The sequence below is a fragment of the Panthera leo genome, chromosome E2 (genome assembly GCF_018350215.1).
Source record: "Panthera leo isolate Ple1 chromosome E2, P.leo_Ple1_pat1.1, whole genome shotgun sequence".
Classification (NCBI taxonomy): Eukaryota; Metazoa; Chordata; class Mammalia; order Carnivora; family Felidae; genus Panthera; species Panthera leo.
This window is the reverse complement of record NC_056693.1, coordinates 2,845,020-2,979,261: the sequence shown is the minus strand read 5'-3', so window position 1 is coordinate 2,979,261 and position 134,242 is coordinate 2,845,020. Positions and strand designations below refer to the sequence as shown.

Sequence of the window (134,242 nt, the reverse complement as noted above, 5' to 3'; positions counted from 1 at the left end):
GGGAGGGGGAGGGGGGCGGTGCTGGCAGAGAGAGAGGCAGAGAGAGAACTCTTCCCTCTTTGATTTTTTTTTTGGGGGGGGGGCGTTGGTTGTGAAAAGTTGCAAACATGCAGAAACATCGAAAGAATGCCACCCTGACCAGACTTTACATGTTCACTTTCTTCAGCACTCTCTTTTTTTTGGGGGGGAATGAAGTATTTTAAAGTAAATTACAGCCTAGGGATATCTTTCTGGGTTCAGGGGTATGCTGCTGGTGTTTGCTTTCAAATATCCCAGCGAGAGAAAATCCAAGAATGCATGGAGGGTTGGAGTGGGGGGGGGGGGAATGCCGAGACAGGAAGGGGACTTGGGCGCGTGGCTCAGCGAGAAAAAAGGGATTTCTTTCACTCTTTAGTTCTGGTTATGCTGGACATTTTTCCTCCTAAAGAGCTAAGAGTCGCCAAATACACCGCAAGTGTCATAAGAAATTCTTGCAACACTGGGGTTGACATCTCTATGAAAGCAAGGATCATTTCCAGGTCAAGTGCAATGCTATTATGATTGCTTCTAATAGCATTAGCAATAATTCCTTAAAACCAGCTCAGAGGCAGTCTTATTCCCTTTCCCCCTGTTTGTCCAAACAAGTCCCCTATTCCTGCTGCCGTTGGGTCCGTAATCAGTGTCAACACACAGCTTTGGGGGAACTTGTCATTGCCGTGCCTTTCATCCTGTGGATTTTTTTTTCCCCCACAGCGTATGTTACCTATTCAAAAACCAAAGCTGAAATGAATAAATACAGTGGTGACTATTCAATGCTTATCAGATGCCAAATGCCAGGCTCTGGCCTTTTTTTTTTTTTTTTTTAATTCAAGATTGTGGAGTCCTCCCTACAAGCTCTGGACGGGTACAGTGATGCTTTCCAATGTACTGGTGGGGAAACTGAGGCCAGGAGCAGCGGAGCCATTGGCCAGCAGACAGAGCCTGGGCCAGGACTCCGTGCGGCTCTGAGGACTCCAGGCCGCTCTCCGCTCCCTGCCCAGGTAGCTTGAGTGAGCCAGAGCCCCGGTGTCCCAGCAGAGCTGAGCTTCTCCACTGCCCACTAGGACCGGACTTGGGGCCGGATGTGTGCACGCAGGGGGCCGAGGGGACTCTGCAGCTGTTCCTCCTGGGTCTCCTGGGAGGGGGGTGAGAGGGGACGCTGGTGCAGGGCTCTGGCTCTCCCCAGCCCCCTGACGGGCTCACCGATGATCCGGGGAGCTTTGCACTTCCCCATTTAGCAACGCCACCCCACAGGGTCACCCGGGGTGACCCAGAGGAGGCAGGTGTGGGTGGGGGAGGCTCCAGTCCCGGCCCCGCGAGGCACACGCCCCTCATCAAAGCTGGCCTCTAGGCCTCCCGCCTGCCCTCTCCTGTGTCTCCTGTCTGCCAGTCCCCAAGGGCTCCTCCGGTGACTGTCCTCCCGGCTCAGTCCCTCCTGGCTGAGTGAGTGAGTACTCCTCGACAAGCGTCCAAATGCCCCCGTACCTCAGCGTCCTCCTAATGAAATGGGAGTAATTGCACATTCTACCCAGAGCATTATTGTTAAAGAAACACTTGACATGCTATATTTTAAATATGTCATATATCGTATATAATAATCTATGGAATATACATGACCATGTGTATAATTATATTATGTATTATACATATCATTATCTATTATATAGAGTATATATCTTATATATATAATATATATATTAAGTTTTTATTTATTTATTTTGAGAGAGAGAGAGAGGCAGAGAGAGAGAGAGAGAGAGAGAGGGAGAAAGAATCCCAAGCAGGCTCCACGCTGTCAGTACAGAGCCCGATATCGGGCTTGAACCCATTAACCGTGAGACCATGGCCTAAGCCGAAATCAAGAGTCGGATGCTCAACAGATTGAGTCACTCGGGTGCCCTGTTATTATTATTTTTTTTTATGTTTATTTATTTTTGAGAGACAGAGCACGAGCAGGGGAGGGGCAGAGAGAGAAGGAGACACAGAATCCGAAGCAGGCTCCAGGCTCCGAGCTGTCAGCACAGAGCCTGACTCAGGGCTTGAACTCATGGACCGCAAGATCGTGCCCGGAGCCAAAGTCAGACACTGTAACCGACTGGGCCACCCAGTCGTCCTAGGTGCCCTGTTATTCATTTCAAAATGCATTTGTGGGCGCCTGGGTGGCTCAGCTGGTTAAGCGACCGACTCTTGGTTTCTGCTCAGGTCATGGTCTCGCAGCTCATGAGGTCAGGCTCCTTGCTAACAATGCCGAGCCAGCTTGGGATTCCCTCTCTCCCTCTCTCTGCTCCTCCCTCGCTCCTCCCTCTCGCTCCCTCGCTCTCACAGTAAATAAATAAATAAAACTTAAAAATGCATTTGCTACATACGTATATACGTATAACTGCTGTAGCCTGTCTCCTTGCATGTTGTTAAATGTTGCATGAATAGTATCACGTCTGTGACCTTCTGCAGCTTGCTTTTGTTTGTGAGTTTCATCTGCACCCGGTACTTGGAGCTCAAGCTCTTTCCCTTGCAAAGATGTTGCATATTCTAGTGTATGAACACGCACTCGTTGATGGACCCGTTCTTCCGATGAGGGACACTTTACCTTTCCTCCAATATTGTGCTCTTTCAAGCAGGGTTGCAAAAAATATTTGCAGACACGTTGCCTTGTGCTCAAGGGCCCACTTTCTCTGGTCCTGCCGCATGCTCTCCAAGGCGGTTGTATCTGGCATTGACCTTTTGTTGTTATTTTTTTGAGTTCACAGGCCCCTTTGAGAATCTGAAGAAAGACATAGAGACTTGCACTGCCCAACACAGAAGCCACCAGCCACGTGTGGCTCTTAAGCACTTGAAACGTGGCTGGTCCAAATTGAGAACTCCTGTGAGTGTCAAATTGACCTTGGATTTCAAAGACTTAGCACCAAAAAGAGAATGTAAACGATCTCCCTGATGGTTTTCATATTAATTGCATGATGACCTGATAATGTTTGGGATGTACGGTCGATCGCGCCAATCGTGGATTTCGTGTTTGCAAACTCGCCTACCCCCTAAAAATTTTCTGTAGCCCTCATATCAAGTCCCGGCACTCTGATGGGCGTCTGCGGGGCTGCGAAAGATCTGAGCCACTGACACCCACGTTCCCAGCTGTGGCGGTGCACGGAGACCCTCTGCCTTCTTGCCTCACCTCTCGCCCTGTTAACAAGTGTCCTTTCTGCAGCCTGGTTATTGCCACATTGTCCGCAGTCTGGTGCCTTTCGTGGCTGATTTTGCGGCTTAAACTGGCCCCCACACACAACGCTGTAGTGCTGTCTGGTGCTCCTGAGCTCGAGGAGGCTGTGATGTGCCTTTCAGAGAAATATCTGTGTTAGGTAAGCTTCGTTCGGGGGCATGAGTTCCCTGGGCTGGTGGCTGGGATTTAAATGTTAGCGAATCAACAATATATCGGAAGTGAGGCGTCTTTACACAGAACACACGTAAAACAAGCTTGCGTGTTGATCCGTTAACGAAAATACTATGACTTGGGCTCCCAGGAACCTAATCCCGTATCCCCACCCCGGGGGGCAATGGTTCCATATTCACTAATCCAGCATTCACTTCATAGACCACAACTGGCACGAATACGGAGAATCAACTGTGTCAAGTAACTCCAGTAACAAAGAGACACTAAATTAAATGAAATAAAACATCAAAATTATTTTTGCCTTGTTTCTTCTTTTACTATTGGAAGAACGGAGGCACAATTGGGCAGACAGCATCCAGGATTACTGACCCTGCTGGATCTCCCTAGAAGTCTAGAGACCATGGGTTAAAAATCATTGCTTTCTCCATGTCTACGGGGCTTCAGGGCAAGGTCCCTCACTTATGTGGACCACATATGGACCACCTTCCTCCTGGCCTCCTGTCTCTCCCCCCTGGAGGTCTCACCCACCACCCCAAACACATCTGATACCCAGACACTGTCCCTCTCCTTCTCATTAGCCTCCCATGGCTCCCTATTACCCTTGGGATCGAGTCCAAGCTCCCCAGCCTGGCCTCTGAGCCCTTCTGGAGTTGGAATTTGCATCTTATCTGCCGCCCCGCCCTATCGCACCCGACACCAGAGTTGCACTTACGGTCCCCTGGAGCCGGCTGGATTCTCTCGCCCTGTCCTCAGGAAATGTGTGTGGAATGAGACTGACGGATGGCCGGGGTGCACTTGTAATGGCTTCGTAAATCCCGCGTGATTAACGATAATTATAGCAGCATTTACTGAACTCTGTGTATTACCAGCCCCTGTGCTAATCCTCACAGCAGTCGGGAAAGGTAGGCCCTATTATTAGCTCCGTTTTATAGTTGAGGGAAGGGAGACTCTCACAGAGATTAAATCTCTTGCTCTGTGTCCCGCTCGCTCGGGGTCAACGGCACAGTTGGACTCCACCTGTCACCCCCACCCCCTCCCCCGGCCGCTCTGCGGTGTAGAGATGTTTGCAGGCCAGGAGCTAGGGACCGATGCACGTCAAGGTTGCTGAGTTCTCGTTTCCACTCAAATTCAACACGCGTTTCCCGGGGACTGAGCTGGTGCAAAACCCAGCAGATGGGTTCTGTCCCTGCCGGGGGCGGGGGAGGAGTCTAGAAAGTGGCCTGGACACGGATGTAAGCAATCATGAAACAAGGTGTTATCTGTTCTCATGGAGGTGACGGAGCGGGGCCCAGAGGTGATTCTGAAAAGTCCTGATGGGACGACGGGCTGGGGAGAAGGAGGCCTCTGAGCAGAGGCCCGTCCTATCTGGGATTCCAATTAAGACAGGGGCGCCTGGGTGGCTCAGTCGGTTAAGCGGCCGACTTCGGCTCAGGTCACGATCTCGCGGTCCGTGAGTTCGAGCCCCGCGTCGGGCTCTGGGCTGATGGCTCGGAGCCTGGAGCCTGTTTCGGATTCTGTGTCTCCCTCTCTCTCTGCCCCTCCCCCGTTCATGCTCTGTCTCTCGCTGTCTCAAAAATAAATAAACATTAAAAAAAATTTTTTTTTTAAATAAAAGAAAACAAAACCAATTAAGACAAACAGATGAAGTGGATAACTGGGGAGTGCCTACCCAGTATGATGTATCAGGCGGAATTGCAGGTTCTGGGGATACAGCCGAGAGTGAGAGGAGCAACAATCCTTGTCCTCAAAGGCAAATCCAGAGACTGGAATCGGATGAGTGGTTGCCCAAGGCTTGGAGGGGACGGGGTGAGACAATCCTTCGAGGGGGTCTTTCGGTGGGGGTGGGGGGGTGGGGGGACAGGAGTGTTCTAAAATTGATCATAGTGGGGCGCCTGGGTGGCTCAGTCCGTTGAGAATCTGACCGGCTCAGGTCACGATCTCGCGGTCCGTGAGTTCGAGCCCCGCGTCGGGCTCTGGGCTGACAGCTCAGAGCCTGCAGCCTGCTTCCGATTCTGTGTCTCCCTCTCTCGCTGCCCCTCTCCTGCTCTCTCTCTCAACAGATGAAATGTGTGGTGTGAGAACAATATCTCGATAAGGGAATCGAACAAAGCCCGTGCTCTGGCGGAGCACGTGTCCCAGCGGGTGCCCAGTGAACGTGGCAGAGTGGACACCCAGCTCAGTTGAGCTTCCCCTACTCCTGTACACAGCACACCTGTTTTCAGCAATAGTCACAGAATTAACCATCAGCTTCGTTTTCCTTATTTGTGGGGTTTTTTAATTCCTTTTTTTTTTTTAAATTAATCGACTTTAGTTTTTAGGGCCGTTTTAGGTTCACAGCAAAATGAGAGGAAGATACAGAGACTTCCCGTCGCCTTCCTGCCTCCACTCATGCCCCCCCCCCCCCATTAGCAAATCCCGCACCAGGGGGTACATTTGTCACCGTTGATGGCCTTCGTTGACTGGTCATAATCACGGGAAGTCTACAGTTTAGGGTTTGTTCTTAGGGTTGGACGTCGTAGGGTTTGGACACACGTCCTAATACATACATTACAGTACAACGTGGAGTAATTTCACTGCCCTAAAAGCCCTCTGTGCTCCCCCCGCCCCCCGCCCTCCCCTGATCTTTTCACTGTCTCCAGTTTTGCCTTTTCCAGAACGACCTACAGTTGGACCCGTCCTGTATGTAGGAAGCCTTTTCAGCTTGGCTTCTCCCCCTCGGAACTGTGCATTTAAGGTTCCTCCTTTTTGTGACTTGATCGCTCATTTGTTTTTAGCACCGGATAACATCCCGTTGTTGTCCGGAGGGGCCCTGTTTGCCCCTTCACCTACTGAAGCGACTCTCCCATTCTTGCCAATGGCAACATTGAATACAGCTGCCGCACACATCGTGTCCGGGTTACTGGGTGCGTGTAACTTTTTTTACTAAGGAGCGTGACTGCTGGGTGTGCCTCTCTTAAATACAACACAACTGTTTTTAGGAACCATCGTTTGTCATTTTTTTCCTGCTACATATATTTTTTTCAGTTGAAAACAATCAGACACGGAAAAGAAGGACACGTTGGCAGTTTTAGAGACGTCGGTTCAAGCCGAGCACGTTATGTCAGGGTATGAGCTCAAAGGTGCACCTCAATAAAAAATATTACATCACACGGCCGGCGCTCTGCCTCTCGGTTTGGAACTGGATATGCAGATACCAGATGCAAGGGTGGCAGAGAAGGTCAGATCCCCGGTTATTCAGGTTCTAGTTCTTTGCCTTTATTATTGTTTTGTTTGTTTGTTTGTTTATCTATTTTGAGAGAGAGAGAGAGAGAGAGGATCCCGAGCCGAAACCAAGAGTTGGACACTTAACCAACTGAGCCCTCCCACCCCCGCCAGCACCCCCAGACTGCCATTTTAAATATAGCAGGACCACATAGCTGCACAGATGCGGACTGCCTCTGAAGTGACCTTGGACTATCCGGTCCTCAGGAACTTACTATCAAAATGAACACATGTAGTGGAGTCTGCATGCATCGATGCCGGCTGTAAACTGGAATTCTCTGCATTAACTTCCACGTGCCATACAGCGCTTTAGTAAAGGATAGGGATTAAAAAAATAAAACGTGCAGGGCGCCTGGGTGGCTCAGTCGGTTGAGCTTCTGACTTCCGCTCAGGTCATGATCTCACGGTTTGTGAATTCGAGCCCCACGACGGGCTCTGTGCTGACCGCTCAGAGCCTGGAGCCTGCTTTGAATTCTGTGTCTCCCTCTCTCTCTCTGCCCCTCCCCTGCCCAAGCTCTGTCTCTCTTTATTGCTTAAAAATAAGTAAACAGGGGCGCCTGGGTGGCTCAGTCGGTTAAGCGTCCGACTTCAGCTCAGGTCACGATCTCGCGGTCCGTGAGTTTGAGCCCCAGGTCGGGCTCTGGGCTGACGGCTCACAGCCTGGAGCCTGCTTCCGATTCTGTGTCTCCCTCTCTCTCTGCCCCTCCCCCGTTCATGCTCTGTCTCTCTCTGTCTCAAAAATAATAAAATAAACATTAAAAAAATTTTTTAAATAAATAAACATTAAAAAATAAAACATGCTAATTATATCTATGAATATATACACGTAGTATATATATATTTCTATATGTATTCTGTATCTATATACATATACATATATATTTAATATATATTATATCTAAAACTCCATGGTAACATCAGCAGCAAAGGTTCAGAACTTAGACCGATAAAAGATGTTTTGCACAGAGAGGTCTCTATCCCCGACACTGTTTACCATTGCTGGGGCATGACCTAACTGAAACATGGACCCAATGTTTAGTTTGGTTTTATTCTTGTTTTTTAAAAAATTTTTTTAATGTTTATTTATTTTTGAGAGAGAGAGAGAGACAGAGACAGAGTGTGAGTGGGGGAGGGGCAGAGAGAGAAGGAGACACAGAATCCGAAGCAGGTTCCAGGCTCCGGGCTGTCAGCACAGAGCCCAACATGGGGCTTGAATTCACAAACTGTGAGATCGCGACTTGAGCTGAAGTTGGACGTTTAACCGACTGAGCCACCCAGGCACCCCTGTTTTTTTTTTTTTTTTTTTTTTTAATGTTTATTTTTGTTTGAGAGAGAGAGACAGAGTGCAAGCAGGGGAGGGGCAGAGAGAGAGGGAGGCACAGAATCCGAAGCAGGCTCCAGGCACCGAGCTGTCAGCACAGAGGCCAACATGGGGCTTGAATTCACAAACTGTGAGATCGTGACTTGAGCTGAAGTCGGACGTTTAACCGACTGAGCCACCCAGGCGCCCCAGTTTTATCCGTGGTTTTATATCCGACGCGCCCTGATTGCCTGCATCCAGGGCGGGCGGCTCCCCCTGCTGCCCCGATGGCCCACCACTGAGGGGAGATCCCACTCAGCAGGCAGAAAACAGGAAGTGGTTGAGGATGTGGGGAAACAGGCCCCCCACCCCCACCCCCGGGCTCTGCTGCTGGGCATGTAGCTCACCCTTCCGGCGACTGGGGTGAAAGACCTGAGTGAACGTGGGAGCCCCACGCTTGAGGACTCCTCCTGTGGGTGTATCGTTCCTGACAGATTCTCCCACAGAAGGCGATCGCGTGTGCTGCCTACCTCCCCTCCGTCCACCTGTCTCCTCTCTGTCCAGGTGAGCCCTTCTGACCGGACCAGGTGGGCTTCTGCTCAGGCTCAGCCAACGGGAAGCATCACTGGTGGAAGGTGATTTGGAAGGTAGGGGGCAAGTGACAGTAAGGTCTGCCGCCAGTTTGGCACTGAGTGACCTTGAACAACTCACGTCCCCTTTCTAAGCCTCAGTTTCCCCCTCTGCAAAGTGGCGGTGGGGTGAGTTACAGCCTCAGGTCATTTGTCGAACAGCTGTTCGACAAATGTATCTACTGTGTGTCAGGCACTGTGCTGGGTGCTGGGGACCCAGTGATGAGCCACACGGGCACCTTTACATTCTAGCGAGGGGTGGTGGGTGGCCAATTTGTAAACCAAATGAATTAGTAAATGAGGAGAAAGCAGTGAGGGTGGTGGCCTTATCCTCACCCAAAAGATGTGGAGAGAGTCGCTGAGAAATAGTTCGTCAGATGATGTACCAAAGAACAACAACAAACTTAAGTGCCTGCTTTGCACCAGGCGATACCCTAGGCTCTAGGAAGCCAGTGATACCCAGCCAAGATCTGCACGCTGCTAGACTGCACATGCGGACAGGGCTGGCGCTGGGGATCAAATTGCGCCCCCCACCAAAAAACAAAACAAAACAAAACAAAACACATGGGTTGAGCCCCCAGTACCTCGGAAAGTGACCACATTTGCAAATAGGATCACCAAGGATGCAGTTCGTTAAGGGGAGGTCATAAGGGAGTCGGGCGGTTTCCTCCACAATTTCCCCCCAGAACACGGTGGGAAGACGGTCATGTGAGGCCACCGGCACGTGGAGCTGCAGGTGGGGTACAAAAGTGATGAGTCTACAAGCCACAGATGGCTGGCAAACCACCAGGAGCCAGGCAGAGGCGAGGAAGGATCTCCCTGCGGGTTTCAGAGGGAGCTCAGCCTTGCTCCCTCTTGGGCTTCTAACCGCAACTGTGAGAGAGGATACATTTCTGTTGTTTGAAGCCACCTGGCTTGCGATGCTTTGTTGCACTGGCCCCGGCACACTACTACAGCCAGATGGACGTATTTGAAACAATTAAACAATTAAAGAAACCGACCGACTTTAGACAGTGAGTACCATCAAGGAAACAAAACAGATCACATTTGTTGGCTCTGCTGTGTAGCAAATGACCACAAACGTAGCGGTTTCAAAGAACCAACCCCCTCCCCATCAGCTCCTAGCGCCTGTGAGTTAGAAGCCGAGGCACCAGGGGGCGCCTGAGTGGCTCAGGTCATGATCTTGTGGTTCGTGGGTTCGAGCCCTGCATTGGGCTCTGTGCTGACCGCTCAGAGCCTGGAGCCTGCTTTAAATTCTATGTTTCCCTCTCTCTCTGCACCTCACCTGGTCGCTCTCCGACTCTCTCAAAAGTAAATAAATCTTTTTAAAATTTTTTTAAAAAAGGAAGCTGAGGCACCAATGACTAGGTTCTCTGCTCAGGGAAAACTGTGAGAGTCTCATTTCCTTGCTGCTTGTTGGGCAGAACCCACTCTCAGTTCTCGGAGGCTGCTTGCATTCCCTGGGGTGGCGTCCCCTCCTCCCTCAAAGCTAGGAACGGAGCATCTCCCTCTTGTTGAATTCCCCCTCACGCTCTGAATCTTTTCTCCATCCGTTTTATGGGGTCGGCTGATTAAGCCAGGCCCACCAAAGATCATCTCCCTAGCTTTTTTCTTTTTTAAGTTTATTTATTTTGAAGGAGAGAGAGAGCAAGTGGGGGAGGGAAGGAGAAGGGAGAGAATCCCAAGCAGGCTCTGCACTGACAGTGCAGAGCCCGATGCAGGGCTCAAACCCATGAACCATGAGATCATGACCTGAGCTGAAGTCAGACGCTTAACTGACTGAGCCACCCAGGTGCCCCGTTCATCCCTGTGACTTTTATCTGTTTGTACCTCTTATTCCTTTTATCTGTTTCTCCCGTCCCTCCGCCGCCCTGCCCCCTGGCAGCCAGCGGTTTCTTCTCTGTGTTCATGAGTCTGTTTCTGTTCTGTTTTGTTTTGTTTTTTAGGTCCCACATATGAGTGCCATCACCTGTCTTGCTCTGCCTGACTTATTTCACGGAGCATAACGCCCTCCAGGTGCATGCACGTTGTCTGATTCGGAATCTTAACACCACGTGCAGTGTGCCCTTCACAGCAGCACCTATGTGAGCTTGGGGAGGAGGCGTGTGTGCCCCGGGGTGGGGGTGGGGGGGAGCAGGAATCTTGGGAGCCATCTGGGAATTCTGCCCTACAACGAGGGATCGGTGGAGACGGGAGGAGGTAGGGAGGGCCTCCTAGGGGAAGCATAAAGGGAAAGACAAGGGAGTCATCCCAGGCAAAGAGAAGTGTCCATCCAAGGCCGCGAGATGGGAAGGCTGGCAGGTGCCGCGAGCCTGCAGAGCTGTTCCGGGGAAAAGAGCAGCCAGTGCACTGGAGAATGGGCGTGATAGTAAATAGTAGCTACAATTGTTACCCTGATACTAGAAGTCTGGAGGCGGCCAGTCTGGGAGGACTCGCTTTCTCTCTCTGGCAACCCCCTCCCGGTGACCTTGGGTGGGTCACTTCTCTCTCCCTGGCTCCACGTCTGGTGCCGGCAGCGCCTCTCTTCCCCCCGCCACCCCACCCCCCACCTCCTTGAGACAACAGAGCTGAGGCGGGAGGAGGGCACAAGTTGGGCACGGCCCCAGCGGTGGGAAAGGAGGGCGGCCGGGGCTCGGGAAGCTGGGCGAGTGGCAGCAAATATGTGTGTGGCGCAGGTCTGTGCCAGGCACAGTGCTGGGCGTGGTGAGATAAGGGGCCCAGGAAGAGCCCGGACTTGGCCTCTGGGGCTGAATTCCAAACCGCCCCCCAGGAGGCCGGGAGCAGGCAGTGGAAACCGCCCACCGTGGGCTTGGTGCCCGGAGGAAGGCAGAGCCTCCGCGGTCCTGGATGCCTGTGGGTCAGCAGCTTGGAGCCTGGGAGCCTCAGAGCCCCTCTGCAAGGGAGGGCGTCCCTGCTCCCGACTCATGTGCTGGGTCCCCTCGCTCCTATGGACCACATCTCAAAGTGCCCCTCCTCGGAAGCCCTCCAGGACCACCGAGCCAAAGTCACAGCTTGAGCCAGAAGCCCCTGCTTCTCCAGCAGCACTGCCTTATTCTTTCTCTCTCTCTTTTAAATGTTTATTTATTTTTGAGAGAGAGAGAGAGAAAGAGAGAGAGGGAGACACAGAATCGGAAGCAGGCTCCGGGCTCTGAGCTGTCAGCACGGAACCGGATGCAGGGCCCGAACCCATGAGCCATGAGATCATGACCTGAGCCGAAGTCGGAAGCTCAATCGACTGAGCCCCTCCAGGCGGCCCTGCTTTATTCTCTCTCGATGGCATTGATACAGGTGGATCTCAATGTTGTATGGGACCATAATATACATTTATATGAAATAAGTAACATTGTATGGGAGTGTAAGCATAAACATCCCTGAGTGCATATGGATACAAATAAGTAAATAAATAAATAAATAGGGGAAGGAGACAGAACAGTCTTCAAAACTGTATCTGGATGCTTCTCCCTCCCCTCCCCTCCCCTCCCCTCCTCTCTCCTCCCCTCCATGTGGGCTGTGCTCCATGACTTGTGCAGAGTGAAAGGGGGAGGGGTCGCTTTACAGTGAAGACACCTGGCAATCAGCACACGTCCCTGTCTGCCAGGTGACCAGGGCGGCACCATCCGTGGTCAGTCAAATGGATCCACGTGCTCCCCCTCCCCCCACACCGCCCCCTCTGAGAGGACGTGCTGAGAAAAGCACTTAGCCGGCTGGCTTCGGGTTTCTCCCCAGGACGCCCCAAAGCGGTCAAAGTCCTCAAAACCCAAGGCAAGTTTGGGAAATGATCACAGACCAGTGGAGACTTGAGAAGGCATGACAGAGGCCGGGCGGTACCCCGGGTGGGGTCCTGGAACAGAAAAGGGGCATCAAGGGAAAGTGAGCTAAATGCGAGTAACGCGTCGCGTTTGGTTGACAGCAGTCTAGTGGCTTTGGTTCCTGGGTTTTGAGAGCTGCGCTGTGGTAACGGGAGAGGGTAGCGCGAGGGGGCCCTGACTCGGGGACACATGGGAAGTCCCCGTACTATCACTGCAAATTCTGTGAAACCGAAAACTGTTCTAAAAAGAAAAGGTTATTTATTTTTAATGTTTTTTATTTATTTTTTGAGAAAGAGTGATGGGAGACAGAACATGAGCAGGGGAGGGGCAGACAGAGAGGGAGACACAGAATCCGAAGCAGGCGCCAGGCTCCGAGCTGTCAGCACAGAGCCTGACGTGGGGCTCGAACCCACAAACCGTGAGATCATGACCTGAGCCGAAGTCGGAAGCTTAACCGACTGAGCCACCCAGGTGCCCCAAGGAAAGCTTATTTAAAACGCAAACCAGGTGGGCTTAACAGAACCTTTGCCCCCCTCCTCACTAGTTAATTCTCCAAACAGAAGCCAGAGGGAATCTGTTAAATCAGGAGAGGAGTCTGTGCCATTCAGGGGGTACGTATTCCCCAACATTTATCAAATGGTAACACGGAAAATGCATGCATTTCACCGTATTTAAATTTTTACCAAGGACAAGAAGCCTAAACAAATATTTGATATCTTGTTACAATATGCATGCCGCCGCAGTGTTTAGGCGGTGATATGAACTAATATTTGCAAATTGCTTTGAAATGATTTTTTTTTAAAGGCAGATATACGGGATCTGTCTGTAATTTCCACTCAATTTTTCTGGAAATGTAAAACTGCTCACCAAAGGAAAGTGTATTAAATTTTAAAAAGATGAATGTTGGATAGATTGCTGGACGGACAAATGAAAGGATAGATGGATAGGACATGAAGCAAATAGAGCAAAATGCTCATTGTAGACTCTCTTGGGTTAGTGTATGTATTTACTTTCTAATTCTTTCCACTTTTTTTCATTTTATTTATTTTAGAGACAGTGTGAGCGAGCAGGGGAGAGGGGCAGAGGGAGAGAGAATCCTAAGCAGACTCCATGCTCAGCACAGAATCCAGTACAGGGCTTGATCCCATGACCCTGGGATCATGACCTGAGCCAAAATCAAAAATCAGACTTTCCACCGACTGAGCCGCCCAAGCACCCAATTTTTTCCATTTTCTATGTGTTTTAAGGTTTTCAAATGTTGGAGCACCCGGCTGGCTGTCAGTGAAGCATCTGACTCTTAATAACAGGGTCCTGAGTTTGAGCTCTATATAGGCATAGAGTTTAGTTTAAAAAAAAAATTTTTTTTTAAGGGCGCCTGAGTGGCTCAGTCAGTTAAGCATCCAACTTCAGCTCAGATCATGATCTCACGGTTCACCAGTTCAAGCCTCACATCGGGCTCTAGTGCTGACAGCTCAGAGCCTGGAGCCTCCTTCGGATTCTGTGTTTGTGTGTGTGTCTTTCTCTCTGCCCCTCCCTTCTCATGCTCTCTCTCTCTCTCTCTCCCTCTCAAAAATAAATAAACATTAAAAAAATTAAAAACATTCTTTCCCACTATTAAAAGTCTAAAGTGAAGTCAACTTGTGCCAGCCTCCACATGATCCCCACCCCCCAGGGCTCTCTTCCCATGTCACGTGGAGTAGAAATCAGACTCTTCATGGTTTCTCTACCAGATCTGGACCCCCCGATTCTCCCTGATTTCTTCCCCCTGTCTCCCTCCTTCTCTCTCCCTCCTGATGGCCTCTGTGCTCCCTGAACACATCAGACACCTTCCTGCCTAGAGCCTTTGCACCAGCTGTGCCCCTTCCTGGGACTCATCTCCTTCAGTTCCTGCTCCAATGCCTCCCCCATCCCACACCTTGCTCCACACCATGTGTCCCCTCCTAAGATGTTTTTTTTATTTTAAAAAAGTTTATATATTTATTTTGAGAGAGAGAGGGAGAGAGCCCGAGAGAGGGAGGAAGAGAATCCCAAGCAGGTTCTGCACAGTCAGCACAGAGCCTGATGTGGGGCTTGATCTCATGAGCTGCCAGATCATGACCTGAGCTGAAACCTATAGTTGGATTCTTCACCGACTGAGCCACCCAGGTGCCCACTAAGATGTTTTGTATAGTTTACCTTCTTTGTTTGGCTTTGTGTCTGTCTCCTGCCACTACCATGGAAGCCCCATGTGGGCAGGGATTTGGGTCGGTTTCATTAACCAGGGAGTGATCAGCACCTAGGACAGTGCCCAGCACATAGTGGGGGCTCAGTAAATACCCGCTGAATCCGTGACCTACGTGTATTGGTCAATCTGTGCTTCTTGCCAAAACGTAACCTCGTCTGATGTTTTCCCCACCTAGAGCCCAGTACTTTGCACAGAGCCAAGAGTTTTAAGATGGGGGCACCGGGGTGTCTCAGTCGGTTAAGTATCCGACTTTGCTCAGGTCATGATCCCTCAGTTCAAGGGTTCTATCCCCGCGTCAGGCTCTGCGCTGACAGCATGAGTTTGCTTCAGATTCTCCATATCCCTCCCCACCCCCCTATGCCCCTCCCTACCCTCTCTCTCTTCCCCCAAAATAAATAAATATTAAAAAAAGAGTTTTAGGATGAATGAATGAATGAATGAATGAACGAACGAATGAACAGGGTAAGAATGAATCTTTGTATAAGGGCTAAGAGCACAGGCTTTGTCATTGCAATGCTTGGAGATGTACCCAGATCGGCTCCTTACCAGCCAAGAGACCCCGGGCGTGTCAGTTCACTGAGCTTCCTTCTCCGGATAATGGAGCCCCCATGGGGAACCCTCATATCTCCCTGATGGGATGTAAGTGGTGTGGCCGCTTTGGGAAACAGTTCTGACAGTTTCTTAAAAAGTGTATCATGAGCTTTTCACACAGCCTAACAATTCTGCTCCTGGGAGTGTGCCCAAGAGAACAAAACCCATGTCCGCAGGAAGGGTCGTCCCATGTGTTCCCAGTGGGACTAGTCATAACAGGCGAAGAGCAGACATGACCCAGGTGTCCGTCAGCAGATGAATGGCCGAACACAATGCGATATGCCCTGCAAGGGGACGTTACTCAGCCATAAAGAGAATGAAGTACTGGTAAAATGTGCAGTGTGGACGAACCGTAAAGACAGTATGCTGAGTGAAAGAAGCCAGACATGGGAGGCCACCTATTGTATGACCCATTGGTAGGAACTGCCCAGGAAAGGCGAATCTGTTAAGACAGAAAGTAGATTCATGGTTGCCTGGGGCTGGGAGTGGGGATGGGAAGTGACTGTTACCGGGCACAGGAGATCTTTTGGGGATGCTGGATATGCTCTATCATTTGATTTTGGTGATAGTTGCACAATCCTGTAAACTTCCTAAAAGTCATTGAGTTGTGCACTTAAAATGAGCAAATTCTATGCGGTGGGGGCGGGGGGGGGAAGATATCTCAATAAAGCTGTTTAAGAAAAAAAAAATTGGAGAGCGTCTGGCTTCGGCTCAGGTCATGATCTCTCAGTTCCTGGGTTTGAGCCCTGCGTAGGGCTCTGTGCTGATGGCTCAGAGCCTGGAACCTGCTTCGGATTCTGTGTCTCCCTCTCTCTCTGCCCCTCCCCTGCTCGCCCTCTGTCTCTCTCTCTCTCTCTGTCAAAAATAAACATTTAAAAAATTAAAAAGAAAAAAATTGGAGCCCATAACAGTGTGTACCTATTGATGGTGTTGTAAAGATTAAATGAGACGTAGGGTAAATACCCAAGAAATGTGTTTGTATGATTATGAACACACGTGATTGAGGTCACGTGTGCAAACTGCTCAGCGCAAGGAACGAGTAGCCTACAGGGTTTGATTCATGAACAGCAGTACTATCACCCCCCAAGAATAGTAACCATGCGTGTGTTCTATCATTTTCTGTGCGTGTCCCACATATCAGTTTTCTCGTCTGCAAAGTGGGAGACCTGGGCTTCAGCTTTACGGAACTTTTCTCACCCTAAATTCTGTATTTTCTTCTAGGAATGTTTCTCTCCAATACAGCAGATCCTCAAGGCAGAGTAAGTGGGGATGGGGGGAGAGGAGGGTGGTAGGCAAACCCACGGAGGGGTGGGGGTATGATGCCTTGGGGCCTGGAGACCGGGATGCATGTAAGGAGGGGATCGTGTGCCTGGGCGCTGATCCTAAGGGTTATGTCGGCCTGGTTAAGGGTGTTCAGGGTGTAGAGCTGGTCCAGCCTGGGTTCAAATTCCGTGCCCGCTATTTCCTAGCTATGAGATTTTGGACAAGGGACTCCCCTCTCTGAATGTTGTTTTGCCCCTAGAAAAGGGTAAGGATGTTTCCTAATTCCCAATGGAGTGGTGAGGATTCCCGAGATCGTGTCTATACCAGCCTGAGAAAATAACAAAGCAACGACAGCAATGACTTCCCTCCCTGGTGGCAACCACTGTTTTTCAGCCTTTTCCACAAAGTACCCCGTTGAATACAAAGGACTCAATTCATGGTGGTGATTTCCAAAGTAGGACAAATGACTTCACTTTAATCCTGTTTGCCTCTTCTGTAAAGGGGGCTATATAACCCCCTCCGTCAATGAGCTGTATCAGTGTGGTTGTGCTGAAAAGGTGTCTGGCCCTTGTAGGTGCTCGCTAAATGGTAGCCCCTGTTTGGATGCAGTAATAGGGAGTCGCTGAAGGTTCCTGGGGAGGGAAGTAGCTTTGATGTCATGAACGCACATCCCAGCTCCCCAGCTGCTCACACCTGAGACCTAGTTGCAGGATCTAGTTTGTTGGAGAACTGTCTCATTTGGGAACCCTGATTTATTTGTGCCAATATTTCATTATTGTCCACGTCGTCTGCTGGTCTTCAGTTCCATGAGGCTGATGCCCAGGTGGTCTCACTCATCACTCTGCTCCTAGCATCCAGGCCTGGGTGGTGCAGTGACAATCAAACAGATGACCTTTGTTGAATGCCTACTATGTGCCAGGCACTGTTCCAAGGGCTCAGCCAAGATGTGTTAAATCTTTCACAAGGGGGGAATTCTGCACAGCTCTGAGTCAGTTATCTCCCTTCCTAGACCCTCAACCTCCATCCTTCTGGCTTCCCTCCCTCCTGCCTGCTCCTGCCTGGTGTTTCCGTCACACCAGGGCATGACCTTCCCTCCCAAAGCCATGACCTTCCCTCCCAAAGCCTCCGTTTGTTGCCCTGGAAAACCAGGATGATCTCACCCCTCTTTTCCTGGCCTTACAGGCATAAAGATGCCTAAGTGGACGATGTCATTGTTTGCAAAGGGCAAGAGAGAGCCACTGAAGGTGCTAGAGGAAGGCAGGATGTCAACAGAAGGAAAGGGAAGGGGTTTAAAGAAGATTGGCTTGGACACACCCTTCCCCCTCTACTCAAGACCCAAACAAATGGGTATGTGTGTGTGTGTGGGGGGGGAACATTAGAAAGTTTGCAGAAAATGACACTTCCCCCCCCAACCCCCAATTCCTTGTGGTTTCTCAAACATGCAGCACCAACCCACCTCGCAGCATTTGTCCCTGCTGTTCCCTCCACCCGGTTCTTCATTCAGGTCAAAGGTCATCTCACCAGAGGGTGAGATGCTCACTCATCACAGCGCCACGTGGTTTTCTTAGAAACCCTTACGATATCTGGTGCTCTACAGCAGATGGGTTTATTATCTGGACCAGCTCTGTCCCGAGACAACTTCTTGCAATGATAGAATGTTCTAGATCTGTGCTGTCCAACAGGGCAGACCCAGCCGCCCGCCACTCGGGGCTCCTGAACACTGAGGAACTGAACTTGTATCCGTTCGTAACTATTTTATTTCAAATGTATTTACTTGTTCTAAATCTAAATAGAAACAGCCATGTGCGGCTGGTGGCTAAACTCTATTGGGTGGTGCAGATCTAGAATCCCAGCTCCTCATAGTGGGGGCACTGGTTTTCTCCTCTCCAGCACCCCCAGGGGCCCATCGTTGTGCCTGCCAGATGTTTGCTGAAGGAACGCACGAAGAGCGGGCGCCTGGGTGGCTCAGTCGGTTAGATGTCTGACTCTCGGTTTCCGCTCAGGTCACGATCTCACGGTTTCTGAGTCTGAGTCCCTGTTGGGCTCTGTGCTGGCAGTGTGGAGACTGCTTGGGATTCTCTCTCTCCCTCTTTCTCTCTGCCCTTCCCCCCCCCCCCCAGTGCTGTCTCCGACGCTCTCAAAATAAGTAAATAAAATAAAATAAAAAAGGAATACATGCAGAGATTACACAAGGGAGGGGGGGGGTGCCTGGGGCTCCCCAAAGATGCCTGGACGGATGGTAACCTGGGTTGTCTCACTCCCGTTTCTCCTCCTGAGTCTCTTGCTGGCTGAGCCCCTCCCTCCCAGTCCCTGATGTGAGTGTGTGGATCCTTCCTGCTTGGAACCCAAGCTCAGGGTCTGCGCCCCCCTGCAGCCCCCCCCCCCCCCCCCCCCACAGACAGCCTCACTCTCTCCTGTTTCACGAACTCACATTTATTCACAGACAGACAAAGGGACAGGGATGGACCTTTGCTCACTGGGGACCCCCAGCGTCTGGCAGTTCCAAAGAGGTGACGGTGTCCAGTGTGTATCATGGGGGACAGCCAGGCAGGGGATTCCCCCCCCCCACCCCCAGTCTCCATATCTCTGGCCAATATTCTCCGCCTCCTTTTTTCCGAGTAGTCCTGCCTTCAGAGGCCTGCTGGCGCAAGCAGTTCCTAACCAGGGTCGGGGGGCCTGGGGGTGGGCGATGGGGAGGGAGGGGCGGTCCAGGGCCCCCCCCCCCCCTTAGTGTTGAGGGCTGGAAGGGGACGGGTGGGGAGACAGAGGAGGCGCCTGCTCTTGGACTTCCCTCCTCCGTCTGGCAAACCGGGAGCCAAATGGAGCGGCCGAGAGTGGGTGTGAAGGTCAGGAGGCCAGGCCGCCCGACCCGCGCAGGTGAGCCTTGCTGTCGAGCTCTTCTTCCTCCATCTGGAAGGCCGAGTGGTCCTGGCTGTCGAAACAGGAGGCGCTGAGGAAGACAGGGGGAGCCGGTGGCGGCGACTGGGGTGGGGACCCCGGGGAGGGCGGCTCTTCCTTGATGTGTGCGACGGGCAGCGGGAGCCCTTCCTCGTCCTCCTGCCCGGCTGGCGGCGGCGGCGGGGGCGGCGGGGGCGACGGCGGGGCCTGGGCCTGGAGCGCCTGCAGGGCGGCGGCCCTCTCCAGCTCAGCGCGGTGGCAGCGTTGGTGGCGCAGGAGGCTGTAGGCGCGCGAGAAGCGGCGCGGGCAGCGCGGGCAGGGGTGCGGGGCCGGGCCCCCCGCGTGCACCTGCGCGTGGCGGGCCAGGTCCGCCAGGCGCTTGAACTCCCGCTGGCAGCGCACGCACTGGAACGGGCGCGCCCCTGAGTGGGTCACCCCGTGCTGTCGCAGGTGCGCCCGGCGCCGGAAGCCCTTGCCGCACTCGGGGCACCAGAAGCGGGGCTCCCCGGCGGGGGGCCGGGCCGGGGCGGCGTCGCCTCCGTTCTGCCCGCCTTCTCCCCCCTCCGAGGCGCTCCCGCACTCGGCCCCCTCGCCCCCCTCGGGCCCCTTCCCTGAGTTCCGTCCGCCCGAGGCCTTGTCGTCCTTCCTGCCCGCCGGGGGCAGCGGGGCCAGGAGGCTGAGCGCGCCGTGGACGCGGCGGTGCTGGCGGAGGTAGGAGGCGAGGCGGAAGGCCAGGCCGCAGTCCGGGCACACGAAGGGGCGGTCGGTGGAGTGGACCAGCCGGTGGCGGGACAGGGACCAGGGCCTGGCGAAGGCCTTGAGGCAGATGGAGCACTGGTGGCGCTTGGGGCGGGGCGGGGGGCCCCCTTCCCCCTCCTGCTCCCCCTCGGGGCGCAGACACGGGTGCGCTTTGAGCTCGCCCTTCGTGGCGAAGGCTTCGCGACAGCGGAGGCACAGCAGCGTCCAGTCGGCCTGGAGCAGGACCTGCTTCTCCTCCTGGCGCCCGGCCGCCAGCGCCAGCTCGGCCCTCAGCTCGGCCGCCCCGGCCTCGGCCTCCTCCTCCTCCGACTCGCGGGGCTCCGAGCTCGCGGGGGCCGCCAGCGTGGCCGGCTCCCCCGCCGGCCACGTCTCGGGCCACGCTGCCTCCTCCTCGGCGGCCCCCGCCGCCGCGGTGCTCGGCTGCTCGGCGCTGGCGTCCTGCGGGCCCCAGCTGGTCTCCGCGGCCTCCTTGGCCGCCCTCTCGATGGCCAGCTCGACCTCGCCGCCCGCGTGCTCCTGGGCCAGGTGGCGCCTGAGCTGGGCGGGCTCAGGGAAGGTGCGGGGGCAGGCGGCGCAGCGCAGCGGGGGTTGGGGCCCGTGGCCACGCAGGTGGCGGGAGAGGTGCGCAGGCCGGCGGAAGGCCTTGGGGCACAGGGGGCAGGCGTGGGGTCGGAGACCCGAGTGGCTCAGCCGGTGCCGGGAGAGGTAGTAGGGGAAGCGGAAGAGGCGGCCGCAGGTGGGGCAGGGCAGGGGGGCCCGAGGGGCTCCAGCGCCCCCCCTGCCACGGCCTCGGCCTCGGCCACGGCCCCGGCCGCGGCCCCGGCCCCGGCCACGGTGAGGCGGGCTGCCCTGGGCGGGTGGAGGGGGCTGCGGATCCATGCCTGTAAGGAGAAAGGGGAGACAAGGAGACATTGTGGGGAGGGTGTTGGATCAAGGGAGATGTGGGCAGGGAAGCAGAGACAGAGAGCCAGACGGAGATGCAGAGATGGTCAGGTGTTTAGCCAGGCAAAGGAGAGAGCCAGCAAGACAGAAGAGACACAGAGAGGTGGGGACAGAAAGACAGACAGCAGGAGAAGCGGTCAGACAGGATGGTGGGAGACAGCAGGAGAGAGAGGTGAGGACTCCCAGCAGAGACAGAGATGAGGAGAAAACAAAGAGGTTTGGGGAGAGAGGGTGCAGACACAGAGACCAGAAGAACCTCAGCAGGGTGGAGGTGGGGAGAGACAGCGAGACAGCGAGAGGGAACAAGCCAGAGACACGGACAGGAGAGGAGACAGGGAGACAGTGAGCCAAGCGCTCTTCCTCAGGGGCCGGGCTGGAGCGTTTTGGGAGGGGCTGGGAACCAGCCTGTGGTGCCCGAGTGGAGGGGGTGGAATTCAACACTGGGAGGCCCCGGAAATGGAATGTGGGTACCCAGACCGGGGTCTGGGAGAGGCCAGGAGTAGGAGGGCTGCCTCAGCCTCTCAGCCCAGGAGAAGGCTGGGCGGCCACACTCCTGGGACTGAGGGAGGTGGGCGCCGGGGCCTGGGACCCCAGGTTTGGGAGGTGGCTGGGATCCACTCCTGTGTGGGAAGCGGTATGGATTCCTGGGTCCCAGGGGCAGAGAGGATTGAGGGAGGGGGCTGGGCTCCTAAGACAAGGGAGAGGAGGGGACTGGGGGCTCCACTGCCTGAATGCTCCAGGGAGGAGGCTGCTGGGGGCCAGGCCCCTGGACGCCTGCCCCCCACCAAGGCTGCTGGGGTCCCGAGCCCTAGGTGCCCAAGGAGGTTGGGGGGGGCGGCGATCTCCCCACTGGGCCCAGCCTGCGGTTCCCCGCAGGCCTGATCAGCAGAATTGGGGCCGCAGTTCGAGGCCTCACAGATTTCTGGGCCCAGGGCCTGGGGCTCGGCCCTGATCGCTGGGCGCAGGGTTCTTACCTCCGCCTCCTTCGCTCCTTTCTTCCTTCCCCGCGGCCGGCCAAACGCGGACGGTGGTGGCGGGGAGGGAGGGAGGGAGGGCCCGAGCGTGGTGGGGGGTGGAGGAGGCTGGGCTCGGTGTCACCGCCTAAGCCTTCCCCCCGGAAACCGGGTCTTTCCACGGAGCCCCGAAGAGGAAAGACTGGCTGGGAAGCCGGAAGCGGGAGGACGAGGGGACCCAGGGGGCGGGGAGGGAGGGCGGCTTGGATTCCTGGGTCCTGCACGGGGAGGGGGCTGCGGGCCTGGGAGGCCGGGTCCAGCTCCCCTCCCCACCCCAACAGACACACATATTCATTCATGGCTTCAACAAATACACATTTATCAGGTCCTGTCTGTGCCAGGCACTGTGTCGGGAGAGGGGGGTGCCAGGGGACCGCGATGAATGAGGCGGTGGCAGAGGCCTCAGGGAAAGTGGGGGCGCTCTGGACTAGAACCCGATTCCAGCCATCACTTGGCTGCCTGAGCAAGCGACTTCCCCTTCTCCTGGCCTCAGTGTACCCCTCCATGATAAGCCCTGTGCATAATCATTCGCTCCTAAGACACCAGTATTTACTGAGCACCTACTCCAAGTCCGTTCTGCATATTCCTTGCCACACATACTCACTCCATCCTAAGCTACCGAGATCCGCTGAGCACCTACTATGGGCTAGCTCTGTCCTTGGTGCTGGAGCTTCAGTGGCAAAGACACAGGCCATTGGACCCTGTCTGCAGGAATCTCAAGGAGGACGCAGTCAGACACAGATCCAATTGCCCTCCTGGAAAAATGTGCTCTGTCGCAGGAAAGAGGGTTTGGTGGGAACACAGAGAACAGAGACGGCACTGAGCTGATCCCACACAGGGGTGAGAGCAACCCTCAAGGTCTTGCAGGAGGCAACACTGTTTCAGCGGAAACTTGCACGAGGAAAGTCAAGGGTTAGGGATGAGAAGGATGAGCGAATGGAAAGGGTAGAGACATGTGCCTCCACACACCTCAAATACCTGATGCTGAGCAGAAAAGGCACGTGGTGGAGGTATGCCTGCAGCTAGTCGCCGTTGGTTTAAGGTGAAATACATGCTCAACATTGTTGGCAAGAGTGTGGGAACTGGAACCTCTTGTACACGGCTGGGGCGAATGGAATTTGACGTTTATTTGTTTTTGAGAGAGAGAGACCGATAGAGCACGAGTGGGGGAGGGGCAGAGAGAGAGACAGAGAGAGAGAGACAGAGAGAGGGAGATACAAATTCTGAAGCAGGCTCCAGGCTCTGAACTGTCAGCACAGAGCCCGACGCAGGGCTCGAACCCACAAACCATGAGATCATGACCTGAGCCAAAGTTGGATGCCTAACCGACTACTGAGCCACCCAGGCGCCCTGGGGCGAGTGAAGTTTGGAACAACCTTAACAAGTGAACAATTCCGGGATCTCTTCTGTCAGACCTGTTTGGAAACATGCAAAATGAAATCTGTATCAGGAATGAGTGTAGGACTACATATCACTGCAGAAGCCTGGAAATGAGCTAAATGCCCATCCGTGGAGGATTCGAGCGAGAAGTCATGACTGATCTGCCCAGTGGAATGCTGTGTGTCGTCATCATCATCATCATCAGATTAATAAAAAAGATGAATATAACAACAACAACAACAACAACAACAACAACAACAGAATGAAGAAACTTACGGGGTAAAAATATGAAAGGCTCCAAGTAATAATGTGAAGGGAAGGGGGGGAAAAGGCAGCTGGAAAACAGTCTGTAACCTGTTCTAACTATCTGCTCATCAGTGGTTTGCATCTGGAAGGACTGGACGAGGAGACGGGAAACTCGCAACTTTGTGTAACTCTCAGAACTGAAACTTACTACACTCTATCCTTTTGTACTTTTTGAATTTGAAACCATGTGAATGTGTTCCATACTCAAGAGAGTAAAGGTACAAGAAATAAATGGGAGGGGGGAGGGTAATGAAAAAGAAATAAAATGAAAATTAGTAATAGTGTAGCCTTGTAAGCGCCTTACAAATACAAACCCAGTTGTGTCTCCTTGCCATATGGAGTGGGTCATGTTATTCTCCCATTTTAAAGAATGGTAAAGCGAGGCACTAAAACATTTCAAAGCTAAGCGAGTCTCCAGGAGTCTTTGCATCTCACAAAGAGATGGGGGAGACAACAGAGGCCTACAGCTTGATTTTTAAAAGCATCTGGTCGGGGCGACTGGGTGGCTCAGTCGGTTAAGTGTCCGACTTCGGCTCAGGTCATGATCTCGCGGTCTGTGGGTTCGAGCCCCGCGTCAGGCTCTGTGCTGACAGCTCAGAACCTGGAGCCTGTTTCAGATTCTGTGTCTCCCTCTTTCTCTGACTCTCCCCTGTTCATGCGCGCGCTCTCTGTCTCAAAAATAAATAAACGTTAAAAAAAAAAAAAAAAAACCCTCAAGATTGTGATCTGAGCCAAAGTCAGACGCTTAACTGACTAAGCCACCCAGGCACCCCAGGTAGGGGGTATTTTATAGCAGGGAGAAGCAATCAGATCCTAGAGGCGCCTATGGAGAGTGAGGTATATCTCTAATGTCCCAAAGCTGGTAGTATATAGGGGTGGGTGTGGCATTAATGTCAGTGGCATTGAATACATTCTCGATGTCACCGTCGAGATGTCAACTATGCCTACCATCTACTATCAGAATTTTTCATCTCCCCAAACAGAAATCTAGATCCATGAAGCTGTCACTCTCCATGCCCTTTCTCCTCCCAGCCCCTGGCAACCAACCTTCAGCTCTGTCTCTCTATGGCTTGGCCTACTGTGGACATTTCATATCGACTGAGTCATACAATACGTGATGTTTTATGACTTGTTTCTTTCACTTAGCATGTTTTCGAGATTCATCTATGTTGCGGCATGTATCCGTAGGCCCTTCCTCTTTATGGTTGAATAATATTCCACTGTATGGGTAGACTGCATTGTGTTGGTCTGCCCATTTGTTCTTGGACACTGGGTTATTTCTACCTTTTGTTTGCCATTGTGAATAGTGCCGTTATGAACGTTCAAGAATATATTTTTGTTTGAATGGCCGCTTTCAATTCTTCCGAGTCTATATCGAGGGGGTATGTGTGGTTATTTCACCTTCATTATCTATATTTTACAGGCTTAACGTTTTTTTCCTTACCCACCCCCCCCCCCAAAAAAAAAGGAAGGAAGGAAGGAAAATTCAGGAATGGAGAGGTGAGAAATAACGTGTCAAGCAGAGAGAACAGCATGTATGGGGTGGGGTGGGGTGGGGAGAGGGGTCTTGTCTTGGGGGAGACTGAGGGCCTTGGATTGGGACATCAGAGCCGGCAGTGTGGTGGAGAGAGCCCGGGAGCTGCACGAGCCACTGTGTCCAGCCTCTTAGTCCAAGCTGAATGCTGGACGCATTCCTAGCGCACTGAGAAGCCATTGAAAAGGTTTTAAGCTGGAGAGTCACATGATCCGATTAGTGTTTTAGAGAAATTCCTGTGGGACCCGCGTGGAGGCCCGGCCGGATGCAGGGGAGACCCAGGCTGGGAGCAGGGAGGAGGCGGGGCGCGGGCCCAGGTGAGAGAGGGGGGCCTGGGCAGGGCTGGCCTCTCGGGCAGGGGGCGGGACCTGGCTCTGATTGGCTCGGGGCTGCACTCCGGGGGGCCAGTCCCACTGCAACTGCCTCCTCATTGGCTCTCCTGCTTCCAGCCCCCCTACCTCCCGGCCAGTCTCCCGCACCCAGAAATCACAGGCTGTCACTCCAGCGCTGAACAACCTCTCGTGCTCCCCATCCCTTCCTCCCGAGTTCCTCACCCCTCCCTGTAAGGCTGGACGGGTCTGGCCCCTGGAGCCTCCCTCAGCTGACTGCCACCTCTCTCTCCCTGCTTCACTCTCTGCTCCAGCCACACCGTCCTCTTTGCTCTCTGTGGACCCCAGGGCCTTTGAACGTGCTGTTCTCCCTCTCCGGAATGCCCTTCCCCTAGATTTCCACGAAGTTTCCCTTACTCCCATCATTTCTTTCAGATGTCCTCAGAGACACCTCTCCTGTCCGCCTTAGCTAAAAGATCCCTCCTGTCATCCTCTGGTCCTTACTCTGCCTTAATTTCCAACCTGTACTTACAGCAAAGTAGCATTAGGCTACTTGTGGATTACCCACTGATTGCCCATCTCCCCCTCCGCAGGAGTAGAAATAATTCCCTGAGGGCAGGCTTTGCTGAAATGCTGAAATGCTCGCCCTTCAGCACCAAGCTGCGCACAGAAATGTGGATGAGGAGTGAAGAGGGGACGAGGCTGGGGCTTCAGGAGAGGGGGACCCCCTGAAGGGAGAAGACTGAGGCGGGGTGGGGAGACGAGGAGCTCGGGTGAGCGTCCAGGTGGCCGCCTGGACGGATCAGCTGCGAGCGAGTCGTCAGCGTCAGCCCAATAATCGGCTCTCTGGAGAGCAAAACCCTCCCTCGTTCCTTCGGAGCCTCAGTTAGCACACCTATGAAATGGGGCCACAGTGAGAGGAGTTAGGTACAGGGTCCAGCCTTGGGCCCTTGGGAGGCTCTGGGGTGGGGGGGGGGTGGGGGAAATGGGTGAGTCCCTTTCGCTGTTGTCTCAGAAGAGAAAGGATTGGATTCGAGGTGAGGTGGGAGGAGTTGAGCCTCCACAGGTCCCTCTTCATTAATCCTTAGCTGGAGGCCATCTCCATGACAACCCTGGCTCCTTTCCAGACCCTCTGCGCTCGACACCGAGCAGGTCTCCAAGTGGGCGGGTCTTGTCCCTGGGGCGGTGCCTGAATCTAAGGGGGCGGGTCTTGTTTCTCAAAGACAGATTCTCTTTTTTTTTCTTTTTTTTTTTTTTTTTTTTGCCCCAGGGGATGAGTCTGGTTCCTGGATCCCGGGTTGCCTCCTTTACATTTTTTTTTCTTGTGAGATACGAGACTCATAGACTAAAAGAGCACGATACAAATGCACAGTTAGCAAAGAATCATCAATGGATCACCTGATTAAGACATGGAATGTTAGCTCCCACCCCAGAGTCCACAGAAGATTGGGCGTGATGCATCCAACCCCACTGTTCTGAGTTTTTATGGGCAAATGTTTTCCTTGCTTTTCTAGATGGTTCACGACCCACAATACATCCTAAACAGTATTATAGTTTTGCTGGCTTTATGAATGTGATATAAATGGAGTCATACTCCATGGGCTTCTTCTTGCCTTCTTGCATTGGGTTTCTTTGTAACTTTCATCCATGCAAATGTGGGTTTCTGCACTCCTTTCATTTCATTGCTGTATAGTATTCCACAGCATAATATAGCACTGTTTATTGATCTGCTATACTGTTGATGGATGTCTTATTCTGTTCTGGCTGCTGTAACAAAATACCGCAGATTGGGTGGCTTGTAAACAACAGAAATTTATTGCTCACAGTCCTGGAAGCCAGAGGTCCAAGATCAAGGCACCAGCATGCTTGCCTTCTGGGGAAGGCCCTCTTCTAGGCCCTCATGGCCACTGCCTTCTTGCTGCGTCCTCACATGGTGGAGAGGACTAGGGAATCACTCTGGAGCCTTTGGAATGTGGTCACTAATCCCACGCATGAGGACTCCACCCTCGTGATTTAAGCACCTCCCAATAGCTCCATCTCCAAATACTGTCACACTGGGCTTTAGGATTTCAACATATCGATTTTGATGGGGACACAAACATTCAGACCCTCACAGCGATGTTCCAGTTGTTCAGAGTTTGAGGCTGACCATATGTGCTGCTGGGAGTGTTTTTCTATGTGTCTCCCAGTGCAGGTGAAGGGATTTCTCTGGGGCTTGTGCCTAGCAGTGGGATTGCTGCATCGCGAGATATGCACATCTTCAGCCTTGTTAGAGCATGCCAATCTCCCAGGCATCTTATATTTAAGAAGCTCAAAATGGAATTCTTGATTCACCTAAACCCCTACCCAAATGTGTTCTTCCCCTTTTCTGTTCTTAATTCAAAATGCCACCACTCAACCAGACCCTCTTGATTCCTCCCTTTCAGTTACACACACACACACACACACACACACACACACTCACATTCTACTTACAGAATTCATCTCGAACCCACCCATTTCTCTCCACCACTAAGGTCTGGCCACCCCCCCCCCCCCATCTCTCCTACTGGATTGCTATAGTCTTCTGCTTCCACTGTGCCCCTCCAGTTCCTTCTCCACTCAGCAGCCAGAGGGAACTTTGTAAAGTGCAAGAGTGATCCCATCCCTCCACGTTAAAATCTTGCTTTCGATGACCTGGAGAGCCCACCAGCCTCTGCGTGACCTGACCCCTCGACCTCAGTTCCTCCCTCTTCTCCGTGCCCATCCAGGCATCCTCCTCGCTGGTCTCTCGCCACCCTTCAGGTTTCAGATCAAATGCCACCTCTGTAGAGAAGCCCACAGGACACCCGAACTGGGATGGCAGAGTCACTTTCTTAACACCTCTCCTCATCTCCTTCAGATGCTCAAAACCATCTGGAAATTACTCTCCTTTCTTTGATTACTCTTTTCTCCACCCTATCGCCCACACACTAAACATATAAACCCCATGAGGAGTTATTTTCTTTGCTGTTGGATCCCCAGAGAGGATTACAATGCCTGGCACAGAATAGGCACTCAGTACAGGAATGTAATCTAGTGCACAGAAGACAATACGAATGGCTGACCCCTTCCCTGATGGGCAAATCCTATCCTAGGAATTGGATGTAAGCGTTCAAGGTACAAATTTGGACACCTGGAGGTGGAGTCTAAGAGATAGGGTCTCTGCTTAGGGGTAGAACTTTTCGTTAAGGAGATAGTTTGGTTTTTAGGGGGTAAGTCTTATGGGATTGATGGTTTCTAAAGGGCATGTTTAGCCCATTGGAGATGGATGTTGTTTTTAAGGGACTGGGTTCCCTTTTGGTGAGACTTAAACCCTTTCTGATTTTAATGGTCGTGCACTCTCGACTCAAAATTTGTCAGGAGGGAGGGAGGAAAGATCTTTATTTAGGGGGCCTGTCCTAAACCAGGGAGGGAGAAACTCCCACCTCTCTGGAGCCAAGGATCAGAAAATGAGACATCAGTGACTGACAGGACAAGGTTTATTGGGGTCCTGGAGACATTAGGGAGTGGGATGAGGGGGCAAGGTCGAGGCTCACAGGGGGGAACCCCCTAGCCAAACCCCCTTCCCCCTTGGGGTTGAGGGGAACACAGAGACAGACAAACCAACAGAGATGGAAAGACTGACAGGTGCTACAGCAGAGTGGGAGGAAAACCCCAATGTCCACCACCTCCCATTCAGATGAGTTCACAGGATGGGGAATGACGTGGACTGGCCCACACTCCAGAGCGAGGGAGGAGTGTCTGCCGTATTCACCTAAGGAGGGTGGGGGGCAGGCCACAGTCTGGACCAGCCCATTCCAGTGGACAGGGGCGTGTATCTGAATCAGTTCATTCTACTGGGCAGGAGGGATTTCAAACCAGCCTATTCTAGTGGTTGGGGGTGGGGAAGATCATTAGGGTTGATCCATTCTGCAGTAGGGGAGGGAGACCTAATTGGGGAGTGGGGGCTGAGGGCAGGGGACATCTACCCTGGTCCTCTTTCAGCATAAGGAATGAAATGGGGTGGGGGCGGGGGAAGGCAGATTCCGGCTATATCCATTTTTTTTTGGGGGGGGGGGCACCAGTGACTGGTGGGTAGCATTTGGAGGGGATCTAGGGAAATTCGGGGTCATGATCTCCCCACATTCTCCAGATCAAGGTCGTTGGGAATGATGGCTCTCAGGGAGAGGGGCAGCCTTCCCTTGGGGGAGGGGAAAGGTGCCCATCTGTCATTATTAGGGTCCTCAAGATGAGAAGTACTTGGGAGACCCATTTCTCACTGCTAGGTCCCCACAGCTGGGAGGCTGCCTATTGACTTGGGGGTGCCCAGCGTATATTCCAGGGGTCTCACACTCAGGGGTCCTGGACCCCGGAGCTGAGGAATCTCTCCGTTTATTTGCTGCCCTCCAGCTCAGGGCCCTGTGTGGGCGTCTGGTGGCCCTGTCTCTCCAGCCAGGGTCCCCTTGCTCCAGGGCCCGTGGATCTGGATCCAGACCGGGCCGGGCCCAAGTCCAGCCCCGCCCCGGGGAGGGGCGGTTGGGCGGAGGCGCGGCCTGGCCGTCAGTCCATGCCCCGGTGCAGCTTCAGGTGCCGAGAGAGGTTGCTGAGCGTGATGAAGCCCTTGCCGCAAATGTGGCAGGGAAAGGGCCGCTCGGTGCCGTGCAACAGCCGGTGGCGCTTGAGGTAGCACTCGTGGCGGAAGAACTTGCCGCACTCGAGGCACGGGAACGGCTTCTCGCCCGTGTGCACCAGCACGTGCCGCTCCAGGTCGCGCGGGGAGCGGAACAGCTTCTCGCACTCGGAGCAGCCGAAGATCTTCTTGCCCCGGCCCGAGCCGGACGCGGCCTCCCCGGCCGCCGGCTCCCCCTCCGGGGCCGCGGGCGTCGCCTCCGCCCCTCCACCCTCGCCGTGGCTGGCCCGCCGGTGCTCTTCTAGGGCCGCCAGGGCCGCGTACAGGGCCCCGCAGTGGCCGCAGCCGTAGGTGGCGGGCCCCGAGTGGGCCTCCAGGTGGCTGGCCAGCGCGGCAGCTGACGCGAAGAAGGTCCCGCAGTCGCACTGGTACAGGGTGTCTTCCGGCGCCTCGGCCACGGCCGCGGGCGCTGGGGCCTCCCCGCCGCCCTCGGGGAGCAGCCCCCGGAGCTCAGGCACGCCGCCCCCGGCGTGACCCAGGAGCAGCCCGCCGTCCCAGGCCGGCTGGGCGCTGCCTGCCTCCGCAGGACCGCCGCCTCCGCCGCCGTCGGCCGCCCCCGCGGCCCAGGCCTGCGCAGGGGGCGCGCCCGGGCCCTGCAGGTCGTGCGTCAGCTTGTGCCGCTCTAGCAGCGCGGGGGCGTTGAAGTCGCGCTCGCAGCGCGGGCACTTGAAGGGCTTCACATCAGTGTGCGCCGCCCAGTGGGCCGCCAGCTCGCGGCCCTGGTCGAAGCGCCGCGCACAGGCTCCGCAGGCGAACGGGGGCAGTGAGGCGGCGGCCGCGGCTGCGGCCTCCGCCAGCCCCCAGCTGCCCGGGCCCGCGCCCGCCGCCTCTGGGCCCTCTCCGCCAGCAGCTCCCGCACCCCCGCACACCGAGCAGGGGCCCACGTTGCAGCAGACGGAGCAGGGCGCGCTCAGGGCGGGCAGGCCTGGGCCGGGCTGCAGCGGAGACGGGAGCACCCCGCGGTGCTGGCGCTTGAGATGGCGGCCCAAGCTGGAGCGAGAGGAGAAGCGCAGCTCGCAGACCAGGCAGCAGTAGGGTTTCTCACCAGTGTGGACGACCTGGGAGGGAGAGAGGGAGAGCGCGGCATCAGAGCCGAGGGTCCAGCCTGCAGGGCGGATTCCTGCCCTCCGGAGTGGCCTTGCCTAGCTTCGACCTCCTCCCTCATCTTCTCTGATTTGGGTCATGTTGCGATTCTTTCTGCCCCTTCCCTCACAGGACCTTTGCACGTGCTGTTCCTTTAGGCTGGAGAACTCTTCCTCTCATTCGTTCGGACTAACTCTTACTCATTTTCACCAAGCCCACCTAGGAAACTGGGACTCCCTGGGAGAATGGCTAGGTACTAGGGCTCTGAGCACTAACAAACCTGGGTTCAAGTCCCCCTCTGCCTTCTACTTGCAGTGAAAACTAGACAAGTAACATCATCTCTGAGGCTCTGCTTTTCTCCTCTGTGACACGGGCACAAGATGTGCCATCTCACAGGTCGTTGTGAGTATAGGATAAAATCATCGCTAAATAGCTGCTCAATTCCTAGAAATTGTACTTATTATTGATAAATGTTCCGACCTCCTATGGATGTCCTCTAAGGTGGTGGATATCAGGAAGAGGTGGGGAGGATCTTTCATAATCCCCTGGGATGGGAGGTGGTTTTTCAAGGTAAATGTCCAACCTTCTAGAGCAAGAACTGTCCAACAGAACTTTCTGCACTGATGGAGGTGTTGTGTATCTTCACTGACCAATATGGCAGCCACCAGCGACACCTGGCTTTTGAGCAGGTGAAATGTGGCCAGTGTGTTACACAAGACTGTGCCTTACTGATAGTGGCCCTTGTGGTTTATTTAAAAGTCTGGGAGTACTAGAGACAGATTTTGAGCGTCCAGTCCTTTTGGTTGGTAGTGCCTGCCTGTTGAACTGTAAAGCTAAGTGAGAAAGCACAGCGCTGTCTGCTGCCCAAAGTGGGGCCCTGTGGCTCCAAGGGTGTGTCCAGCCCAGGGAGGCCAGCCTGAGCCCAGCCTGCGGGACTCACCTGGTGGTGCAGCAGGCCGGTGGAGTCTCGGAACCCTTTAGGGCAGGCAGAGCAGCGGTAGGGCCGCTCGCCGGTGTGCGAACGCAGGTGGTTGGCCAGGTTGAAGCTGTGTTTGAAGCCCTTGCCACAACGCGGACACGCGTGGGGTTTGAGTGCAGTGTGCCGGGCGAAGTGGCGCCGAAGGTCCGAGCGGTAGCGGAAGCTCTTGCCACACTCACTGCAGTGAAATGGGACCCGGGGAGCAGCAGCAGCGGGAGGTGCTGGGGCCGGGGCCGGGGCGGGGACCGGGGGCACTGGCAGCGGGGCATCATCCATGGTGGCGTGGTGGGAGGGCAGTGGCGAGTGGAGGCTCTCTCTGGAGCAAGGGGAGACATGGAGGGCAGGTGAAGCAGTCAGCTCCCCATCAGCCCTCTCCTATCAGTCTCCTTGGACTCAGGACCCGCTATCTGTCCCCTGGGAACCCTTCCCACTTCCCTCCAAGCTACACTCAACCTCCAAGCCACGACCACCCATCGTTAAGCCTCCCCTTCTCCTACAAACCCTCCTCTCACTCATCTGCCAATCTTCCTAATTAGTGCCAAGTGGCTAATACACTCCTGAGTGTTTTTAAGCCTCTTCTCTACTTGGACCCCCCCCCCCCACTTCTCCCTAAGCCCCGCCCACTGTTAGGCCCCAGCCACTCTGAATCAGGTCCCACCCACTCCTCCTCAAGTTCGAGTTGCCTCTTGAATTCTCTGACAAGTCCCTTCCTCTCTGAAAGTCCCTCCCAGTCTTCTTCGAGAGTGAAAGTCATCTTCGGGGAAAAGATTCACATTCCTAGCAAATGAGTGGGACAAAGATTTGGGGCCAAGTGCACTTGGTTCAACCTTCCAGGGCGACCAGGAATGGTCCTGGAACCTCTGAAGAAACCAACTGTCCATCTGCAGAAAGTCTGTCCATCTGCACAGTGGGAGTAACAGGGGTACCTACCTCATGCAGTGGAGATGAGGCGTAAGCAAAACTGTGGCAGTGCGTGCCGCGCCCTGACTCAGGCAGGGACCCAGCAAAGGCTCAACAGGCAAGCTGTTCTGATTTCTACTGCCTGCCAAGTTCCTCTGAGATTGCTCTCTAAATCCTACCATCTCTTCTCCGCTAAGGTGCGCCTCCAGAACGCCACACAGGTTGTCGTCTCCACCTAGCCTGTAGGGGGCCCGTCCTTTCCAAGACCCCTCCACTCAGCCTTCCGGGGGGAGCCCCTTCCCAGCCCTCCAAATCATTGCACTTACGTTATGAAGACTTGTTATTTCCACTAAGACTAATTACACGCCTAAATCCCATCACCTCACTGCGCCCACTCCTGCACAAACTACTCCCCTTCTACTCTAAGCTCCGCCCACCTGTGCCCTGAGTCCTATTCCCGCTCCCCCCCCCCCGCCCCCCCCACTCAGCCCAGGTAAGTCCCTTCCACCCTTCGACCTGGGACCCTCCTAGCACTCTTTGGCCACGCCCCTTATCAAGCCCCACCCATTGCTAAGCCCCACCCATTTTCTACCCATAGTCCCGCTTCTTTCACTAAGCCCAGCCTATTTCCATTCTAAGCCCCGCCCCTCTGGAAGCTCCTCCCCGCAGCTGCTCCGCCCCTGTCGCCACTAAGCCCCGCCTCCTTCCCACCCAGTCGCCTGCAGGACTGGCCCCCCCCCTCCCCTGTCGGCTCTGGGACCGAGGCCCTGAGTACCGGCCTTTTGTGCCCCTCCCCCCTGTCCCTAAGAGGTGCGGCCCGGGGCGCCCGGGGTGGGAGCAGGTCAGGCGCGACCCGCAGCCGGGCGAGTCCACCTCGCTCGCACGGAGCGGGGGTTTTGGAGCCCTGGGGCGGCCCCAGGAGGCCGGGAAAGTCAGTCGGCTTTTCTCTTTAATTACTTACACCTCCCTCTGGGCGCCGACATTTTGGGCAGCGGGGGCAGCGTCACTTCCACCCGGGGGCCCCTCGACTTCCGCCTCGGCTCCCTGCTCCCCCACACTCCTTTCTCCCGCCCCCTTGGCTTCCCCCTCCCCACCGCCCGCCCTTATCCCTGTTTCCCGTCCCTTCCCCAGCACTGGAAGTTGGGGAAGCCAGGGTGGCGCCATCTTTGGTGAGGGCAGAGTGGGGCGGAGCTAAGGGGGGGGGAGGACTCCCGGCGCCATACAGACTGAGGGCAATAGGCTCCCGCCGCGGCCTCCTGCCCTCGGTGTCTGTGCTGGCGGGAGTTCACGTTGATGAGGGCAGATGTGATTCCCTTTTCACAGCCTTAGACTCCTCCTGTGTAGGATGTAGCTTTGAGTCCGGAGAAAAGAAAAATCAAAGTTCGGCGACTTTGGTAGAGTTAGGAGGAAAGAGCAGGTCCCATGTTGTTGTCAGCCCTCCAGGGGGTTTTGAAGCCTATCAGGCGCCATGTTAATTACGGGAACAAGCAGCCATTTTCCCGCTCCTCATCCTTGCGGTACCTGCCTTTGATTGGGTCACCCGGCTGGGTACTTTGTGGGAGGAAAGACATTTCTATGTGGTCCAGAATGTGTTGGTGGGGTTATTTCCCGCTCGGGGCCAGCGAAGGCGACGGGCGCGCAGGCGCGTTTTGGCTGCAAGGACGTGACCGGTCCTTAGGACCCGGCGCGTCCTCTTTGTTCCCCGCGGGCGCGGGCCCGACTGAGAGGGAGTGGGGGAGGGAGAGGGCGGGGCCGTCCCCAAGCGCGCCGCCGAGGGGCAGGGCCCCCTGGCCCCCGCCCCTTCCCACGCGCCGGCCCCGTCGCCCCCGCGCGCGCACACTCGCGAGCCCAGGCGACATGCAAATGAGGTACCCGAGAGGCGGGGGTCCGGGCGGGGAGAGGGGAGCGGAGGGAGGGGAGGACCGGGGCCGCGCGCTCCTGGAGCGCGCCCCCACACCTGCTTCTGCGCCCGCGCCCGCCGCAGCGCGCGCGCCGACCTCGCGCCCCGCGGAGTCGGCCCGGGCGCGCGCGCGCAGACCCCCTTCCTGGAGGCCCTCGCCGTCCGCGGCCCGCGCGCCGCTCATTGGCCGCCGCCCCCGCAGGGCCCGCCCAGCGCGCTCGGGCCGCCGGGCGCGTGCCTGCACGGGGGTGGCAAAGGGGCAAGGGGCGAGGCCCCTGTTCCGGAGACCCCGGTTCTAGTCCAGGCCTTCCTACCGGAGCGAACCATGTGATCGTGGAAAAGTGGTGGCCCCTCTCTGGCCTTCAATGTATGTGCCTGTTCCAGTGGCACCTGCAGCCCCAGCTGTTAACTGCACCTCTTCCTTCCTCACTCTCGCCTTAATTACACCCTAGTTTCATGGTCCCATGCTCTGTCGATGGAGGTCATGGTGGTGATGGTAGTTTACTGAGTGCTTACTATTACCGACTGACAACTTGCTATAGCCATTTTACAGAGGTGGAAACTGGCCCAGAGAAGCAAAGTCATTTGTTAATTAATGGCAGAGCTGGATCTAACCCAGGTGTAAGGAACCCTATGGTGTCCCCTTGTCTCCTTGGGTGCATTTCTTCTCACTCCCTGCGCCTTTGGGGTCCTGGAGATCTAGTTCGAGTCCTGATCTCGCTCTTGTTTGCAGAGAGGGCTTGGGCAACTGACTTGGCTTTCCTGTGCCTCTGTTTCCCCAGCTGCAAAATGGGGGTGATGTACCATTATTCAGAAAGTTGGCGTGGGGCTTAGCTGTCAGTGAGTGCCTAGCTGATATCTTCTAGGCACTTCTGTGCACTGAGCACTTTATGTGTATTATCCCCATGCCATGTCTGTGAGAGTAAGATGACCTATTCGTCCTATTTTGCAAAAGGCTTAATGGAGGCTCAGAGAAATAATTGCCCCAGACCACACAGAGAGTGAGTGATAGACTCAGGAGTTGAACCCAGACCCTGTGAGTTGGGAGCCTTAACAGTTCCCATATATTTCTTCACCCACGACTTGGGGCCAAACCACCTGGGACCACCAGTCCCTGTCTTCTCCCAGTCCTGAACTCCCACACTCCTCCCACTTTGCCAAACAGAAGCGGGACAAAACATCTAGGCCTCCATGGCTCAGGTTTGATGGGTTCTTTGTTTTGAGGATCGCAATACTGGCCCATACCCTTAGTTGGACTCTATCCTATCCTCCTATGAAGATTTTCCTTTATTTTGATTCAAGATGACTCTGAGCTTCTAGGAAGGGGGTGAGGGAGGCTTAGGAGACACCTGTGTGGCTAAAGGTAGTGTCTTTTTACCAAATGGTTGGAATTATCTTGCTATTTTACCCACCAGTGTAGCTATAACTGTCCAGGTGAATGTTGGCCATGCCCAGGTCGAGAGACTCAGACCAAGGGATGGGCGAGGTGTTGGGGGACAAGGGATGACTCAGACCCTCCCTGCACTGACGGCTGCCCCCTCTCTTCTCTTAGCCCGGCTCCAGTGCCCAGACCCAAGCCCCCCACTGCTCAATGGACACCCCCAGCCCAGACCCGTTGCCTTCGCCTTTGCCCGGGGAGGAAGAGAAACCTCTGGCCTTACCTCCTCCTGTTCCCCGCGGCCGCCGAGGCCGGCGCCCTGGGGGGGCCACCTCCTCGAATCGGACGCTCAAGGCCGCCCTCCCTCGCAAGCGGGGCCGCCCCCCCAAGTCAGGGCAGGAGCCCCCGCTGGCACAGGGGGTGACAGCCCCTGTGGGCAGCGGCGGTGGCAGCGACCTCCTGTTGATCGATGATCAGGGTGTGCCCTATACAGTCTCTGAGGGGTCAGCGGCTGGTTTGCCTGAGGGCTCCGGCCCCAAGAAGGCCCCGCACTTCTGCCCGGTGTGCCTGCGGGCCTTCCCCTACCTCTCCGACCTGGAACGCCACAGCATCTCGCACTCAGAGCTGAAGCCGCACGAGTGCAAGGATTGCGGCAAGACCTTCAAGCGGTCCAGCCACCTACGGCGGCACTGCAACATCCATGCCGGCCTGCGGCCCTTCCGCTGCCCACTCTGCCCTCGTCGCTTCCGCGAGGCGGGTGAGCTGGCCCACCACCACCGTGTCCACTCCGGGGAGCGCCCCTACCAGTGCCCTGTCTGCCGGCTGCGCTTCACGGAGGCCAACACGCTCCGGCGCCATGCCAAACGCAAGCACCCCGAGGCCATGGGGGCACCCCTGTGTTCCCCGGACCCAGGGCCCGAACCACCGTGGGACGACGAGGGCATTCCGGCTACGGCAGGGGCTGAAGAGGGGGTGGAGGAGCCGGAGGGCAAAGAGCTGGCTTGACCCACACCCTGGGCCACCTGTCCCCAGGCCAGGTTTAGAGCTGGGAGTTCAGCTGGTGCTGAGCCTGGGCAGGAAAGCTGGGACGCCCTCATACCTGGTGGTCTTCCCGTTGTGGGAGGGGGTTGAGGGTGAGGACCTAAACTCCTGGGTCCTGCTGCCTTCTGCCACCCTCCCCCGGACTGACAGGCCCCTGGAGGCAGGGGCCTTGGAAATAAATATCTGCCTACTGGCTTCCTGTGTGTATTCAGTGATGGTACCAAGGCTGGCCCTCCCTTCAAATGTCCTCTGGTCGCTATGCCACCCTGATAGGAGTGCATCGAATTTGGGAGAACCCCATGTCATGTGCCTTGTTAGCTTGCCACTATGGGCTGGCTTGGAGGAAGGCTTTGCCCCCTCTCCCAGTTCCAGCAGACCCCAAAGTGCTCCCTGTAAATATCCACTCTAAGTAAAACATTGAACCTCTGTGCAAATGTGATCTAGGTCCCCATCCCCCATCCCAGCCATATTCTTGGAAATTCTGCCCCCACTACTTTGCCCCATCACTTCGTCCTGACACTAAGGAAAAACCGAGTTGAGGGTTGTGAGTAGAATTGACAACTTTGGTAAGGCTTACGTAGATAAGAGGTGTGGCCAGGAGGGGGCGGGGCTAGGGAAACAGAGGGCGGGGTTGGGGCTAAGGGGTGAGGCTGATGAGCATTGTGGGCGGGGTTTAGGGGGTAGGTGTTGAGAACAAGGGTGGGGCTTGACTTGGTTTAAGGGTTGGCAGGCAGAAGGTGGAAACGATTTAGAGGCCATATGAATAGGGTTTATCTGAGAGGAGACGTTTCAAGGGGGAACTGCAGGAGAGCAAGGTGTTGGGACAGACGGGATGTAACTGTGAAGAGAAGGTGCTGTGAGGAGGGCATGACTGTTATTCAGGCACAGGTGACAGAAGGGGGTACCTAAATAAATACTAAGGAAGGGAAGTGCCTGAGACGAAGGGCGCTTAGTAGGAAGGGGCTGGGCTAACACAGGGGGCTTGGTGCAGCCTAAAAACCTCTGGGGGGCACTGCTTAGAAGAAAGTGTTGGGGCTGTGGGCGGGGCTGAGGGGAGATAGGTGGAGTTCTTGGGGACTTGGAGGTGGGTAAGAACAGGAGAAAAATCGTGGGTGCTGGGGCGAGGAGGATGGATTTTAAGGCAGTGGGCGGGGCTTAAATAATTAAGCTACAAAATGGGCGTGGTTCAGAATGGGGGAGGGGCTTACACGCCAAATTTACGCGAGGGGCGTGGCTTAACCGGATGTCTGGAGCGTGTGGGCTGTGCCCTAGGAGGCGGGGGCTCAGGGCGCAGGCGCACGTTGCTTAGCTCGCCTACCGGAAGCGGCCTAGGCTCTCCCCGTCCGCGTCCCCGAGCCAGTGCGCAGGCGCACTTCTCTTTCTCGGTCGCCGCCACCGCCTCCTCTTTCCGCTCCTCCACGCCGGCGCCTCGGAGACGGGCGCGACTTCCGCTTCCGGGCGGGCGGGCAGGCGGGCGGCGCGGGGCTGCCGGGGAGGGGGAGGGGGCGGCACTTCCGGTCGGGCCCTCGGGTCTCCCCGGAGCGGCGGCGCCTCCTCCGCCTCCTCGGCCTCCTCCCGGCGGAGACCCCTGCGCCGGTGAGTGACGGGGCGCGTGGCCCGGGGACCCGGGGGCAACGGGGGCGGGGGGTCCCGCCCTGGCCCGCTCTGGTCCCCAGAACGTCCCCGTCAGTGCCTCTCCCGCCGGGCCCTCGCCAGGGGTCCCCCCAGTCACTGCTCCCCCATAAGACCCTTCCAGACATCTGCCCCATTAACGCCCCCATGCAGGACGGCTGCCAAAGCGTCCTTATTTGTGGCGATCCCTTAAACTGCTGCCAGGGCCCCCATGAATGCTTTCTCATAGGATCGCTTCTGCGTAACCCTCGTCATTGCTGCCTCCAGGACAGCCCCCCAAATGCCACCAGCACTGCCTTCCTTCACGGAGGGCAGCTGCCCGTGAACCCTCCGTTAGTATTCCCTATAGGCTGCCTCCAAAGAGTGTTGCATTAGTGCTTCGCTGCAGAACTGCCCCTCTTATCTCTGTCCACACACAGCAGCCCCCAAATCTCCCACATTTCCACTCCCCACCCCCCCCACCCCCCCCGCCTCCTCCCGATGTAAAAATACTTTCCATTCTGGTCTGCAGCAGAAAATACCTTTTTTTTTTCTTCTGCCACCACCACCCCCCGACCCGGTACCGTAGTGGTTGAGAATACCCCTTTCAACCCTCCCCCTCCCTCCCCCCCCCCCCCCCCCCCCCCCCATAGAACAGCTAGCTCCCTCTAGAGTTCTGCTCTCACACCCACATCCTCTCCCCATTCAGGTGGAAACAGCTGCCTGTTTAGCTCCAGGCTCCAATGAAACACTTCTGCTGTACCTCCCTCCTCTCCCCAAGCCAGGTCAGCTCCTGTCCCTAGTCCTCCCACAGAGCAGTGCCCCACAGTGAGCCTCTCCCTCTCAGGCCACCTCTTTCTGTGGCGTTAACCTCTCCCACTTCGCACCCAGCTTCATTTCATCCTCCTGGACGCCCTAGAGAAGACCCCCATCTTTACTATGGCCTGACCTCTTTTTTTCCCCAGGCATGTGTTCATTCATTCATTCATTCATTCACTGTTCTAGGTACAGGGCATACAGTGGTGAAGGAGAGAGATACACATGGTCTTTCATTTTGTGGGTTTTACAGTCTACTTGAGAGAGTTCAAACACAAGTGAACGAATAAGATAAATCCTGTTTTCTGGGTTCTCCCAGAGCCCGATGGTTTACCTCAGAGGTGAAAACTGAATTAGCAGAGGTGACTTAGCCATGTAGAGATCTGGGTGGATGGTTTCAGGCAGCGAGAATAGCAAGTGCAAAGGTCCTGAGGTGGCCGTGATCATGGTGAGTGGAGGAGCATCAGGGAAGCCAGTGAAGGAAGAGAACAAGAGGGAGAGGGTTTGATGTCTTAGGGCATTGGGGATAAGGGCACTGTGATCAATTTTCTCGCCTTTGTCAGCTCTACCAAGCCCATACTGTTCTTCATTTATTCATTCGTTCATTTGTTCAACAAGTGTTTGATGAGGACCTGTTACACGTGGCGGATGCAGCAGAGAACCAAACAGACAAAAACCCTTGCCCTCATGGAGCGCATATGCTAGCTGATGGGACAATTAAAAAACAAAATGTGTGTGTGTGGATAAAATACAGCAGGATCAGGGTATAGTCACAGAAGAGGGTGGCAAAAAGGCCTTCTTCAAAAGATTCCCATTGTCATCTTGTCGCTCCCCAAAGCCACACACACACCTCTGTGTAAATCCCGACCCTCCTGGACAACTGTGGCCAACTGGGGGCTGCTCTTACTAGCTCCCCCCAAGAGTGAAGTGGTTAAGAGGGTGAGTCCGGGATTCCACTGTGTTCATATCTCTGAGCAAACCACTCCCTCTTTTCCTAGCCTCATTCATTCACTTATTTCATAAATATTTTTGGAGACAGGCACTGATCTAGGTCCTGGGATAGAACAGTGAACAAAACAGGTAAAAATCGTTGCCTGTATGGAGCCCACCTTCTAGAGGGGGAGGCCAGCAACAACAAGACAAGCAGAATATGTGGTTTATCGGGTGATGCTGACAGGTAAGGACAGAAACAAAGCAGGCTGGGAAGAGCCGGAATGTTGGTGTGGATGACAGGTTACAGGGGCCATGGAGAGCCTCACTGAGGAGACAGCCTTTGGGCAGAGGTGTGAAAGAGGTGAGGGAGAGAGAGGTATAGAGATAGCAGTCAGAGGATTCCAGACAGAAGCAACAGCCAGTGCAAGGGCCCTGGGGTAGGAATGCTGGCACGTTGGAGGAGCAGCCAGGTGGCCATGGAGGGTATGTAGGTCATCATAGAGACTTTGACTTTAAGTGGGATGGGTGTCATTGCAGGGTTTGAACAGAGGAGGGACGTGGTTTGGCCTTAGTCCTCCCATCTGTTAAATGAGAATAATAGTAATGCTTATCTGATGAGTCTGTTATGAAGTTGGAGACAAATCACATAAGATACGTAGTACGGTGCTTATTAGTGTTCAGAAAATCCTGGTGGCTGGTTCTGGGCTCGGGTATCAAGGAAGTGGGTGCGGCGAAGTGTATTTCTAGTATAAGGCAGAGTGGGGGGCCTTCCTTTATTTTGGAGAGAGAATGTTGAAAGACAGCATGCTGTAGTGGGTAACAGCACGCACTCTGGGGCCCTGCTGCTTGCCTCCTATTCCTGGCTCTGCCACGGCTTGTTACTGGTTATGACGTTAGGAGATGAATTTATGTCTCCGGCCCTCAGTCTCTTCCTCTGTGAAACAGAGTTGAGAGTGGTCACCATCTTCTTGACTCAGTAGGAAGATTCGTTGAAGGATTTAGAAGAGCACTAGGCAGGTAGAAAGCACTTCACATTACGTGGTACCGTGTGTCCACGTTACTGTTATTAACAGAGTACAGCTTCATCCCAAGTCGAACCTGTTGTAGCAGAATGGCCCACAGGTCCTGGTATCGGAGAGATTTGGAATCTAATACCTACTTTCCCCTTGACTGGCTATGTGACCTTGGGGAAATGACCCCCCCCCTTCTCAGTTTTCCCACTTAAAAAATGGAGCTGATAACAGTACAGGACCATCGTGAGGCCTCACGATGCTGCACCTCAAACTGATTGAACAATAAACACAAACATGAGCTGTTACGATTACGAGTGTTGTTGCTGGAATGACAAATACTGTAAAGGAGGTGCCCAGAGACTGACTGCCATTGCACAGGAGGCAGGGAAATCCCCATTGTCCCCTTGGGACATGCCCCCATCATGCTTCTCTCCATAGGATGCGTCTCCCCTCAGAAAGACACCGATTTAAGGCTGGGATCCCCTGAAAGAGGAAATGCCTCTTATTTCCCAGTGGAAATACTGGGAGCGTGATCACTTCCATCCCCCAGTGCTCCTCCCTGCTCTTCACAGCAGTAGCCCTTCACATCTTCCCACTCGCCTTTGGGTCCCTCCTTACAACATCACCGCCCTTGAATTCCTTCTTCTGGGGACCTCCACCCCGTGTCACCTCCATCTCTGCTAAACGTCCCCCTCCCTCCCTCAGGGGGTTCTGGTCAGCTCAGTCTTGTTCCTTTGCTCATTTAACAAACACTTATCGGTATAGGCTATCAGTTTACCTCTGAACCCTACTTTGGCTGCATCTTCCCTAAGTTTTGGTACGTTGTGTTTTCATATTTATTCATCTGGGGTTCCTTGTTTCTTGTGGTTTCTTGGTGGGTCTGCTGGTGATTTAGGAGGGTGCTGTTTAAGTCCCATATATCAGCAAATACTTATCAAACAACCACACCGTACTGGGTGCTGTGCTCGGTGCTGGGGGCACAGCGGCAAACAAGACAGACCAAATCCTTATTCTGTTAGGTGGGGATGCCAGACAGTAAACACACAGTCAAAGAAATACACACAGCAAGTGGTGGCAGTGACAGTGATGAGAAAATGCAGCAAGATGAGGGGTTAGGGAGGATTGGGTAGGATGGAGAGGACATCTGAACAGGGACCTGAAGCAAGCACAGGACTGAACCTTGAGATCTGAGGGATAGACTCGCCACATCACTGCTCCATCCGTTCAAGACAGAGACCCCCTTCCCCTCCCACCCAGCCCCCTACATAAACTCCCATCACCTAGGTAACACCCCCCAGTAAGGCTCCAGGCCCCACAGTCCACCCCACCTTTGTCCACCTTAGGAAACAAACAACCTGGTGGGGGAAGTGGGGAGGCTGAGCCGCAGACTTGCTCTGTGACCTTGGGCAATTTACTTGACTTCTCTGTGCTTCTGTTTTGTCAAAAGGGGATAAGAGTCCCTGTGTCATAGTCTCATAGATTTTGGGGGGATTTGCTGGGAACACACTGGGCTTGTAGGAAATGCCCAGTCAACATTAGCTGTTATTAATATGTACCCTGATGGAGGCAAGCCAGGGCGGTGGTTTCTTCCCTAAGACACCTCCTTCCCCTGCCCCTTGCACTCCTCTACCATGTGCTTTCTGCCCACCCAGCCCACTCTCCCGGTCTCCTGGGTTTAGGTTTCCCCCACAGGCTCCCACCACCACCGCAGCCATGCCTTTGTTCCTTCTGGAGAGCAAATTAACCAGAGGGGGTGTGAAGGGCATGGGATGTTGAGTCTCGTCCAAGGACACCCAGAGCTAGAGGCTAAAAATATCGACCTCTTGGCGGAGGAGTGGAGGAGACACTCACCTTTCACCTGTGGGGGGGGAGAGAGCCAGCTGGCTAGCTGGGGACAGATGGGCCCTGGCCTTGGTAGGCATCGCTGACCCCTGTTGTGGGCACAGAGCCAGGCCCCCATGGGCCAGGGATTATGGACAAGAAGCATGCTACACCTTGGGGGCTCTTCTCCCACTGACTGTCGCAGACTTGGTGGAGGTGTTTCCCCGGCCCCCTGGGTGGCTCAGGTTCGAAAGTCCATTGTAGGAGCTGAGGTTCTGGTGGGGGCCGGGGCGCAGACATGGACACCTGCCTTCTGGAATGACAAATACTATAAAGGAGGTGCCCAGAGACTGACTGCCATTGCACAGGAGGCAGGGAAATCCCCACCTGGGGCGAGGACGGAGACCTGCACCCCCTGGGCATCTGCTGTCGGTGTCCCCCAGGTGTGTGACGTCACTGAAGGCACACATAATGTTTCCTTCCGTGCAGAGTGAGCTCCCTAAATTCCCCCTGCAGCCTAGGGGTTACCGCCTCCTCATAGAAATGGAGAAAGCGAGGTTCGGGAAGGAGAGGGAATGTGAACCCAGGTCTGCCCAGGTGCAGTGCCCACCTGTTTCCTGCTGCGTCAGGCTGCCTTCTCAGTGCCAGGCCTCCCGGTGTAACTTGCTTCTTCCAGGCAAACACCTTGTAGTAAAAGAACACGGCCCTCCCCAACACTGATTTCATTCCAGTTCTCTTGGTCTGTCTTGACCTTGTCTACTGCCAGTGCTGAGAGGGTATCGATATAGTACCACTTACCACATGCTTGCAAAGTGCCAGGAAGCCTCCACCCAAAGGCCTGCTATTTGCTTGCTGGAGCCTCACATCGACCCTGAGCAGGAGGGGTGTGCTTTGTCACCTCTGTTTGTAGATGTGGCAGTCTGGGCACAGAGAGGTTCAGGAACTTGCCTGTGTTCACACAGCTGGAATGTGGTGGGGTTCAGATTCCTATCTGGCACTCGAGCTCTAGAGTCCACCCTCTTATCATTTTAGAGGCAAAACCTGAGGGGATTGAGAACGGGGCTCGTGTGTGTGTGTGTGTGTGTGTGTGTGTGTGTGTGTGTGTGTATGTATGTGTTTTGGAGAGGGGGGGTGTGTGTGTTTTAGGAGGGTGCTGATACCCAAGAGTTTGTAAGGGGACTGCCACCAGAGGCAAGGGGTGCTGGGAGAATTAGATTGGGGGTGCGGAGCTGAGGGCCTGGGGGATGGGGAGAAAGGATGTGGGAAGACCCCAGAAACAACGGGAACGTGGAAGGGATGGGAGGGCAGGAGCAAAGGGGCCCCAGCAAGGAGGTGGACGGCTGAGCAGGCGTCTGTGGTGCGCTAGAGCCAGGAGGGGGGCTGCCCTGTGCGCTGGAGGGGCGGGGGGGGGGGCCGAGAGGAGCAAGGCTGGGAGGCAGACTGTGGCTCCGGCAGATGGCCATGACTTCCGGCGCCCGGTCCCCTTTCCTCAGCCCTGTCCTCTTCTCCACAGGGTCTGCCGTCGCCCACCCCGCCCGAGATGGAGGCAAACGCAGCGGGCGGTGCCGCCGGGGGCGGTGGGGGCAGCGGCATAGGGGGCGAGGACGGGGTTCACTTCCAGAGCTACCCCTTCGACTTTCTGGAGTTCCTCAACCATCAGCGCTTCGAGCCCATGGAACTGTACGGGGAGCACGCCAAGGCGGTGGCCGCCCTGCCCTGCGCCCCCGGGCCGCCGCCCCAGCCCCCGCCCCAGCCCCCTCCACCCCAGTACGACTACCCGCCCCAGGCGACCTTCAAACCCAAGGCGGAGGCGCCGTCCTCGTCCTCGTCCTCCTCGTCGTCGTCCTCGTCGTCGTCCTCGTCGTCGTCGTCCTCCTCGCAGGCCAAGAAGCCCGACCCGCCCCTGCCGCCCGCCTTCGGGCCCCCTCCGCCCCCCCTATTTGATGCTGCCTTCCCCGCCCCGCAGTGGGGCATCGTCGACCTGTCTGGACACCAGCACCTTTTTGGGAACCTGAAACGCGGAGGGCCCGCGACCGGGCCGGGGTGGCCCCGGGGCTGGCCTCTCCCACCGGGACCCCGGGGCCGCTTCCCGCCCCCTCACAGACCCCTCCGGGGCCCGCCGCAGGGGCGGCGGCCTGCGACCCGGCCAAGGACGACAAAGGCTACTTCCGGAGGCTCAAGTACCTGATGGAGCGGCGCTTCCCCTGCGGCGTGTGCCAGAAGTCCTTCAAGCAGTCCTCGCACCTGGTGCAGCACATGCTGGTGCACTCGGGCGAGCGGCCCTACGAGTGCGGCGTCTGCGGCCGCACCTACAACCACGTGTCCAGCCTCATCCGCCACCGCCGCTGCCACAAGGACGTGCCGCCCGCCCCCGGGGGCCCGCCGCAGCCCGGGGCGCCCCTCCCGCCGCTGGGCCTGCCGGCACCCTCGGCCGGCGCACCCCCCGCCGCCCCCACCCCCGTGCCCTCCGGCCCTCCCGCCCCGCCCCCAGCCGCCGCCGCCGCCGGAGCCGCCGTGGCCGCCAGCGTGGCGGAGGCGGCCGGAGCCCCCGCTGCGGTGGGCGTGCCCCCTCCCGCGGCGGGGGGCGGCGAGGGCCCGTTTGCCTGCCCGCTGTGCTGGAAGGTCTTCAAGAAGCCCAGCCACCTCCACCAGCACCAGATTATCCACACCGGTGAGAAGCCCTTCTCCTGCTCCGTGTGCAGCAAGAGCTTCAACCGCAGGGAGAGCCTCAAGCGCCACGTGAAGACGCACTCGGCCGACCTCTTGCGCCTGCCGTGCGGCGTCTGCGGGAAGGCCTTCCGCGACGCCGCCTACCTGCTCAAGCACCAGGCGGCCCACGCGGGCGCTGGCGCGGCAGGACCCCGGCCCGTGTACCCCTGCGACCTGTGTGGCAAGTCGTACTCTGCGCCCCAGAGCCTGCTCCGCCACAAGGCGGCGCACGCCCCGCCCGCCCCCGCCCCGGACGCGCCCAAGGACGCGGCGGCCGCGGTCGCGCAGCCCCCGCCAGCCTTCCCTGCGGGCCCCTACCTCCTGCCCCCGGACCCTCCGGCCACGGACAGCGAGAAGGCCGCGGCGGCCGCGGCGGCCGTGGTGTACGGCGCCGTGCCCGTCCCGCTCTTGGGGGCGCACCCGCTGCTGCTCGGCGGGGCTGGCACCAGCGCGGCGGGCGGCGCGGGCGCCAGCGTCCCCGGAAAGACTTTCTGCTGCGGCATCTGCGGGCGGGGCTTCGGGCGACGCGAGACTCTGAAGCGCCACGAGCGCATCCACACCGGCGAGAAGCCCCACCAGTGTCCCGTGTGCGGGAAGCGCTTCCGGGAGTCCTTCCACCTGAGCAAGCACCACGTGGTGCACACCCGTGAGCGGCCCTACAAGTGCGAGCTGTGCGGCAAGGTCTTCGGCTACCCGCAGAGCCTCACCCGCCACCGCCAGGTGCACCGCCTCCAACTGCCCTGCGCCCTGGCTGGGGCTGCGGGCCTCCCGGCCACGCAGGGTGCGCCCGGGGCCTGTGGGCCGGGCGCCTCGGCCGCCTCTGCCGGGGCGGCCGATGCCCTGAGCTATGCCTGCTCGGACTGCGGCGAACACTTCCCGGATCTCTTCCACGTGATGAGCCACAAGGAGGCCCACATGGCGGAGAAGCCGTATGGCTGCGATGCCTGCGGCAAGACCTTCGGCTTCATCGAGAATCTCATGTGGCACAAGCTGGTCCACCAGGCTGCCCCCGAGCGCCTGCTCCCGCCCACGCCCGGGGGTCCCCAGCCCCCGGATGGCTCCGGCAGCGCCGACGCGGCCAGCGTGCTGGACAACGGGCTGGCGGGAGAGGTGGGGGCGGCCGTGGCTGCCCTGGCGGGGGTGTCCGGGGGTGACGACGCCAGCGGGACGGCGGTGGCGGGGGGCGGCGGGGGTGCCAGCTCGGGCCCTGAGCGCTTCAGCTGCGCCACGTGTGGCCAGAGCTTCAAACACTTCCTGGGCCTGGTGACTCACAAGTACGTGCACCTGGTGCGGCGGACCCTAGGCTGTGGCCTCTGCGGCCAGAGCTTCGCCGGTGCCTACGACCTGCTCCTGCACCGCCGCAGCCACCGGCAGAAGCGGGGCTTCCGCTGCCCGGTGTGCGGCAAGCGCTTCTGGGAGGCGGCCCTGCTGATGCGCCACCAGCGCTGCCACACGGAGCAGCGGCCCTACCGGTGCGGCGTGTGTGGCCGAGGCTTCCTGCGCTCCTGGTACCTGCGGCAGCACCGCGTGGTGCACACCGGCGAGCGCGCCTTCAAGTGCGGCGTGTGCGCCAAGCGCTTCGCGCAGTCGTCCAGCCTGGCGGAGCACCGGCGGCTGCACGCCGTGGCCCGGCCCCAGCGCTGTGGCGCCTGCGGCAAGACCTTCCGCTACCGCTCCAACCTGCTGGAGCACCAGCGGCTGCACCTGGGGGAGCGCGCCTACCGCTGCGAGCACTGCGGGAAGGGCTTCTTCTACCTGAGCTCGGTGCTGCGCCACCAGCGCGCCCACGAGCCGCCGCGGCCCGAGCTCCGCTGCCCTGCCTGCCTCAAGGCCTTCAAGGACCCCGGCTACTTCCGTAAGCACCTGGCGGCGCACCAGGGCGGACGGCCCTTCCGCTGCTCCTCCTGTGGGGAGGGCTTCGCCAACACCTACGGCCTCAAGAAACACCGCCTGGCGCACAAAGCCGAGGGCCTCGGGGGACCTGGGGCGGGGGCGGGCGCCTTGGCCGGAAAGGATGCCTGACCAGGAGGGGGTTCCCATCCGCCACTCCAATCAGATGTCCCCTCCCAACCCCTCCCTTCCTTCTCTCCAGTTGCTGATCAGACTCTTAACCCCTCCTCGCTGTTGCCCAGCCATCCTTCAGAACTTCGGACAGACTAGCCTCCTTGCAGGCTCATGCCGCACAGACTCCGGTCCCGGACGTCTCTGGCCCTCCCCTCAGCCCGTCAGACACTGAACTTGACCCTCCGTCCAACTCCGTTTTGTAACCTTCATCAGCGCCCCCTCCCCCAGCAGCATTCTGTCCCCCGATAAGCTTTGGTGGAGGATGTGGGTCTGAACTGCCCCTCCCCATTCCTTTGGGATCTGGCTGGAACCGAGTATGCGTGGAGTTGGGAGGGCACAAGGGGGACTGGGTGCTCTTTTGGATTGTGGGGGTGGGGGCGGGGTGGTAGACGCGGCTTGTACAGAGCGGAGAATAATAAATCGTATCAACAGGGCCACCGGAGTCCTTTCTTGCATCCCAGGGAGAGGGGATTAAGCGCTGACGAAGTTGAGAACTTTTGTTTCCCAGGGATTTCGATTCCCCAACAACCTCTGCCTCACCCTCAGGCTTTCTGCTTTGCCTCATCCAAATAATAATTACTGAGGATTTACCGTATCCAAGCTTCAGTCTGCACGTTGGGCAAAGGGAGATGAACAAGACAGGTAAGTTTCTGTTCTCAGAAACTCACAGTGTGCCTGGACTCCTTCCCCTTTGAGATGTTGTTGGCGTTTGTTCGCCTGGCCCACGTTTCCAGAAGCCCTCCCCCACCCCCCGACGTCTGCTGGGTCCTTCACTGGATGGCGGGGAAACATGAATTGGACACGTTCCTTGCCCTCAATGGAGGAGAACCCCTGTGTTCCCGCGTCGCAAAGACTCCTCATCCATCGCACCCATCCGTCCAGGATAATTGGGAGGGGCTTCAAAAGCCCTTCCACGGCGCTCACTTCCGTTGTTGGAACAGTGAGCCAGCTATGTGCTCTCTGTGTTGTTATCCCATCTGTCAGAAGAGGAGGCGGAGGTCCTGGAGAAGAAAGAGGCTCCAGGGACCGCCAGCAAACCCACAGTAGAACAGGGACTGCGGGCCCAGGGTGCTCAGTGCTGGGACTGGAAGACAAAGCTGGTTAAGGGGGCATGGCCTGGGCGGGTTCGGCTTGACCCACTCCGGGGCAGCAACCTAGTATGGCCAACCTATGTCAATGCTGAAGACCTGGACTGAGAGAGTCCTTGTGCCAGGGCCCCAGGGTTCAAAAGTCCCAGGGACCCAGAGCCACACCACAAAACGTCCACAGAATTATCCCTGAGGGCAGAGAGCATGGAGGAGTTGCTTTGTGAGACTGGGGGGTAGCCAAGCTCCCCGGAGGAGAAAGTAATGCCTGAACAATAACAAGCCACGGAAGCTTGCCAGGTAAAGTGGGCACAGAATTCTGGGTGGAGGGTTGAGTGTGTTTAACTGAACCCAGCTGTTACAGAGAATTTCAGTGAGGAGTATGGCTGGGAGGTTGGGGGGGGTGGGGGGGTGGGAGGCTGGATCCTGAAGGGCTTTGAATTCCAAACAGTAGAGCTTGGATGATCTTGTAGGCCAGAGGCCGGAAGCTGGCAGCTGCTGGAGGCAAGCCACTGACATGCTTTGTTTAGCCCATGCATTAAAAAATTAATAATAGAGTTTGACTTAGTTGCCGACATTTGAAAATCAAAGGATTTTGCATAATATGAACTAATGCAACCTCTGAAAAATTGGGGAGATCTAGCAACCCGGTCTGCACTCTCCCAGAGCTGAGTAACCATTGCCCTCTCTCTAATCTGCCACCAAATTCTGCCATTTCCCCTCCCTGGTGCTGGCACTTTCCCGTCTCACCCAGCCACCTCCCTCATACATTTACGTTGCCACCCAGCGCCTACAAGCACTCAGGCTTGCGATCCCATCTTGAAGCTACAAGGAGTAGTGGATTGGTAACAAGGTGGGGATCTGTGTTTTTGGAAGAGCCCGTGCTGCCGCGTGGCTCTTCAAATGTGGGATCATTGTTGGCTTGGCCCACAAGAGTAGTGACAATGAAAGTGTTTAGATTCCAAAGATACTTAACCAGCTCAACAGCGGGGAAAGGATGAAGGCAGGGATTAGATAAGTGGATGAGGGATCAAGGAGACTTAAAGAGTCTGCCCAGGTCTCTAGCTTGGGTGGTGAGGCCAATGACAGGAAACACAGGTGTTTCTTTGGAGAAAACAGAATGAGTTCTGTTGGTGCTCTGACCTCTCGAAGGGCTATCTCGGGGGAGATGCTGGGAAAGAGGAAGGTGAGCAAATCCGGGGCTCTCCCTTGTTGATAAATACACTGATCACTGGAGTCCCTTCATTTTGTCAAACTTCCCCTGATACCCATTCCCACAGGTGAAGCACACAACATCTCTGAAGAGCCAGACACTGTCCACCCCCATTGTAAAGATGAGGAAACAGAGATTTGGAGAGAGATCTGCAATTCACTGCTCCTGGCAAGACCACAGTGTGGACCCTCTACTCCCACCCCCGAAACACAAGACTGACAGAGACCCTTCAGAAAGTCCTTTAATAGGAGAACTGGAGGCTCCCCACCTCCAGCTCCCAGGTCCTCCTTTTGCCCCCGCCACAGTGACTCAGTTCATTCCACACCTGCCGTACACAGGCCAGCCCACCATGCTGCCTTCCCCAACACTTCCGTGGGATAGCATTGGGTCAGGCAGTAAGCTGTTTGCTCCAAACAGGGAGTGGAGGAGATCAGAGAAAACTGAGGCTACTCTGTAGCCCTGGGGGCCATGGGCTCTGAACCTAAAGGCCTATGATGGGGTATTAGGTGGCTGTTTGGTGTCTGTTGTAATGTTGTTGCCTCAGAGTCAGTGGGTTAAGGAGGGCCCACCATGGGAGCAGGGAGCAACTCTTAGAGTCAAGATCCTTAGGGTCATGCTTACATCCTTGAGGCTCAAGTGCTCTCAGCTAGGACTTGGGGACCCTCTGGCTTCGAGGTGATGGGATCCCAGAGTCTCTTCATGGAGGACCTGGTGGGTGTCTTCTGCCTGAGGGTGAGTAGGCATCCCAGGTTCAGTGCAATCCAGTGAGGTAGGCAAAAGATTCCATCCTGGTCCACCCTAGGCCCCCAAGATAGTCCAGGGTTCTGTAGATGAAGGACTGACCCCAGTTCTGCCCCTTCCGTTCAACCCTGGCTCACCCTCTTTGGTGCCCAGGCTCTGTGGGGACAAACTGTGTCTTGCATGAGGACAACCAAACGAGCAGGCAGCTTGGGCATGAAAACCAGCCTGTGTTCCTCACACGTACCTGGGCATCCACAAGTCTGTGTCTGTGCCTTTCTGAGTCTCATGGAGGTGCTGTATGGGTCTGTGGGTGTCCCGAAACCTGTTCTCCTGTACTAGCTGCTCATGGCCATCACTGTTAGCTCTTTTCACCTCTACCCCCATCTCCTCTCTCCTGCCTCCTTTTCCCACCCACCCCCTCCCTTGCAATGTGCCTCCTATTTCCCACGTTGATGCCCCCATGTCCCTGCTCTCCCAGCCTACTGGGCGACCTCCACCTTCACCTTTGCCGTCTCCCCTTGGCCTTCTTCCAGACTGTCTCCTGCCCCACAGCCACTCCCTGGCTCCTCGGCCCCGGACGCCAGCTGGCTGCCAGAGTCCCCCACCCCTGGCCCTGGCCCGTGGAAGTGGGTGCGCTGGTGTTTGCGGAAGTTAGAGGAGTTGTTGAAAGTGCGATCGCACAGGGCGCAGCGGAAGGGGCGTTCCCCGGTGTGGATGCGCGCGTGGCCGCTGAGCACCGAGGACTGGGTGAAGCCCTTGCCGCAGATGCCGCAGTGGTAGGGCCGCTCGCCCGTGTGCACCCGCTCGTGGTCGCGCATGTCTGATGAGCGGCGGAACGGCTTGGCGCAGAACCTGCAGGCGAAAGGCTTCCCCACCGCCGCGCCCGCTGCCGCCGCCGCCATCACCACCTCCGACCTCTCCTGGGGCACCCCGGGCCTCTGTTCCCGAGCCGCCGCCGCCTCCGGGGGCCTCTGAGAGCTCCCCGGCTCCACCCCGTGTCGGTGCTGGTGCCGCAGCAGAGGCGCCAGGGCCTTGAAGGCCCGGGGGCAGAGGGCGCAGCGGTAGGGCCGCTCCCCCGTGTGCAGGCTGTAGTGCGCGCGGAGGCTGGCGGGGCCCGGACAGCTGTGGCCACACACATGACACCGGCTGGGGTCCCCACCCTGCCCGCCGCCCTCAGCCCCCGCCAGGTGGCCATGTTCGTGGAACAGCAGCTCAGACACCAGCCGGAAGGCAGCTGGGCACAAGGCACAGTGGAGGGAACCTGGCTCCGGGGGCTCAGGTACCAGCGTGGTGTCCGTCACCTTCACCACCTGGATCTCGATGAGGTCACTCGGGGGTGTGGCGGGCCGGCCATCATCTGGCACCAGGACCTGGGGTGAGGGGGAGAAAAAACCAGGAGCCTGTGGACCCTGCCTCAGGGCCTCACCCACAAGCGCCCCACTTATTAAAACATCCATCTCCTTTGTAGCGTGCTGGGCCCCTCAGTTTCCAGATCCTGCTCTCCATCTTCGAGGATTCTGCAGTATCCCTATCAAGACTTCCCCTCCGGTCCCAAATACATCACGGATCCAGCCATTTCTCTCCCCTACCCCAGTTAAAAGCCAATTATTTCTTGGCTTGACAACGAAAAAGCCTCCTGAAGAGAACCTCTGTTCCTATGTCTGCTGACTCCCCAAAGCAGCCTGAATGACCTTTTGAAAATGGAAATCAGGTGGTCATTTTCCCACTCAAAACCCTTCCATGGCTTCAACTGCACCTAACATCCCAAACCGCCATCATAATACCCATCGTGATCCGGCTCCTGCTTGACTCTGACCCCAGTGTAAATATAAGCCAGCACGCAGCTGACTTCTCTCATTTACATGTAGCTCCCCTTACCCCTCACTCTAACAGCTCACTCTTTATTTCCTTCATAGCGTGTATCACAATAAATATCCTCTATTGTCTCTCTCCCCCGCTGGGCTGGGAGCTCCAAGAGAATACAGTCCTTATCTGTCTTGTTCACTCTCTACCTACTGAGCCCCAGGAAGAGCTCAGTAAATGTTTGTTGAATGAATGAGTGTCTGTTACTCTCCAGCCCCTAGTGGGGAAAGTTCCAAAGTCACCTGGAGCAGTCATTTCTACCCCTGCCCCCCAAATCCCCCCTTAGGCATTGGAGACACATCACTCGGACCCTTGCAGAATCATTACCCCACCCCAGCGCGGGTGCCCCGACCATAACCACCCACCCTTGCCTTTCAGGGTCACCTTCCCAATCATCCATCCAAGTTCTCTAGCCCCAGAATATAGGAGGCCCCGCCCCCTTAACAACACAAACTCAATCTCTGAGATTTCTCTCCCCTTACCTATCTCCTGCCCAGATGTTCCACCCAACCCCCTCCTTAGGCCACACCCCACACAGGCCACGCCCCGCATTCTCATAGGCTCCGCGTTCGGCCACGCCCCTCGCCCACCCCGAGAGGCCCCACCCCCAGACCCGGAGCCCTAAATACGTCCCCCGCCCAGCCCTCATAGGCCCCGCCCCGGCCCCGCCCCCTGCCCTGAGCCCTCTTCCCGCCTCGAGTCCCCCGCCGAGGCCCCTTCCCCGCCCGCACCAGGTCCGGCGTCTCCGGGGATCGCGGCTCCGGGGCCGCTGAGCTCGGACTCGGGGGCTCCGGGCGCGCGGCAGCCATCTTGTGCCCAGGCCCCGCCCCCAAGCCCGTGGTCTCGGCGGGAGGGGGCGGGGCTCGGGCCGGCGTCAGAGCTGCTGCGCAGGCGCACTAGCGGGCGGGGGGGGGGGGTGTGGAGCTCTACGGAGGCCGAGCCCCGCCCACCCGGAGGGAGCTCTGGGTCCCTTCTAATCACCTGTCAGCCGGGGAGGACCGCGCGGTTGGGGCTCTGGGTGGCGACCGGCCAAGCGGAATTTCTCCTTCTAACCAGCATTAGCAGGCTCTGGCAGTCAGCCGACTCTGGCCTGAACGTCACCTTTGTTGTTTTTTGTTGTTTTCTATTGTTTTCCTACAGCATGTTTTTGTCGCCACCTCCGCGTGGCTCCTCGTCACAGAGCATGGCAACGTTTACCAATGTCAGGGTTTTTCCAAGTCGGTTTACAGAGGGTGTTCGGCAAACAGCGACACCGGTGGAGACGCCTGGGAAAGGCATATCAGGAGGAAAGAGCCCACAGACGGTGGGTTTGGGCAGCACCGAGGACAGGACTGGGGTCTTGATTCCTTCCCTGGCCTGGCTGTGTGACCGCGGAGAAGTCACTGCACTTCCCTGGGCCATGTGCACATTTTGTCATGTATAAAACTGTGCAGGTGTTGTGGAAAAGAGGAAAAGAGATGAGGAAAAAGGAAAAGAGAAAAAGAGATATGGAACACCTTTGAACACCCCTTAGGCAGTTTCCTTGGGAGGGCAGGGTAGGTGATGCTTAAACATCATATTAATTCCTGGATTTGCTGTTTTTCCTCCTTCTGGGTACATGATAAGATTGCACTTTCCTTTGAAGGTGGACGTAGCCCTGTGGTTCTCTTTGGCGAATGGCCTGTCAGGGACAGCGATGTGCTTCAACCTCAGTTGGTCGGGAGAGCCATCCAGCCCTTGGCCAGTTTCCATCCTGCCGTTTCAGGCCAGGGATCGGCTGGTTGAAATGGTTTCCATTAGGCCGAGTTCCAGAGTGTCTACAATGAGCAGAACCTGGCGCTGAGCTTCTTTGGGGATGTAGCATTTATTTATTTATTTATTTATTTATTTATTTTTAATGTTTAATGTTTTATTTATTTTTGAGAGAGAGACGGAGCATGCGCGGGGGAGGGGCAGAGAGAGGGAGACACAGAATCCGAAGCAGGCTCCACGTTCCGAGCTGTCAGCTCAGAGCCCCACACGGGGCTCGAACTCGTGAACTAGGAGATCATGACCTGAGCCAAAGTCGGACGCTTAACCGACTGAGCCACTCAGGCGCCCCTAGTTTTATTTTTTTAAGCTTATTTTTATTTATTTTGAGAGAGAGAGAGAGAGAGAGAGATGGAGAACAAGCAGGGCAGGGACAGAGAGAGAGGGGGGCGGAGAAAGAGAACCCCACGCAGGCTCCACACTGTCAGTAAAGAGCCCAACGTAGGGCTCGAACCCACCAAACGTTAGCAGACCTGAGCATGACCTGAGCAGAAGAGCCACTTAATTGAGCCACCCAGGCGCCCAGGAGATGTAGCATTTAAAATAAACGTTTTATTTTGTGAGGCCCCTGGGCCATTGCCCTTGTTACTACAGCATAACTTAGTCTTCCTACACAGAGGGGGTCTTTTCTTTACATTTATTTTATTATAAACTATTTCTATATAAAAGGTGTTCAGAACAAGGGGTACCTGGGTGGCTCAGTCGGGTACGCATCTGACTCTTGATTTTGGCTCAGGTCATGACATTCGTGGGATTGAGCTCCGCCCAGGCTCTGTGCTGGCAGAGCAGAGACTGCTAGGGATTCTCTCTCTCCCCCCACCGCTGTCCTGCCCCCCGCTCCATTTCTCTGTCTCTCAAAATAAATAAACCCCCCCCAAAATTTTTTTAAAGTAAAAAAATAAAAATAAAAATTTTCTAATTGATTCTGTAATTTCAGTCTAACCACTTTTTTTTTTCCTTCTCCCCTTTTTATATTTGTATACATTGATACCTGCAGTCTAGTTATTGCTGGTATCAATGCTGGTATGATATCACACTGAGGACAATGTCATGTTACATTTATTCGTTCTCCTATTGTGGACATTGGGCTGGTTCCAAATTTTTATTATTATAAACAGTACTGCCGTGTGCATTCTTGCTTACGTGTCCTTGACCCCCAAAAGAGAGCTTTCTCTATATTATGCAACTGGGAGTTGAATTTCTGGATCAAAAACTATTACCACGTTCAGCCACTCTCCTCACTTTGGTTGCTATCAATCTCTTGCTTTTGTAACACCCCGCCACTAACTACCTGGGAGCTCTTCAGATCATTTAACCAGTGCTTTCTCCAGTGTGGTTTCATGAACCCTGCCATTTCTGCCTCCGTGGGCCCCTTCATTTCAAAAACTATATTTAAAATGATATTTTGTGACTGGGTTGGTGTAAAGATAAACATAAACTGGGCTGGATTACATTTCTGATTTCAACATTAACATATTTTTCATGGGCACCCAGAAGTGTCGTGGGCCCTAGGCACTGTGTGTACCTGCTGTGTCTAATGAGAAAGGCAGTCCATTCTGTTTTCTTGCTTGTAAAGCAAACATAACATAGTAGTACTTATTTAACAGCTAAGTGCTGGGTGCTCTGCTGATCAAATGAGTCATTATATGTAAAGTGTCTTGCAACACAAAGTAGGCACTATGTATTATCTATAATTACTACTGACTTCCACTTCCACCAGCTATGAATGGGAGCTCATGTTGCTTGAAATCTTTACTACTATTTGATAGTCAAACTTAAAATTTTGCCAATCTGATGGGTGTAACATGGTTTCTCATTGAAATTCCTTTTATTAAATGAGATAATTCATGATACAGCGTCTAGCACAGAGCTCATCCCTGTTGTCCTTTCTCATGGGTGGGGCCCATTTCATCTGTGCACCCTCAGAGAGAAGACATATACATGCCTCAGTGAATGTTTGGTGAATGAATGAACAAATGGATGAATGAATGAGTAGCTAAATTAATGGAGATAGAAGAATTTACGTATCAGAGCTTGAGAGAATTAAATGTTGGAGAGGAGACAGTAGTTCAGTGAGATGAACATAAACTTTCAAGTTGTACAAACCTGGGTTCATATCCATGCATCCATTTGCTATGCAACTTTGGGCAAATGATGTCCCTTCTCAGGGTCCAGTTGTCATCTACAAAGTGGGCAGCATATTGCTACTTGGCAGGACTGTATTGAGAACACCATAGGTGGAGAATGCTATGGGTCTAGCGTAATTCCTGGAATGAACTGGTGCTCAATACACGTGGGTTCCTTGCCTTTTCCCCTATGTGCCTCTGAATCCATCAGAGCCTGGCACTACATCAACAGTCTATTGCATGGTCTGATGCTAGAAGTCTATAAAATGGAAGAAAGAGTCCTGAACTTGGAAATAGAAGATGTGGGGTCTAGCCTCGCTTCTTCCTATCCCTACTGTGAGCACATCACTTCTCCTTGCTTCTTATTAAAAATTTAAATTTTTTTTAACAATTTATTTATCTTTGAGAGAGACAGAGACAGAGTCTGAGCGGGGGAGGGGCAGAGAGAGAGACACACACAGAATCTGAAGCAGGTTCCAGTCTCTGAGCTGTCAGCACAGAGTTCAACATGGGGCTCGAACCCATGAACTGTGAGATCATGACCCGAGCCAAAGTCAGATGCTTAACTGACTGAGCCACTCATCCCTCCCCCCAACTTTTTTTTTTTTTAATTTTTAAAAAATCTCCTTGCTTTTTAAGTGAATTGGCTATTAGGGTTACCATATGACCCAGCAATTCCACTCCTAGGGAGGTACCCAAGAGAAATGACAATATTTGTCTACATAAAAACTTGTAAGTACATGCTTTACAGAACCATTATTCATAATAGCCAAAAGTGGAAACAACTCAAATGTCTATCAATTCATGAATGGATGTATGTATGTGTATATATATATATATATATATATATATATATATATCCACATATATATATAACACAATAGAATATTAATTTTTATCCCATAAAAAGGAATGAAGTACTGATACATGCTACAACATTAATGAACCTTGAAAACATTATGCTTAGTGAGAGAAACCAGACACAAAACCCCGCATATTCTATTGTTCCGTTCATACAAACTATCCAGAACAGGAAAATTTACAGAGACAGAAACAAGATGTGTGGTTCCTTAGGGCCAGGTGATTGCTGGAGTAGAGTTGAGGGAATATAAGATCAATAGCTAGGGGGCACAGGGTTTATTCTGAGGTGATGAAAATGCTCCAAAATTGTGTTGATGGCTGCACTTATCTGTAAATATACCAAAAACCGTCGAATCATCAATTAAATGGGTAAATTGTATGGTATGTGAGTTATGGCCCAATGGAGCTGTTAAAAAAAAGAATTAGTTGGGGCGCCTGGGTGGCTCGGTCGGTTAAGCGTCCGACTTCGGCTCAGGTCACGATCTCACGGTCCGTGAGTTCGAGCCCCTCGTCGGGCTCTGTGCTGACAGCTCAGAGCCTGGAGCCTGTTTCAGATTCTGTGTCTCCCTCTCTCTCTGCCCCTCCCCTGTTCATGCTCTGTCTCTCTCTGTCTCAAAAATAAATAAACGTTAAAAAAAAATTAAAAAAAATAAAATCTCCTTTAAAAAAAAAAAAAAAGAATTAGCTGACCATGATATTTTAGGACCAAACTGTAGATGATATTTAAAACTTATAAGCCTGTATGGTAGGTATACGGATGTGCAATTCTTCCAACTTTTCTATATGGTTGTAAATTTCCACAAGAAAATGTGTGGTTGGGGGAACCTGTAGATGATTTTCATTTATGTGTTAGTTAATTAATCTCTACATCCAATGTGGGGCTTGAACTCATGACCCCGAGATCAAGAGTTGCATGCCTGGGGCACCTGGGTGGCTCAGTCGGTTAAGCGTCTGAATTTAGCAGAGGTCATGAGGTTCACAAATTCAAGCCCCACACTGGGCTCACTGTTGTCAGCACAGAGCCCGCTTGGAATCCTCTGTTCCCCTCTCTCTCTGCTCCTCTCCCCCTTTCTTTCTCTTTCTCTCTCTCTCTAAAATAAGTAAACATAAAAAAAAGAAAACATAAAAAAAAGAGTTGCATGTTTTTCCCAGTGAGCCACCAATGCACCCTGTAGATGATTTGTAAACTCTGACTTTTGAAAACGTCACATCAATTCATCAGACTGTAAGCTTTCTGAAGGTAGAGACCATGGCTGTATCATTTCCCACTGCATTTCCAGCACCCACACTAGTGTCTGGGATGTTACAGGTATTCAAAAAACATTTATTAACGAGTCATTACATAAGTATGTGAATGAATAAGTCGCTGGTGATTCTGGCTATCCGAAGTCTAAATCTAATTGTAATCACCCAAGAATAGATCATCCTTGCACCTTCCTATTGGGTCTCCAGATTAAAATAATAATGACAATAATAGCTAGTATTTATTGAGAGCTCACCGAGTGTGAGAGCAGGGGCAGATCCAGGTTTTGTGGGGTGTGAGACTTACAAACTGAGGATACAAAAATTTAAATATGAAATAAGGTATGCATGTGAATATTTCTTTAGCATGAGAAAATAAGTTCCAACCAATTACAAACTTAAAAGGTGACAATGACCACAGACAACCCCCCAATTTAAAAGTGGATATGGGGCGCTGGTCTCTTCTGTCTCTTCTCTCTGCCCCTCACCTGCTTGTGATCTCTCTAAATAAATAAATAAATAAATAAATAAACAACAAAAAAGGAGAGATCAGATTATCTTTCTGTTCTGTTGATAGAAAATATTACAAAACTGTTGTTGTCATATAAAGAGCCAGTCAAAGAATATAGGGGGAAAGGATTATAGAGCTGAGTCAGACAGTAAATTCATAAAAATATTGTATCCATTTTAAAAAATGGTTATTTATTTTGAGAGGGGGGAGAGGCAGAGAGAAAGGGAGAGAGAGAATCCCAAGCAGGCTCCGTGTTGTCAGCACAGAGCCCAAGGTGGGTCTCGATCTCACCAATCAGGAGATCATGACCTGAGCCCAAGTCAAGAGTCAGGAGCTTAACTGACTGAGCCACCCAGGCACCCCTATGATCTCTCCTTTGATGTGGTTGATCAAAATTTTATTATTGGTAACTTAAGAAACCTTCATTGCAGACTCATCACTATTTTAGCTGTGTTGACAAATTTGGGAAAATCATAAGCAAGTTTCTTTCAAGTCTCAGCTTCATTAGCTTTGCGGTAAATCCACTTGGCGGATTTTTACCCACTTTTAAAGGAAAGAGAAAAAGAAATCAGCTCTGCCATGTGTGAGGGAGAATCCTGGTAGAAGAGTCTGGGAACCAGACAGGACCCTGACCGTGAGGGCCCTGCACTGCCTCTTTTAGGAGCCCTCCTGTCACTTTCTACCTCAGCTATTTCAAGGGAGAAAACCCACAGAGATTCCGGAAACTCAGGGGCAAGGGCTTGAGATCCACTTGAGTCCTGGCTGACCACGTCTGAGCGACTTCCTTCCCCATTCTTGGCCGCATTTTCCCTGGTCTGTGTCACGAGGTGGGCATTTTCCCGATTTCCCTGCGTGTCTCCAGCGCCGTCAGAACAAAAATGAAACAAGAGGTGGGAAGCTCATCTGGAAACAGGGATCTTTCTTGGGATACCCAGTTCCTCAGGGCTGGGCAAGCGGAAAGCGGATCCTTCCTCTGTGCTTCGTGTTTCCAGCCGGAGCGTTTTCGCAAAGGGCCTGAACGGCGCGCAGGCTTCCCAGGTTCTCTCCCTGGAAGTCACGGTCCTTCCTTCCCCGGGCCCTTCTTGCAGGCGCTCTCCCAGTGGCCGCCGCTTCCCGCCGGGCGGACCAGAGAGGCTGCCCCAGCTCGTCTTCAACGGGCGCTAGAAGCCGACGGCCGGGATTGAGTTATTTAGAGAAAGTGGGTACGGGGAGCGTTGCGGGGAGGGCGAACCATAGAGAGAGTGGCGACGGGTAGAGAGCAGCCAGGGTGGGAGGGAAACGAGAGGAAGCGTGTGTGCAGAAGGGCTGGAGGAACACCATAGAGAGGCAGGCGGAGGCTGGAAGGGCCACGGTGGTGGAGGGAGGGCGATCGGCCTCCGAAGGCCGGAACCGAAGCTATAACCACGGACACCCTTGGCTTAAGGGATGGGGGGGGGGGGGGGGGGGAGCGGAGGGGGGAAGGTCACTACCAGTGTGCGCTTGAGCAGTGAACTCCCTCTCTCAGCCTCAGTTTCCTGTCCTGTAAAGCGGGAATGGTAACGCGTTACCTCGCAGGGTAATCAAGTAGAACCAGGTATGAAAGCGCCAAGTAATGCCTTTGCACGGACATGGTGGGACACGCAGGGGCTAATGCCCTTATTGTTCTCGCGTGACGAGTTCCTCTCTGCAGCTCTGAAGTTCTTGAGGACATTAACATCAGCCTGGGTGGCTCAGTCCGACTCTTGGTTTTGGCTCAGGTCATGACCTCGTGGTTCATGAGATTGGCTCTGCACTGACAGCGCGGAGCCTGCCTGGGATTCATCCATATTCTCTCTCTCAATAAGTGGACTTAAGAAAAGAGTCTCTAAAATCAGCCAATGGAATCTGAAAAATGAGAATTTAGGGCTCCTCGTGTAATCGCTCTTGAAATCTCTCTATGTCTACCACCCTTTCTCTAGCTTGGACCTCATGCTTTCTCATGTTTGGATTTCAGCATCGGCCCCCCTCTGGCCTCTCAGCTTCCACTAGCCCACCAACACAGTCTGGCAGAGCTTTCTGAAACTCGGATCTGACCTCATTCAGCTCAAGCCCCTTGCATGGCTCTCTTGAGTCAAGACAAAAATCCCAGCTCCTTGGCTTGACATTTAAAGCCCTTCTATGAAGTGTAGTGCCCACCAAGCCTTCTAGCCCCACCTGTTACTACTTTGTGCCCTGGTCAAACACAGCATTTCTTACCCCCCCCCCCCCCCCCCCAATTGAAATCTCACACTTTCATTCCTCAAGGTGTTAGGTCTCCATCTGTGACTGCCACTCGGGGTAACCCTTCTGGTGGAGCCTGGCGGGTTTTTTTCCCTCACAACTTACCTCCTCTGGAAAGCATCCTCTGACTCCTGCCTACCTCCAGCTCCCAGGCCAAGTGATAGCACCACCTTCATCCCAGCTTCTTTCTTGCTGACCTCAGGACACTAGTTTCAGAGAAATCCTAAAGCCCTCACAATGCTAGTGCCTCGCTCAAAACCCTCCTGTGATGGTTGCAGCACATCGTCTAAGTTCCTCAAGCTAGTAACTGTTCATGTCTCCAGCCAGTATTGTCCCTGGCTGAGTACATTATGCTTAGTCACTCTGGAAGATGGGTAGTTCTCTAGGTTTATTCAGCCTTGGCTGAATAATATCCCTTGGAAAGGATATACTTACATAGGATTGAACTACTTCTCAGATGTTGATGGACATTTGTTTATATTACCCACATTTTGGCTATTATGAAGAATGTTGCTCTGAACATTTATGCCTAAGTTTTTGTGTGAACGTGTTTTCAGGTTTTTTTGTTTGTTTTTAAGGATTTTTTTATACTCTCCCTCAAAATCAATAAATATTTAAAAAAGATTTCATTTTTAAGTAATCTCTCCACACTCAGAGTCGGGCTCGAACGCAACAACCCCGAGATCAAGAGTTGTATGCTCTACCGACAGAGCCAGCCAGGTGCCCCCCTGTGTTTTCAGTTTTGTTGAGGATTTATCTGCAAATGGAATTGCTGGGTCATGTGGTAACTTTCATCTTTAACTTTTGGAGGAAACACACCACTTCTTATTCCCACGAGCAGCATCTGAGGGTTCCAGTTTCCCTACATCCTCATCAAGCTCTAGTGTCTTTGGGTTTACTAAACACTTTTCCTTCAAGTCCTGCAGCACCTCCCACTTGGACTTGAACTATGCAAGTCCAAGTGCTCTGGAAGCACCCACTGTCATCTGTCCTGCTTCTTTTTCATTCTTGCCCTTTGGAGCACATCTGCTTCCCAGATTCTTGGTAAGTGCATTCAGTTGGGGAACACTTAGATGCGGCAGTATCCGGCCATATTCAGAGACCATCAGAGACTCAGGACCTAGCATGTAAGTGCCTGCTTTACTGTTTCCATAGACTGAATGTTTGTGTCTCCCTGTCCGCATTTAACTTATTGAAACCTAATCCCCAATGTGATGGTGTTAGGAGAGGGGGCCTTTGGAAATTGACTGGGTCATGAGGGTGGAGGCTTCATGAATGGGTTTAGTGATCTTATAAAAGAGACTCCAGAGAGCTTCCCCACCCCTTCCATGTGTGAAGTTGCTGTCTGTGAATCTGGAGGGAGCCCCTCAGCGGACACTGAATCTGCTGGCATCTTGGTCACAGTTCTTGACCTCCAGGACTGTGAGTACATTTCTCCCACCAGGTATCTGGTGTTCTGTGATGGCAGCCTGATGGACTAGGAATGTTGTGTCACACGAACAAATTGTTCAGCTTTTCCAGACCTTGGTTTCTTCAACCCTCTGGGCCTCCTTCCTGGCCATCGAGAGAGATCCCTCAACTTAAAATGGGCCAAATATTTCAAAAGACATTTCGGAGAAGAAGCTATGAAAGTGACCAGTAAACACAGGCAGAAGTGCTCAGCATCATTTGGCATCAGGAAAGTATGAAATGTGACACTCTTCCCATCCCTTAGGCTGAGGTTAAAAGGACTTTCGGTATCAAGTGTTGGGGAGGGTGTGAGGCAGCTGGAACCCACGTACGCTGCTGACAGGAATGTAAGTTGCTGCAGCCACTTAGAAGACTATTAATACCTACTGATGCTAAGCGTACATTTACTCCAGGTCCCAACATTTCTGATCCCAGATACACACCAGAAGAAACAAGTCCTTGTATCCACCAAACGACACGTACAGGAGTGGGTGTATTCTTAGGAGCTTTATTCATGATAGGCCAAAACAAATGTCCATTGACAGTTAAAGAGAAAAAAGAAGAGGGACACCTGGGTGGCTCAGTCGGTTGGGCATCCTTCCGACTTCAGCTCAGGTCATGATCTCATGGTTTGTGAGTTCGAGCCCCGCATCGGGCTCCGTGCTAACAGCTCAGAGCCCGGAGCCTGCTTTGGATTCTGTGTCTCCCTGTCTCTCTGCCCCTCCCCATTCACACTCTGTCTCCCTCTCAAAAAAAAAAAAAAAAAAAAAAAAAAAAAAAAAAAAAAAAATATATATATATATATATATATATATATATATATATATAAAGAAAAAAAAAGAAAATTGTGGGATAGCCATACAGCAGAACTTACACAACATTGGTGGGGGGCGGGGGGGACTATTGAAAACAACAGTCAACAGTGTGGCTGAGATATTGATGAGTGAAAGAATCAGTCACAAAAAGGTACAATACAATTATATTTACATGAGGTTTAAATTATAGAGAGAGGGGCGCCTGGGTGGCTCAGTTGGTTAAGCAGCTGACTTCAGCTCAGGTCATGATCTCGCGGTCTGTGAGTTTGAGCCCCGCATAGGGCTCTGTGCTGACAGCCTAGGGCCTGGAGCCTGCTTTGGATTCTGTGTCTCCCTCTGTCTCTGCTCCTCCCCTGCTTGTGCTCCTGCTTGTGCTCTATCTCTCTCTGTCTCTCAAAAATAAATAAATGTTAAAAAAAAAAATTAAGTTATAGAGAAAACATGTGCAAGCAGGGGAGAGGCAGGAGAGGGAGAGAGAATCTTAAGCAGGTCCCACAATCATTATGGAGCCTGACTCAGGGCTTGATCTCATGACCCTGGGATCATGACCTGAGCCAAAATCAAGAGTCAGATGCTCAACCAACCAAGCTACCCACGTGCCCCTGTTTACATGAGGTTTAAAAACAGGCCAACGCAGTCTTTTGGAATTGAAATCAGAAAAAGTGGAGGCGCCTGGGTGGCTCATTTGGTTGGGCGACCAACTTTGACTCAGGTCATGATCTCATGGGTTGTGAGTTTGAGCCTTGCATTGGGCTCTGTGGGGACAGCTCAGAGACAGAGTCTGCTTTGGATTCTGTGTGTCCCTCTCTTTCTGCCCTCCCCTTCTCTCTCTCTCTCTCTTTCTCAAAAATACACATTTACAAAAGAAAAGAAACAAAAAGTGGTTACCCTCCCTGGGGATTAATGGCTGATAGGAAGCATTTTGGGGAGCTCTCTCTGGGTTGCTGGTTATACTGCTACGAATACATGTAAAAATCCACTGATCTGTAACCTTAAGGCTTGTGTACTTTGTGTAATTTATGTCTTATATGTATTAAAACAACAACAAAAAATGGTGGCCTCTACATGACAAAGGGGGAAACGGAGTCACCAAATGGCCAATGCTGTCACACAATGCTTCTCAGATTCACCCGGAGAGACTTGGAGTCTGATTGTTTGGAGACTCAATTGGGATCCTATCATTGCTAAACTGTTTGATTAAAATCTGAAGTTTGCCACAGAATCATGATGGAATGCTCAATCCTTCAAAACACTTAGCATTGAGTCTAGGTCCCGCCTTCTGGTTTTTCCTTGCCAACACCCACAGCTGGCATGTATTTGGCCAGGATCCACCTCTCTGCGTCACACTCAGGGAACTCTTTCCCGGAGGAAGCTCCCATTTACAATCTGAACTTTCTAGTTTCACCCCTTGTACCTCTCAGGGGCCATGGAACAATTTCCCTAGAATGAACATAATGGGATGAGAAATTGTATGGACTCCCAACTTTGAGTTGCCATCCCAGCTCTGGCGTCCACTTGCTGTGTGACCAACATTTCACTTAACCTCTCTGGGCTTCAGTGTTCTCTGCAAAACGGTAGGGCTGAGTTTGAGACACTAAAGGACCTTTGAAATTCCAGTCTCCCCTACATAAGATCCATTAGTGATGCTTTCAGTGTCCTGGTTGTCATCCGTAACTGCTTCCACGTGCTTAGGTCGCTTGGGGGGGGGGGGGGGGGGGGGGGGGCGGTGACAGGTTCAATGTTTTGGTCTTTGTCGCCCCCACGAGGCCCACGAGAGCGCCTTGCTGCAGCAGGTGCCCAATAAAAATAAGATTTGTCGCCTCTAAAGGGAACGAAGGGACGGACTACTTCGATCTGGTTTGCTCACTTTTATCCCCAGAAGCTGACATGAGGAGACACTTGACAAATATTTGGTGAGCGATTGATCGAACAAAAGGCGTTTGGAACCTTTCCTTGGAGGGCGTGTGTTTCCGCCCAGACGGTTTTCATGTGAACACCGCTCCCCTCCTTTCCGGTCTGAGTCGATAGCTCCATGCTCCTAAAAGACAGCTGGGCCGCCTCCCGAGAACCTGGGAGCACCCCTCTCCCTTCCCCGGAGCAGGGGCCCCGAAGCATAAGGACACCGGTAGGAATCGGTTGATAGATGCAGGAGGCCCGTGTGAGTCCTGGCAGCGCGGAGAAGTGGTACAGTTAGCCTAGCGTTTGGCGCACAGAGGGCCAAGGAAACCACCCCCCCCCCCCCCCCAGCCCCTTGTCAAGATGGGGGGTTTAAGGACTAGAGGATGGAGGATGACATGGGTAAGCCAAGACTGGGGGGGTGCAGAGAAGGTCTTTGGTCACCACAACCCTTAGCTTAATTCTCTGTGCCTTCACTTAATGCAGTTTTTTCCTCCTTTAGCTTCTCCTCTGGATTCAGTGATGCCCATGGCTTTGTTTTCATCACGGAGGCTTATGTCCTCAACCAGTACCCGTCCCCTGAGTTTGCACCCCACCCCCCCCCCTCCTCCTCCTCCTCCTCCTCCTCCACACCCTTCTCCCCTCTCTCCAGGCTTTCAGGCTCGTTTCCTGCTCTGAGTCAAGGCCAGTACCTGTTCAGTGACCAGAAGGACATACCATACACCTACATATACACAGTGGGAGTGGAGAAGCCTGGTGACAGCCTGGAAGTAAGGGAGCTGACTCCCACCTGGTTTTCAGCTATCCTAAGTGCCTGCAGGTTTTCAAGAATGCTCTCTGTCTCCAGGCTCATGGCCTCTTCCTCTTGGGTGTCTGGAACTTCATCTGTGAGGCTCCTGGCAAGGTCTTCAAGTAATCAGGCTTCCTATAAGTGTTCCTTCTGCCGCTGGTGGTTCAGGATTACTAGGGAGCAGGCGAAGCACATCCTGGTGCATTAGGGGAAGCTGAGTCTCTATTATTGACAGGGACAGAAAACTGATGCCTTTGTCTTCAAATTTTTAATTAAATCCTAGTCAGTGAACATACAGTGCAATCTTGGTTTCAGGAGTAGAATTTAGTGATTCATCACTTACATACAACACCCAGTGCTCATCCCAACAAGTGCCCTCCTTAATGCCCATCACCCATCTAACCCATCCCCCCCCCACCCTCAATTTGTTCCCTATTGTTAAGAGTCTCTTGTGGTTTGTTTCCCTTTCTCTTCTCCCCACCCCTCTCATATGCTCATCTGTATTTTCTTAAATTCCACATATGAGTGAAGTCATATGGTACTTGTCTTTCTCTGAGTTATTTCACTTGGCATAATACACTCTAGCTCCAGTCATGTCATTGCAAATGGCAAGATTTCAATCTTTTTTTTTGTTTTATGTTTATTTATTTTGAGAGAGAGAAAGAGAGAGCACGAGCCGGAGAGGGACAGAGAGAGGGAGAGAGAATCCCAAGCGAGCTCTGGGCTGATAGTACAGAGCCCAAGCGGGGCTTGATCTCATGAACCATGAGATCATGACTTGAGCTGAAATCAAGAGCCGGATGCTTAGCCAGTTGAGCCATCGAGGTGCCCCTCACTTTTTTTTTTTTTTTTTTTGATGGCTGAGTAATATTCTGTTGTGTGTATATATGTATGTATGTATATATATACATACATACATATATACACATACATATATACACACCAAATCTTTTCTCGTCCTCCAACAGTGGGTATACGGACTCTCCCCATAGCTTGGGTATTGTTGATAATGCTGCTATAAATATTGGGGTGCATGTGCCCCTTCACATCTGTATTTCTGTGTTCTTTGGGTAAATACCTAGTAGTGCAGTTGCCAGGTCATAGGGTAGCTCTATTTTTAATTTTTTGAGGAACATCCATACTGTTTTCCAGAGTAGCTGCACCAATTTGCATTCCCACCAATAGTGTTAGAGGGTTCCCTCTCTCCACATCCTTGCCAACACCTGTTGTTTCCTGAGTTGTTAATTTTAGTCATTCTGACAGGTGTGAGGTGGTATCTCAGTGTGGTTTTGATTTGTATTTCCTTGATGATGCGTGATGTTGAGCATCTTTCATGTGTCTGTTAGCCATCTGGATGTCTTCTTTGGAAAAGTGCCTATTCATGTCTTCTGCCCATTTCTTCACTGGATTATCTGTTTTTTGGGTGTTGAGTTTGATACATTCTTTATAGATTTTGGATACTAACCTTTTACCAAATATGTCATTTGCAAATGTCTTTCTCCCATTCCATAGGCTGCCTTTTAGTTTTGATGATTGTTTCTTAAAACTGATGTCTTCAGTGAGCAGTGTGCCGGGAATCTTTCCCCAGCTCTTCCACATCCAGCTTGAGAGATGTCAGTTGCAGAGCTTGGCTCTGGCATCTCTACTAGAAAAGGCAGCATCCTTTTCTGGATTGTTCTATCCCAAACTGAATGATCTCCAACCTTGAGGTGTGCTGGCCGTCTATAGGTAGTGAAAGCAGGAGAAATAATGAAAAAGATGCTTTCACCTCGTAAGGTGATGAATTATCTTTTTCCCATAGGCCTCACCCAAGAGGGAGGGACCCTGGGTTTTAACTCTGTACTGGGCGCGATTTATGACAGGGGAGTTCACTCTCTGGCTTCAATAATCCCTCTGTAAATCACCAATGAATTCTCTACTCCCTGTCCTCAACCAGATGGTAATGTTTTGCCAAATCTGTTAGGACATCTATTTTATTGTCTTGGTCTTTGTTTCTTCCTCTCAGTTTTGAAACTGGGAAAGTCCTGGGACCCATCCCAAACCAGAGCAAGTGGGTCACCTATTCTGTCCTCACTTGTGCCCCCACACCCAAGGAGTCATTTACTTATTGATTTCCATGAGGTACTCCCCACATGTCTTGTGGGTGTAGGAAGCAGCTCAGGATGCAAAGGGAGATGGGCCAAGTCCCCCCAGGGTTCTGGTGTGCTTGCAAACCTGTAAGAATGCACTCCACGCCACCAGCACATGTCTCACGCTCGGTATTCTGGCCTTAAGTGTGTAGCCCCTGTGTAAAGACCTTCAAGCGCTCCAGCAACCTCTGCCAGCACTGACTCACCCAGCTGGGGTGGGACTGCAGGCCCCCTCTGCCCACCCCTGACCTTCCCAGGAGGTGGCCCAGCAGATCCGGGAGTATTCCTCAGGGAAGGGCTTCCCTGCTGGCTGTGCGGGTGGAGGCCCAGAGTTCAGGTGTGCTCTAGATCTGGGGGTCGTTTGCCTCCAGCGCTCCAGACCTATGGAGGAGCTGGCATTACCCTAACTGGCCCTGAGAAGCGTGTGACCCAGGGCCAGTGACGACCTCTCTCCGGCCTTGGTTTTACCAGCTGCACAGGGGGAATACTATTTTCTTACCGTGTGAGGTGTTAAGTGTCAAGGCCTGGGTTTCCTCAGCCGCCGCGGGGCATGAATAGTTCCGGCCCTCGGTCTTTGCTGTGCGGCAACATAGACACTAACACCCCTTTTCTCAGGCCGTTTCCCACTGCGCCGCCGGAACCGTTGTTTGGGGAGATCATTTCCGGTCGGGGCGGATTTCCGGGGCGCCATCCGGCCACATGGCGGCGGGAGCGGGCCCGGCGCTGCCGGCGCGTCCCCCCCCCGCGCGGCGGGCAGTTTTGGGGGGGCCCCCGGAGCTCGTCCCACCGTGCGGGGCGCCGGGCGGTGCCGAGGAACCTGTGGGGCACCGGATGGCGCGCGGCCGGGCTCGGGGCGCCGGGCCCGGGGCCGCGGGCCGCACAGGCTCAGAGGCGGTGAGTTGCGAAGGGAGAACTCTCCGAACTCCGTCCGTCCTGCCCCAGGTTCGGCGCCCTGAGGTCGGCCTGCCCCGGCTCTCCTCGGGGTGGCCCCCGCCGCTCAGCGGGTTCCCTCCTCTTCCTGCGCCCCCGGCGGCCTCGGACCCTCTCGGACCGCCGGGGTGCGCCCTACGCGAGCACAGGGAGGAGCCCCCCAAGCCAGAGCCCAGGCCCCGCCAGCGTGATCCGGCTCTTCCAGAGCTGCGCGCACCCGAGGAGCCACGGCGCGTCAGAGCCTTCGTCGCGCACCCGCTCGGGCGGCGTCGCGCTCGCTCGCCCGGCTCTGTCGGCTCTGTCGGCGAGTGTGAAGGATGCCCGGCAGCCGGCCCCGTACGTCCGGGACGACTGGGCCGGAAGGAACTTCCGGGACGGTGGAGAGGCCACGGAAGCTCCATAGCACCTCTTGTTTTTGGTACAGATGGTAGAGGCTTGCTGTGTGACCTGAGCCTCAGTTTCCAAATTCCTGAAATACGGAATGGCTTGTGGCCCCCAGCCAGCTCTGGTCAGGGGTGACAGGCGGGAGCCTCTTGTTGGATCCCGGACTCCGCCACAACCCCCCTTTGTCGCCTGGGATCGATCACTGTCCCGCTCAGGAACTCAGTTTCCCAATCTGTAAATGGGATGGAAGTCTCATAGGCGAGCTACAAGTGTGAGGTACCGTTCAAAGGCAGCACGTACTGCTCCATTCCTTATTTGTGGCAACTCATGGGGCCTGCTGAGACAGGCTCAAATCAGTGTGAATTTTGAGTCTTCTTAAGTTGCTGGGGTCGGGCTGGAACCCAAATGGTGTAGGGACATTTCCTTTGTGGGTGTGAGTTCTTGGCCAGAGAGCTTTCTTAGGCACACCTCCCTCTGCTTGGGAGGTTGGAAGCATCCTGGAACTCATCGTTGCAGCCCACACTGTCGACTACACCAGGGTAGGATGGCTGGGCCAAGGCTCGGAGCAGTGGGTCGGGGCAGGAGATGTGGCATTGTTAGGATCCTGCCCAATGGAGCGGTGAGGGTTTGGGCGACTTAACGGTCTTGGGGCGTGGGACAGAGTGGCCCCAATGGCAGTGAGCCTTGGAAATTGAGAAGCCTTGTGAGGGAGGGTGTGGGGACCTGGGATGGGGTGCCGAGAGGAGGGCAGGAAGCCTGGTGAGTGGATTGCTAAGACCCAAATTGGCCCAGAGGCACAGGCTCGGCAGTCACTTTATTCCTAAAGGGGAGAAGGGCTTGTCGCGAGGGAATGCAAGATAACGTGGAATGGATGGTAGACGTTGAGAAGAGATTGGTCCAGGAACAGCTCCTGCAGGAGGCAGGGCTCAGACTGTAGGCTGGGGAGGGAAGTGGGGATGCTGGACACCGGGTGTGAGTGCCGGCTCTGTCACTTGGGCTGGAGACCTGATGTAAGCCTCTTGCCCTTCCTGAGGCTCAGTGGAGGGTCTGCCTGACCGGATTACTAAGAGGATTTAGCAAGGCCCCATATGTGCTGTGTGAATGGAAGTTTGGGGACACGAGGAATCGGTTGCAGATGAAGTGGGAGAGATTGCTGAGCGCCAGGGATTTACTTGCTAGCAGAAGGGGGGTGAAAATGCCAGACAGTCAGCACCAGCAGAGACACAACGTTCCAAAGTGTGAAGCGTGGACCAAGAATGGTTCGGTGCGGCTGACTGGTCAGGGTGGCTGGGGCACACGGGGAGAGGCCTGGAATGCCGGGTGGAGCCAGGGAAGGTCCCGAGCAGACGAGGTATAAGAAGTCTCCTGGAGCTGACAAGCAGGGCGTATAGGAGGTCAGGACGCACAGGATTCTGGAAGACCGAGGAGGAGGCTGCCAGCAGAGGGAAGGGGAAGAGTTCTAGGTCAAGAAAACACATGAGCCTTTGCACCGGGAGCCACAAAAGTTCGGGGTCTGGTCGGAGGGCTGCGAGGTGCTGTGTGCGGTTGGAGCTCTGGAGGGTGAGGTGAGGCGGCTGGGCCACTTCATGAAGGGCCTCAAATGCCAGCGTGAGGGATGTGGTCACACAAGTTTGACCTCAAACACAGCAAAGCTTCCATGAAGAAATATCTGAGCAGAGACCAGAAAGGGTCCATCCTCGTGGGGGGCTAAAAATAACACTCCAGAGAGAAAGAACAGCAAACAAAGGTCCTGGACATGGGAGAGGCTGGGGGCTGCACTGTGCTTGATGGGTTTCTGGGTTTTCTGAGTGCAGTGAGGGGGCTTTAAATCAGGGGATGACATGATTCTGTAGGTTTAAAGAATATATATTGTTGCACTATTGCCATAAAAAGAGGGTGCTGGAGGAGGCAGAGGGTGGGTGGGGGGCTTTCACTGTAAGCAGGGGGCAAACTGGTTTGCAGTGCTGTAGTGGTGGTGGTGGTGGGGAGGTGTGAACTCCTTGCAGACAATGGTCATGAGCTCTGACTGGTGGAGTCAGGCAGAAGCAGGAACTGTCCTGAGGACAGTATGAACCCAGGCCAATCACATGATCTTGCCCAGCTTCAGTTACCCCATCTATGAAAGGCATCTTCACAACCCCTACCTCGTAGGTCTGCTCTGAGGATGCAGTACACTTAGCAAAGGCCAGCGCCGCAGTCCTGGCTCAGTAAATGTTGGTCATTGTCATTTCCAGGGATGGGCGTGGGGTGGGGTGGTGCGGTTCTCATGGACGCAGGTACTATATGGGTCTAAAACTCAGAAAGGCGATCTGGGCAGGAGACTCATTGGGTGGTTGTCTGTGTAGACCAGAATCAGTGTTGCCCTGGGGGACATTTGGCATGTCTGCCCTCACAAGAGGGGGGTGGGAATGAGGGAGGGGGCTACTGGCTTTTGGAGGGCAGAGGCCAGGCATGTTGGCCTGCAATGCAGAAGACAGCCCCTGACACCAAAGGATGATCCAGCCCCCAAATATCAGTAGTGTTGAGAAACTCTGGTGTAGATAGACAGTGTTGTTGCTCTTTGAACCAGGCATGCCCTCAGTTCAGGGTCTCCACTGTCCCTACTGCCTGGCTCCTTGTGAAATCACAAGGGGAAGAATCTCCAGGACAGTGCTGTCCCCTAGAAACAGAATGTGAGCCACATTAAAAATCGTGAAAAGAAACAGGTGAGATCAATTTTAATAACATACCTTACTTAAACCAGTATGTCCAAAGTATTCTCATGTCCAAATGTAATCAATATAAAAGTCATTTGTGCAAGAGTTGATAATCTTTTCTTTTGGAACTAGGTCTTCAGAATTTGTTGGGTGCCTTGCATTTATTTACAGCACACCTCAATTCAGCCCGGACACTTGTCAAGCCTCCAAAAGCTATGTGTCGCAGGTGGCTGCTGTTTTGGACAGCACAGTTCTAGAGGGTCTTTAATTTTAGCCTAATATCACAAATGTTGGGGCATTTGGGGGTTTCTGGAAGGTTTTCTGAAGAATACTTTCTCAGTTCCAGCTTATTGCCACACCTAGACATTTTTTTTTTTCCAAGTGTGCCTGGAATTATGAATTTGTGTGTACATTTTCTGGCTTCTTAAATGTTGCCCCCAGTAAAACACTGAAAAGTAGCATGTGGTCCAAACCGAATACTACTGTGAGTCCTTTCTGGCCCTCTGGTCTCCAGTTTCCAACTGGTTGAGGGTAGCTCAGGGGCTGCCCCATACTAGGCAGCCACTAGCCACGTGTGGTTATTTAGATGTAAATTAAGAGAAATACCGTTTAAAATTCAGGTCTTCAGCCACAATGGCCACACCAAGGGCACAGTAGCTCCACTCGGCTAGTGTCTGTCCCATTGGGCAGCGCGAAGGTCAGGAATTTCTTTTTTGATAGCTCTGCCGCTTCCCACCTCCTTCAGGTCCTGGGGCTGGGCACAGCAATAACACCCCTTTCTCCACTGTGCCCTACCCCGCCCTGCTGCTGCTGTCCCCTGTCTCCCGCACCGCTTCCCTGCTCTTTGACAATTCCCTGCATAACTGTAGGACGAGCTGTGGGTGCCCCACATGCGGCTATCGTGCCACCACATGAAGCTCCAGATGCGGCCTGTGCTGCCTGGCCCCTCTCCGTGGCGACGCGCACATGCACCGGGGCCCTGCAGCCCGGCCTCGATTTCCCCCTTGGCACCAGGCTTTGTTCAGGCGCCATCCATCCTCAACTTCCCTTCAACTTGACGCGAAGAGCCACCTTTCTCCAACTCCACATTCAGCAACTTCTGGCCTTCTGGCTCTCGGTTTCCCCATCTGCCCAGTGGGGAATGCCCCAGCTCCTCATCTCTGTCACTGGTGACATCTGGTCTTCTGTGGGCCTCGGTTTCCCCCATTTGGTGGGTGGGAGAGTAGTGGCTTGTGCCATATTCTGATGGCTGGCCTGTGGACCTCGGTCTCCCTGTTTACCCGATGGACAGAAACCCCCTCCTTCCACTCCCTGCATCACCGGGCCGGGGGCGCAGGCGGGACGGCCCAGTGGCAACAAGACAGACCTGGGCGCGCCCCTTCAGGGACATCGGGCAAAGACAGACCGCCTAGACGGTTTATGAGTTGATCTCTGTCGCAGCAGCCGGACAGTTCCTGTCGGGTGCGGAGGGGAGCCGGGGCAGGGGCGGGGCTGTCTCCGTGGAGCCCGCGCCCTCCGCCCGCAGCCGCGGGGCTCATGACAAGCGGGCCGTGGGAGCCGCCGGCTCACGGCCAGCGGAACCTTCGTTGCGGCGTGCGCGTTTCCGGAGGGTGCCCTTTTCCAGCGACGCCGCCGCCCCTCGCGCCCCCGCGCCCGCGCCCCCCGCGCCCGCGTCCCCGGCGCCGCCGGCCCGGAGCTCCCGGAAGTCTCGGTCCCGCCGCCGCCGGCACTCGCGAGGGGAAGCCCGGGCCGCCCGGGACCTCGGCCCGCTCCTCCGGTCCCGAGAGGCCGCCGCATCGGGTACGGGGGCCGGGACGGAGGGAGGAGCCTGGCTCCGGGACGGCGCGAGGCTGGGGGAGGGGCAGGCGCGCCGGGGGTGGGGTGGAGTGGGGGTGGGGCGCGGCCGGGAAGGAGCCCGGGGCGGGGGGACCGGAGGGAGAGAGGGGCCCCGAGGGTGCGGCGACGAGGGGGACGGAGGGCCTGAGCGCTGGGGCTACAGAGGAGCGGGCTGCAGGGATGGAGTAACAGAGGTGCCAGATGCTCACGGAGAGGAGGGGGAAGGGGGCTCGGGGGCCCAGGTCAGAGCAGCGGGGAGTAGGAGGAGGCCCTGAAGGGTAAAGACAGAACAAACAAGGATGGGGCGTGGGGGTGGGGGGTTAGATGGTAGCAGGGTTCAGGGTGTGGGGCGCACAGGAGGCAGGCGGTCGAGGCGTCCTAGGGATGTGTACACGAACTGCAGACAATGGGTTAGGCAGGGGTGAGGGCGTTGAGACTTGGGGGTGGGGGGGATTAAGTGCAGGACCGTAGAGAAGCCCAGAGTGGAAGGCGGGGAACTGTGTTAGTGGCGTTCTGGACCCGCACCAAGAAAGGGAGCGAAGCGAGGCCACGGGCGTGTCCAGAGGTGGGCAGGCCTTCCAGGGACCCTGGTGCCCCCACCTGGGCCTGGGAAGAGGAGAGAGGACCCGTTAGAAATAAAAGAGGCCACGGAGGTGTGAAGACAGGAGGCCGACTTGGAGACCGGCAGGCTGTGGGGGAGTTGCGGGGAAGGCAAGGGGCGGGATGGAGGCCTCTGGTGCGGCTCGGGGGCTGAGAGGAAGCTGCAGGAGGAGAGAGGCAGGGATGTGCCCGGCCCAGTTGGAGGTGTCCTGGAAGCGGCTTGATGGAACACGCGGTCTGGCCTAGAGTCGGTTTCTGTTTTGCAGGAGAGGTAGGTCAGTGGTGCAGAGGGCATGACAAGCAGTAATAATGGGGACACTTCCTCCAGGAAGCGGCGATTTTAATTTCTCTCCCCTCCACTGCTCCCAGCTGACACCCCAGATGCTGCTGCTGCCGCCTCGGCCGCCCCACCCTCGGTCCTCCTCCCCAGAGGCCATGGACCCACCGCCCCCCAAGGCTCCCCCTTTCCCCAAGACGGAAGGCCCTTCCTCCACTCCATCCTCGGCGGCAGGGCCCCGACCCCCGCGGCTCGGCCGCCACCTGCTCATCGACGCCAACGGGGTCCCCTACACTTACACGGTGCAGCTGGAGGAGGAGCCCCGGGGCCCGCCCCAGCGCGAGGCGGCGCCGGGAGAACCCGGCCCGCGCAAGGGCTACAGCTGCCCGGAGTGCGCTCGTGTCTTTGCCAGCCCTCTGCGGCTGCAGAGCCACCGCGTGTCGCACTCGGACCTCAAGCCCTTCACGTGTGGCGCCTGCGGCAAGGCCTTCAAGCGCTCCAGCCACCTGTCGCGGCACCGCGCCACGCACCGCGCGCGCGCAGGCCCGCCGCACACCTGCCCGCTGTGCCCGCGCCGCTTCCAGGACGCCGCCGAGCTGGCGCAGCACGTGCGCCTGCACTGAGGCCCCGACCCGGGCCCCCAGGCCTCGCGAGCCACACAGCGTCGCTCCCACACACGCTCCCTGCCTCTCTGAGGTTACTGCCTTACCCTGGGCCTCAGTTTCTCCATCTGTCCAAGGGGAGAAAAAACCGTTCCTTCCTTACCTTCCTGTCTAGCTGTGTGATGTAGACCAAGTCGTTGCCCTTCCCTGGGCCTGGGAGCCAGCCTCTGAGCTGGGTTCCGGCCCAGCTGTGCTGTGTGAGCCTCTGCAAGTGACGCGACCTCTCTGAGGCTTGGGCTTCCGCTCCTCCGAGGCGGTGAACGGTTGTCTGCGCGGAAGATTTGACAAAAGAGCACGGCGCGGTCTGGCTCGTTTCTGTATATCCCCCTTCCCACCCACAACCCTCACCCCTTACTCAATAAACATTCCACACTCCACTTTAGGGCTTTTATTTGCGTGTGTGTGTGGAGGGGCGGCGGATGGGCGGCAGGGTGGGAGGGGGCGGCCCGGACCGTTAGCACCCGGGAACCTTCCTCTCGGCGTGTGTTTCTGGCCGGATCCGTTTCCCGAAGGCCCCAGGCGCCCCGCCCCCACCTTCCTCCCCTGGACCCTCTTCTCTGGGCCCCGGTCCTCTCTCCTGTTACCGGTGCTACCAGCTCCCGGGGGACACCCAGAGGCTCCCGCCCCGCCATCACTTGCGACCACGGGGGTAGCCCGGGGCCGTTCCGGAGTCGCCCGGACCCGAGAAGCTGCTGCACCGGGTACGGGGGCCGGGAGGCGGGAGGGAGCAGGGAGCGGGCCGCGGAGAGGGGCGGGGCCAGGAGCGGGGACCTGTGCGCCGAACGGGGCGGGGCCGCCGCGGGGGCTCGGGAGGGCATGGCCGCGAGCTCGCCGAGAAAGGCTCGGAGGCCGGGCCGCGGGCCGGGGGTGGAGCCCTAGAGAGCGCTAGGATCTAGAGAGAACCTGGGCGGCGGGGGGGGGGGGGGGGGGGGGGGGGGGGGGGGGGCAGGCAGTGGATGGGCGTGGACTGGAGAGAATCTGCCGGTAGCCGAGCTAGGAAGGGAGGGGGGCTCAGGGGTGTCCAGGGAGGTTGTTGGACGGTGGGTCAGGACCTGGGGGCCTTAGAGCTTAGGCGAATACAGAATGGGTAGAAAACACTCCTGGGCGGAGTGATAGGATGGGCTAACACCCAGACCTGGGTCAGGAGCGTAGAGAAGGAGAGACCTGCAGGTCTACGGGGTGTGGGGTGGGGGGGAGTAGAGAAGCCCTGCGGGTGGCCGGAGTAGAGGGGCACCTAGTGACCGGAGGAGGGTACGACTAGGGAAGTTAGAGCGAGAACCTGCTTGTGCCTGTGTTTACAGTGGGTGATGGAACAGGACAGAAGAGCCTTTCCTACGACGGAGACGGTAGAAGGTTCACAGAAGGTCGTAGAGTCCAGGGCAGAAGGACTGGAGAAGTGACGGAGGCTGGGGGGTGCAGAAGTTCTGGGCAGGGCACACAGAAGGTGAAGGAACGGAGCTGGTGCCCCTGAGCTTCCCTCGTCTGTGTTATCTCATCCTCTCTCCCGTCCCCCAGGCCTCAGCCACCCCTCCGGATGCTGGTGTTGCCTTCGCCCCCCTGCCCGCAGCCCCTGGCGCTTCCCTCCGCAGAGGCCATGGAGGCCCCTCCTTCTCGGACAGGCAGGTCCCCAGAGCCCGGACCTTCCTCCTCCACAGGACCTCCCCAGCCTTCCTCCCCTCCGAGGCCCAACCACTACCTGCTTATTGACACCCAGGGCATCCCGTACACCGTGCTGGTGGACCAGGAGTCTGAGAGAGAGCCCGGGGCAGATGGGGCTTCAGCTCAGAAAAAGTGCTACAGCTGCCCCGTGTGCTCCCGGGTCTTCGAGTACATGTCATACCTGCAGCGACACAGCATCACCCACTCGGAGGTGAAGCCCTTCGAGTGTGACACCTGTGGGAAGGCATTCAAGCGGGCCAGCCACCTGGCTCGGCACCACTCCATTCACCGGGCTGGTGGCGGGCGACCCCATGGCTGCCCGCTCTGCCCTCGACGCTTCCGTGAGGCTGGTGAGCTGGCCCAGCACAGCCGGGTCCACTCGGGGGAGCGCCCGTTTCAGTGCCCACACTGCCCGCGCCGATTTATGGAGCAGAACACCCTGCAGAAGCACACTCGGTGGAAGCACCCATGAGCCGGGCTGCCGGGTACCCCAGGTGCCATGGGGTTCTGGGGGGAGCCCGGACTCTTGTGGCCCTCAGACACGTGGCCAGTGCGGAAGGCTGGGTTGCAGTCCTGGACACAGACACAGACACACTTCCTGCAAAGGCCAAGCCCTGCCTGAAGGAGGAGCCCCCGAGTAGCCTTTGGATACTTTGGAGATAAAGGTGGAAAGGAGACCTTACCTTCCTAGGGTGGAGCCCTCCGGCCTCAGGCTGAGCCTGACCAGGTGCCCAGGAGACAGTGCTATGTGTGAAAATCCTCCAGCCTGAAAATCGTGGTTGGGAGCCATCAAGCATCTGCATCAGCTTCCTGATGCCCCCTTGTTGATGCTGGGGGAAGGGGCCCCAGACCTGCCTCGCAACCCCCAGCCAGGACTTGAGACTGGACACCCAATAAACACCTTTCCCATTTTGAGCACTTGAGATTTGTTTTTGGGCACAGCGGTTTGGCCTGCCTGCTGCCCAGCAGGGAGACTCAGCAAGTGCCTGGCCCACCTCTTCTTGGGCAGAAGAACAAATCGGCCATGTCTACTCTCCGGAGAGGGAAAGAGCTTCCCACTGCCTGACCTCAAATAACACTAACAGCGCCCCGGATCTTGAGCGTCGCCTGTGGCCAGGTGCTGGGCTGAGCATTTCACCTGGGTCATCCCAAGTGCATCCGCACAGTGCTTGGCTTGGCTGGCTGGGGATGGGAAGGTTGGCCTTCTGCACTGGGATCAGTCCTAGCTTGACCCCTCACAATGGGTGTCATCTAGGTAGAGTGTTGTTAAACCTTTTTTTCCTTAAAGCTAGGATCTCCTGTAAGAAACACATTTTATATGGCAACCCAGTAAACATACACAAAATAATATGTGCAACAAAAGTTCAGCAGTACTTAAATCTCTGCCACATGCAATTAACTTTTTTCCTTTTTGCTAATTCCATTCTACTATATTGAATTCCCTGCCCATGAACCTGTAGTTTGCAAAATACCTATCTAGGGCAGGTAACTCCCCCTGGACGTTTTGACCTAGGCTACAGTTTATCTATGATGTGAAGCAGGTAGGAGAGGAGTGTGGCCACAGCTTTCTAAATGGTGCAGACCTTTAAATTCTCCTTCTGCAAGGTTACAGCCCTGGTCTCATAGAGCTGGCCAAAATTCCAGTAGCAAAAAAAAAAAAAAAAAAGAAAAAAAATGAAAAGTCCAGTAGCAACTGGTGACTGGGAGGAGAGGCTGGGAGCCGAATAAACATCTGCCTTCTTAATGAATTTTCTTTGCGCGTCTGTTTTGTGCCAGGCACTGTGCTGGGCCTCATTTCTTCTTCCGACCTCTTTTTGGGTGGAAGAACAAATTAGCCATCTCCACTCCCCAGAGAGGGAAAGAGCCTCCCACTGTCTGACCTCAAATAACACTAACAGCGCCCCGCTGTTGGGCCTAGACTATGGCCAGGCCCTGGGCTGAGCGTTTTGCCAGCACCCTATCAGTACATCCTCACAACGAACCTAAAAGGGATCATAATCTCCCCACTTTGCAGGTGAGTAAACTGAGTGGGGTTTGGGGGAGGAGCGGCCAAGATTGGGTGGGAATGTTCCAAAACCAGCTCGTAATCACTACCACAGTGCTAGTGGTGGTGGTGTTCCAGATCCCCGCCCCCCTCCCCCTTTCCCCCCTCCCCCCTCCTCCCGGCCTGGGAACCGTGTGGTCGGGCTGTAATGGTGGTGCACACACGGTGGGAGAAGTGGCGGGCTAGGGGATCCATATGGCCAGTTCCCAAGGTTTCGTTTAAAAGGATTCTCCCGGCGCTTCAACTTTCCTGGTTGTCTCCTTCCCTTTCCCGGGCCCCACTCCGTGCTTCGCCATCCACTCCGGGGACCCCGGAGCCTGCTGCTCTCCAGGAATTGGGAGTTTCTTGACGTTCCCTGCCCGGGCTTCGCGGAGGGAGGGGTAGCGCGACAAGGGGCCGTCGCGCAAGTGCAGCCCGGACCTTTGCCGCAAACGGCGGGCCTCACCTGGGGCCGGAGACTCCCGCAGAAGCGCAACGACCCGCGGACCGAGCGAGCGCCGGCGTCCCTGCCCGCCCCTCCGACTCGCCACCCCGCCCCTACACTCGGGGCCTCTGCCGCCCCGCCCGTGGCGGGTGGGCGCTTCCCTCCACTCCCCGCGACACTTTGCAGACGCTCCCCGGCGCCGGGCATGGGCGCCGCCGCCGTCGGTCCCCTGGCCGGATTCCGCGCGCGGGTGGGTGAGCGCGAGGCCTGGCCCCTCCGACCCCGGGCACCTGCGGGCGGGGGGATGGTGGCCACATCAGCACCCGCGGCCTAGCGCATCTCCCGCTGGGACCCCCTGGCAACATCGCTCCCCCTCCCACCCGGGGGACAAAGGGCGGGGGCGGGGGCGCATCCCCACGCGTGACCTTCCCCCGCACTGCGCACGCGCCCCGCCCCCTCCACCACGGGGGAGGGGCCCTGTTCGCCCACACGAGTGCGGGGGAGGGGCGTGGGAAGGCGCTCGCGTGGGCCGGACCCCCACCCTATGCCTGGAAGTTGGGGCACGGTCTCCTCCCCCCCGCACCTCTCGCCTCTTTTGGCCCCGAGGTGACCCGTGATGAGGGTCCCACCCATTCAGGCCAGGATGTGTCCGCTCTGTCGACCCCGCGGGGAACCCACTCCTCCTTCCCTCAGTAGCCCGGGGTCTGGGTCCCCAGCCCCCTCATTCCCTGGGAGCCCTGGAGTTTGAAACCCCGGGTGTCCCCGCTCGGTCCTGAGGGTATGGGTCCCCTCCTCCCTCAGACCCAGGAGTCCCAGCCTTCAGCACCCCCATTTCCCCAGCCCTAAGGAGTTGGGCCCCACCTCCCGCGGGATGTCCCTCCATCTGTGGCTGCCGTTTCTGTCCAGTGCCCCTGAGGCGCTTAGCTGCCCGGGTCCGCCGGAGGTCGCGCCATGAATGACCGAAACAGCCGGAGGAGGACACGTGAGGAAGCTGGGACCCTGCCCCGACCCTGGTCCCACTGCTGCCCTACCCATCCCTGCCCTTTCCTCCCCAGGGCTGCTGTGGTTGGGGGCTGGTCCGAGGCGCCTGGGGCCTTCCCTGGGGTGACCCCTGGCCTCTCCCCTCCAGTGAAGAAAGACGATGAGGCCTTCGAGATCTCCATCCCCTTCGATGAGACGCCCCACCTAGACCCACAGATCTTTTACAGTCTGAGCCCCTCTCGGGGAAACTTCGAGGGTGAGCTGGGGGGCAGGCTCGGAGGGACCCCAGGCAGCTGGGGTGCAGGGCCCTTGAGGCCTGGGGTGTGACCAAGCCTCCCCGCTGTCCCTAGAGCCTCCGGAAGCCGCGTCCCCAACTGTGGCCCTGATGAATGGGGTCAGGGCCCAGCTGCATATGGCCCTGGAAAGGAACTCCTGGCTACAGAAACGCATCGAGGACCTGGAGGAAGAGAGGGATTTCTTGCGTTGTCAGCTGGACAAATTTATCTCCTCTGCCCGCATGGATGCAGGTGAGGTGCCTGATGATCTAGTCCCTTGTCCCATCCCCAGGCCCTGACACCCAGCTCCGGCCCTTCCTGGGGATCTGGGACCCTCCTCACCTACACCCTTCCTTTTGGTGGCCCAGTGGGGAGCTGGCATCGTTATCTCCTCCTTACTTCGTGGTGGTCTCCAGGACCCCAAGCCCAGCTTCCTTCATGCTCGATTCCTGCTTCTGCTGATGGGCAAGACCCTGTGGCCATCCCTTGCCCCAGATAGTCGGGGCTTTCCTTTCCCAAAATTTAGCTCCTATTTTTGGAGAGGACAACTTCTGTTCCCTTCCTCATGATGTTCAGCTCCTGACTGGCTTCCTCGCAGGACCCCGCATTCCCCTGTGATTCACACCTGACACTTTGGGCAAGGGGTCTGTTCCCCCCCCCCCCCCCAACACCTGTGTTATTGAGGATCTCTCTGGTTGGAACTCCCTGTGGCCTGGGTTGCTGATGGGAACCTATCTAGGATGTTTGGCCCAAGGGCCTCTGGATTTTCTTGGTGAGAACCCCAATACCGGATGTCCCCCCAGCCCACCTTGTGGCGGTGGCCCCTGCATCAGAGCCTCAGATGCTCACACTGTCCAGGTGAAGGTGGGTGCCTGACTTTCCCAGCGCACTAGACCCAGAGCCTGGGGTTTCTCTCAGGGTCTGAAACCTCTTCCCCAGCCAGGGTCTTGCTTCTTGGATTTCTAGAGTCTACTCTTCCGGAGGTCCCACAGAGACTCTCCTGAGGTCCTGTCTTGGTCTTCTCAGTTCCTCCTCCAGACTTCTTGCTGTCAAGTTGGAGTCAGAGGAGCATGAACCCATGCCCCACTCAAGATCTCTGCCCCCAAATCCAACCGCCTGCACTGTACTCAGCCATCTTGGTGGAGACTGCAACATCTATATGCACTGTCTCTTTGGGGATTCCAGCCCTGGTTGAGGCCCCCCCTCTCCTGTGGACCTGTGTGTGGTGTGACATCTGTCTCCACCTTGCAGATGGACTTCCTGCCTCCTCTCCCCTGTTCTGGAAGTTCATGTGTATGTGTCCCTCTCTCTCTACCTCTCTCCAGAGGACCACTGCCGGGTGAAGCCTGGGCCCAGGCGGGCTGAAGGGGATGGCCGGGGTGGGGCTGGGGGTGAGGCCTCAGACCCTGAGTCTGCGGCCTCCTCGCTCAGCGGAGCATCTGAAGAAGGCGGTGCTGTGGAGAGGAAGAGGCAGAAGCAGAAGGGAAGTGCTGGCCGGAGGCGCTTCGGGAAGCCCAAGGCCCGGGAGAGGCAGCGGGGTGAGCAAGGAGCAGGGATGGGGGGAGGGGCCTGCTGTGATGCCCCGGGAGGCCCTCCCTTCTCCCCTAGCCTGGTTGTCCCAGCCTGCCCGTGGGGTCCTGCTCTGCAGTCCCTCCTCACAGGCTTTGCCTCCTGGGGTCACCCTGCCCTGAGCCTCAGGCTTCTCATCAGTGACATGGGGAGGGGAGAAGGCTCCTCCTTTTTCCCTGGTGCCACTGTCTCACCATGGCTCCCAGCTGCTCCTCGTCCTGATTCCCGTTTTGTTCTGTAGTTCTTCCTGTATTGGGCTCCCCACCTGCCCTTGCCCCATCTGCCTCCTGTGTCCACCTCTGTCCCTCTCATGTCTGTCTCTGTGCCCCGGCCCGGCCCTGCAGTAAAGGATGCAGACGGTGTCCTTTGCCGATACAAGAAGATCCTGGGCACCTTCCAGAAGCTGAAGAGCATGTCTCGGGCCTTCGAGCACCACCGAGTAGATCGCAACACGGTGGCGCTGACCACACCCATCGCAGAGCTTCTCATCGTAGCCCCGGAGAAGCTGGCCGAGGTGGGCGAGTTCGACCCCTCCAAGGAGCGCCTGCTCGAGTACTCGCGCCGCTGCTTCCTGGCCCTGGACGACGAAACCCTTAAGAAGGTGCAGGCCCTCAAGAAGAGCAAGCTGCTGCTTCCCATCACCTACCGCTTCAAGCGGTGATTCTGCCCCACCTGGCCCGGGACACGCCCTTCGGCCCCCACGTCCCTCCCTCCTCTGCCCCTCGTGGCAGTGGCAAGCGTGTGCATGAGTGGTGTGCTCCTCCAGAGGGCCTGGGGGGTGGGCGGCGTGTTTCTGCGTGCGCCTCCCCTCGTCCTGCAGATCCCCACTCCTGCCCCGGGTCCCTTGTATATAGATCTGACTCCCTCCTTGCCTCTCACGTTCCTAGCATCCTCCCCTTCCTCTGCATCCCCTGGGGAGGAGTTCCAGTTAGCCAGTCTCCCAAGAGCTACTGCCCAGGGGGTCGGTGTCTGCGCTTTCCTGAACGTGGGCACTCCTCCCCCGTGAGCTGCACCGTCCTGCCCTCACCGGGCCCTTCCTCGTGGAGGAGGGGGTGGGAGGACTGCGAGACTCTCTGCGGGGCCGGGCCCTGTACATACCCCGTGTCAACCCTCAGCCCCGAGGAGAGGCTGGCCCACTCTGCCAGGAGCTCCCCATCCGCATCCCGGACTGCCCCGAGTCTACGTGAGAAAGAATTATTCAGAGAATTTAAATTAAAGAGAGAAGATAAAATTTGGAATAAAGGAGGCCCGGTCTCTTCTTGGAGGGGGTGGCCGTTGCCTCGGAGACCGTGACGGGGGCTCCGGGGAGCTACGAGGAGCGGGCGGTCAGGCAGGAACCCGGAGGTTGGGGAGACAGGGTGTAATTAGCACCCCCGGAGGGAGGGCCGGGAGGAGCAAAAGCAGCTGTGCCCCGGGGAACTTGGAGGGGCAGAGCTCGGGAAGGGAGGCGTCAACACCACCCGCGGGCCTATCTCGACTAGAGGCGCTGGGGCAGGAGACGTGGACTCAACGACCGCTGGCAGGAGCGACCGCGGAAGGGGGAAACTGCACATCCGGGCGGAGGCTCCTGCGTCCGCCCGCCAGGAGGCGGTAGTTAGATTACTGCCTTCCGGAAGTGCCCCCTACGTTGCCTGCTGCGCCTGCGCTGCGGGAGGGGGCAAGTGCGCTGACGCGGTTGCCACAGCAACCAGGAGCGAGCGGCTTTGCTTAACGGTCTGGAGTTCGGTACCCTTCCCGGAGGAAGGGAAAGCCTCGCGCACGCGTGCTAGGGGCTCTGGAACCCACTTGCCTCCCGGAACAGTGAGAAACCTCGCCTCAGACTGATCTCTACGCAGGCGCAGAAGGCCATCTCGCTCCCCTCCTCTTCCACCTGCGCAGGCGCACAAAGCCGCGCTGGCAACCTCCGCAGCGGCCGCGCGCACCCTTCACCTCGCTGGCAGCTTTTGTCTCGCGCAACCTTCTGAGGCCCTCCGCGAGATCGGTCCTTCTTTTCCTCCACTCTCCCCACCCGGAGAGCCAGGTGCAGAGAGCCGGGACTCCGCCCTTTTTCTGTAGCCCTTCTCCTGACCAACCTCGCTTCTGTCCTCCCTCCCTTTTCTCTTCCCGAAGCCGGAAGGAGCCGAAGCGTCGCCGGAAAAAACCGAAGCTGTCTCCCGGGAGTGAGGCCTTCCCGAAGTGGTGGCGGAAGGAGCCGAAGTTCTCCGGCCGGGGAGGAGCGAGTGAGTGCAGTGTCCGGAAAGAGCCGAACCTTGGCATAGGATTTAATCCTCTGGCTGGGTCCGAGAGCGAGTGCTGGAAATCTACAGAAAGTGCAGAAGTTCCGCACCGTTAGGATTGATTGTTGGAAGTAGCTCGATAGGGTCAGCGGAGAAGAGCGGGGGAAATCTGCTGGAGCAGCCAAAGACTGGGACGGTTTGAATTGTCGGAAGAAGCCGAACCCTTGGGGTGGGGGGGGGCTGGGCGCAGAGGAACGAGCGGACCTACGGAAACACCCGAACGTTGAGGAGCTAGTTTCCGAAAAGTTACGATAGCCTGGGAAGCCGGTGAAATCCTCGCTTCGGGTGTTTTCGGAATCAGCCGAAGCAGCCGCTCCCGATTTCTTCTACGGTCCGGAAATAGCCGACGCTATTTGGAGCCAGGCTCGGGCAGGGGGGAGGGACACCTCGTGGGCGGGCGGGCGGGCGGGGTGAGGGGCGGAGCCGGGGCGGGGCGGGGCGGGCGGCCCGGGCTTGATTAGGTAGGAGGCGGCGGAGCGCCGGCGGCGGCCGGAAGTAGCCGAAGCGAGCGGCGGAAGTAGCCGAAGCGGCCAGAGCGGGCGGGCGGCAAGGCGAGGCCAGAGCTGCACAGGGCCCTTACGCGGCCGCCTCAGCATGTCGGACTTCGACGAGTTCGAGCGGCAGCTCAACGAAAATAAGCAAGGTGAGGGCGCTGGGGGCGCGGGGCGGCGGGCGGGGCGGCTCCGGGCCTCTCTCCGTGTCCCCCGCCATTTTCCCCCCCTCTCTTCCCCCTCCTTTCAGGGCCGCGCTGCGCACCCCCCCACCGCTCCGTGGCGCGCGCCTGGTTCACGTGACCACCCGGCGTGCCGCCGCGCGCTGGAGGGGAGGGGAGGAGAGAGGAGGGGGCGGCGGGCGCGGGTCCTGGACGCATGCGCGGCGCGCGCCGTTCTTCACCCCACGTGGTCCGCGGCGGAGGCGGCGCGGACCCGCCGGGTGTTCCCTCGCGGACTCCCCGTTCTCTTTTCTTTTCCGTTTTGTTTGTTTTTTTTTTTTTTTTAAACTGAAAGATTACAGGTATCAGATCCCGTAAAGCCTCCTTTCTTTCCCGCTGCCCCGGCACTTCCGCTTCCGGCCGGGCCAGCGGCCCGGGTCTCCACGCCCCCTTTGTTCCAAAATGGCGGTTGCTAACCCCCTTCACGTGGGCCCCGGCTGGGTCCCCGCCCGGGTATCGGCAAGCGTGACGCGGTGTCGCTCGTGAGAGAGGACACGCGTGCGTCCTTCCGACACGGGACTTCTGGGAGTCCCGACGGTCGCGGGGTGTTTGCGTCTCGTCCCCTCCTAGCTAGAGAGCGGCCCCCGTGTCCGGTCCAGTCTCAGGGCACAGATTAAGCCTCCTAAATCTGGTCGCCGTGGAGATGAGGGCGGGGGACGTTGCCCCCGGTGGTACCGAGTTAGCAAGGTGTGGGGTCGTGCTGGTGCGAAGCAGCACAGGGGCTGCAAGAACGTCCGGACGACGACAGTCGTTAGGCGCTGCAAAAATTCGTCCTGTCTTTAGGTCGTTTTGAGAGCGAAGGTGGGGGGCTTGAGGCAGAAGCTGCCCGCGTTGGGAGGCCTGAACGGGGGGCGCAGCGAACCCTGTCCAGAAGTCGGTCGGGGGTGGCTGGCCTAGGAGACAGCGTCTGGGGAGAGCGCACATGGGGTGTCTGTTTCTACGTGATGTGGGCTTTGGAGTTGGGCGTTCCTGGGTTCGGACACCTTAGTTGCCCAGCAGCTGTGCTGCCTCCGTATTTCTGTGTTTTGTCGGGGTTTGTACGTTGACTTTTTGTTTTGTCACTGCGATTTTGGAATTAACGAGGATGGTAGTAACAATCCTTGATAGTTAAACTCTGGGCGCTTGTCAATTGCCAGGCACTTTGTTATGCCCTGTGTAGTTTTTCTAAATGGATCCTTGTAATCGCCATGTGATGCTGATGATTTCCTTCCTTTTGCAGACGAGAAAAGTGGCTCAAAGAGTTTAAACACTTCTCCCAGGTTTCAGCTGGTGAGAGGCAGAGCTGAGGTTAAATGCGGGTAAACGTGTACGAACGTGTGGCGTGTGGCTTGGCATGCGTGAAGTGCCTAGTAAGTGACGCCTCTTCTATTGTGAAAACGTCCTTAGTGTAATACTGAGGAGAGAGGCGTGTCTTCACTCTCCCAACTGGCACCGTCAGGGAAAGGTGTTTTTCAGATGTTTTCTGCCAGGTGCTCCCGCACTTGGGGTAGGTACAACCTTTGTCTAAGGAAAGGTTGGGTTGTTTTTCCGGGGTTTTATACACGTTGGTAAGGCAAAAAGCTGCAGCGCCTCCCGAGACTGGCTGGCTGCGAGGCCAAGTTGCAGTAGGCCGGGCTGCCAGGTGGAGCTGATTGAGTTCTTCCGAGAGGTGCTGGCGCGTGTGCTGCCTGGGTTCTCCCTGGGTGTCCCCACTGGCACTGGGAGGCCACGCTCGCAGCCCTGGCATGTCCCCTGGGTTAGTGGAGCTGTTCCCACAATGTGCCCACAGCATTTTGAGCGGCGAAGCTCCTTTTCTCGTGTTGGAGGCAGGAAACTCTGTCCACGTGTTGCCTTGCCTGTGGATCTTTGTCTTTGTGGGCCGGCCTCTGAGCTTTAGCCCCTGCCTGTGTGTGCCGCACCTGTGTCTCCAGGGAATTAAGTTCCTTGTCTGATCTCAGCCACCACCCCTGCAGGCATCACCATTTCCTGTTGGTCCCTCTGCCTCCTTGTCTGTTTCAGAGCCTCAGCCGCAGGAAAAGTGCTTGGGGCTCACACCCTGCTCCTCTTACAAGCGTGAAGCCAGCGGTCCAAGGCCACAGCTCCTCCCTGTGCCCAGTGCCAGGCCTCCGTGTTTGTCTTCTACTTCGTGTTGCTTCCAGTCTTTTTTTTTTTTTTTTTTACTTCTTTAGTTTTCAAGGAGATAATGATGTTGTCATTAGTGGTTCTAGGCAGACCCTAGTGAGTTCTGCCTGCTTTGTGTTAAGATGTGTGCCCAGGTGTTGGTAACTGTACTTGCTGATGTTACGTTGTTCACATTCAGGCTTCACTCTTTTGTTGCTTTTTGGCCACAGGCAAGTTACACGAGCTCCTTGTGCCTCATTTTTCCTATTGAGTGGCCACAGTGTTTTCTCAAAGCAGTGGTGAGGATCGAGAGCAAGTGGGACTAAGTACGGAGCCTGCTCTCAGGAGCATTCTGGTGTTTGCTGCTGTGTGTTTTCTGAGGTGCTTGGAAGGAGCACCTTTCCTGAGTGGTTCAGGAATTGACACTCAATCTACAGAAAGTTCACATTTAATTGTCTGAAGAAGCGTACAGTATAAAGTAGTACGGGTGAGGCCAAAGTCCACTTTAACGCCCTGTCCTTATTGTCTGTTCCTTTTTCTGTCCCTGGACATGGGTAGTTGGGGAGTCCGGGGTGTCTTTGAACTAAGGGTGAGGAAATATACTGTGACAGGGCCTGCACCTCCTTCCCAGGTGAGAGGTCTGTTGAGCAGAGGTGTCTGGTTTTACAGGCAAGGCTGTGCTCTGTTCTAGGCGCCACCCGAAAAGTATGAGCCAACTGGGGGCTGGACCCTGGTTTCTCTTGTACTGGCTTTGAGGGACAATGGGCAGGTAGGGGTGGTTTGGGATGCCAGCCTGCGAGGGGCAGTGGGCCGGAGTGGGCAGGGCACACTCCTCCTGGCACCTCCTCTTTAGCCCAAATTCAGGAAGGGGCACCTCCCTAGAGGAGGGACTCTTGTATTCTTCAGCTGGTTGGGAAGGGACTGTTGGGTGTCTTGGCTTTGTGGGGCTATCAGATCTCTGTCTGGTGCCTGGGGCCTGATGGTGGGGCTGTGGGTGCCAGCTGGTTGAGGAGGTCTTTCCTGAGGGGTCGCCAGTTTCCTTCATTCAGGAAAACATCATTGGGTCTCTTGATTCCCCAGCCTCTAGCCCTGCCCCTCTCAGGGACGACCCTGGGGTCAGGCCCCTCAGCCCTCGAGGGGGACCAGGAGCCAGCCTCCTCTGTCTTCTCTGGCTCCCCAGCTCCTCCTGAGCGTCCTCAGGTATCTTACACCCCGGGGGCATTTCCAGGCCCTCTCCCCTCAGGTAACCAGCTCCCGTCCCCTTGGTCCCCTAAGGTCCCTGGATTCGCTTGTGGACCCAGGAAGCCTGCTATCTCCCCTCCTCCATCGAATCCCTTCCCCTTGGGGGTGGCCTCCCTGGGGCTTGGGGCATAGCCACCAGTGAGCGGGTGGGCTGGGCCGTGTCCTCCCTCAGCTCAGTCTCCTCCCCCTCCCCCTGGCCCAGAGAGAGACAAGGAGAACCGGCACCGGAAGCGTAGCCACAGCCGCTCTCGAAGCCGGGACCGCAAGCGCCGGAGCCGGAGCCGCGACCGGCGCAACCGGGACCAGCGCAGCGCCTCCCGGGACAGGCGGCGGCGAAGGTACCAGGGCTGGGGGACCCCTGGCTGGGCACAGGTGGGGGTGGGCTAGCGTGGGTGTAGGGTGTCCCTGCACATGTACCTGGTGTGCCTGGGCCTCTGTGGCTCTTCTCTGTGTCTGCGGGAGGGGTCTGGGGCTTGTCTGTCTTGAGTTCAGTTGTTTCTAGAGTTTAGTTTCTGATGGGTCGGTGGGGGCAGTAGGTTCTTGGAGGTGAGTCTAGCGTCAGGGCATCGACTGTTTCCTTCTTCGTGAGGGCTGCCCCAGCCCCTGTCTCCTAGGGCCCCTTCCTTTTTCGCCCCCTGCTGTCTTTCTGTGGTTCTTTTGGGATGGTCTTCTGAGGCCTGTGCTCTGCCTTCTGAGAACAGGGAGTTCTTGGGGGGGGGGGGGCAGCGTCTGCCCCCCCCCCCCCCACCTTTAGCTGCCTTCTGCTCTTCTAATGCCTTTTCCCTTCCCAGGGTCCCCTGTTTGTTCTCTGTCCCCTTAGGTGAGGAAGGGTGGGCAGGTGGAAGTTCTGCTTCGTTCCATCTCAGTTTCTCCAAGTAGAAAGTGGTCTGTGTGGCCCTTCTCTCGTAGTTCCTCTTTCCTGGGATGGGGAGGTTGGGGGGAATGGCAGGGCCGAGGGGGCCTGCTTGTTGCTTGTTCACCTCGGCCCTGCCCCCAGCCCTGGGGCTCGGAGCCCTTGGGGAGGTGTGGCGTGTGGGGAAGACAAGGGTCCCCAGTCACCCCTCCTCATACCTTTCCCTCCCACCCCCCAGCAAACCTTTGACCAGAGGCGCTAAAGAGGAGCACGGTGGATTGATGTGAGCTTCTCTTCCTGCCCCTTCTACTCCGACGTCCCCTCCCTTTGCCCTCTCCCCCCTGAACCCTGCCCTGTCCTTGTCCAGCCCTGGCCCAAGCACTGCCTTGAGACCGGCACCTCCCCCAGGCCTGGGCGCGGCCCTGACCCAGATCCTCTCCCTTCTGGAGAGTGCTGCACTGCTGGTGGGGGGCTGGGGGGCCTGGGGGGGCTCACAGGCCCACCTTTGGTCAGACTGAGGTTGTCCTGCCCCACTCTCCCCTCCCGCCCTCCCAGTCGCTCCCCCCGCCACGAAAAGAAGAAGAAGGTCCGTAAATACTGGGATGTACCGCCACCTGGCTTTGAGCACATCACCCCCATGCAGTACAAGGCCATGCAAGGTGGGCTGGGGCCGCCGCTTCCTTACTTTAACTTGCTGGGTGGTTGAGAGAACAGACCCTGTTCTTGGTGGGTGGGGTGGTGAGGGACGATGAGGTTCGTGCCCTGGGCTCTCTGGCTTCTGCCTTTCTGAAGCCTCCCGTGGAGTAGGTGCTGGGGGCCTGGATGAGGCCTCGGTGGGACTGGTCCATGTGGAGCCGCCCTCCCAGGTGTGCGGTGGTCCCTGAACGGGGTGGGGGGTGTAGGGGATTGCCCTGTTGCCATCTAATCCTGTTGTTCCCCTCTTGAAGCCGCGGGTCAGATTCCAGCCACCGCCCTTCTCCCCACCATGACCCCTGACGGCCTGGCTGTGACCCCGACGCCGGTGCCCGTGGTCGGGAGCCAGATGACCAGACAGGCCCGGCGTCTCTACGTGGGCAACATCCCCTTTGGCATCACTGAGGTACTGCCCGCCCCCTGCCTTTTCCCTGCCCCTACCCTCTCCCCGATTCCCGTACCCATTCCTCCCCTCCCCCCCCTTCCCTCCCCCTACCTGCACGGGTCAGATTCTGCTCCTGCAAGGCCCCCCGGCCCCCTCCCAGATGGACCGATGGAGTTGAGCCAGCCAGGGGCCGGGCTGGGGGTGGCCCTCTCCCTCCCTCCTCTTCCCCTCTCCCGTCTCCCCTCTCCCAACCTCCTCCAGCAACCCAGGGATCAAGCACACACATAATGAACCTACGAAAATCCACGAGTCCGTTTCGAGAGAGACAGAGAGGGAGACTCTCACGCGCGCATACACACACACACACACACACACACACACACACACACACAGACGCACGCTCCCCTCGGTTTTCTCTGACACGTCTCTGGTTCTCTGCCGCCTGTTCCCATCCTCTCCCCACGTCCCTCCCATGGTCGCTGCTCTTTTGTTTTTGATGGCCCTGACCTCCCCTACCTTCCCCACCGGTCCTCTCCCCTCCCCCTCTCCCCAACCCCTTCCCATGGCACCCCGAGAATCCCGAGATCAAAGAGTTGTTTCCATTTCTCTTTAAAGTGAAATATTGTGGGGCTGAGATCCCTCGTAGCAACAAAAAGTTTGCTACCGTCGTCGAAGGCAAGTAAGGTCCATTCTGACTTTCTCAACCTGCACTTTGCTACGTTTGATAAAGCAGCCCCGGACTCCAGGGCCAGATCCCGCCACATCACTCTTTTCTCCTCCCCTCCCGCCCGCCCTCCCACCCTTGCCCTCCTCTCCTCCACCTTCCCTGTCCCTGTCCCTTCACTCCTCTTTTTCTCTGACTTGGTGCTCTGTGTCCCTGCTGGGTTTTTCTTTCTTGCTTTCTTACTGCTTTCTTCTTGTCGCTATCGGACGGTTTTTTTTTTTTTTTTTTTTACGTTTCGTTTTCTGTTCTCTCTATCTCGTGCTTTTTACTCTGTTGTCACTGTCTCCCTGCACTTTTCTTGAATGACGTCTCTTCTCTGGTTGGGGCCCCTGTGGCCTGCCCCACGCTCCTGGCCTCTGGCTGTCCTCTTGCTTCTGCCTCCTTCCTCCCTGTTCTCCCATTTTTCTACTGCTTCTGTTCCTACTATTGGTCTCTCTGCCCCCATTTCTATTTCACTGTTCCCTCCCTTCTTCCACCCTTCCCCACCCCCTCCCTTCCCCTCACCCCCAAACCCGTCTGTGTCTCCCTCTCTCACCCTCCCCTCCTCTCTCCACCTCCCTTCCCCCGCCCCCCCCCTGTCTCCTATTCCCTCTGCAGGAGGCCATGATGGATTTCTTCAACGCCCAGATGCGCCTTGGGGGGCTGACCCAGGCCCCTGGCAACCCTGTCTTGGCTGTGCAGATTAACCAGGACAAGAACTTTGCTTTCTTGGAGGTGAGCTGGGTGCACGGTGGGCTCAGGGAAGTGTGTGTTCCTCCTGGTCCCTGTGGCTCTGTAGCAGCTCTTGTTTGCCCTAGGCCCTTTTGCAGGCTGTTGTCTGCTGGGTTCCCTGACCCTCACCACCCGCTTCTCTTGCAGTTTCGCTCCGTGGATGAGACCACTCAGGCCATGGCTTTTGATGGCATCATCTTCCAAGGCCAGTCGCTGAAGATCCGCAGGCCTCATGACTACCAGCCCCTGCCTGGCATGTCGGAGAACCCCTCTGTCTACGTGCCTGGTGAGTGGGGGACTCGTCCGCCCTTCTCTCCCCGACCCAGCCAGAGCTGCTTGGGAAGTGGTGTGAGTGCTTCTCATCCGTTTCCCCAAACCTTTAGAGCTTGGTGTCCTCCCCGCTTGAGGATGCGCAGCTCATAAGTGGCAGAGCCAGGGTCGTGGGAGGCGTCGAGGGAGGTGAGGGGCTTGCAGCCTGCCTGTCCTGTCGTTCCTTTTCTGGGACCTGGGAGGTCAGTGTGCGCACAAGCAGGTTAGCGGTTTGCAATTGAGTTCCCAGTGTGAGGTCGGCATCTGGGTGTTCCCTCCTATTTTGGTCCTAGTTTCTCTTCAGTCTCGTGCTCCGGGCCGTGCCCCATAGCTGTGTCCGGTCCTGGTCAGTAGAGAGCACGGCAGACCTGGGGCCAGCAAGCTTATTCTGCAGAGGGTCGGAGAGTGAATGTTTTTGGTTTCGTGAGCCGTACATTTTGGTCACGACTGTTCTGTGGCGATGGTGTAGTCTGCACGCAGCCTCCTGTGATACCTAATTGAACGGGCCTGGCTGTGCGCCACATCCTTTATCAGTTACGCTCGGCAACGTTTTGGTTTCATAAAATACCCGCGGGTCCTGCAGTAGCGGGAAGTACAGAAACAGACAGCAGGCCTGACTCGACCTCCAGGCTGTTTGCGGGCCCCGTGGGCAGACGGGTGTAAGTGAGGATTGGGGCCTCTGTGGGAGTGTTGTGGGCTTGGGGGAGCCAGTTCTGTCGTCTCAGGCCCCTGGCGTTCTCCCAGGAAAGGTAGGTGAGCACTGGTGCTCTGGGTGGGGAGCAAGTAAGCAGCTGGCCGAGGCTTTGCACCGAAGGACACCTTTTAGAAATTGGGTCCACCCTTGGCAGAGTCGGGGACTTGGAGTCCCAGGGAGGCTGGCAGGCGCCTCAGGACTGGAGGCTGGTTCCCCAGCTTGTCTCCAGTGTCTTCCGCTGTAATAATTTGGTAAATTCAGTGGATTTCTTTAATTCTTTCAAGAAACGACGCATGACACATGCTGACGCCCTCTAAATGTACAGCCTGATGACCTTGTTTTTGTGCACGCATCTGTGGGACCGTTTCCCAGGTGGAGCTATGGAATATTGTTTTTTGTTAAGTAAATTCAGCGTGTTATATTTTTATAACCGGTTGCTGCTGCCTGCTGCGTCAGGCTCTGCCTCAAGTAGGCTGTGGATCGTGTTAATATTTGTGACAGCCCTATAGTAAGTACATGGTCAGCAGGTGACAGGTAGGAGGCCACACGTAGCTTTCTGTTTGTTTCTTTAAAGTGGGCTCCTGGGGCACCTGGGTGGCTCAGTCGGTTGAGCGTCTGACTTTGGCTCAGGTCATGATCTTACGGTCCGTGAGTTCGAGCCCCACGTTGGGCTCTGTGCTGACAGTTCAGAGCCTGGAGCCTGCTTTGGATTCTGTGTCTCTTTCTCTGCCCCTCCCCAACTCGCACTCTGTCTTTATCAAAAAAATGAATAAATACTAACACAAAAAATTTTAAAGTGGGCTTCAAACCCAACGTGGAGCTCAAACTCATGCACCTGAAATCAAGAGGCACATGCTGTACCAACTGAGCTAGCCAGGTCCCCCCTGCCTGTTTTTTAACGATTTATTGGCACATAGCCCAGCCCACTCATTGCTTATTATCTGTGTTTTTGTGTTGGAGTGGCCAAGTTGGGTGACAGAGATCCTGTGTCAGGACTGTGTGACAGACTGAAAATATTTGCCGCCTGGTTTTTCATTGAAAGGTTTGCCTGTTGCCATTGTGGAGACTGTGAGCCCATCTCAGAAGGCCAGCAAGGCAAGGGCATGATTAGTGGTCTCCCAGGGGACCTGGCTTGTGTCCAGAGTCATCACTCTGCCATCTTCTTGTGCTGCCTTCGTGTGTCCTTCACCCTGTGGGAGTGGACATCTCCCATCCAGGGACAGCGGCTCGGGGTGGTCTTCCCCTTGATGGAGGGGCTGTTGCTGTGATTAAACAGCTGAAGGGTCACTCGTGGATCTTCTCACTTGAGGTTTGCCTGTCCAGAGGGGCCTGGGTGGGTAGTGGGACGTCGCAGGAAGTGTGAATCTGTCTGCAGGTTAAGCATCCTCCGCTCGGGCTTTTTCCATGGTGAGGTTCACGTTTTGATCTTTGCTTTTCAGAAGAAAGTAAGTCAATCTTATTATATAAAGAGGCTAAAGGGGAAAGTGTTTGATAAAGTTCAGGTATTTGTGGTTGGAAGAGAAACAATTCAGGAACCTGGAAAGTGACTTCCTTGTCTTGATGGAATCGTGTTGACTTGAAAGTAAATATGCATCACCGGGAGTCATGAAACGTTAAATCCGTTCCCACCAAAGTCAGGCCCAGCTGTTCAGGGCTGATGTGGGGTCCTGACTGTCCTTTAAGATAAGAAGGGGGGCGGCAGGGAGAGCCAGAGCTGTCTTTGGAGGCAGGAAAGCACAGAACCCTTTGAGTTTGTGAATTCAGTTTGGCCCTCCACACCTTCCCGCTGCCAGGCTTTGTGCTTGGTGCTCTCCCCCACTGGACTCCTGCCAGTGGGGCTTTGCCTCTGCACCTGCTCCCTCAGCAGGGCCCTGCTCTGCCAGGCTCTGTGGTTAGCGCATGTAGCAGGGTCCCTCTGCTGAGGAAGAAGTGCACGAGAAAGGATTGCTTGGTCGTTGGTACAGCATGGCCTTTGGGAGGAGGTGAGGCTTCAAGATTGAGGATGAGAGGGGAGTGCCCCTTGGCCCCTCTGAGGGAAGCAGTTGTGTGATCAGGGAGGAGCCTGCCCATTGTGTTGGGAGGGGATGTTGTCGAGGACTTGATTTTGGGCACCAGGACTGACCTGGGCTCCCAGTTTGCATTACCCTCGCGTGAGTCCTTCTGCCCAGCTTCAGAACTATTGTCCGCACGGGGTCTGCAGCCACTGGGACCTTGGCATCTCGCTGGTCCTGGCCAGCCTTGCCTCAGGCCCCGTTTTAGGGGTGGGCCTTGTGAGCCATTCTCTGTTGTAGGTGTGAGGTTTCTCCCTGGTTCATAGATGAGAACACCAAGGCTTAGGGAGGCTCACTTGGGGCTGCATCCTGGGTTTGAGCCTCCATCCCCAATGCCCTCGCCACTGTGTGCTTCCCTGGGGTGCCTGGCACAGCCTGGGCCTGATGGCTGAGGCGCCCCTGGCTCTGGCACTGCCCTGTTGGGGTGATGAGACTCCTGCCGGTGTGCTTGTCTGCCGTCGGTCAGAGCGGTGGTGCCTGTGTAGGCAAAGCCCGTAGCCTGCTGAGAGCTACCTGTGGGGTCGTGATTGATGGGGGTAGGGGGGGGTGCTTGGAGGCCCCTCTTTCTGGGCGACTGCAGGGGACTAATTCCTTCCTGTGCCTTAGTCTATCTCCTCTTGCTGCGATACGGCTTTGGAGAGCATCAAGGCATCGGGTTTCACGAGTTTGATGTGCAGGGCCTGGCCTGTGGCCTCTGCTTATCCTCCTTCGGACACCCTGGTGGTGCTCGGCTCTGGTGGTCAGAGTGGCTGGGGTGGTGGGAGAGGGCACACCCTGCTTTGGGTCTGAGGCCCCCCTGTCCCTCCCCAGGTCAGGAGGAAGTGGGGCGCAGCCACTTGGTGCGGGCTGCAGAGGAGGGCCAGGCCATGCAGCCATTGAGGGAGGGTCTGGACTTGGAAAGTCAGGAACCGGTCAGGCTGGGTGGGTGGTGTTTCCCTTCCTTCAAGCCCTGGGTAGCTCACGCCTGATGGGAGCCTCCGGGAGGTGTTAGGACCCTGGGCTGAGCTACCTGGCAGGCCCCTGAATCCAAAGACGAGTGGAGATGGTAGGGTTGGGGTAGACGCAGAGTGGTCGTTAAAGGCATTCTGCTGGTGTGACTGCACTGTGACAGCCCTCCTGGGCTCCAGGGTCTGGGTACTGAGTGAACTGGGCACGTCCCTGCCCTCGTGGACCCTGGACCCTGAGCAGCAGGCCTCTCCGAGGCACTCCCTGGTCTGCTGTGTGTGACAGTGCCGGGCTGTTGTAGTCGTGAAATGTGCAGGACCACAGAGGAAGGGACCGAGGGTCAGCCGGAGACCTGAGCTGGAGACCTGAGCTAGACATCGGGTGGTAGGGAAGGGGGTGGAGATGTGGAAGGGGGGTGGGTGTGCCCGTGGGATGAGCGCAGACATGACCTGCCGTGGTTGGCGGGTTTGGGACATGAGCTTGCATCTTTGGGGCTCCCGCCGGGGCGGTCTGCTGTCGTGCCGCCACGCGCCCCAAGGAGAGCTGCTATTGGGGCGCTCGGAGGCTGGGCAGGTGTGGGAGACCCGTTTCTGTCAGCCGTGGTTGGGCTGCTATGCCTGGGGTAAGCTTGTGGATTGCGGGATGTGGGCCTGTTGTCACCACAACAGGCGTAATGGGCCTGTCCCTGTGTGCTGGGTAAAAGCTCCTGCCTTGGGGACCAAAGCCTACTTACTCCCCTTTTCCCCCAGGAGTTGTGTCCACCGTGGTCCCGGACTCTGCCCACAAGCTGTTCATCGGGGGCTTACCCAATTACCTGAATGATGACCAGGTAGACCCCTCGCCGCCTCCTGACTGCTCCCCTCCCAGCCTTTACCCAAACCAGCCCTGACAGAGTTGCGGCCCTGTCTCAGGTGAAAGAGCTGCTGACATCGTTCGGGCCTCTCAAGGCCTTCAACCTGGTCAAGGACAGTGCCACGGGGCTCTCCAAGGGCTATGCCTTCTGTGAGTACGTGGACATCAACGTTACAGATCAGGTGAGCCCCGGGCCCCTGGTGCTGCTTCGTCCGTCCTTGCCCTGCACCTTGCTCTGTGTCCACACTGGTCTCCCCTCCTCTGGATGGGCGGGAGGAGGCCGGCCTGCAGCGGGGCCCTGCGTGGGGGACTTGAGCCCTTACCCTCGGTTCTGGCTCTTTCCAAGCTCTGACCCCTTTGCCTTCCCCTCTCCCCCACCAATGCCCGGCTCTGGGGTATTGGGGCTTGTGGGGAGGTGTCAAGCTCCTGGCCCCTAACCCGCACCTCTTCGCCGCACCCCCCCCACCCCTCGTCCTTCAAACACAGGCCATCGCAGGGCTGAACGGGATGCAGCTGGGGGATAAGAAACTGCTCGTGCAGAGGGCAAGTGTGGGAGCCAAGAATGCCACGCTGGTGAGCCCCCCGGCACGTCATTTTCCATTGGCTAGAGGGACACCTGGGGGTGGGGTGGGGTGGGTGGGGCTGGGAGGAGGTCCTTCTAAGTCTTTGGCTCTGGCTTTTTGGTGGTGCTGAGTGGGCACCTGAGCCTTACAGGGGCAGGGCCTGGTTTTCCCTGGGTAGGCCTCTGGGCAGCTGGTGTGGCCTTGGCTGTGACTGCTCTGCCCTTTGCCCCACAGAGCACCATCAACCAGACCCCCGTGACCCTGCAAGTGCCAGGCCTGATGAGCTCCCAGGTGCAGATGGGCGGCCACCCGACTGAGGTCCTGTGCCTCATGAACATGGTGCTGCCTGAGGAGCTGCTGGACGACGAGGAGTACGAGGAGATTGTGGAGGACGTGCGGGATGAGTGCAGCAAGTATGGGCTCGTCAAGTCCATTGAGATCCCCCGGCCTGTGGACGGCGTCGAGGTGCCCGGCTGTGGAAAGGTGCGTGCGTGTGTGCGTGCGTGCGTGCGTGCCCACCCTTCCCCTCACCTTTCCCCGCATGGTGTGGGGTCCCCAGGGAGTGTGGCCTGCAACTGTCATAGCTTCGGTTTGTCTCATGATCTCTCGCAAGCGGTTTGGTCTTGTCTGTGCAGTGGGGAGAAAAGTGCTGACCATTGGTCTCCATAGCAGCAAGCACGCTTGTGTCTCCTGGGTGCCAGGTACTCACTAAGCTTCCCTGTGCGACTCTGGACTCCCACAGCAGCCTTCTGGGCCCTACCTCAGAGGACACAGGCCATACAGTCACATTTCCCAGCCCACTGAGGCATGTCACTTCTGGCCCCCTGCCAGGAGTCTGCACCTTCCGCTCTCCTTGGGAGGCATGAAAGAGGGGGTGACTTAGGTTCATCCAGCCACTCACCTAGTGATTCAGGCTTTAGCTGGCCAAGTCCTTGGGGCCAGCCTTGTCAGACAACATATCTGCCACCTTAGGTGGTACCTGGGAAGGGAGGAGGAATGCTCTGGATGCAGTGTTGAGATTGGAGGCCAAGAGACGGTATTAAGCAGGCCCAAGTGACACTAGGTTATCCCAGCAGGCAGGTAGGGTCCTGGCCAGGGAGCCCAGTGAGCATAGATCTCCTGGTATCTTTGGGGACAGTGACTAGGCCGGTGTAGCCTGAGCAGAATAAAGCAGATGGGATTGGGGGCTGAGGCCCAGGGTGGCAAATCGGCCTGAGAGGAATGTTGGGTGTTCTCTGCAGTGAGCAGGAAGCCTTTGAAAGGTCCCAACTGTGGTCTGTGGCCTGGCACATGGAGACGGTTCGTTAGAATAAGGTAGGGGTGGCTAGGGATTACAGAGCCGGTACCTCCTCTACCCTGCAGGGCTGGACTCCACAGCCTGGGAATTTGGAGGGGGCAGAAGGGATAGTGGTAAGATCTCTGAAGCTTTGGCAACTAACAGCTTGTGATCAGCTCGGTGAAAGATGGTGATCAGGAGGACGGAGAGAAATAAGTCCATGGATTTGAGAAACACATTACCTGTAAATGCCCACTGACTTGAGTTATGCTGCAGGGGGAAGAGGAGTCCAGTAAAATGCTCAGACTTGTGGCTTTGGTGATTGGGTGGAACTGGCAGGTGAGAAGGAAGTGAGGGGGTTGAGCAGGTTTGTGGGGGAGGGGGTCAGTGTCGATGGGCAGGTTGACACCTCAGCAGAGATGTGTAGGAAGCTGTGAGCAGGACAGAGCTTCGTCCCAGGCATAAGGTCTGATAGAAGTGTAGGTGTCGTCAACATACTGACCCCTGTTTTGGTGTCAGCTGGATGAACTTGCCCAGGAAGCAGTGGAAAGAGCATCTGGGGGCCAAGGGACGATAGGGCTTGGGTGAGGGGAGGGGGCGGATGGGCATTATGTCCTCTCCCGTTTTCCTGCCCAGTCCTCACTGTGTGGTAGAAACACCCACTCCCCGCATGTCCTTTGCAGTCAGTGCTATGACAGATGCTGGAATGGAGGCTGGCTCTTGAGAGGCGGAGTAAATACTTGTGGGAAGGATGAATGGGAAGACCTGGCTGGTCTCTGGGATCATCCTGCCTCTTTTGTTTTGAAACTTTTCATTCTTTTCAAACATTTATAAGAGTAGAGTAATCGTAGTGGCGTATATAGTACATCATTTAAGTTGTATTGAGCATACATAGCAGCGTTGTGATGCTCCATCACCCAGCTTCAGGTTATCCATATCTAGTCATTCTTAATTTCTATATTTAGCTTCCCAGTTTCCCTTTTTTTTTCCTAAAATAATTTAAAGCAGATTTCCAAATTTTACCTGTGACAAGGGCATTTCTATAATATCTGAACTATTATTTGGGGCCTGGTAAAACTTGCTTTAGGTTCTGTGCTGTGTGCTTTTTGGATGTTAAGCTCCATTCCCAGCCTCCACCCAGTAAATGGAAGCACCTCCTAGATGGTAGCATCGGATCCCCCTTTGTGACCACCAAAAATGTCTCCAGACATTGCAGAATGTCGCCTGGGGACACACAAGCTGGTTTTGAGAAGTGCTGCTCTAAACGTTTTAACAGATCATTTCTAAAAAAAATCTTAATGAAGCTACAATACTGTTATTACAGTAACAAAATTATCCTGAGGATGTATTTAAGTTTGTGTTCAGATTTCCTTTATCGTCTCAAAAGACTTTTTTATATTGTTTAAGGATCCAAACAAGGATTCATGCCATTTTGTTTAATAAAACTTTATCGAAATTTATCAGTTCTACATAATTGTCTCTGCCGCCCCCCCCCCCCCCCCCCCCCCGCCATTTTGTTGAAGCAATAGGTCAGATTTGTATTAACAGAATCCCATATTCAGAATTAGGCTGGTATTATCCTCTCCCTCCCTCCACTTCCTGTAAACTGGTGGTTTAAACAAGATGAGAAACTTCATTGGGTCAAATATCTGGGATTTTTTTTTTTTTTTTTTTATCACCTTGGGTTTGAATCTTAATTTCTGAGCTTCCCTTCATCTGTCCTCTGGGGAGAACATGGCCCTTGGGGGGAGCTTGGGGAGCACCCGGCGCAGTGCCCGGTACAGGGAAGACATTCCACACAAGTGACCTCTTTCCTTGGCGAGCATGCAGGTGTCCCATGTGACTCTTGACTGTAGCTCCCCTCTGTTCTTTCTCACTCTGCATGCCTCTTTGATCCTGGGGTTCTGCAGGATGTTGGCCAAATGCTCCCAAACTTGTAGCGAGGCCCTCTCCCTCCTGTGGAGTTCTGGGTTTTGGGTAGATGCTGGCTGGTTGCTCTGAGTCAGTTTGTCCTTGGAGGCTGAAAGGCCACCTTGCCTTCACAACCGGTCTCTTATCCCCGCAGATCTTCGTGGAGTTCACCTCTGTGTTTGACTGCCAGAAAGCCATGCAGGGCCTGACGGGTCGCAAGTTCGCCAACAGAGTGGTTGTCACAAAATACTGTGACCCCGACTCTTACCACCGCCGGGACTTCTGGTAGAGGTGGAGGGGGAGGGTGGGGGCAGGGCTGGCTGGGGGCTGCTCCCCCTCCCACCCCCCCTCTTTTCTCCCTCTGAAGAAGATGGGCAGAGGAGTGACAGCCGAATGACAGCCGGCAGCAACTGGAATGGCAGCAATTAGGGTGGGGTGGGGGTTGGGGTGGGGAGGGGAATTGGGGAAGTGCGCGCACAGGCCCACACAGATACATGCACCCAGACACAGAGGGAAGGGGTCGGGATGGGGAGGGGGTGCACAGCAGGGCGGGGTAGGACCCCCAGAGCCCCTCCCCAAAACAGCCTCTCCTCCCTTTTACCCTCTTTCTCCCCTTCCCCACCGTAGAAACATAGTGTGTTTATATTTTATGGCCAAACTATTTTGAATTTTGTTGTCCGACCCCCAGAGCCCTGCCTTCTCCCTTTCCAGGACCACAGCTCCCGTCCTCTTGGCCTCTGGTCCTCTCCCTGGTGCCCCCCCTCCCCGGTTTCTTACGTAGTTGATTCTCTTCTCCTTAGTCTTCCCCGACCTGTGCCCCAGCCCCGTGGCCCCGTCCCTCTCCTCTCTGTGGCAGTTTCATATTTGCTAAGACGAATTTGCTCATTAAACATTTTGTTGTATTTTACTTTACGGAGCTGCTGTGTGTCCGGTGTGTGTACCCCGCGCCCCCACCCCGGTCATTGGCCCTAGGCTGCGGGCGCCTGGCTGTCCCTGCCCTCCGGCCCAGGCGCCCTTGGCGCGCCCTGCAGGGCACACCCCCGCCTGCGTGGCCGGTTGCCCGGGGCAGGCGCTTGGGGGCGGGGCTCCGCGTGTGCGCCCGCTGGGCAAGGAGAGGGGGCGCCTAGAGCACCGCGGGGTGCCGGGGGTGTGGCCTCGCGGGCCGGGCACGGCCCGGCCCCTTCCTCGCCTCCCCCACCTCCCTCGGCCGAGTTTGCCGGCCGGGACTCTCTGAGGCCTCCACTCTTTTCAAGGGCGTCCCCAAGGCCTCGCAACCGCGTCTGGCCACGGCGCTCGCGCGCCGGAAGTGACGTAGACGGGCGGGCGGGGCCGCGGAAGCGGCGACTGCGCAGGCTCCCTGTGGGCCGAGTCGCCGGGGCCAAATGCGGCGCGGAGGGCGGGGCGCGCCGCCACTTCCGCTTCCGGTCCGTCGCCTCCTTCGGTTGCTTCCCGTCCGCTCGGCGGCTCCCCTCCCCCGCCCGGCTCTCTGCGCCCCTCCCGGGCGCCGGGGCGGCGGGGCCGTCGGCGTGCGGCCCTCCGTGCGTTCGCGCGTGCGCCCGAGTGCGCCTCCGTGTCCGCCGCCCGCGGCCAGGCGCGCGCCCCGCGACACCGAGGCCAAGCGGGGCAGGGGGCTGCCCGCCATGACCCCCCGGAGCCCGGCGTGAGAGGCCGAGGTGAGCGCGGGCCGGGGTACGGCGGTACGGGGGCGCTCGGGCGTCCGTCGCGTGCGGCCCCTGGCTCATCACCGCGGCCTTTGTGTGTCGGCGCCCGCGCCTTTCCACCCCGCGGTGTCTGTGTTGGTCCGTATCCCGCCGGCCTCCGCCCGGGCCTCGGCGCTGCCCGCGTCCGCTGTGGCGCTTCCACTGGGCGCCGGTCCCCGTGTGTCGACCCCTGTCAGTGTCGGTGTGTGGTGTTCAGGATTGGTGGTCGTGCCGCTGTCTCTTTCTCTCTCCCTCTTCCTCTCCCCCTTTGCCTCCTCTCCTCTGGGCCTCCGTGTCTGCAGTTCCCGGTGACCCTAGTCCCCATCTCTGTGCATCTTCCTCCCCTCCGTTTTCCCATTCATCGTCCTCGCGCACATCCCCGACCCCGAGGTCCCTCTGCGCGTCTGCTCCTTGGTCTGGAATCTGCCCCCTCCCCCAGGTCCTGGAGTCTCCAGAGGGGTGGGAGGTCGAGAGCCGGGCTGTGGAATCGAGGCCCACTCCTTGGCCAGCTTGTACTGGTTATCAGGTGACTTCTTTCATTTCCAAACCTCCGCTTCCTAGTGTTTAAAGTTAGGGTCGTTCACAGTTCCTGCATCCTGGCGTCGCTGTGCGTGTTCCTGGAGGCGGTAGCAGTGAAGCAGCTCGCCCCGCAGTCAACTGCTGGGACCCCTGCATTCCGCTCTTACAGGTTTTCAGCTCCCCGCAGCACATGTTTGACATCAGTCATTTGAGTACCCCTTGAGGGTTTTGCCATATCGTTCGTTCTCTACTCGATCTAATACTTCTCTTTGTGAGTCCGTTTGTGTTGAAAAACTTGTTCTCGTTCTGAGCAGCATGCGTGCGCTTTCGTGGACTGTTTTTTCTAACACAGTTTAGTGTAATTACCCGGCGTTAAAGTAGTGTGTTTTCCTTTACCGGCCCTTTGGAAATGTTCTTTTTCTCTGATAATAGCAGGCAGCGTCACTGAGCCCCTACTATCTGTGGGCAGGGCGCCAAGCACTTTATGTACCCATCTTATTTAATCAGCAAGCCTGCTGGGTAGGAATTCTTTCCTTCTTTTCAGAGTTGAGCAAACTGAGTCTCAAGGAGGTTGTTCTGCTGGTAGCTCATGGCCAGGATTTGGGCCCAAGTTACTTGTTCTTTGTTTCACACGTTAGTTTTTCTTTCTCTGATGAGTTTGTAGTGCTGGGTCGCTGTCTCTTTCTTTTCCTTCTAGGGCCTTGATCCTTTCTCTTCGTTGTCTCGCCTCACTGTCCCTGGTTTTGATTCGGTCTCTGAGTACTGTCTCTGCCTGGGTTTCTCTGTGCCTCTTTCTCTTCTTGTGGGTCTTGTTCCCTTCCCTCTGTCTCTTCTGTGCTGGTCACATCAGTTCTTTGTCCTGGTGCATCCAGCTGGCCTGCTGGGCCCCCTGACCGCCTCACATCTGCCTCCCTGTGTCTGGGCTCTCCAGCTGGAATTCAAAGCTGGGGCCAGCCGGCCGTCCCAGGACGTAGGTAGGTTGTGGGAGGGCTTATTGGAGTGGATGTGGACCGAGGTGCTCAGTCTGCTCTGCAGCCAGGGTGAGGCCTGTGTCCCAGGGCATGGGAGTCTCTCTTCCTGTGCCTCAGTTTCCTCCCCCCGTGAGGTGCTGTGAATCACGGAGTTGGGAGGATTAATTGAGTCACTGTGTGTAAAGCATGGAGAAGAATGCCTAGCACGGGGTAAGGCTCGTGCCACCGCTTGCTGTGATCGTCACCTTCCACCTGGTTCCTGCCCTTCTGTTCCTTCCCGTCATCTTGCTCTCAACACGGGTTAGTTTAAAAGTATAGGTTTTGGTGTCCAAGCAGCCAGAGGTTGAGTCTGTGCTGCCGCGCTTAGCGTGTGACCTGGGCTGAATTGTTTGGCCTCCGAAAGCCCCGCTGGTGGTGTTGAAATAATGGGCATCTCTTGGTCAGCGAGCACCTGGCATGCGGCTCAGACCCAGTGGGCAGCCGGGCTCATCCTTATCTCTTCTCCCCGAGCCTCCCGCCCCCCCCCCCCCCCCCCCCCACCCTTGGTACGCCTGTCCCCCTGGCGTTCCCTGCCTCTTGCTCCATTCCCTTTAGCGGTCTCCCTGTGTGTCCTTGTTTCTGCCACAGATTCTGCCCCTTCCACTCCAGCCCTCCCTCCTTCCCTTCTTCCCAGCTGTTTGTTGAATGGCTCTTCCGGGACGGCTGTCCCCAGAGACGTGGTCTCTGTCCCCATGGGGCTATTGGGTTGGCCTCAGCCACAGAATCAGACCCACGGGTATAAAATACTGATGGGGCCCCTAGGGAACCATGACTGTGGCATTTGGGTGTGTAACATCTGGGAAGCTTAAGCAGAGCCCTGGGGGTGACGAGGAGTGACCTGGGTGCTGAGGAAGAGCAGGATGACCATCTCGTGACACCGCCCACGTTTATAGTGCACTGCCCACGCGCCGGGTTCTTAGCCCCCTGGGTTGTGGAACAAAACCCCACCCTACAGGGGAGAAAACAGGTGTGGAAGTTCCTGGCCCACCCAGGGCAGTGGGCTCGGAAGTACCGAGCTGCGGTGTCCCGTCTGTGATCCATCACTGCACACCCTGCCTCACTGAGCAGGGGCCCCAAGCAGGAAGGAGCTGGGCATGTTTGAGGAACTGAAAGATGGACCTGGTGACTAAGATGGGGGTTAACGAGGGCCAGAGCCTTCTAGGCTATGGTTAGGACCTCGTCCTTGACTCCAGGGTGGGGGTGGGGGGCCACGAGGGCGGGGCTGCAGGCTGGACAGCCCCAGGTCCCAATTGTGTTTCTAAAGGGCCTTTCTTCCTCAGATGCGGTGACCCCCAGCCCCTGCTGCTGTCTTTTCCTCCAGTCGCCCTGTCTCGCCACATCCCGGGGGGCCCACCACCCTCACCATCACCCGCCGCCATGTCGACCTCGTCGCTGCGGCGCCAGATGAAGAACATAGTCCACAACTACTCGGAGGCCGAGATCAAGGTCCGAGAAGCCACGAGCAACGACCCCTGGGGCCCATCCAGCTCCCTCATGTCTGAGATCGCTGACCTCACCTACAACGTTGTCGCCTTCTCCGAGATCATGAGCATGATCTGGAAGCGGCTCAATGACCATGGCAAGAACTGGCGGCATGTCTACAAGGTCAGTGCCCGGGCCTGCAGCCCGACCCTCACACGCACGCGTGCTCGAGGGCGGGCGGGCGTGCGCGCGGGGCTCTGGCGGGGGTGTGCCCGAGGACTTGGAGTTCTGGGTGTTTATGTGAATCTCTCTCCCTCCCGCCCTCCTTTTCACCTAACGAAGGCAGCAAACGGGTAAGGGTCTTAGGAGTTTTGAGTCATAGGGTTTAAACTTCTTCAAAACGTGGCACAGTCGCAAGATTCATCCGCACAGAAGGCCTAGGCAGGTGCACGGTGTGCGTCCCTCTGCGTGCCCAGAGCCCAGGTCCCTCTCGGAGGCAGCTGGTGTCCCCCGCTTCTGTTTCTCCTCCGGAACAATCTGTGTGCGCATGTCCCCTGGCACCAGGGAGTTTGGGGGGCCGTGGAGCCGCAGTACCGCTGCAGCGCCGGATACGTGGCCATGTGCAATTATCAGGGCTCAGGACTGCAGTGGAGAACGGCGGGTTGTAGCAAGTGTAAATCAAACCCCAGTTTTAAAAGGGAAGGTGAAGCCACATCTCAGAGGTCATTCCTCTTTAGGATATAAAAGATGCGTTACTTTGTTTTCTTCCCTTTTTTACTTTTTCAACAAGTGCTGCCTGGTGACGGATCGTTAAGCGATCTGTGACGTTTTGTTTTTGTGAACAAGACCGCCGCGAGTCCCCTTGTATGTTTGCCATTTTCTAGAACTGGAACTTTGGGGCGGAAGGACACACGCAGGTGTCACGTTGAGAAACGTGGACACAGTGCCCACCACAGAAGTGGTCTGTTGACTGGTTCCTGGTGGCGGATGTGCGCGTCCTCACCCAGCGAACAGACAGATTGGAGGCTTTGGTCAAAGGGAACGTGTCTTTGGGGAGTGCCCGTGAGCAGTTTTTCAGCTTACTGGTCTGGGGCCTGGCATCTTCCCCTTGGGCCAAGAAGCGGCGGTGGGCACAGGCTGGCACGGGCGGCCGGCCCCCACTCCCGGCAGTGGGGCTCAGAGCGGCCTGTGGACGTTCTTGCGTGTGAGGGTCCGGCTGCTGGGGTGGGAGCCGGAGAGCGAGGTTCAGGCAAGTCCTCTTGTTGACATTTGTTTGGGGAACCGTTGGCCAAGGGCCTGCTGTGTCTGTGGTGGTAGATGAGGCGGCCGAGGTCCCCGGTCTCATGGACTCCAGCTGGGACCTGCGCTGCGCCCCAGGGCACGGTGCTCCCTCATTTCTCAGACCTGCAAATGCTGTGTTCTTTCTCACACCCACCCTGACAAACCCAGACTGGGGTCTCAATTCCACGGACCCCATGTTGGGTCCGATATTTGGTGGTTTGTTGTGAAGGACTGGGTGGCGTTTGTCTAGCTGAGAATCGGGGAAGGGGTGGGGGGTCTGGGTGAGCCCTTGTGTGGAGGTGAAGGGAGGGGATGGGATTTGGAGGGCCTCTTGAAACTGCAAGGGAAGCTCACTGGGGCTCATGGACCAAGTGCAGCCGGAGAAACACTGCTGTAGGCAGAGAACCATGAAGTACTTTTCCTGTCCCCACTTTTCAGGTGAGGAAACTGAGGCACAAAGAGGCTTGGGGCCACCCAGGGGGCAAGGGGTGGGAGGGGAGCCTTGGAACCCGTTCTCTTGACTGGGTTGTGTCACCTCCCTGCTCCGAGGAATGCAGGGTCTCAATTTTTATCTTTTAAATGTTTACTTATTTCTTAATGTTTATGAGAGAGAGCGCGAGCACGGGAGGGGCAGAGAGAGAGGGAGACACAGAATCTGAAGCAGGCTTCAGGCTCTGAGCTGTCAGCACAGAGCCCAACGTGGGGCTCGAACCCACAAACTGCAAGATTGTGACCTAAGCTGAAGTTGGACGTTTAACCGACTGAGCTACCCAGGTGCCTCTCAGTTTTTATCTTTTAAAACAAGAGGTCAACAAACTATGGGCCAGAGGTTGAATCTGGCCAGCCACCTGTGTTGGTGGGTGAAGCTCTATCTGTCGTGGCCAGGCCCGCTCATCTGCGGCTGCTTCCCCTATAGCACGGGGGCCATGTGGCCTGAAAAGCTGGGTTATCTAGCACCTGGCCCTTTGAGAAGTTGTTTGTGGATTCCTGTTTTTTTTTGTTTTTTTACTTTCGTAAACAATGATTTTTTATTTAAGTTTATTTATTTTGAGAGAGAGAGAGCCCAAGAATGCATGTGCATGTGCACAGGCAGGGGAGGAGGGGGGGGAAAGAGAATCCCAAGCAGGCTCCGTGCTGTCAGTGCAGAGCCCGACACGGGGCTCGAACCCACAAACCGCGAGGTGATGATCTGAGGCGAAGCCAAGAGTCAGACGCTCAACCAACTGAGTGCCTAGGTACCCCGTGTGGCTCCTTGATGCGTGTTCTGGTGTCCTGGGGGATCCAGGAACAAGCTGTTTCAAAAATTAGCAGGGACTATTGGGACTATTGGCCTGTCCAGTCGCTTACTTTTAAGAATAGGTTCACGTTTTCTGTTGTGGCACACATCACGAGCGTGCAGCCTGGTTAGTGCTCACGTGTACGCACACCTGTGTAGCCACCATCCCGATGGAGAGAGAGAGAGAGGATGTCCCCGCCTCCCCCAGCAGCATCCTGTCCTGCCTTCTGTCTGCCACGTTTGTTCTAGAACTTTCCACGGACCCATGCTCCTGGTGCTTTGCGCCTGCGTATGTTGCTCACGGCCGCATCTGGGAGGTTGGCGTGTGCGGCATCCGCTTACGTGTTTACGTTACGTTGCTGTGCGCGTGCTGCTCCCGCACCACGGGCCCGCTGTGCTTCACACGTATGCGTGTTACCCGTGGGGTGTTTGGATTCTTTCTGGGTTCACAGGCCATTCAACTGCAGCTCCAGAGCTTTGAAAACGAGTTTTTGTGAGTTGTTGGGTGCAAGTCCCATCCCAGGCTGAGGGGAGGTGGTCTGTCTGCCATCTGTGGGCCTCGGGTAGCTTGACTGTTGGTGGGACCGTCTGCTGGGAGATCTGTTTTATGTGTCGTGTGGCCTTTCTGGTCTGAACCCGGGAAAGCTGAATTCCAGAGCGCGGCTGGCCCAGGACCTTGGGAGCCTGCCTTCCACCCTGTCCCTCCTACCGTGATGCGTAAACACCTCGAGGGCTGGTTAAAGACTAACCTCTGATTACTGGCGTAAATAACCGTTCACACACCTTCAGGAAGCCTGTGAGGTTCAGGTTTGGCTCCCCAGGAAGGTTGGGGAGACGTCAAGCCCCCACAGCGGGGGTTCCCTGGCAAATCGCGTAGCTCTTCAGACAGCTCAGCCGAAGCAGAAGGTCCTCTCTCTGTTGCTTTGCAGTGGTCTGGGTGACCTTCAGGGGCTCCGGGAAGCCCCCGGAGTCCCCTGCAAACTGTAAGGTGCGCTGTCGTCCGACGACCGGAGTCTCTCTTCCCCTGTTTTGTTTTAACTTGTTGGAAAGAGAATTTGTTCTTATCTCTTAAAATGCAGAAGCTGTCACAGGGTGTTTCCTCCTCCTGTCCCTTTGTTCTTGCTGTCCCAGTGCACGAGTGCCCTGCAGAGAGCCCTGCCTCAACAGGCCCTGCGGGCCCGGTGCTTCCCTCCCTCTCTCCCTCCCTCCCACCTCGACGAGCAAGTCGCTTCCTTGTCTGCAGAGGCACGAAGCTCTACACGGGCGGTAATGACACACGTTCCAGATGGACAGGACGGGAGAGAAACCAGTCTGGCCGTCCGAGCACTGGGTGCTGTCAAACGTGACTTAACAGGCGTATTTTTGTGGTTTCAGAGAAATAGAGTGGGGTCTGCTCGGCTCGGGGAAGCCTGGGAGGGGCTGCAGCGACCATACCTGCCTTTTCCCCGTTTCTGGATTTTTACTGACCTGCACACAGATCCCGTGCCGTACGGTTCACCCTTGTAAAGTGTGCGGTTCAGTGGCACAGAGCACCGGCCCGGGGTTGGGCGACCACCACCACTGCCTGGGTGCGGAGTGTCTTCGTCACCTGCACACAGATCCCGTGTCCAGCGAGAGTCTCCCAGCCCCGGCAGCCCCGAATCTCCTGTGAACCACATCCTCTGTGGATGTGCCTGTCGGGGACGCCCGCCTCGCGTGCTCATTGGTGTCTGTGGGGTCCCTCCAAGTGGCTGCACGTGGCCGCGCTGCGTCCTCTCTCGCGGCCACGTAGTCACCTGCCAGGCCGCGCGTGTCTGTCCGTGTGCGGCTGACGTGAGGGTTGGCGCCGGGACTGGGATCCTGGCCGCCGTGTGTGTGACCGGTGTGCCCCCCGCCCCGAAGGCCATGACGCTGATGGAGTACCTCATCAAGACCGGCTCGGAGCGCGTGTCCCAGCAGTGCAAGGAGAACATGTACGCGGTGCAGACGCTCAAGGACTTCCAGTACGTGGACCGTGACGGCAAGGACCAGGGCGTGAACGTGCGTGAGAAGGCCAAGCAGCTGGTGGCCCTGCTCCGTGACGAGGACCGGCTGCGGGAGGAGCGCGCCCACGCGCTCAAGACCAAGGAGAAGCTGGCGCAGACCGCCACGGGTGAGGCCTGCCTCGGGAGCCCCCCGCGCCTCTGCGCCCTCACTGCTCCCTCCCGGCCCACCCCCGTCCGTCTTGAAGCTTCCTGTCGTTGCCAGGCACCCCGTGCCCAGCCGCTGGGCTCTCCCCGCCCCGTGCCATCATTTCTGTGTCCTCATCTGAGGGGTGACGGGCCGTGAGCCTCCTCTGCACTCCTGTGTCCCTTCCCTCTCGCTGTGGGACCCTAGAGCTGAGAGGTACCCTGTTCCCCTGCAAATACTAACCGAGGGCCGCCTGAGGGCCCAGGTGTGCCCCTGCCTGAGAGCGGGCAGTGCCGAAGACGGAGAGGAGTGACCTGGAGGGGGTTGCCGGAGGTCTGAGGTCAGGGACGGCAGGCACTCTGGGGGGCCTGCCGACAGTGAGGGGCCAGCTGCGAGCAGCAGGCAGGTGGGCGCTTCCCCTGGCTCAAAATTAGGCCCTGCGTCCTGTCCGTGCCTCCTCCTGGGTAGTCACCCCCTTCCCGGTCACGTCTTGTCTCAGCCACACCCACGGTGGGGGTGGGGGCCGAGGGTGCAGGTTCTCTTCTTCCCCCGACACCCAGCTGGTCCCAGCCACGCAGCCCTGGACCCGTGGGAGCACGTGGGCCTGGAGACCGGTGTGCCCTGGGGCTCTGAGCAGACCCCGGGCACGCAGCTCGGGAACCAAGGTCGTGGGCTCTGAGGCTCCCGCACGTCCTCCCTCTGCTGCTGGCTTTTGTTCTTGGGCCCACGGGGCTGTCCTTCCTTGACCCCCCCCCCCCCCCCCCCCGCTCCTTATTCCCTGTTCTCCCCGGTGGGGGGAGGGAGGGCTGGACAAACCTGGCTCACAGTCTGCCCGCCCCCCCGGAAAGGAAGCCTTCCCCTCCCCCCCGCCTGGGCTGTGTGGTCCCTTCTCTTTGTCCAGCCGGGTCTCACTGCCCCTCCCCACCGCAGCGTCCTCAGCAGCCGTGGGCTCGGGGCCCCCACCTGAGGCGGAGCAGGCGTGGCCACAGAGCAGCGGGGAGGAGGAGCTCCAGCTCCAGCTGGCCTTGGCCATGAGCAAGGAGGAGGCCGACCAGGTACTGGGCCTGGCCGGGCGTGCCAGTTTGACTCTGGGGGTTTGACTTCCGTTCTCATCCCATCTCATGCCTCAGCCCCCGCCCCCCCCACCTCCTGAGGGCCTGTGTGCTCTCTCTCCCCACCCCCAGCCCGCTCTCTGCTTGCCCTCCCACCTGGTCTTCCTGTGTCCTCGTCCTGACCACTTTCGTCCCCTTTACTCGGGTGTTTGTCCCGAGTGGCTCCTTCCTTGCTAGTCTTTCTGCTCTGTCTCTGCCCGTCCCTCACCGGTTTGGGTGACCGTGTCTGTGCCTTTGGTTCTGTCCGTCCTGGCTCTGTTTCCGTTTCCTTTCCTTTTCTCCTTCTCTCTCTCTCCTCTTCCCTCCTCCTCTCTCTCCTTCCCTCCTTCTTTCTCTCTCCCGCCCCCCACCTCATGTCCTGCCCTGGACCCCTCACACTCTTTCCATCTCTCTCTTCCTCTCTCTCCGTCTCTCTCTTCTTCTCTCTCTCTCTCTTTCCCTCCTTTTCTCTCTCCTTCCCTGCTTCTCTCTCTCTCTCCTTCCCTCTCTCTCCTTCCCTCTCTCTCCTTCCCTCTCTCTCCTTCCCTCTCTCTCCTTCCCTCTCTCTCCTTCCCTCGTTCTTTCTCTCTCCCACCCCCCACCTCATGTCCTGCCCTGGACCCCTCACACTCTCTCCGTCTCTCTCTTCCTCTCTCTCCGTCTTTCTCTTCTTCTTCTCTCTCTCTCTCTCTTTCCCTCCTTTTTTCTCTCCTTCCCTGCTTCTCTCTCTCTCTTTCCCTCTCTCTCCTTCCCTCGTTCTTTCTCTCTCCCACCCCCCACCTCGTGTCCTGCCCTGGACCCCTCACACTCTCTCTCCCCCAGCCCCCATCCTGCGGCCCTGAGGACGACGTCCAGCTCCAGCTGGCCCTTAGTTTGAGCCGTGAGGAACACGACAAGGTCAGAAGAGCCCCCTCCCCTCCCTAGGCTCCCCTCAGACCCTCCTCAGGTCCCCGACTCCTTGCACCCCCTTGCCCGCCCCACAGCCGCCCTGCCCCTGCCGTACACATGTGTCAGGTGGGTCCTCCGACGGTGCAGTCGCAGCACGGGAAGCAGATGCCTTGTGGCCACTCCGTCCCCTCTGCCACAGCCCAGGCCTTGGTCACCTCCACCCAGCGCAGCAGACACTGCAGAGTCAGACGCCTGGCCCCCACTTCCCGAGCCTGTCAGAGCAGTGCCTGGCCAGGCCCGTGTCCCCAGCCCAGACCGCACGGGCCTCCCCATCCTCCCCTCCCACATCGTCCACATCCCATTTTAATTTTCAGTCACCTTTGTTGGGTCGGGTGTGGGGGGCAGCCGTGCCGCTCGTATTCTGACCCTCCCTTGTCGCCTGCCTCCATGACCCAAACAGGAAGAGCGGATCCGCCGTGGGGATGACCTGAGGCTTCAGATGGCCATAGAGGAGAGCAGGAGGGAGACTGGTGGCCAGGAGGAGGTGAGCACGGGGCATTGGGCGGGGCCCTAGGCGGCTGCGGCTGTGGCTGCAGGGAACCGTTTTCTCGTGGAGACGTGTGGGGGCTGGCGGGCGCTCAAGTGTGACCCCGCCACGGAGATGTTTCGAGTGCCGGTCGGTGCCTGTAGCTGAGCGAGACCAGAGCGAGATACAGTGAGAGCACCGGCCTGATCGGGCAGGAAGGGGGTGGCGCACGTGTGCCCAGGCACCTCCTGAGCGTCCTCCCGCACCCGGGACACCGAGGGTCAGCGGGCGAGCGACACAGGGCTGGTCCCTGACCTCCAGGGGCCCCAGTCCCCCAGTGCAGACGTGATGTTTGCTGGCAGTTCAGCTTGTGCTCTTCATCCCGCCTCTCTCGGCCTCACGGGTGAACGAGGCGTGGCCGTGCACATCGAGGCCAGGGTCCCTTGCGTGGCTGGGCATCCAAGCCGGCCTCGTTCCGTGGCCTCACTCGGGTTGCTCTGGGTGTCCCGAGTGTCTTCACTGTGGGACCGGCCTCAAGGATGGTGGCCTTGGAGGGTAGCCGCCTTCCTGATGGGCAGGTGGAGGGCGGGTGGCCGGGTGGCCAGAGCTGGCCCCGCAGCCACAACAGGGCACTGGATAGAGGAGCCTGCTTGGGCTAGCCTCAGCCGGAGGGTCTCCCTGATGCCCCACCTCTCGAGAGCCTGGAGGAAGGGGGCGCCAGGCCTGTGCCTGCTGTCCTGTGGGAGGTGGGGCACCTCCTTGTCCAGAGAGGCGTGTGCTCTTGGGACACAGGGTCGTTGTGTGAGAGTGCGTGCGTGTGTGTGGTGTGTGTGTGTGCGTGCACGTGTGCATGCTCACAGGTGCTCCAGGCTTCCAGGGCTATGGGTGAGCACCTGTGAGCGCGTACACACACACACACACACACACACACACACACACACAGCCCTGGAAGCCCGGAGCATGCTCCAGGTGACCTGGGACGTGTGCTGGGCTTGAGGCCAGGACTGTTCAGGGTGACCCATAATCACCTGACACTCAGTGGGCGACCCCAGTGGGCCTCCCATGGGCAGGGCTGGGGTGGGCTCCTCTGGGCTCTGGTCGCTTTCCTTGTTCTGGCGGGAACTGGGGAGGGCTGAGTGGTGGGGGTGGCGGACAGCAGGGGTGTAGTGGGTGGGAGATGGGGAGACTGCCTTCTTCAGTCTCATGGCCACAGCACCTGGCTCTTGCTTCTCTCTTGCTCTGCAGCCGTTCCCCCCCCCCCCCCAGGGCCCTCCTCCCGGACCCCTGGAGTCCCCTGGCCCAGCCTGCTCGGGCCTCATGTGCTTTCTTTCCTCTGTACCCTGCAGTCCTCCCTCATGGATCTTGCTGACGTCTTCACGGCCCCGGCTCCACCACCAGCCACGGACCCCTGGGGAGGCCCCCAGGCGGCACCCATGACTGCCCCCACGTCGGACCCTTGGGGAGGGGCCCCCGTCCCTCCAGCTGCTGATCCCTGGGGTGGTCCGGCCCCTACACCAGCCTCCGGGGACCCCTGGAGGCCTGCTGCCCCTGCAGGGCCCCCGGTTGACCCTTGGGGTGGGACCCAGGCCCCTGCAGCTGGAGAGGGGCCCACGCCTGACCCGTGGGGGAGCTCTGATGGTGAGTGCTGGCTGCCTGCCTGCTCTGGCCCCACATCCAGTGTGTGATCCCAGGCATGCCTTAGGGATTGGGACAGATGCAGTACAGTGGGTGGCTGTGGGGGTCAGATAGAATAGCCCAGAGGAGTGGGCGTGAGGGAGCCTGCAGGACCGTGGCGGGGTGCCAAGGGGCGCGGGGTAGAGAGGTTGCTGCAGTGGAACCAGGGCGGGTGGCTGGTGAGGCTGGGTGCAGGAGGGCTGGGACGGGGCTGGACGCTCTGGGGGGTCTCAAGGGAGCCATGGGGTTTGGGCAGGTCTGGGTGAGCCATACCGCCTTACCCAGCTGGGGAGCTCTTTGGGGGCTTCCCAGAGGCCTCACGGCCGAGGAGGGACGCGTGGGCAGAGGCCCCGCAGCGTGTGTAGCCATGGCTCATTCGTGGGGACGAGGCGGGAAAGGCTGGGGGTGGGCCCACGCTGGGGTGCCCAGCTGCGTCCCAGGACACGGCAGGGCAGGGCGAGGCTTTGGGGAGGTGCGGGCCTAGAACTGAGGCTGGAGGGAGTGGGCACAGGTTCTCAGAGGTAAACCGTCCACCCAGCAGCCGCATACATGCCTCCTTCCTCACTCAGGTGGGGCTCCGGTAGGCGGACCCCCAGCCTCTGATCCCTGGGCTCCAGCCCCGGCCTTCTCGGACCCCTGGGGAGGGTCACCTGCCAAGCCCAGCACCAATGGCACCACAGGTACTGGGTGGGTGCTGGGGTCAGGCTGACGGGGCCCAAGGGTGTGGCGGGTGTGCGAGGGAGCTTGGGGGTGTCTGGTCTCTGGAGCGCCGGGGGCTGGGGAGTGGGAGGTGGGTCCCCATGGGGAACTGAGTGGGCATCCTGGACCCCACAGCCGTCGGGTTTGACGCGGAGCCAGATGAGTTCTCGGACTTTGACCGCCTGCGTTCAGCCCTGCCGGCCTCCGGGAGCAGCACGGGTGAGCCACCCTCTGGGCTGGGTGGGCCGGCACCCAGACCCTCTCGTTGCGGTTGTAACTGATCCTGAACGTCTTCAAAAGAAAGTTTGATCTTGGTTTTGAATAATTTCATACTCCGAAGAGCTGCAGAAGTAGCATAAGGAACTGTGTTTTTGCAGCTTCCCTAGATTCCGAACTCTGACTTCTGTGTCCCTGGAATGTTCCTCTGGTGTTTCTGGGGGCCCGGCCGGCTGTGTCCTGCATTACCAGCAGTGTGGTGACTGCGGGGGCCCGCCCCCCTGGCCTGGCCGCTGGTGCCTCAGCGCCCAGCGCCTTCCCCACCTGGCGTCCCGTCTTCGGGGCACCTTGCGTTTGGGCGTCCTGGCTCTTGTGTCCCTCCCTTCCCGGCACGGACTGGACTGGCTTGTGTCTGGAGAACATCCCGTCTGTGCGAGGTGTTGGGAGGGCACTGAGCCTGTCCCCAGGAGGCGCCGATGCGTCTCCCTGCGCCAGTGGCCTGAAGCGGACCCGGGAAGCAGAAGCAGGAATTCTTGGGACTGACTGGGCAGGCCGGGCACCAGGGATCCCTCCCTCCCCTTGGGCCCCCTGAGGTTATTGTCCAGTCCCCCGTCCGTCCGTGGTTTGCTACCTTCCCGGGTCTGTTTTCCTCTCTCCCTGCCGATTTCGTGCATTTCCCAGCAGCAGGGGGGATTCCCGGATCTCAGAAACAAGCAGACAGTCAGGCTCACAGATGCTCTCCCGTCTGCCGGGCCATCGTGCTTCTCCGCCGTGATGTTTCTGTTGGGGACGGACGCTGGAGCCAGTGGGGTTTTGTGGGATTGTGTGAACGTCCCTCGGCAGTTTTCTGCCCTGGAGACTGTCCGCCGGAGTTCCCTGAGTGGGTCCCCCTGGCTTGGTGCTGGGCTGGGCCTCCCAGTTTGAGGCCCCCGCTGCCCGCCCTCCCCTCACCCCTCTCTGGCTCCTTGTAGGGGAGCTGGAGCTGCTCGCTGGAGAGGTACCCGCACGCAGTCCCGGGGCGTTCGACATGAGTGGGGTCGGAGGCTCTCTGGCCGAGGCTGTGGGGAGCCCCCCGCCGGCGGTTGCCCCCACCCCGCCGCCGCCCACGCGGAAGACGCCAGAGTCATTCCTGGGGCCTAATGCAGCCCTCGTGGACCTCGACTCACTGGTGAGCCGGCCGGGCCCCACGCCGCCAGGAGCCAAGGCCTCCAACCCCTTCCTGCCAAGCGGTGAGTGCCAGCCTCCCGGACGGATCCCACCCGTTGACCTCCTACCTGGGCAGGCCCCTGACTCTGCTCTGCTGTCTCCTCTTCTCTTCTCTCCCTGTAGGAGCCCCGACCACCGGCCCCTCCATCACCAACCCCTTCCAGCCCGCGCCCCCTGCGACGCTCACCCTGAACCAGCTCCGGCTCAGCCCTGTGCCCCCGGTCCCCGGAGCACCACCGACATACATCTCTCCCCTTGGTGGGGGCCCTGGCCTGCCCCCCATGATGCCCCCAGGCCCCCCAGCCCCCAACACTAACCCCTTCCTCCTATAATCCAGGAGGGAGGGGGATTTGGCCTGGCCCGGCTTCCCCCATTTCTGCTCCCTGGGAGACCAGTGTTGTGAGTGCATGTGAAGCGGGGGACCCCTGCCCCCACCCCAGCACCCTCCCCTCCTGGGGCCCACTCACACTACACCCTCTTCCATGTCCCCCACCCCACCTCCCCGGAGAGAAACTGGACGTGACATGGGGGATGGGGAGGGGTGCTGGCCGGAGGAGGACCCCTTTCCTGTGGCATTAGAAAGGGGAGGGACAGCTGGGGGTCCCCCACCCATTCCCCTCCCTCCCAACTCCTGACTGGCCCCTCAATCAGTGTTTGAGCCTCCTCGTCCCTATGCGCACCCCTTGGTGAATCCTTGGTGATAATTTTGGCAACTTCGGGAATAAATGGCAATTCTCTTGGGTGTCACTCCCCCAAGTTCCCATCCGTGGTTCACACAACCCCCTCCCCCGAGGGACCCAGGGCTCTGGGCCTCTTTGTTGCCCCTTGGGGCAGCTGAGAGCCGGTGCGTCTCAGAAGTGTCGGTTCCGGAGGCGTCAGTTCCTGTGGGCGGCCGTGTTGGGGCGTGGGGGGTGCCTGAGTCCCCGTGGGCGGCAGCCCACTCGGGGCTGGAGAGCTTCATGAGGTTCTTGGGTGTGGGCGCTTCACACATGCTTGCGGCCACTGGACCCCACGTGGGGGTCAGGGGTCTTGCAGGGCTGGGTGAGCTGTGGATGAGCAGGTGAGGGTTCCTGAGACGACGGCGGGGTGCACGTGACACGCGGCGGTGCTGCCATGCTGTGACCAGTGCGCATGCCCATCCGGGTACAGCCGGCAGTGGTCTATGCTGCTACCGGAGCAGAGGGACACCGGGTCTGAGCTCTTGCTCTTCCGCCCCCCGCCCTGCCGTGGGTCCCTCTCCCATGGTGGTGAGGGCTGTCTGTGTCTCACACTCCAAGGAGGCGGCCGACATGAGGGGATGGCTTGTGAGCCCCGGGGACAGCCACGGGGACAGCAGGTCAGAGACAGATGGTGGAGCGGGAGTGAGCTTGCCGGCAGGGCGGCTGGACTTCTGTCCTTGTTGTCGAGGGGCGCGGTGGCTGAATGCACGGGGCAGCGGCAGCTTCAGCACCCAGAGAAGGGAGGGCCTGGGGTGCTGGGAGCACGGGGGCAGGTGGGCGAGCCCCGGTCTTGGTCTTCCCGGGGCTCCAGGGACCCGGCGGGCTGGACCCTCCTTCCATGGGGCGGGGAGGGGCGGGGGGAGACAGAAACACGAGCTGGGTTTGCTGTCTAGAAGTCCTGAGGGTCTGTCCCCAGACGGCGGCCGCAGCACTTAGCGCGTCCCCTCTCGTTCCCTCGGTATGAACGCACGTCAGCTCCAAAGCCCCGGTGCCCCCGCCTCGTCCCTCTAAGAGCCCCGACCCCCTGATTAGGCCTGCACGCCGGGTTTGTAGTGACCGGCCCCCACCTGAGCGCTGAGGAGCCCGGCCGGCCGTTCCTGCCTCACTGGCTTGCTCCTCCTCCTCCTCCTCCTGCAAGTCGCTCGGACTCCGGCCCCAATGTTGTGGGGGCTGGTGGGGGTCCCGGTGGGTGTGTCTGCAGGGGCCTTGGGCCACCTGTGCCAGGGCCGGAGGGGACAGGCCGGCCGGGGCTTGTTTGCGGGGGAGTGTGTGGGTCTGTGACCCGCCCGGGCACCGGAGGCCAAGATGGAGGCAGAGGCCCCGCCCACTCACAGGCCTGCCCCCCCCGCGTCTCAGGACGTGTGCTCGCGCGGCCCACTGCGCTAGCTGCTAGCGCTCAGGCTCCCTTGCGTTCCGTGTCCCCGCCTCTCACCTGTGTCCTAGAAGCTCGACACAGAGCCTGCTTCGGCCAGCCTCTGCCTCTGCCTCACCTTCCCTTCAGAACTCGTCCGCCCTCGATGCGGAATCCTGACCTACTTGGCCCCCCTGCCGCCTGGCCCGGCACACGGGACCCCGCGCCCCTTCCACGCTCTCAGTGTGCACACGCCCCGCTCTGTGCTGCACGGGACCCATGTGCAGTCAGCGCATGACGCCCCAACTCAGGTGGGCAAACTACGGCCGCGGCCGCTGCTTATTTTTGTAAATAAAGTTTTATTGGAACACAGCCGCTGTTGTTTTCCTATTGTCTGTGGCAGCTGCCGCTTACACAGATAGCCTTCCGTACGTGTGGGCGACACCACGTGGCCCGCGAGCCTAGTGTACTTACTGCCGACTGAGGAAAGTTAGCTCCCTGCACGGCCTTGTGCTTTGAGTGACTTCCAGCCCTGCAGGCCCGTCGGGCCCCAGCCCCTGGGACAAGGACACGCCTGCCGTGGGCCCGGTCTCTGCCCTCTGTTGCTTCCTACTGAGTATTTCTGTTTTTTCTTTCTGTGTTTAAGGCTAATTCTTTTTCATCACTCATGTATTTTAGTTTGCACATTTGTAATTTCAGAGTTCTATTTAATGATTCCTTCTTAAACGCGTCTTCTGGACACTTTCGAGCAAACACGACTCTAGACAACGGTGCTCTAACCTGCTTGCCAACCCTTTGATGCCGGCCTGGCTGTACCGGGCCGGCCCCCCTCATCCTCGGCACCCTGGAGGCCCCTCCTGAGAACTGCACACGGGTGGCCCCCTCTACTGCGGGGGGATGTGCTAGCCTGCGTTGATGCGGGGCCCTGTAACAGTTAACCGCGTCCGGTGCTCTCCAAGGGGAGTGGACTGCAGGGGGAGAGGCCCTGTGTCAGTCACCTGGGGGTGTTCTCACCCGTTCACTTACCGTCACTCCAAGCCTAGCCCTAACTAGGCAGCGATAACTGAACATTAGAAAATAAAGTAGGATGACTTCGGCACACAAAAAGGAAATGTTAAAAATGGCGCTGTATCGGAAAGGGGTGGATCCTGCCGGGGTGACAGCCCCGCCCGCAAAGAACCTCCCTGGGCTGACAGTGGTATGTTCGCTGTGTGTGGAAACCCGGGGTGGGGGTGAGGGGGTGGGGGGGGCGTGCAGCCCAATGCAGAGTGACCAGGGGCGAACCTCTTGCTTTAAGCTGGCACTCCGGTGGTACCAAGTGCATCCGAGCCCCCGTGATGCCAGGCTGCCACCTCCTGGACGGCCCTATCTGCCTCCTTCCCGCGTTCCCGGACTGGTGTGCACTTGAAAGGAATGTGTGCCTTTCAGCGGTTGAGTAGAACCGAAAACACACACACACACACACATTTTTACTCTTTACATAGGTCTTGGTCCACACATCACCTAGGAAGTCAATTAACCCGTTGGGTCACATCCAAGTTTTTACTTCGTTTATAACCTCCATTACACACTAAGTTAATACTGCAGAAAATAAAAAACACTCAGAAACTGATCTGAAAACTCAGAACCCAGTCATCGGAACAGAAATAGGAACAAGTCCCCAGAGAGACAACTGTGCTGACGCTTAAATGCTTTGATGTAATTAGCGTTCAGGATTCACCAGCCGTTGTGTGTTTTCCTGCCACGTCTGCACCACGCACGTAACTGGCAGGAGAGTTCCCGGCTCCGGCTGTGAGCACACGAGAATTCTCTACAAATGTTCCGTATCGGAGGTTCATTTGCTCTGCCCAGAACCCGTGGGGTTGCCGGCAACGCCTGGGCTCCTCACAGGACAGATTCTCAGGACTTCTTGACGGTCCGTGGTCGGATTCCCAGGAGCAAAAAACGGACGCAGCGTCTCCGCGGCAGGAATTTCAGTGAATGTGAAAATGTGGGATCCGTCGCTAACGTGGTAAAAGGAAACGGTGCCAAAATTCATATCCAGGAAGACCCCTACGCGGTGTAACCGGGGGCTCACCGAGAGAACAGTCACAGGCATGGTGCCGGCTTGGAAGAGATCTGTCCTCAGACCCACCGTCCAGAAGCCAAACTCTGAGGACAGCAGAACCGGCCCTTGCCGATGAGCAGAGTCTCTGCAAACACCCACATCCCATTCCTTGCTGGTCCCCACGTCCACCTCCCAGTAGTGGCGGCCAGAGGAGAACCCAGGGGAGCCCAGCACACAGAGGGCATAGTCGAATCTCTCGGCCCGGGGCGTCCGGTTCTGTCTGGAACACCCGCAGTGCACACTCTTCAGGTCCTCAGAAATGACGAGGTAGCCGTTGGCCGTGTCAACGTCCAAGGTCACGTCCACTGTGGGAGAGAGAGAAGCCAGTCAGCAAGCACACGTGCCCGGCGGCCCTCTGCACGTCTGCTGCAAAGGCCCAGACGTCTTGGCCGCGGTCACCCCTTCACCCTCTGCTCCGTGCTGCTCGGAATTTCCCCGGGGAAACTTCCCTGGCCCCTGAGGAGGTCGACTTTATAGACAGAGTGGGTGACGGTGCTCAGAACTAGTCCCTCTGACTCCTAGCATGTGTTCTCTTCACACCAAGTGATCCGACCGAAGACGCCGGGCAGCGTGGTCTCAAATTATCATGCAAAGTCATGCGGGCCCTGCTGACCTGCAGGCATCAGGTGAATGTGTGAAGGACAGAAACTAGTGCACTTAGTGCAGAATAACAGTAAATATGCAAGTTTTTCACATATTTCGTTGTCTTGGCCGGTACCTTCCTCGTCTACCGATGTTGAGCAGACAAGTGCATCCCGGGCCCTTGCTCCCTGGGGTCGTAATCACACAGAGGAGTAAGGCTGGGGGTCCCGAAGGAGACGGGTGAACTCTGGACAGTCCAGGCAGAGGAAGGGACCCCCGTGGACACCAGTGGGGACGTGCTGGGCTCTGGCAGTGACACAGACACAGGGCAGTGCCAGAGGGGCAGGGGGTGGGAGGAAAAGGACTGTGGGTGCTGCCCACGTCTCTGGCTTGCCCTGTAGGGAGGCCAGGTGACCGCATGGGCGGAGCCAGGAGCCTCGGAAATAAACCCTCTGGACCGAACACCAACTGCTGCACTTGGCGTCCCAGCACACAGGTGTTTGGAAGATGCCCAGACCCTCTGACCGCCACAGGGGACGTGTCGAGACCGGTCACGTTTCTGGGACACGGCTCACCATCTCAGATTCAGGTTGCAAGGAGCTGGAAGTAAACTCCGGGAACACAGAGACCCGCGTCCTTGGCACGACGCTGTGGGCTGGCGTGCCCACCCCAGCACCCTCCTCACAGACCATTCACGCCCACGGGACCCGCCACCCCTCAGGACCTAGCACAGGGGAGTCGGGACAGAGCCGGGACAGAGCCAGGAGGAGCAAGGGCTCTGTGGGCTCCGAGGAGCCTGGGAGGTCCCTCCTGGCATCCTTGAGCACGTTAGATGCGCAGCTGAGCCGTGAGAGTCCACGGTAACCCTGGCTTGGGAGAGAGTCAGGCGTGACTCCTCTCGGGTGCAGGCCACGGCCGGAAGCTGAAATTGTTTTCTCATAGACGGCGCTAATCTGTACTTCCAGGAAAGCACGACCGGGCCTTGGAAAGCTATGTTTCAGCTCATCCCCTTAAGGAATGGGTAGGCAGGGGGCGCCTGGGTGGCTCAGTCGGGTGAAATGTCCGACTTCGGCTCGGGTCGTGAACTCCCGGTTTGTGAGTTCGAGCCCCGCGTCGGGCTCTGTGCTGACAGCTCGGAGCCTGGAACCTGTTTCAGGTTCTGTGTCTCCCTCTCTCTCTGCCCCTCCCCCATTCGTACTCGCTCTCCCTCTGTCTCAAAAATAAATAAACCTTAAAAAAAAAAAAAACATTAGAAGAAACGGGTAGGCAGGCTGCGTCTTCCAGGGCATTTACGTGTGGGGACAGGCTGTACCTTGGAACTTGCGTATCTTTGGGTTCATCCGTAGAACAGCTCGCAGCTGGGGCTCTAACTCCTTGATCTTTGCAACCAGCCTCCCAAGCTGGCTTCCGGGCCTGATGTCCTCCTTCTGAGAGACCACGGAGCAGGAGGGGCACAGTAGGCCCGCCCCGTCGGGCTCCCTCTGCAGCGAATCCAGGCACCGCAGGCAGCAGACGTAGCCACATTTCAGGTACATGGGCGTTTCGAGGTAAGCCAGGCACACGAGACACCTGCTTACTTCTTTAAAGTGTTCGGCCATGGCCCCTGTCTGGGGAGAGACGTGCACGTTGGAATTTCCATGAGGCCTTGGGCCACTCTCCCCTTTACACCCGCGGGGATTTGCAGTCACTACTAACCGGCGGCAAAGGTCCCGCACACGTACAAACATACGGGACTCACCGCCCTTTGGTTCTGAGGTTTAAGATGCTGGACGGGATGAAGGACACGATTCACCCTCAGGCCCTAAGTGGGTGGTGAGAGGGGCCCTACCGCACCCGAGCTGTCCCAGCAGGTGGCCGGTCAGCCACCCCTGGCTAGGAGCACCCCGGGTGGGGCTTGTCCACACAGAAAAGTGCGGCGAGCGTGAGACACGCACGCGCGTAGCGGGGAAGACCCGACGAGACGCACAGAGTGTGTATACCCTCTCATGCAGAACTTCCAGAAACCAGTTCATGCTGGGAGGCTTACATTTTGCTAAGGTCGATTAGATTTGCCTCATTGTCTGTGAGGCTGCCAGAGAAGGAGTTTGCCGTTCCACAGGTGGGTCAGCTCCTGGGCAGCCAGGACCGCACCCCCCTCCCCCTGCAACCCCACCCCCATCCCCCTCAATCCCCCCCCCCCCCCCCAACCCCTAGCAGCTACCCCAGCTGCACAGGACAGAAGCCGCAGCAGTGGCTGGGGCTTTGCTCACCACGTCTGCGTTGGCCAAGCTCCGTTCTGGCCCAGCACGGGGCGACCGTCCCGAATCTGCAAGGTGTGGGGAACCTACGTTCTGCCTGCCGCTCCCTTCAGAGGGGCCCAGGACCCCAGGAGCACACGCTGTGCCTGCACTGAGTTGGCATCAGACGGCACTGGCTGCATTTATCGTTCGCTCCTTTCTGAGACTTTGCTTTCTCCTATGAGTTCTTGTAGATATTTAATATTTTTCAAGTTTTCTTTTTTTTTTTAATTTATTTTGAGACAGCGTGAGCAGGGGAGGGGCAGAGACAGAGGCAGAGAGAGGATCCCCAGCAGGGTCCGCACTGTCAGCACAGAGCCCGATGCGGGGCTCGAACACCCAGACCGTGAGGTCGTGACCTGAGCTGAAACCCGGGTGCCCTCAAAGTTTGAAAAAATTCAAAAAATTGGCTACAGTTGGCACGCAAAGTTATGTTAGTTTCAGGCGTACAACATAGTGATTGGACAGGTCTGTAGTTACGCTGGGCTCAGCACGAGGGTCCCCCGGCCACACTGTCAGAAGCTCACTGACCATGTTCCCTGCACCTGCCTTTCCTCCCCGTGACTCACTCCCTAACTGGAAGCCGGGACCCCCCTCTGCCCTTCACCCGTGCCTCCCACCTCCACCCCAACCCCCCTGGCAACCGCCCGTTTGTCCTCCGTAGTTATAGGTCTGTGTAGACACTTGGGAAATAAGAAAGTTGTACGCACCTCTTCTGCTCTGGCCCCAGGTCTTGTCCCAGCAGCAGTTCTGAAGTGAGATCTCCCAGGAGGGGCTTTTTATTAGCACTGCTCCCCGCCCATCCCACCCATTTCCTCCCCTCTAATCCAGTCAGAATTGGATGAGTTCTAGCATCCGTGGGACTTTTCTCTGTTAGAGAGGCCACCGAAAACAAAGGAGGTTAACTTCAAAGTGTTACTTTTAATGTGATAAGACCACAAGGTTGCCTCGGGATCATTCTAGACAAATGTTGCATCTTTCCTCTGTGGGTGGTAAGAATTGGGGTTAGGGTTAACATTTTTTAAAGGTATGTCATCCTTATTGATCCCTATACGTGAATGAGGCTAGCTACAAATAGTTTTTTTTTTTTTTTTAATTTATTTTTGAGACAGAGAGAGACAGAGCATGAACGGGGGAGGGTCAGAGAGAGGGAGACACAGAATCTGAAACAGGCTCCAGGCTCTGAGCTGTCAGCACAGAGCCCGACGCGGGGCTCGAACTCACGGACCGCGAGATCATGACCTGAGCTGAAGTCGGCCGCTTAACCGACTGAGCCACCCAGGCGCCCCTAGTTTTTTTTTTTTAAACATTTTCTTCTTTTTTTTTTGTAATGTTTATTTATTTTTGAGAGAGAGAGCTGGAGTGGGGGAGGGGCAGAGAGAGAGGGAGACACAGAATCGGAAGCAGGCTCCAGGCTCTGAGCCATCAGCACAGAGCCCGACACAGGGCTCGAACCCATGAACCGTGAGATCATGACCTGAGCCGAAGTCGGACCCTTGACCGACTGAGCCACCCAGGCGCCCCATCAAATAGTTTTGGTCATGAAGGTGAATTCCCCCATTTTGGTCCACACAAATGGTTAAGCCCACTCAGAAGTCTCTCCCCAAATCACACGGACTAGGTCACGGCCACTTCTCCACAAGTGTTTTCTCCACAAACGTGAGGACCCTTGCTTAGAAGTTCGGTAAACATGGGGCGCCTGGGTGGCTCAGTCAGTTGAGCGTCTGACTTCGACTCAGGTGATCTCATGGTTCGTGGGTTCAAGCCCCTCGTCGGGCTCTGTGCTGACAGCTCAGAGCCTGGAGCCTGCTTCTGATTCTGCGTCTCCCTCTCTCTGACCCTCCCCTGTTCATGCTCTGTCTCTCTCTGTCTCAGAAATAAATAAACGTTAAAAAAATAAAAAAAAAAAGTTTGGTAAACAGGGGCGCCTGGGTGGCTCAGTCGGTTGAGCATCCGACTTGGGCTCAGGTCATGATCTCACTGTTCGTGGGTTCAAGCCCCGCGTGGGGCTCTGTGCTGACAGCTCAGAGCCTGGAGCCTGCTTTGGATTCTGTGTCTCCCTCTCTCTGCCCCTCCCCCGTTCATGCTCTGTCTCTCTCTGTCTCAAAAATAAATAAACATTAAAAAAAAAAAGTTCTGTAAACAAACCCCAAAGCCCATCCCTGACGACAAGCGAGCCCGTGAAGGTCTGGCTTCACGTTCTTTACAGAATCAAAGACTGAAGATGTTTTACAACATTACCATGGGATGTGCTCCATCACAACAGAGATGAGATACACAGGAGGAGGCATTTCTTTTCAATCACGTGCAAAAGCTGTCCCTTGCAGTTTAGAGAACTCCGTGTTGATCACAGATTAAGGGGCAGGATGAGAAAGTGGGAGACAGCGGGGCTGGGAGGGGGTCAGGCTGTGTCTATGTGGTTACGTTAAGTATCATTCGGTTGCTCACTTCCACAGAATCCCTTGCTGGCGCCTACCGGGCGTCCGTATCGCTTCTCATGGAAACTGAGGCACGTCCCCCAGCCCACGTTTGCCATCCCTGCTCTCCCGCCTCGCGGGTTCTTAACCACACCTCCTCCTCAGGGTCCCTCCCGGGACCCAGCCTGAAGGGAGACCCGTGCAGATGGCGAGGGGAGGGGGCAGCAAGGCCCCCATGTCTGCTCTTTGTTTCCTCACAAGATACTTGACGGCATTAACATTATCTTGTCTCTTTTTCTTAGACTCGCAGGGAAAAGAAATCTCTGTAATTCTAACTTGTGGTTGAGCGGCTGATTTGGGAAACAATTCAGTCCAGTTAACACGAGGCTTTAACTCAGTCCTGGCTCCAGAGTCAGGAAAGATTTCTGCGGCAAAGCTTTGGCAACCACAGCCAGACAGACGATAGACCGGATGAAGTGCATCGGGGGCATTTGGGCCACGGGGTCTGCCCACTCGTGGAAGTGCTTCCTTCTGTCCACAGTGGATACGACCCTGCCTGGGGCACAGAAACCCCGACCCGGTCATCGCTGATGGCCCAGGAGTGTGCCATGGGGCGTCTCCTCCCGATTCCAATAAAGCACGCGAGACTTCAGTATTGCACTCTGTGCCCTGGACTTTGCTGGGTTCATCTCAGACACCACCGGGGAGGTGGGGACCAGCCATGAGTGGGATCGTGGCCTTTGCAAATAACATGTTTCCCCATGTGTGAAAGTCGACTCGTCTTTGGGAGTTGGGACTCTGGGCGGTGACGGGGACTGTCCTGGACGGGGACCCCAACCTGCGCCTGGTGAGGCTTCTCCTTTGGAAATCATTATTTTATTTCAACATTAGCAATGGATCTCATACCTTCACCTTGACCACATTTTCTGCTCCTGAGGAGATATAGGTCCAAGCTGACAGAGGAACAACATAGTCGCTAAGTAATCACGTTGTACTGTGGTCCAGAGTAAGGTGAAATGGAATTTCGCTGCACATCATCCCCTCGTAGGAGATCCCCTCCTCCCCCCCACCGACCCCCCGTATTACAGCCAATCACTGACTAGAGAAAAGAAATCCCTTCTTGTCATCCGTCTTTAATGCACATTAAAAACATTTTTCTAATGTTTATTTAGTTTTGAGAGAGAGAGAGAAAGAGAGAGACAGAGAGAGAGAGAGACAGAGCACGAACGGGGAGGGGCACAGAGGGAGACAGAATCTGGACAAAACAGGCTCAGAGCTGTCAGCACAGAGCCCAAAGCCGGGCTCCAACCCACGAGCAGTGAGATCATGACCTGAGCTGAAGTCGGACGCTTAACTGACTGAGCCACCCAGGCTCCCTACTGCACATTTAAAGTAAAAAAAAAAAAAAAAAAGTAAATTGTGTGAAAAATCATTTAAAATATTTTGAAATTAAAGATGAGTCATGGGGCACCTGGGTGGCTCGGTCGGTTAAGCGACCGACTTCGGCTCAGGTCGGGATCTTGCCGTCTGTGAGTTCGAGCCCCATGTCAGGCTCTGTGCTGACAGCTCAGAGCCTGGAGCCTGCTTCGGATTCTGTGTCTCCCTCTCTCTCTGCCCCTCCCCTAGTCACGCTCTGTCTCTCTGTCTCTCTCTCAAAAATGAATCAACATTAAAAAAAATTAAAAAATAAAGATGAGTCATAACAAATAGCTCATAAATATAAATATAAACATAAATATAAAACACATATATTTTCGCAATGAAATTTGGGGTTTGGTTTTTGTTAAATATTCTCCTACTTATTTTGTCCTTGATTCTCCATATATAAAAAGCCTGGGCAAGATTTGCTTTGTGAGTGTCTTAGGCTTCTAACAACCTCTGATAAATGAAGTAATTCTAAAACCTGACTCGGGTCAGCTCGCCGCCACCCCCAGGAGGCCCCCTTGTGCCTCTCGGTTCTCGTGCAGGCTTCCTGCCTCCACCCTACTTTCCCAGACAACCTGGAGAGGCCCGGGACTCCCCTGCTGCCAGGCGGCTCTGTTTAGCAAACGTCTGTGCCTCCTGATGCCTCGGGACACCTTGACTGCCTGCTCTTCACAAGACTATTTAAAATCACCGCAGTGTAAACTCACAGGTACATGATGTCCCATCCTTCCTTCAGCGTGGAAATACTTCAGCATGTTTGATCTGGCGAAACTCCAAGAAAGTCACAGCCCCTTGGTTGTTCCTTCCTATCGGGACCTTTCCTCTGGTCCCAAGACAAATCTTTCCTCTACCTTGTGTTCCCAGGACAGTTTGTAAACCCTTCTCCTGTAAGGGTTAAATTGTAGTGTAGGGCTAACACTTAGCTTGAAAAATAACAGCTTTGTTCTGACACTGAAGGTCAAAAGATAACAGCCTTGTTTTTACTCCGGTAAATCACGGCTTCATACTCTTGTAAATCAGGCTTCACCAAGGAAGGAAACAAAAGCTCAAAGAAAAGAGCATCAGAGACAAGGTCAAGGAGATCCACCGGTCACAACTTAGCGGCAGAAAGTCTAAAATAAACACCTCATTCGGCAACTGTTTCTAACTCATCTGGCAACTGTTTCTAACTCATCTGGCAACTGTTTCTAACTCATCTGGGAACTGTTTCTCTGTTCTGTTCCCAGGTAATGATAAAACGATGTGATCGGCTTTAAAAACTCTGTACCCCAGCTGTTCCGGGCTGCACTCTTATCAAGAGTGTTGGTCTAGATCGGTCGGCCTTGCCTCTCATTGCAATAAACTTTGTTGTGACTGTCACTGGTGCCCATAGCATTCTGTTTCAGGAGTCGTGTGGATGCAACACTCCTAGAATCGTTCTCCGCAGACTCGTGTGTCGATCTTCAGGTTTCCTTGTTGAGACAGCCGCTCGTGAAAGCTGGTACCGTGGCCTTGATCTTTGACATTAAATAGCAGAGTATTGGCACATCATTGCATAGGAATGACGCACAATGTCATTTAATGCTTGAACTGTGATCATTTACACTTGATTTAGTCACTTAAACTTTAAATGATTAAGTCTAAATTTTAAAGTCAATCTTGTCTTTTTCATTTTTTTTCCCCGGATTAAAAGAAAAATTTTTTTAATGTTTATTTCTGACAGAGACAAACAGTGAGTGGGGGAGGGGCAGAGAGAGAGGGAGACACAGAATCTGAAGCAGGCTCCAGGCTCTGAGCCGTCAGCCCAGAGCCCGACGTGGGGCTCGAACCCACGAACCATAAGATCATGACCTGAGCTGAAGACAGATGGACACTCAACTGAGTGAGCCACCCAGTGCCCCAGAAAAATGGCTTTTTAAATCACATGTAAAAGCACGGGAAATTCCTCTGAGTTTTGGTAAGGCATGGTAAAAAGGAAACATTAAGAGTACATGCAAGGTATTTGTGATACATGTCTCGGGTGTAAAGATTACATTCCACATGAGGAAAAGGAAGGAGAGCTTTGAAAAACAGATTTGGGGATGTCACAAACTGCGCGTAGTACAATGTCACTGAAGGATACTCACCAGACTTCTGACGGCCTGAAGCCCAGGACAATCAAGGTCTTACTTTATCCTGTGTTGAATCTCACTGTTCTGTAAGGTGCTTACTGCCACTGAGCTTTGTTCTTTATTTTAATGCCTCCGTTTTCCTCCTCATATAAATAATAATTGTTCATTTGTGAAAGTTTCCAAACCCAAGATAAGCAAATAGAAAATGCGAAACAGACAAATAAAATATCAAACAGGGAAAAAAAAATGGTCACAGTGGAATATCATTTCAATCTATTACAGATACATGAGTTTTAGAATTTTGTAAAGTTAAGGGGTGCCTGGGTGGTTCCGTTGGTTGAGCGTCCGACTTCGGCTCAGGTCATGATCTCACGGTTTGTAGGTTTGAACTCCAAATTAGGCTCTGTGCTGACAGCTCGGATTCTGTGTCTCCCTCTCTGCCCCTCCCCTGCTCACGCTCTGTCTCTCTCTCTCTGTCTCTCAAAAATAAATAAACGTTAAAAAAAATTTAAATATCTTTTGGGGCGCCTGGTGGCTCAGTTGGCTAAGCACCTGACTCCTGATTTCCACTCAGGTCATGATCTCACGGTTCATGAGATCGAGCCCCGCCTCGGGGCTCAGTGTGAGCCTTCTTGGGATTCTCTCTCTTCGTCTCTCTCTACCCCTCCTCCCCTCAAACTAAGTAAGAACAAAAAACTTTAAGTATCTTTTATTTGGGGCAATATTTATGGCAAAAAAGAATCAAAGGAATGTTCTCATTGACCTAACAAGGCATCCCAGATAGTTTCTAGTTTGTTTAATGAACCTCTAAAAATAAATTTCTGCAAACATAGAGAAAAACATGTCTGAGGAAATGATTCTGTTCACTGACGAGGCTTTACAGAATGTTTTGAGTAGGCTTTATTCATTTTCTTTATCTGAATATAAGACATTTTATCACTTTAGGTATCAAAAGGGCTTACAACTAAATAAGTTTGTTACATGGGGGTAGGACATAGTTTCTCAGTTCTCACCCACACCCTTAATAGGTGTGGTCTGAGTAATATAACCTCTGCCTGGGTGGGAAATTCCAACTTCTGCTCGGATGAAATAAAAATAAACCAGATCAGAGAGGCATAGTGGGTGTGCCCAAGGGGTGAGGGTAGGAGAGAGTGTCCAGTGGAGGGCCAGGTGTTTGTGCATTTCCCACCAGAAGGGGGCGTCCTTTGTAACCTTTGGAGGCCCAAAGACAGAAGCAGCCAACAGGAGAGGTGAATCTGGAACCCAACAATGGCTTTGCTTTCGAACTTCTGCAGAGTTCTAGAAAGGATGGCTTGAGGTAGCTAGAGGGAGAGAGTTTACTCACTCATTGAGCTGTTATTGGCAAAGCTTTGAGTATCTGCTTTGGCTATCTACACACTTTTTTAAAAATGCTTTTTTTTTTTTTTGAAAGACACTGCAAATGGAGGAGGGGCAGAGAGAGAGGGAGACACAGAATCCAAAGCAGGCTCCAGGCTCTGGGCTGTCAGCATAGAGCCCAATGGGGGGCTTGAACCCACGAACCGTGAGATCACGACCTGAGCCAAAGTCAGACACTTAACCGACTGAGCCACCCAGGTGCCCCTCTAAATTTTTTTTTAATGTTTATTTTTTGAGAGAGAGAGAGAGAGAGAGAGAGAGAGAGAAACAGAGCACGAGCAGGGGAGGGGCAGAGAGAGGGAGACACAGAATTTGAAGCAGTCTCCAGGCGCTGAGCTGTCAGCACAGAGCCCAATGGGGAACTCGAACCCACAAACCGTGAGATCATGACCTGAGCCAAAGTTGGACACTTAACCTACTGAGCCACCCAGGCGCCCCGGAACACTTTTGTTACAAGTCAACTCTCCCCTGTAGGAGGGCTGGTAGACTTGATTTTCAGTACCCAGACTGGAGTCATGTGTTTACATAAAGTATCATCTGATACTCCAAGCATGGTTGGCCAACACCCTCTATGAAAGTCCAGATAGAAGACGTCTTTGGGGGCACCTGGGTGGCTCAGTCGGTTGACCGACTGAGAAGGACAAACACTGCATGATTCCACTTGAATGAGGTATCTAAAAGAGACCCAAGGAAGCAGAGTAGATTGGTGGTTTCTGAGGGTTGGGGGAAGGGCAAGGATGGCGTTACTGTTCCGGGGATATAAACTTCTGGTTATGCAGGATGAGTGAGTTCTAGGGCTGTGCTCTGCAACATTGTGTCTACAGTTAACAACACTGTATTGTGCACTGAAGACTTTGTTAAAGGTACAGGTGTCGTCTTAAGTGTTCTTATCACAGTAATAAAAAGACATTCGTAAGATCTAACTTCTGCCTTTTCCATCCCTGGCGAGTTATTCGAGAATACTCATCGGTTTCCTCATCTGTAGATGCTCCCCATTGTAGGTGGTGTTGTGGAAGTTTAAGAACTTGCACAAGATGATGGGACAGCAGAAGTCAGATATTCAGATCAGGAGAGAGTGGCTCCTGTGGGAGAAGATTGCCCACAAAAGCCCGGCGGTTATATCATACAGGGGGATGTAATTAGTAGTGTCATCAGAAAATCCATCAGTCAGCAGCTGTCAGCAATGCCTGAAGGAAGATTGCTCACACCTGAGGTGGAGAGAACACACCTAAATGGTTTCCCATCACCTCCAGAGTGTAGACGATCAAGAGTCATGCCAGCCAATGGGGAAGGAGAGATTTTATGGCCAATCAAAGTTCAGGCACAGACTTTTAGTGTGGCTTCCACAGCTGTTCTTTGATGGAGACCAGCCAGGAGGACCAGGGGCCAGATTGGGTGAGGCCGTCTTCTCCTTGATCTTTCTTTTTTCCATCGTTTCCCCCTTTCAGCACTTAGTGTAGATCTGGTGTGCATAAAGAACCAGGTAGAGGGGTACCAGAAATGCTCAAGCCCTGCCCCCTAGTTTTGGCAAGGATGTACCAATGTGACAAACATTTTAGGTCACAGAGAGGTTGTCTATCCTCCCCCCCGCCCCAACTCTAGGTGACAGAACGGGACTCTTCAGGCTGACCCGGGGCCCCCTGTATTTCTAAAATGTAACCGGGGACATGGAGAATTGGAGGACCTCACGATTCAGATAACTAAGGAGAAAGGGTGAAAACACCAGAGAGCTATTTCTCAGACTCGGTTGGTCTGTCGGTTCTGACTTGTGAGATGCACATGACCTGGGGAGAGATATGAAAAACAGAATTTTAGCAAGGGGGATTTATGAAAGAGGGAGGAAACTCTGGGTGCCCCAGAGTTTATTTTATTTTATGTTTTAAATTTATTTTGAGAAAGAGAAAGCGAGCAGGGGCGGGGCAGAGAGAGGGAGAGAGAATCCCAAGCCGACTCTTGGGAGTCAGTGCAGAGCCTGACTCATCGCTTGATCTCAGGAACTGTGAGATCATGACCTGAGCCGAAATCAAGAGTCTGACATAGTCGTATGCTTAACCCACTGAGCCACCCAGCTGCCCCAGCAGGATTATCAATAATTTTAAGCCACTCTCAACTGCAGATTTATCTCTGTAATCACATCATTCTCCCTCAGGTACTACTTATTCCTTGTTTTTGAAGAATTTTTTTCTCTCTGGAGATTTCCAAGTTCACAACCCCAGGGCAAGATGGCTGAATCCTTTTTCTCGGACTTTGGCTTACTGTGGTACCTA

General features: G+C 56.1%; 12 protein-coding genes across 23 annotated transcripts in view; 8 read left to right on the top strand and 4 right to left on the bottom strand.

Annotated features, from left to right (window-relative positions):
* Nucleotides 1-18,893: 18,893 nt before the first annotated feature.
* On the bottom strand, nt 18,894-22,105 carry ZNF579 (zinc finger protein 579). The gene is made up of 2 exons (XM_042918727.1): nt 22,048-22,105; nt 18,894-21,012 (listed from the first exon to the last, which is right to left on the bottom strand). Exon 2 carries the CDS (start codon nt 21,008-21,010, stop codon nt 19,322-19,324), a length of 1,689 nt encoding a protein of 562 aa, XP_042774661.1. The 5' UTR covers nt 21,011-21,012; nt 22,048-22,105; the 3' UTR covers nt 18,894-19,321.
* A 6,909-nt stretch (nt 22,106-29,014) lies between these two features.
* Nucleotides 29,015-34,441, bottom strand: FIZ1 (FLT3 interacting zinc finger 1). Of its 2 annotated transcripts, none has more exons than XM_042920451.1 (3): nt 34,249-34,441; nt 32,349-32,703; nt 29,015-31,383 (listed from the first exon to the last, which is right to left on the bottom strand). In XM_042920451.1, the coding sequence occupies exons 2-3, from the start codon at nt 32,661-32,663 to the stop codon at nt 30,196-30,198; spliced, it is 1,503 nt and encodes a 500-aa protein (XP_042776385.1). In that variant the 5' UTR covers nt 32,664-32,703; nt 34,249-34,441; the 3' UTR covers nt 29,015-30,195. The 2 variants fall into 2 exon arrangements, with proteins under 2 accessions (XP_042776385.1, XP_042776384.1); XM_042920450.1 differs by lacking the exon at nt 34,249-34,441 and adding an exon at nt 33,318-33,730.
* A 617-nt stretch (nt 34,442-35,058) lies between these two features.
* Nucleotides 35,059-38,065, top strand: ZNF524 (zinc finger protein 524). The gene is made up of 2 exons (XM_042918945.1): nt 35,059-35,155; nt 36,740-38,065. The coding sequence occupies exon 2, from the start codon at nt 36,779-36,781 to the stop codon at nt 37,568-37,570; it is 792 nt and encodes a 263-aa protein (XP_042774879.1). The 5' UTR covers nt 35,059-35,155; nt 36,740-36,778; the 3' UTR covers nt 37,571-38,065.
* Nucleotides 38,066-39,081: 1,016 nt separating this feature from the next.
* On the top strand, nt 39,082-49,002 carry ZNF865 (zinc finger protein 865). Its single transcript, XM_042919707.1, is given in 3 exon segments — nt 39,082-39,202; nt 45,314-45,842; nt 45,845-49,002. Coding segments are annotated over 2 exon segments (3,189 nt in total). The 5' UTR covers nt 39,082-39,202; nt 45,314-45,340; the 3' UTR covers nt 48,532-49,002.
* A 1,962-nt stretch (nt 49,003-50,964) lies between these two features.
* On the bottom strand, nt 50,965-54,295 carry ZNF784 (zinc finger protein 784). 2 transcript variants are annotated; one of them, XR_006197088.1, is made up of 3 exons: nt 54,207-54,295; nt 51,857-52,982; nt 50,965-51,768 (listed from the first exon to the last, which is right to left on the bottom strand). XR_006197088.1 is itself a non-coding variant. In XM_042918612.1 (2 exons), the coding sequence occupies exons 1-2, from the start codon at nt 54,282-54,284 to the stop codon at nt 52,092-52,094; spliced, it is 969 nt and encodes a 322-aa protein (XP_042774546.1). In that variant the 5' UTR covers nt 54,285-54,295; the 3' UTR covers nt 50,965-52,091. The 2 variants fall into 2 exon arrangements, 1 of the variants encoding a protein (XP_042774546.1); XM_042918612.1 differs by having other exon boundaries at nt 50,965-52,982.
* A 20,361-nt stretch (nt 54,296-74,656) lies between these two features.
* Nucleotides 74,657-77,082, top strand: ZNF580 (zinc finger protein 580). Its single transcript, XM_042919797.1, is given in 5 exon segments — nt 74,657-74,963; nt 74,966-75,025; nt 75,028-75,069; nt 75,072-75,130; nt 76,136-77,082. Coding segments are annotated over 5 exon segments (789 nt in total). The 5' UTR covers nt 74,657-74,866; the 3' UTR covers nt 76,667-77,082.
* A 56-nt stretch (nt 77,083-77,138) lies between these two features.
* On the top strand, nt 77,139-79,279 carry ZNF581 (zinc finger protein 581). Its single transcript, XM_042920496.1, has 2 exons — nt 77,139-77,406; nt 78,221-79,279. The coding sequence occupies exon 2, from the start codon at nt 78,240-78,242 to the stop codon at nt 78,834-78,836; it is 597 nt and encodes a 198-aa protein (XP_042776430.1). The 5' UTR covers nt 77,139-77,406; nt 78,221-78,239; the 3' UTR covers nt 78,837-79,279.
* Nucleotides 79,280-80,786: 1,507 nt separating this feature from the next.
* Nucleotides 80,787-84,366, top strand: CCDC106 (coiled-coil domain containing 106). Of its 6 annotated transcripts, none has more exons than XM_042919760.1 (6): nt 80,787-81,082; nt 81,739-81,814; nt 81,962-82,069; nt 82,166-82,340; nt 83,520-83,626; nt 84,002-84,366. In XM_042919760.1, the coding sequence occupies exons 2-6, from the start codon at nt 81,784-81,786 to the stop codon at nt 84,316-84,318; spliced, it is 738 nt and encodes a 245-aa protein (XP_042775694.1). In that variant the 5' UTR covers nt 80,787-81,082; nt 81,739-81,783; the 3' UTR covers nt 84,319-84,366. The 6 variants fall into 6 exon arrangements, with proteins under 6 accessions (XP_042775694.1, XP_042775689.1, XP_042775691.1 ...); XM_042919755.1 differs by having other exon boundaries at nt 82,164-82,340; nt 83,414-83,626; XM_042919757.1 differs by having other exon boundaries at nt 81,673-81,814; nt 82,164-82,340; nt 83,414-83,626.
* A 2,000-nt stretch (nt 84,367-86,366) lies between these two features.
* On the top strand, nt 86,367-102,861 carry U2AF2 (U2 small nuclear RNA auxiliary factor 2). Of its 2 annotated transcripts, none has more exons than XM_042917880.1 (12): nt 86,367-86,576; nt 90,190-90,325; nt 91,079-91,123; nt 91,396-91,499; nt 91,788-91,939; nt 93,240-93,356; nt 93,501-93,639; nt 98,102-98,181; nt 98,264-98,386; nt 98,691-98,789; nt 99,002-99,250; nt 102,109-102,861. In XM_042917880.1, the coding sequence occupies exons 1-12, from the start codon at nt 86,528-86,530 to the stop codon at nt 102,241-102,243; spliced, it is 1,428 nt and encodes a 475-aa protein (XP_042773814.1). In that variant the 5' UTR covers nt 86,367-86,527; the 3' UTR covers nt 102,244-102,861. The 2 variants fall into 2 exon arrangements, with proteins under 2 accessions (XP_042773814.1, XP_042773815.1); XM_042917881.1 differs by having other exon boundaries at nt 86,369-86,576; nt 98,691-98,777.
* Nucleotides 102,862-103,371: 510 nt separating this feature from the next.
* Nucleotides 103,372-118,352, top strand: EPN1 (epsin 1). Of its 2 annotated transcripts, none has more exons than XM_042917878.1 (11): nt 103,372-103,627; nt 106,464-106,788; nt 111,044-111,293; nt 112,241-112,365; nt 113,224-113,298; nt 113,750-113,833; nt 115,162-115,453; nt 116,059-116,169; nt 116,324-116,407; nt 117,376-117,633; nt 117,734-118,352. In XM_042917878.1, exons 2-11 carry the CDS (start codon nt 106,561-106,563, stop codon nt 117,940-117,942), a joined length of 1,716 nt encoding a protein of 571 aa, XP_042773812.1. In that variant the 5' UTR covers nt 103,372-103,627; nt 106,464-106,560; the 3' UTR covers nt 117,943-118,352. The 2 variants fall into 2 exon arrangements, with proteins under 2 accessions (XP_042773812.1, XP_042773813.1); XM_042917879.1 differs by lacking the exon at nt 103,372-103,627 and adding an exon at nt 103,759-105,147.
* A 2,790-nt stretch (nt 118,353-121,142) lies between these two features.
* On the bottom strand, nt 121,143-129,373 carry RFPL4A (ret finger protein like 4A). 3 transcript variants are annotated; one of them, XM_042920492.1, is made up of 4 exons: nt 125,356-125,381; nt 124,619-124,674; nt 123,682-123,976; nt 121,143-122,092 (listed from the first exon to the last, which is right to left on the bottom strand). In XM_042920492.1, the coding sequence occupies exons 3-4, from the start codon at nt 123,965-123,967 to the stop codon at nt 121,515-121,517; spliced, it is 864 nt and encodes a 287-aa protein (XP_042776426.1). In that variant the 5' UTR covers nt 123,968-123,976; nt 124,619-124,674; nt 125,356-125,381; the 3' UTR covers nt 121,143-121,514. The 3 variants fall into 3 exon arrangements, with proteins under 3 accessions (XP_042776426.1, XP_042776424.1, XP_042776425.1); XM_042920490.1 differs by lacking the exons at nt 124,619-124,674; nt 125,356-125,381 and adding an exon at nt 129,195-129,373; XM_042920491.1 differs by lacking the exon at nt 124,619-124,674 and having other exon boundaries at nt 125,356-125,421.
* Nucleotides 129,374-134,197: 4,824 nt separating this feature from the next.
* NLRP9 (NLR family pyrin domain containing 9) overlaps nt 134,198-134,242 on the top strand; it is a 20,538-nt gene continuing 20,493 nt past the window's right edge. Inside the window, exon 1 of the mRNA XM_042919544.1 lies at nt 134,198-134,242. This exon is cut by the window's right edge and continues 235 nt beyond it. Within this exon, the coding sequence (XP_042775478.1) occupies nt 134,198-134,242 (45 nt within the window).

What these genes read in the sequence shown, in the direction of transcription:
- ZNF579 (XM_042918727.1), bottom strand. Translation starts at nt 21,010, where the DNA reads ATGGATCCGCAGCCCCCTCCACCCGCCCAGGGCAGCCCGCCTCACCGT.
- FIZ1 (XM_042920450.1), bottom strand. Translation starts at nt 33,469, where the DNA reads ATGGTAGGATTTAGAGAGCAATCTCAGAGGAACTTGGCAGGCAGTAGA. An exon ending in CCTCATCTCCACTGCATGAG is followed by an intron (nt 32,704 to 33,317) that starts GTAGGTACCCCT and finishes CCCTTGCTCCAG; the next exon opens with AGAGAGCCTCCACTCGCCAC. An exon ending in CCGGCCTGCTGCACCACCAG is followed by an intron (nt 31,384 to 32,348) that starts GTGAGTCCCGCA and finishes TCTCCCTCCCAG; the next exon opens with GTCGTCCACACTGGTGAGAA.
- ZNF524 (XM_042918945.1), top strand. Translation starts at nt 36,779, where the DNA reads ATGGACACCCCCAGCCCAGACCCGTTGCCTTCGCCTTTGCCCGGGGAG.
- ZNF784 (XM_042918612.1), bottom strand. Translation starts at nt 54,284, where the DNA reads ATGGCTGCCGCGCGCCCGGAGCCCCCGAGTCCGAGCTCAGCGGCCCCG. An exon ending in CCCCGGAGACGCCGGACCTG is followed by an intron (nt 52,983 to 54,206) that starts GTGCGGGCGGGG and finishes CCCTCACCCCAG; the next exon opens with GTCCTGGTGCCAGATGATGG.
- ZNF581 (XM_042920496.1), top strand. Translation starts at nt 78,240, where the DNA reads ATGCTGGTGTTGCCTTCGCCCCCCTGCCCGCAGCCCCTGGCGCTTCCC.
- CCDC106 (XM_042919755.1), top strand. Translation starts at nt 81,784, where the DNA reads ATGAATGACCGAAACAGCCGGAGGAGGACAC. An exon ending in CTCTGCCCGCATGGATGCAG is followed by an intron (nt 82,341 to 83,413) that starts GTGAGGTGCCTG and finishes ACCTCTCTCCAG; the next exon opens with AGGACCACTGCCGGGTGAAG. An exon ending in GGCCCGGGAGAGGCAGCGGG is followed by an intron (nt 83,627 to 84,001) that starts GTGAGCAAGGAG and finishes CCGGCCCTGCAG; the next exon opens with TAAAGGATGCAGACGGTGTC.
- U2AF2 (XM_042917880.1), top strand. Translation starts at nt 86,528, where the DNA reads ATGTCGGACTTCGACGAGTTCGAGCGGCAGCTCAACGAAAATAAGCAA. An exon ending in TCCCCTTTGGCATCACTGAG is followed by an intron (nt 91,940 to 93,239) that starts GTACTGCCCGCC and finishes TTCCCTCTGCAG; the next exon opens with GAGGCCATGATGGATTTCTT. An exon ending in ATTACCTGAATGATGACCAG is followed by an intron (nt 98,182 to 98,263) that starts GTAGACCCCTCG and finishes GCCCTGTCTCAG; the next exon opens with GTGAAAGAGCTGCTGACATC.
- EPN1 (XM_042917878.1), top strand. Translation starts at nt 106,561, where the DNA reads ATGTCGACCTCGTCGCTGCGGCGCCAGATGAAGAACATAGTCCACAAC. An exon ending in CCCGTGGGGGAGCTCTGATG is followed by an intron (nt 115,454 to 116,058) that starts GTGAGTGCTGGC and finishes TTCCTCACTCAG; the next exon opens with GTGGGGCTCCGGTAGGCGGA. An exon ending in GGCCTCCGGGAGCAGCACGG is followed by an intron (nt 116,408 to 117,375) that starts GTGAGCCACCCT and finishes GGCTCCTTGTAG; the next exon opens with GGGAGCTGGAGCTGCTCGCT.
- RFPL4A (XM_042920490.1), bottom strand. Translation starts at nt 129,242, where the DNA reads ATGCTGAAGTATTTCCACGCTGAAGGAAGGATGGGACATCATGTACCT. An exon ending in GGATGGGACATCATGTACCT is followed by an intron (nt 123,977 to 129,194) that starts GTGAGTTTACAC and finishes GTCTCTCCCCAG; the next exon opens with ACAGGGGCCATGGCCGAACA. An exon ending in AAAGATACGCAAGTTCCAAG is followed by an intron (nt 122,093 to 123,681) that starts GTACAGCCTGTC and finishes TCTCTCCCACAG; the next exon opens with TGGACGTGACCTTGGACGTT.